The 144,179-nt window shown below is 45.7% G+C and overlaps 1 protein-coding gene across 2 annotated transcripts; it reads left to right on the forward strand.

Annotated features, from left to right (window-relative positions):
- Positions 1 to 2,191: 2,191 nt before the first annotated feature.
- On the forward strand, positions 2,192 to 74,774 carry LOC139678363 (gamma-aminobutyric acid receptor subunit beta-4). 2 transcript variants are annotated; one of them, XM_071569128.1, is made up of 9 exons: positions 2,192 to 2,802; positions 6,461 to 6,549; positions 28,781 to 28,848; positions 51,349 to 51,569; positions 64,405 to 64,487; positions 68,668 to 68,805; positions 70,398 to 70,550; positions 73,269 to 73,525; positions 74,011 to 74,774. In XM_071569128.1, the coding sequence occupies exons 1-9, from the start codon at positions 2,723 to 2,725 to the stop codon at positions 74,386 to 74,388; spliced, it is 1,467 nt and encodes a 488-aa protein (XP_071425229.1). In that variant the 5' UTR covers positions 2,192 to 2,722; the 3' UTR covers positions 74,389 to 74,774. The 2 variants fall into 2 exon arrangements, with proteins under 2 accessions (XP_071425229.1, XP_071425230.1); XM_071569129.1 differs by having other exon boundaries at positions 73,269 to 73,513.
- Positions 74,775 to 144,179: the final 69,405 nt, after the last annotated feature.

Consider the following 144,179-nt stretch of genomic DNA (forward strand, 5'->3'; position numbering starts at 1 on the left):
TTGTGACATCAAGCATGTCGAAGACAAGGAACATCCTGAGGACACAGTGCTCAGCCAGCATGGAGAGCCAGGCAGACAGGCAGCAGTTGCTTTGGGCTACAATGCAGTGAAATATCACCAGCCATAGCTGGATGTTCTGGTGGAGTCTCTGCATCTAACTGCAGCCTGGGAGGCCACAGCGAGTGGTCTGCAGTGAAAACCCCTTGGTAGTGTGCTGCATCCTGGCTCCTGAGTCCACATGGGCAGACACATTCCCTGGCATGTGACAAGTGCCACTTACCTGCTTTGGTTTTTGAGAAAACACTGGAGATCACTCATGGATCTTTAGTCACAGAAGTCTAGAGGAGCAGAGGTGGTCCAAAAAAAACAACAAACAGAGAACATTTTCCACCAGCCTCATCAGTAGGTGAGATGATCTTTTCCCCTCCCGTTTTAGCACAGACTTGCTGTAGATGTAAAAGCTTCCCTGAGCTTTCCTTTTTCCCACAACCCCCATGAGGTCGCTACTCCCAGGACCTCCCTGCAGGGACACCAGGAGAGAACACCACATAGCCCGGCTTTTCCTTGGTTTTGTGTCTCTGCATTGTGACAGTTCAGTCTGGCCTGCAAAGGGGAAGCTCTTCAAAAGGGTCACTCTCTGCCCCTCTTTTCGGGAGAAGGAGATTTGGAGTGTATGATCTGTGATGTGCCTCTGATGAGGAAACCATGTAGAGCCAACCCAAGCATGGGGGGAAGGAGCATTAGGAACCCCAGAGCCAAGAATGCTCCCACCTTGGGCTGGGGTAGATCTCCCCACAACAGCGAAAGGCAGGACAGAGGTCCTGCTCAGCAGCCACTGGGCATTGCCCTGTGCCTCTTCAGAGTCATTTTGGACTTTACCCTGCCCAGCTTCAGGGACACATCTGCTCTGCCCTTTTGGCCCAGAGGGCTTTGGAGACCACCCACACACCAGGGAAGAGGAGACTTACCTGCTCAGAGGGTCTGCTTTGAGCTGTCAGGCAGGTACAGAGGAAGTCATTCAGGACGATCCTGGTGTGAGAGCTCAGATGTTTCCTCCTTGAGCCAAGACTTCTGCTCTGCTTTTGAAGGAGATCTCTTTTTCCTAGGAAAAATCCTTTGTGGTATTACATTACTGCGTGCTTGATGTAGGGTTCCTTAATTACATTACTTTCTTAAGACAAGGATCAGAAGCTGATGCACAGGAAACTGTGACAATTGCAATGGCTGTTACCATTTAAGCAGTCAACGACATGGCACCAGGAGCTGATCCTCAGCAGCATCTCTGGAAGCTCAAGCTGCCTTTTTTCACAAACTCTGTTGTACACATAACAGAACTCTTCAAAGAGAGCTAAGCATTCCTGCTGAACTGCACTTCCCTGGCCTGAGGAAGTCTTCAGCCCCACTAGAGTCTTCAGGTCTTCCTTAGGTGGAGGCCACCAGGCCATTCTACCCCATGGCATGGAGGCAGCAGTCTCAGTAAATCACCTTATTTTTCATCCCTGTGGCTGAAGGAAGAAGCTCAGCCTTTGCTGATCACACTGTTTTTGGCAACCATAGCACCCATCAGCACTTACAGCTGAGCTACTCTTGTCAAGGCTTGCCAAAATGCCATCACCTTTCCCATCATCTTCCCTGCTCCCACCTCCCTGGGAAAAAAAAAACAACACCCAAGACACCAAAGCACAACCAAAAAACCTCTTTCATCCCCTCTGCAAGCCAGCAGGGGTTAATGTTGTCAGCCATGACGTCAGGATCCCAATTTGTCCAGAGAGTCCCCCTCCCCAACCACAAACTCCCTCTCTCCTCCCCTCCTCTTGTGACTTTGCAATGAGCAGCAAAACTCCACAGGAGCTGCGGCAACAGCACTAGGGAGACGTCCAGCCCTCCCTCAGAGAGCAGCACTTTCTGCAGACAGGGATTTATTTATTTTCTACACATGCATATATGTATTTATTTATTTACTGGGTTGCATTTGTTTTTCCTTTTTTCCTTTTTAACCCTTTCACAAAAGCCCCAAATCTCCCAACTGATGAGCCTGAGATTTCCTTAAAATAAAATAACTGCACAGTGGGGCTGGGTTGCTTCCCCTTTCCCCTCGGAAAATAAAGAGGAAGGGGAAGCAAACAGATAAAATCCAGAATAAAATCATATTGCTAGAAAACTCACACGTCCTCTCTCACACACACACACACACACACACGCTCTTTCTCCTCCTCCTCCTCTCTGAAGGTGGGTAGCAGGAGCCATGCAACATCTGCAGAACCGGATGGCAAAAGAGCAGGAGGAAAAATAATCCAAGTGGAGTGCTCAGGGGACACTGAGTTGTTTTTTTTTCTTTTTTTTTTTCTTTTTTCTTTTTTAATTTCTTCTTCTGTGTACCTGTGAGATTCGCTTTCACATTTTGCTGAGCCCATTTTGGGGCATTTTATTTTTCTTTCTCTTGGGATTTTCTCAATTGGCAGAGGATGTCTCTTGTTGAGAGGATGCTGAAAGGAAGAAGAAACGAATTCTTTGACTGGCACTGAAGGGGAGGGGGGATATTTTTCCCCCACATTTTTTATGTTTTTTTCATTATTATTTTTCTCTAAGAAATCATTAACTGGGGGGGGGGTTGGTTTCTTTTTTCCCTCCCCCCCTTTTTTTGGAGGGAGATTTCAGAAGATCCATCTTTCTTTCCCCTCCCCTCCAAAGATTTTTTTTTTCATCCTTCGTCTTTGTGGAAATGTGGACATTTCAGGCAGACAGATTGAGTGGAATTGTCTCTGCTTTAGCAGCTCTTTGTCTCGCCTGCTGTGCGCAAAGGTAAGGATTGCGATCCCAGGCTGCAGGGACGGGTGGCTGGTACAGGATTTGTTTGTGTTGTTTGGGGTTTTCTCCACCGATCTGTATGTGGGAAAAGGGAGGGGGGTCTTTCCCCAAATTGCTTCCCCTGCTGTCGGCTATTGTTATTTCCCAGTCCATGTCGTTTTAGGGGGAGGAGGGATGCTCATACATGAGATGTGGAGCACACTCTGCAGACGGAGCCCACCTCGCAGCCCACTTGCGGCGCGTGTGTGTGTCGTGTCCTCCCCAACCCCCTCCGTACTCAACCTGGGGGAAAATGGCAAAACGAAGTGTTTTTTCTGGGGAAAATGGTGTCTGTGGGAGCCGCGGGAGCGCCGGGCACCGCGCTGTGTGCATACGCACCCGGCACAGGCTGCCTTGGCCGTGCCAGTGCCTGCACACACGCAGCACACACGCAGCCACACTCACAGCCGGGCGTGCAGCGCTGTGTCACAGCCCCGGCTCTGCGGTGCTCCGGAGGCGATGCCCGCGGCCGTCCCTCCACGCAGATTTATGGCATGCAACACCATCATCTGTGGGTGCCATCCATCCCGATCCATCCCTGCATGTGCGCATTCATCCGTGCCCGTTCGGGCGCACACGCATGTGTATCACTACACAGAGCATGGCACGCTTTACCTGCTGTGCATGGCACCCTGAATGTTGGGACTAATACCCTGCATGCTCCAGCTGCAGCTATTCCTGGTATATGCCTTGAGTATTCTGACTGATCCAGGCAGCCGGAGGGCCAGGCACCCACCCAGCTTGGACAAGGTGTACAGAGCACACCTGTTTGCTCCCACGAGGTGGTTACCCACTGCCTTCACACACAGGAGTAGCGCTGCCTCCTCCTCCCCGCCCTCCCTCCTCACACATGCGGGCAGGTGGGTTTGTACCTCCGTGCTGACGCCGTGCGTGCACGAAGTCTGCCGGGGGGGGCTGTGGCATCTCCTTGCCCAGCCGTGCATATGGAGCAGTGTGTTCCTGACGCACACATGCAGGTCCCTGCACAGCCTTGCAGAGCTGGAGATGCCCAGACTTATGTTCCCATAGTTATAAACATGCACATGCGCAGATGAACGCCCACCTTGCCCACACCATTCATGCGTGGTCCAACTGTGTGGGGATGCATAGGCAGGGATGCTTGGAGTCACTGTCCAAGAAAACGTGCCAAGAATAACGCCCACAGCAAATCCCTTTGCTCAGATGTGTCCTTGCATATGTGTTTATACCTGCTAATGTCCAGGGCTGATTTTCACCTCTAGTCTACCTCTATTTCCATGCACAGCTCTGAGACGAAACACTCTCCCATGCGTACATGCCTTCAGCTACTCCTACACACCCCAGCCAGCAGCATGGGAAGCATATATGTAGATGTTTGGCTGCAAGTGTATGTGTATATGCAAAGCACATGCCCACCCACACAGAATCAGGGACACAGCACTCCAGAATTCAGTTCACAGGCTGGATGTACATGCTCCCTAAGCGGATGCAGACCCACATTTGCCAGGAATAGCACTTGCATGCAGCTGCTCGCCCACAGCTGGGCAAATGAACAACTTGCCTGTTCAGCAGGAGGGATGTGGCTTTTTGGATCAAAAGGAGCACCGAGAGGCAAAAGACCTTGTCCTTAACCATGATGCCAGTTTATTCCCTCACTAGGCCAACTTGTAGCTGCTGAGGAGGGAAGACCCCCTATATTCCTCTTTCCACTCTGTCCCTTTCTGCAGGGCCCCTGACACCCTGGTTACTGTCTGCTTCACTTTCCCTGCCTACATTAAGGAGGTAACACTGCTTCCTGACTTTATGTCCTGTAGGAAGTGTCTAAATCCCTTAAGAAATACATAGTGTCCATATTATGAATATAGAAATCTATGAATATGGAAATCTATGTATCTATAGGAATGACTGTCTAGAGCTGAACAAATGCGGGTGCACACTATCAAAAACCCACAGTGACAGTATATAAGCACGTTGCAAATCCTCACATACCTACAGAGAAATCCACAGGTGCAAGTGGACCTTGCAAACCTAGACACTGTGTTGTGAAAGTGCCCTCCTGTGTGCACCCCTCTGGCCTTTTCACAGTGATTAAAACAATGCAATAAAAAGCTGTACCACTCTCTGGTGCGTGCTCAGGAACAGAGCTCAGACACAGCACAAGTGCTTAATGGTTCGTCTATGCACCAGAGCTGGGCCTGGTAAGTGTGTGTGCCATCTCACATTTGCACATCCCTGTCCTGTTGAGAAATCCCTGCACATACACATGCCCAGACTCCCCAGTGATCCTACGTGGCTCCTCTCACACTTCTGTGGAGACCCTGGGCACTGGGAACCCAGCCTCAGGCACCCACAAATGCCTGCTTCTGTTCTGCACATAAATTGTGTCCACAGCCCGGTGTCTCACCATAGCCCAGTGGAGCAAGGTCTGCACCCACTGTCACCTCCAGTCACCTCCAGCCACTGACTGGGATATGGTCACACACATGCACACAGGTTTGTGCACATTTCACGGCTGCACCCTTGAGCTCCAAAGCTTTCATGTGTCTGCATGTCTGTGTGCACAGGCAAGGAGTCTGTACACTCTCCATACAGCCAGGAGAGCACATCTGTCTGTCTGTGTGATCATGTGTGCAGACACACGGACATATCAACTCAAACCCCAGTGTCCAGCGAGGCACAGGGCTGGCTGGCAGAGGCAGTGCTATGGTGCAGCTTTCCTGCTTGACTGGGATGGATGTGGGAGGCGGTGTTGACAGGGAGACATGCTGTTGTGGTGGGTGACTGCAAAGAGCAGCGGTTGTCATCCGCAGGGTCTCTATTCTCATGCAAAGCAGGGAAATGAGGGTGGCACAGAGGCTGGGTATTCAGGCACAAAACCTATTTACTCTGCAGCACCGAATAGGTTCAATATTTTTAGCATCCCCTACTTTCTGGTTTCCCACCTTCGGTTTCAGTTTGGCTCTTGGGCTGATTTTAGGAAGACCTCCCTTCTTGCTCTAATGGCTGGATTGGTGTTAGAGAGGATGGCTGCCCACCCTATGTGCAAGTTAAAGGGGCGGGGAGGAAAGGATTGCTGCTCTGGCATACAGAGGGAAAGATGGACTCTCCTTCCATGTCTCTGCCTCTTGATCTGTGTTGCTAAGAAGTCACGGTGATGCTGAGTGACAGAAATTTGTACATGCCAAAGATCAGCCATATGTTGAGGCTGCAGGAAAAATAGGAGCATTGTTTTCTCCTTTACATCAATAATATGAAGAAACACCTCTGTGCAGCGAGAAGCAGAGGTTGCAGTGGGGTGTTTGATAGAGCAGGGGGCATGCTGGAGGGCACTGGTGTAGTGGGGACCTCAGGGCAAGACAAGTCTGTGCTGTGTAGTGTTAGACCAGGAGCAAGAGCCCAGAATGACCAGGGCTTGTGTGCAGGTTGGGGGCCAAGAGCTGTGCCAAGGACAGAAAACATGAGAGAGAAAGAAAACAGGGAGACTGTGCCCATGGTTGGGGTGTCTGTAGCACACACAGATGTTTTGGTGCCCTGGGGTGTGAAGGATGCTGTGGCGGTGCTGCCTGGTCAGGACCCCCACCCAAGTGACCAGTGACACAAGGGATGACAAGAACTCTCTTCTTTTGTCTTTCAGCCCATCCACTGGAAATATTTCTGTGGTGAAAGAGATTGTGGACAAACTGCTGAAGGGCTATGATGTCCGCCTCAGGCCTGACTTTGGAGGTATGGTGACAGCCGGTTGCAGGGAGTGGAGCACAGGGGCTGTTGTGTGTCTGTGCTGCTGGCCCGGCCTCTCACAGCACATACCAGCCTCGTGGAATGCTCCCGTATAACATCTCCAACCTTCCACTGTTTGCTTGCCTTCATGTCCTTCTTCCCTTCTCCCTCACATTTCTTTCTCACCTCCTGGTTTCCCTTTTCCTCTCACTGGCTCTCCTCCTTCCACCACCACCCATCTGCAGACAGCTGAGTTGTTCATATTGTGATGCTTCTGGGGATATTTTGCTGGGACAGTTACACTCAGCTTTTCCTCTACTCCAGACTTCCTTTCATCACAGACAACAAGTCATCCCTCATCCAATTCTGTTCCCAATGCCAGATATTTTGGCTCTTTTCCCTGCAGGGGCTTGGGGTGATTGCTGGCAGGGCTGTTGCATGCTCTGCAAGGCTGCCTCCTCAGCAACAGTATGGGATAAAATATTCCCTGGGGATCTGGTGGCCTGGCTGATATTCAGTAGGAGGTTCATGGGTCTACAATTCCTCTCTTGTGTCCTGTAAGCAAAAAGAAGAAAGGCAAGTGCCTGGTAGAGATAAAATATGGAAAATTCATGGGTACCATCATACACAGGTCACAGCTGAGGTCCAGTTGAGGTCTATTTCTTGGAGAGGAGCAGGCAGTGGAGAAGCACAGCTGACTGCACAAGGAGGGGGATTTGGAGGATTTCAGCCTGTCAAGTCTCGCTGTTTTATATCTTTTCTGGGCAATGCTATTTCCTCCTCATGAGGAGATGTTTGGAGTTGGGCGATGTTCAGCCCACAGGAGGATGGGTACAGATCGAGATGTCCCTCTCTAGATGACTGATGGGAAATAGATTCATGTTTGTGCTCTGAAGGAGAAGAGAGGTCATGGCCAATTATACGGTGATTCAAGAAAGGAGTTTTCTCCCAGAAGTGGCCTGATCCATAGTTCCTTGAAGCTGTGAGTGAAGGAATATCCTCACTGATTTCATCAGGTTTTGAAGTCACCTCAGTGTATTGCAGTTTCACACAATCCCATGACAGAACTCGTCTCTCCCTAAAACCTCCGTTTACCCTGCACCTCACCCAAATCTGCCCCCACCCACTCACCACCCCTTACCTGTAGTAGAGCCTGCCTTCCATCCCACATACACCATCCCCACTGCCCTTGCCTCCTTGTTCTACCCTGGGGTGGAACAGAGGTTTTCATGTGGCAGCACCAAGTGCTGCTGGACCCTGGCCTCAGGGAGAGTTGTGGAGCGGGGGAGAGAGTCATCCCTCCAGAGTGCTCAGAAGCACCTGAGAGATCACCTCAGTGCAGTAGGGAGTCGCTTTAGAAGGGCTTGCAGCATTCTGCAAGGAAAATGGGGTTCCCCTCTCCCCTTTGAACATGGGATATGGACGGACTTCATTTAAAAGCTGTCCAGGAAACATGAATGTCTCTATTACCTGACTGGCCCTGATCACAGAAATTGGTGCAGTCAAATTTTATGAGAGGGAGAACTGCAGAGATGACATAAAAGTGGAAGGAAACCATCTTTGTAAGCCATGGAGATGATTATGATCCAGTAAAACAGTAGGTGATCTGGCTCCTCAGAGGAACAGAGCGGAGGGGCAGCCATGGGGCTGGAGGTCCACCAGCCCAGGTCCATTTCAGGTCCTGTCTGCTCTGATGCCAGGTCCCCAGGGCATTCAGCTGCCCCACAGGACATGAACCACCCGTTCCTTCAGCCTGGGCAGGGCAGTGGGGGGCTCGGAGATGGCAGGTCTGCTGACCTGCCAGATCTGCACGGTGCACAGCCTGGGCTCAGCAGGCACTGCATCCTTCTGGACTACAAAATGGATAGGTTTGGGCAACTGTTGCATTTTATTTGATTTTACTCTAAATTCCTGAAGTACAAATTGCATTTCCCCTCACTCAAGCAAAGAAATAGAACCATGATACGAAAATAATCCTCTTTCCTGTCATCACCTCACTGTTGCCCTTCACCCTTTCTTGTCCTTCCCTTTGCTCATGAGTGCAAAGTCCTGGTGGGGAGCACCAGTGACTGTGCCTTTGGTGCTCGGTGTGCAGGAATGGCCAAACTGTCAGCATGTCTGGTCCCGCTCCCCCTGAGGACAAGCTTATGTAGACAAAATTGCCCCTGCAGCCTTTACAGTTGGGCTGAGACATGAGTCTAGAAGCTGGAGATCATTGGCAGTATAAACCATGGGGAAAGGAGTGCGTGTTTCCTTCTACCACTGCTGTCCCCAGAGCTCACCAGCTCTCTTTGATTTTGGACCAAACTGTTTCTAGGAGAAACCCAGTGGGATCATGTCAGGATGTGTCTAACTCCGTGTGGCTTCTCTTTCATCCACAGTCCTACTGTGGAGAGGGTGAAATTGCCCCCAATAAGTTGTGTGCAGCTGGAACAGTGGCAGAACCCAAAGAAACAGCATGAAGCTTAGTCAGGGGAGGTTTAGGGTGGATATTAGGAAAAGGTTTTTCACCCGGAGGCTAGTTGGGCACTGAACAGGGTTCCCAGGGCAGTGGTCACAGCACTAAGCCTGACAGAGCTCAAGGAGCATTTGGACATCATGTGTTCTCAAGCACATGGTGGAATTCTTGGGTTGTCCTATGTGGGGCCAGGAGCTGGTCTCAATGATCCTTGTGGGTCCCTTCCAACCCAGGATACTCTATAATTCTATGGAAAAGACACACTTTGGGCAAAGCCCTGGAACCTGTGTGTTTATGCAGCCCTGCTACCTCTCAAGGATGTGTAGAACTGGACTGAACTCCAGTTCCAGTATGAGGACTGGGCTGTTCTCCAGGACACTGCCCTGTATCCCACCTTGTGGTCTACCTGGACTGTCCTGCCACCCCTCCTCTGCCTTCCAGATGGGCAAAATGGGTATAAGCCATCTCTGCTGGGGGAGATGATCCCTCCACCCACCTGTGTTCTTCCGGGAAGATCAGTTAAGGTAAACTATGAATGGCCAAAACAGCATCTCAGAGGGGTGGCAGGTGCTTCTTGGAGCCATATACCCTGGAGGAATGTCATGGAGCTGCCTCAGGGCTGTCCCAGCACTGACAGAGGACTGGGCTTGATTTCCCCATGTTTTCCTCCTACAGCAGCGTTGTTTCCTTCTTGCCATCCTCCCTCCACATCAGTGCCCAGTGGCAGTCACCCCGCACTGTCCCCATCCACGCAGCCCTGCAGGCAGGGTGCCACCTCTGCCTCCTGGGGTGCCTCCTCTACACAACCATGGTAGAGGAAAAGCAGCAGGGAACTGGGAACCTTTGGGTGTGAAGGCACTGGAACAGTCTGTTCCTATGTACCTTTTGTGCTCCTTGCCATGGTGAGGGAGATCTTGCACCTCACAGCCTTTATAGAAGAGCCAGTGCTCCCTTGGCACAGCAGCCCCAAGGCTGTCTGCCTCATCCCAGCACCCCCATCCTTCCAGGATGTGATGCTTCCACGGCTCCAAAAGTAACTCATGGCTCCCCAGTCCTCTTTTTTTTTGAGAGAAAGAGAACTCCGACTGATGCCAAAAGGAGGACAGGCCTGCTGGGGATTGCAGTTCACTTTTTAATTTTGAGATGCCTCGTTAGCTCTGGGCCGAGTTGAGTGGCTGAGAAGCATCAGCCACTCGCTCTCCTCCGTCTCCCCCACCCCCTTGGAAACCCATTAGGCCCATGAGCAGGTTGGCTGTCAGGGGTAGTGCTGGGGCAATGAGTGCTCTGTGCTCACCTGTGAAGCTGGGCTGAACAGGGGTGATACAAAGGGGGAAAGTTGGAGCTGTGTACAGGTGAGGGAAAAATCTGGGAGCAACTCCTCTGGATAGCTGGCTCAGTGGAAGCAGCCCAAGAGTCAGGTGAAGTGGAGGGGCTGGTGTTGAAGTGTCTCCAGGTACATTAGCACCCGGGGAGCAGGTGATAAACTGTCCATCCTGGGGAGCCCTGGACAGTCCCCTGTTATGTCTCAACTACTGTCCCCAAGCCCTGGAATAGCACATCATGTCGGAGAGATGTGGAACAGTGTCAGGATGTGACACGTGGGGACCACAGAGCCCAGTTTTCATGGGCTGAGCAAGGAGATGGGCTGGAACTCAAAGGGCAGGAAGGGATCATTGTAAAGCAGGTCCGAGGGGTTTGGCCAGGATTGTGATAGGGGTCTGAAACAGCCTTGATGAGGGATTTGCTGGATAGGACCAAGATCAAGCCAGGTGTCCAAGAGGGAAATCTCTGTACTGGTACTGCAAGATCAGCAACAACACAGATCAATGATCTTTGGAACAGGACAGTGTATCTCACAGGGCGATCAAATCACAGGTAGGTGCCATCCAGCTGGCCCTGGTCTGAGGAATGGAGACCACAGGGGCAAGTTAAAAAGCACAATAATTACACCACAGTAAGACAACAAGGATGCTCACGATTTAGGACTGGATGAGCAGGGAATGCTGCAGATAATGTCTGGGAAGAATTGCAGGCTGTGGGTAGGGGAGAGAGAGCTTTCAGAGAAGCATGCTGGTTCTTGTAAGTGCTCTTAGGCACTCAGTTTCAGAAGCATTAGTTCCACAGGAGAAAAAAAATACCCAAAAATAAAAACGGAAAAAGAAAGCAAATGAATACCATATTGCCCCAGGGTAGAGAAGGCAATGAAGGAATGGCAGGAAGATCTCACTTGAGCTCAGTGACTCAGCTGCTCTCTGTTGGTGCAACATTTCCAGCCCAAAACTTTGCAAGAGTTCCAAGCAGATGGCCCTTTATGGTTTTTCAGCATATTTTCAGATCTTGGTAGCCAAAAGCAAGGTGAGTGCATTCTGTACTCCTTGCTGCCAGTCGATGTAGGGTGCAGGGTTCCTAGTGGTTCTCCTGAGTGGCACACACAGTGTCTGAATGAAAAAAGAATTATCAGGAAGCCCTTGGGATTGCCCTGTAAATCCTGTGTTTTCATATCTGTGGATCCAGCAGCTTTTCCTGCCCCATTTTTAATTCAAACTTCCCTAAGGAAAGTTAGCACTTAAGGGGTCTTAGACTGAAATGAGCCTGTGTCCTGCTCCTCCTCTGCTCTGCGACATGGACCTGGTTTCCCAGCTCTCATCACCTTCACTCAGTCTCACTCCTCTCCTTGGACATCCAAACACCTCCTTAGCTGCGATATCTTGGGCTTCATCCTTTCTGTCCCCTGTGCCTCCTGCTCTCAACTCCTCTCTGCTCCATCACATCTCCACTCTCTTGGGGACCCAGCCTGCCCCCACATCCTGTTTGTTCTCCAGCATCTCTTCTTCAGAGGCCACTCCAAATTCAGCAGACATGGGGATAAAATTCTCATCCTTTCCCTGTGTAACAGCATCACTGGAAACCCAGAATTGTAAAAATAAATGATTGCTGATGCATAAAGTGTTGCAGTGAAGCATCGTCAATAGTTCAGGGCTCCAGAACTGGCAGGGCTGGCAGGCAGAGTGGCTGTGCCAGCTGGGATGGATGCAGCAGGAGACAGGGGGACCCAAGACCTGGCTCACCAGCCCTGTATGCCTGGGAAATAGCTGGTCTTTATGGTCCTGTACTGGAAGCCATGGGGATTTGGTTTCTTACCCAGTCAAGGTTGATGCTATTACACATTATTAAAGGTTCTTGATAATGTCCCTGCTTTCCACTGCACATAATGTTGTAATTTTGCATGCAGCTAGCTTGCCTTAGGTTTCTGATGGAGGGAGGGAGAAGAATTTTAGTAAAAATTATTCTGATATTTCTGAGAGCAAGCCAAGCCAGGTACATGCTGGGTTTTTTTTCCTATCCTAAAATGTTGGGGGATGAATTGGGTAGCACTTAGAGCAGGGCTGGCCCATGTGCAGTAGCAGGTGGGTACCCAGGGCCACCAACAACCTGGCTGGCAGAAGGGCTATAGTCCCACCACCTCTGGTGACAAAGCAGCATCCCAGAGCAGTGATGCTGCTGCAGGAGGACCAGAGTGTGGGGCTGGAAAAGGGCAGTGGGTGCTGGTCCTGGTCTGCCTCTCCTGGGAAACAGAGGAGCTGCAAACCTGCCTTCTTAGGGTTTAATTCTCAGCTTTCCAGCTCTCTTCCTCTCCTCTTCTGTGGAAAAAATGTTTAAATCTCAGAGCAGCCAGATTCAATTTTCCCTTTGCTTCTGAGATGCCTTGAGCCAACTCTTTTGGGGCAGGGAATTGAGACTTAGCAGGAAAGCTCTCATCCCACCAGGGACAGCTCTTTCCCTGCCTGCAGGAGAAATTGCCCAGAGTTGGACACTCAGTTAACCTGAAATGCTGCACTTCACAGAGCCTGACTCCAGTGGGAAATACCACCCTTCCATCCTTATACCATGGCTGGGCAGAAGAACAGCTCTGGCTTTGAAAGCAGAGGGGCAATTATGGATCAGACTGGGGGAAAGAGTTAATTGAGGAAGGAGAGGCAGGAGCTGTCTGGAAAGTCTGTAAATCCCAGTGTCACTCAAAGCCAAAGAAAAGGTGACTGTGTCACCAGGGGTGCCAACAGTCCCACTTTCCTTCCTGAAGAAAGAGCATTTAAAAAAGGACAGATCTTGGTCAGTAAAGCTGGTTGCAGCTGTGCAGCCCTCACTTCCTCCCCAGTTTATGTGACTCCTGGCTCCAGACCATGGGTCACATCCTCTCTAGGGCTAATCCAGAAGGGAGATGACAACCTCCTGCTGCTGTGTCTTACTTCATTAACTGAAGTGGCAGGAAATGAAAGGATTCAGTCCTTCTTGGGACATATGTGGATGTTAACACATTGCCACATGATGGAATTTCTATTTTTTTAACTTTGCTCTTTTTATAGGAAATACATGCTGTGGAAAGGACTTTGAGGCTGTAAAGTCAGACATGCAGGACTGCATAAAAACCAGAATTAAGGTTTCTCCATGTGAGGGTTCATCAGGAGGCAAGGTCCAAGAGTTGCTTCCACCTGAACACCCCTACAGAGCACACCAGAGATGCCATTTACACATAGAGCTGACCTTTCTCATTCCCTTCATGCAAGAAGGGGACAGGCTGGGACTGTGGTAGTGGGGACCAGCTGAGGTGGTCATAGCACATGACCAGGGCAGGTTGAGCCAGACTGGGGTGAGGTGATTGTCTAAAGCAAAGCCTGGGACTGAGCAGTCAAAGACCATCTTGGACTATCAGTTTCTTGACTGCTCTGTATTTAGACCTGCTCACAACACAGAATCAGTTGTTTTTATGACCATTGTTAAGCACACCATACAGGATGAACAGTCACACCTCCCCTCCAAGAAGTCAAAGGTTTCCCCACCTGAGGGGTGCCCAGTCAAAATGTGATTTTCTAGGATACTTAGAAGCACTGGGGCCAGACACTGCATGCCTGGAGCACAGCTCCTATTGATTTCAGCCACAGCTGTGAGCACTCAGCCCCAGTGCCCCAAGAGAGAGACACACAGAGTTCACAGGAATCTGTGAGGTTTAGGTGACTTGCGTAGGAGGGAGCACGGAGGAACCCCCATACACATCCAGTCCTGGAGAACAGAGCTCAGCCATATGAACACCTTTCCTTTCCTGGAGGCTTCCCCCTCACTCACTGCATGGCTCTCAGGGACCCCACTGTCAGTGCTGCCCTCCTGCATCATCCTCAGAGCACATCCCTCCTCTGTCAAACAACGAAAAGGAATGAACAAAGATATTGTATATTGTGTTGTTAAGAACTGGCTCTGTAACATCCATTCAGCAGTGGGCATCCTTCCACCTAACTTTCATCCATTTTGTTTTCTCATGAATTCTCCTTGAGTGCAATAATATTTTAGAATATTAGACCAGCCCCTTCCTCCACTGTGACAGAGCTTGTGAATCTATTGCTGTTTGTTGAACATATTTGTGCATTCATGTGTGGCCCCACTTATTATCCTCCTTCAGAGACACGAATCTCTGGCACAGAGCAGTGGAGGGAATTTTGGGTGGTGTTTTGAAGACAGCAATGGAGATGACTTCCCCTGAGTCTCAGCCCAGAGTCAAACTGGTCTTGGGTTTCTGAGCAATCCATGTGTCTCCCCAAGAGCTGTGCCTGGCAGCACCAAGCATTGTTTTAGGGATTTGGTATCCAGTGAGAATATGAAGTTTTGCTGTCATCCATTACACAGTACACTTTCACTGGAACTAGAGGAGATGTTGATTCTCATGCCTGTGCCAAAGCCTGTGTTGAATAATTGCTTCTGGTTGCCCTTCTTCCTTTTCACCCTTGGCTGGTGCAGTCTCTCCCTGCAGCTCTGCTCAGGCCCTGACACAGCTGCTTTCCAGCACTGCTGGAGCTGGTCCTTGTCAGTACACTGTGGCTAGCAAAGGGCTCTCAGATATCTCTCTTAAAAGAAGGATGTCATCATCATTTTAACAAAGCATTTATTCCATTAATTTTGCCTCTACTCTTAGTCATACATTTTTTACAACAAAATGCAATGCATTCAAGTTACTGATTAGTAGAATAACTCCAATACCTCTCAATTAATTAACTGACTAAAAGCAGATGGTTGTTTATAGCAAGTCTGGAGGATGTTTGCCACCTCACCTGGACTCATGTTCCTCCTTGACTAATATCTACATAACACTCACCACTTCTGAGATTATTCCTGCTGGTAAAGTTGCCTTTGAGGGACGGTCACTGAAAGGAAAATATAAAAGCAGTGTAAAATCCATTAGTAGAAGTCCTTTTGATTACTCAAAATATATTCCCACAGCCCTAGAGCTGTTCATCAGAGCAGCTTTACACACCTGCATTGTTCATTTGCTAAGACTCCCAGTACCTCAGTTGGGAAAAAAAATATTTTTAACCCATGTAACACAAAATATAAAAGCCAAGGAATATGCTATAGTTTTACTGTGATGTGAAAGAGACTCTATGTGTGCATGTCACTTTTCCTACCTAAATCTGGTCCAAAGAGAAAACTTTGGAGGCTACTACTGTGTCAATCTGAAGGGATGTAAGATGATTCTTTGGTGGTAGAAACAGCAGAAAGCCCTGGGTGGAGGGTTTTAAGTATCTCTTTCTATCTTGATATTTAGTGTGAAATATCACGCACTTGGTAAAGCATTACTAGAAACACAGACAAGACAAATGATGTTCTTAATGATGGCATGAGGTTTGTTAAAGGAATTGACATCACATATGTGAGAAAAAGAAATGTTGGACCGTGGAGTTCTATAGCATGAACAGATTTGTCAGATAAACAGGTATTCTGGAGATCCAATGATGGATGATGTTCCCATTAATGGAAGGAAGCAGAGCTCTTCCCAGCCAGCCCTTCCTCCCAGGATGTGGGAGCGCTGCTGTTTGCTTTGAGCAGAGTATGAATTTCAGGCTGGTTTGGGAAACACTGATCACGCAGTTCCTATAGGCTGTTTTTCTGGGTTTGGCATTTATCCTTGGTTCTGTGTCAGAGCTAAAAACTCTTTTTCTTCTATCATATTCCCCCCTCCCCTTCCTGTTCTTTGCAGTCCTGCAGGAATTGTGCTGTTAAGTAATTGTGCACTTATAGATGTCCCTGCATGTGACAGGGTCAAGCCTCAGCCAAACCTACTGTGTCCAGAATTTCCCTCCCCAGACCTCAGGACCTCTTAGTTCAAGTCTAGGATGGCTGTGAGTATAGTTATAGTTGGAAAAGAGTCTCTGTAAAATTACATCTTGTTGTTCCATATTTATTCTCCCTCAGTGGTTTCCATGTCAAACTTGCTCAGTTTACCAGTCAAAACAAGATATTTCTACCTGCCAGCTCTGCCAGCTCAGCCTGGGCTCTGGAAATCAAGCTGTGCTCTCTCTGCTCTGGACATCATCACTAGCCTAAAAGGATTCTCAAATCAGGGCTGAACTGGATGTGATGTTGATTATGCACAAATACAATTTGTTCTTGAGTGGTATTATGGGCTCTGTGTGACAGATAGTAGCAAGGCTTCTGTGCTCTACAAATATTGACTAACAAATCCTCCCCACCACTTTGGAGATGATGGGCCACCACTGGATCCATTTTACATCTCAGGGACACCAAAAGGGGGCAGCTTGTTGGAAATGACAGCAAAAACCCATGTCAGCACAAGGAATGGCATGGGAAGTTCTTCCTGTTATTCTCCTTATTTGTGAGAACACAGTAAGCACCTTCAATGTCCTGGTTCACTGCTTAGTCAGAAAACCATGACCTTTTCTCTGACTGTGGTGCCCTGTGAAATCCTGACAGAGAAAAGGCATTTCTGTTCTTGCTGAAGAGAAATGTAGGGGTATAGCCATAGGAAAGGCTCTTAATTAATGGGCATTAATTTTCTTCACAAATAGCTCCCCTTCTGGTGGATGGAGCAGGGGGACATTCCTTCATGTCTTTTCCAGAAAATCTCAAAGTTTGGAAATTTGATCATTGGCTGAATATTTTAAAAAAATTATATGTGGCAGATCACTGCGTATGAACATGTCAGAGAGTACAAGAAATGGGAAGGTGTCCTGGTTATCTGAACTAGTTTCAGCTTTTATTCTCATGCTTCTGTAGTGAATCCCACCAGGATCTGTCAGCACAAAGGGACACCCAGAGCCTTCCCTGTCCACATGTAAGACTTAGCTCTCTGAGCCTACACAGTCATTTCAGCCACTAAAAGCCATGGCTTTATCACCCCGTGCTTGCATTTGGGACCAAGGCTCAGCAGTCAGCTGAGATAGGACATCAAAATGCCCCTTCCTCTCCCCCATGTCTGTGCCACAGAGTCAGGAAGAGCTTTCTGACCAGGAGATCTTTCCAAAACACATCTCCTCAGCCTCTAGTCCTGGTGTACTCCTTGATCTTCTCTCACACACTCGCCACGGTGAGACAATCTACCCACAGGCTCCTCTCTTTAGGGAGCTTGGCATTGGTGAGACCACAGCAGGTGACCCCTCCAGGTTGGTGGAAACTTGTCCTATGGGAAAAGCCAGGCCTGGGGACTGCACTGGGCAGTTCAACAGATGATGCATGAAGAAGAGGGCTGCCCATTGCAGGTGGCAAAGCCCTGGGTGTAACATCAGAGGGTGTCACACTAGGAGAGGAGGCTGCCCAGGTTACGGATGGGACAGTGTCGCCTGGAAAAGGAACCCTGCTCCAGGTGGGAAGAAGGTATGCAGGAAGACCTGATCTCCTTCCCTCTGGAGAAGGGTGTCATCTTGGTAGGAAATTTTTGGAAGTGAGGGAGAGGGTAGGCTATGAGCTGAATTCTTCTTATCCTCCTTTCACAGCAAAAATAGGACAATCATGACAAGTTCCCCTACATGTTTTTCTTCCCTTTTCCACACTAGCTCCTTGCTAGTATTTGAAGCTACAGGAAAAAAAATAAAATTGGTGAGTACTTAAGTTAATAATGAGTAATTATTTTGTTGATGAACTGCTGGAGACGAATATATATATATGTGAAAGCCCTTCAAGATTCACTCATCCATGCATCCTGAGTGAAATCAATTATTTTGGTGAACAAATGGCAGTTAGTTTTACATCTTAATAAAGAGGTTCTCAGGTAAAATGCAACCCCAACTTTTGTCTTGCTGAATTTCCAGGACAGTTTCTGCAAATCAGTCCTTACCAAAATAATGGAAGCATCAGCACAGTTGTTCAAAAGCGAACAACTTTGAAACTTGAATTCTTTTTTTCTAGTAAATTCTTGCAATTCTCAGTCATCATTGAATTTTATAAGCCCTTCCTTGTCTTCAGACTGTGGAGAATGGGCAGAACAACCTGAACAAAGCACACCAAGAGCCTCAGAAACTAAGGGATGAAAACTTACACACCCATGTATAACACTTAGAAAAGAAGAGGTTTGTTTGCGTGTGTGCTTTGCTTCTCAGGATTCCTAGTGCAGACTCATGATTTTAATGTGAATGTCATGATATTTTCAGGCCTGACTCACTCCATTTTTTCATTACTTGCACTGTAAATTGTCCTGACTGCCGCTGAGCATAAGCCTTGGGCACTGTGCAGCCCCAAAACTCTGCTTCTGAGCTGAGCCAAAGAGGCACGTGCCCTTTATAGGGTAAGGGAAGGACTGAGCATGTGGTGTGGGGAGGTGATGATGGGAGGCATTACCAAAAGTCCTAATACGAGTGTTTATTGGGAAGGATAAGGTGGACATGGGAACAAAAATACGTATCTCCAGAAAGGACTTGATAGAAGCAGCAAGAACGGAGTGACCTTCTCTCCCTTGGAGACCCAGCCACTGACTTTGCACTGTGCTGGCGATGAAGCACCATGTCCAGCACACTCAAACAATCCTCTCATGGAGGTATGGCCACTGCAGGGCTGTGTCCTGCTCCTGGATCTCCCAGCCCTGATTTCAGTATTTGTGCAAGTTTAGCATGTCCCAACCTGGCCATCTTGTTTCTTTTGTTTTTTCCCCACATGCTGGGCATGTCCAACAGGATTCAGTCCAGGAATTCCATGCTGTGGTATCCTTTAAAGACAAGAGTCTGAAAGCAGTGATGAGGAGGTGTGACTAACTCACCAAAAATTGAAAACGGGGGGAAAGAGGGAAAACACCTTGTTGCTGTCACTTTGATAAAAATAACAAGTCCAGATAATTTTTGTTGTTACAAATACTTCCAAGACAGAGTAATGGATTTGATATGAACAGAGAAGCTTGTGTGAACCCATTTAAATTAATTTGGTTCAGCTCATTTTCAGCTAAGGGGATTAGATGGCTCAGGATTTGGTAATGTGTGGGAATGTTTTTCCAGACAGGTCACATACTATAGTACAGGTCAGATCTGCAGTTGTTTGAAGGATATTTCCAGTGCACATAAAAAAGAGGCTCCTTCATGTAGCAGATCTATTGGTCACGTGCATGAAAAGCCCAGCAACAAAAAGCTGAGTCAGGGCCTTTGGGCCCTGAGTGGGGAGCTGAGAAGTGAGACAGACCAAAGGGCAACAAGGGGGAAATTTCCACAGCTGCCAGCTGGTGTGAAGGAAAAATTAGTAAATTACCACACCTGTGGGCCACTTTGGCAGCCCCACCTGAGGTGGGCGGAGGGTCCTGTTGAGGGAGGGAGTCAGGTGACTGGATGCTGTGGGATGAGGTGGGATGGATGTCCCATGTATAGTAGCCCCACCCTTCCCTTTGGGAGTTGCTTGACTGTGAGGAGGAGGATAGTGCTGTGGTTTTCCAGGTAGTTTGTTGCACTCCTACCTCTTGGCCTGCTGTGAGGAGTGTCATGGTGCTGGATGGGGTGAGTTCCAGCACTAGGAATTCAGCCCTAATCCTGCCTAGAAATCTGTGTGCATTTGTGGGTATTGCACCAGAAATCCCTCTACAATTCCTTGTACAGAAATTGAGCATTTTGGATTGTAAAGAATGTTTTCCAGGCTCTCGTAAGTCCTGGGAACTGGTCTGCTTGGGGGGTGTCTGACTTGGGGAGCTGGAGATGCAGGAGGAGGCAGCAGCCTGTGGTGAGTGTGTTCTGGCAAAAAGCTGTAGGTGTGTGGTTAAATACCGTGTTTTCCTATTTCATGTTTACCATGTAGATTCAAAATACTTAGTATCTGTGTGCAATCATTTCTGAAGACCTACCCTCTCCAAAAACAGGGGATGGGCTGGGAAATGAGAAGCAGCAGGGTGTCAAAGCCTTCTGAGCCTGCCCCAGCTGAAGGAGTGGCAGCTCTGGGAGTGCAGGCAAGTGCCTTGGCTGGCTGTGGGAGATGGACCAAATGTGAGCTCTGAGGGCCTGGGTAAAACCAAAAGGACTGGACTACTCCTGACTCCACCATAGCTCCCCAGGCAGCAGAACTGTGCCCCACAGCTGCACTGGTAGGGCCCACGGGGAGATGCAGTTGCCTGCCAAGATCCTGGCAGAGGTAGGAGGGAAGTCTTCTCAGGTGGAGAAATGTGGGGGTGGCTGATCAGCGTGGGTCTGATGCTTCACGTTGCTGCTGGGGAGAAGATGCCTGGCTTGTGTTGGTTTATGATATGTACTTGCTCAGGAAGCCCTGTTGCTCTCCTGCTACTACTGTTAGTGGAGAGTAAGAGCTGAAGGGATCTGGGTTGCTCAGGGTCTCTGCTTTCCTGGGATTAGCTCAGTGGAAATACAGGGAAATGCAATGTTTTGTAGTGCTGGCTCCTCAGAGAGGGATGTAAAAGCAGAACACCAAATGTGTGCCCTATAGACTGCAAAGCTACAGAGCTGGTCAGTGTGGGTACCCTGGGGGACTGGGGGAGGGGTGTCTCTGTAAGGGAAAAGCAGGTCCCAATCCTGGCTTTGGCAGCACAGTGCACCAGGAGGTTGGAGCACTGCTTTATTCTCCTGAGGGTTAGGTCTGGATCTGTGTGCTGCAATCTCCTTTTCCAGTAGAGAACCCAACGGTCATGGCAGCCCTGCAAAGCAGGCTGGCTGTGGTCTGAGCTGGTTGTTGCCTGCATTGGGGGATGGATAGTAGTTGAGACTTGATACTCTTGGTAAAGTTTCTCTTAAAGTCTTTATTGCTTGACATCTGCTGGTGGTGCTAGGTTGATAATGATATCAGTTCTGGTTAAGATGTTGCAGTTATGTGTGTAAACAAGAGCAAATATGTATCTTGACAGCCCTGGGGGAACTTATTTTCCCCCTCACTTTGCAGCAACCTTACCAAATGTGCATCACCAAGGCAAGAGATACACTAGGCTTTGGAAGACTACCATCATCCCTTCAGGATGAAACAGCTTTAAAAATCCATCTCCTGAATATTGACCAAAGCTTCATCCAAGAAAAGATGATGTTCTGAGTAGTCAGTAATTTTTCTTAATGCTGAAAGTCCTGTGTGTGCATACAGGTGCTTTGCTGTCCAGGATCCACTGGCAGTACAGATGCTGTAAGGGTTGGTGTCTACTCTCTCGTTCCATTTTTAAACCTGTACATTTGAGACCTTGTTTTAATTCAGCTTGGGTAGCTGTCTACCAACATCTTTTAAAATCAACCTTGTTTTAGCTTCCTCTGTAATCCTTCAATGCCTCTGGGACAACCTTTACACTGTTTTTGCAGCCAGTTGATTGTTCTCTCTTGCTTTCAAATTTCCATGGGATATTTGCAATATCCCACTCTAATACCTACTAATCCATTAAAAATACCCATGAGATAGATTAGGTAATCCACTGTGCCTCACAGATTGTGCTCCTTACCTCTCTGCTTTCCCTGGTATAGTCACTGAATGGGTGCTACATCTGCCCTGGGAAAGCATTGTTCCTCCAGAAGGACCTGAGCAGGCACAGCTTGCTTGAGCAAATGTTCTGTGACTGTTCAGATCTACAGACAGCTTCATATGACAACAGGCTGGAATTGTGGCTGCTGTAATACAGGTTAACCTGAGGGTTTGCAAAGAGCATCACAGGATAGCAGTGCTGTCAGGAACAGTGGTCAGTTTTGCCTGCTCTGCAAGTGCTGTGTCTCTTGGCTCCTCGCTGAAGAATTGGTTTCATTGCTTGCTTGTAGGAAAGCCTCTTACTGAATCCCTTGATTTGTTCAGTGTTTGGGTATTCTGAAAGTCCACAGAAGAGCTGTGCTCTGGTTGTACCCCCTGGAGTTGCTCCATTCAGCATATGCTGTCCTTGATATTAACATCTTGTTGAGAGCTTGTTCTGACTTTACATTTTTTCTTAGGAAGACCTCAGTATTCCCGTTTCTTAAATGAATATTGCATGTCATCTGACTGGATGAGGTGACATGCCAAGTCTGCTAGAGCAGAATGGTTGGAAATTTGCTTTAGCCTCCTTGCACAGGGGGACACTGTGCCTGGTCTAGTGTGCATGGGCTGAAAGCATACCAGGGACAGGCACAATCTTCTTCTATGCATAGGCTCAGTGACATAAAAAGCACCAAACAATCCCTAAAGAAGTATGGCAAAATGTAGGAAACCTGTCATGCTAAAAAAACTGCTTTTTGCCAGACTTCCTTGGAGACTTGCTCACGATCTCCATGAGAACTAGTGGTTGTAGATACCCTCTCCTGCCCCTGTAGGACAATGGAGCCATGGGGAAGGAGCAGGCATTGACAGATACAGATATTCCCACCACAGATGGGAAGGCAATGTCATATTTGCTGACTTGCTATGACACTCCTTCTCTTTCTTGTAGTGTAGAACAGTGCCCAAAATTGTAATGCCATGGTGTGCTTTGCTCTTTTAAATCCAAGGGATGCCATGGGGTCACTTGCTGAGAGTAGGGGCAGAGCTTCAACAGCAGCCTCGAAATGTGTTTGATATTTCTGGCTGTTGTGCTGAGCCTTGCAAGAGAAGTGCACAGCACTGGCTGTGCGTGGGGGAAAGATTACGGAAATAAGAGTGAAAAAACAAGTGGGAAAAGGATTGGAAAGTGTTAAATGGGTATTTAAACCTAGTTTTTACTGGAAGAGTTTAAGTAGGTTCTTAAGGGACCCTGCTGAACTCAGTGCTTCTAGATGTCACTGCAAATCAGAGATGCTGGATGAAAGTGGTTCCCAGAACATTTCTGCTTTCATGATACATGGTCAACTTTTCTTGCTCCTCAAGCAATGTTAACACTAAGCTGAGTTTGTGCTTGATGCTGTACATAAGCTAAAATAAAAGGAAAGGAACAGGAAAATCAGTGTTGGGAAACTTCTTTGTGTTTTGGCTTGTGTAGCCTGCTTGGATGGCATCTTTCAGACATTCTCTTACTGCTGTTAGTAGAGCCTCAGTCCTGAGATCTGTGAGCACAGCTATTATGCAGACAGCAATTTGTGAACTCCTCTTAGAACCCTCTTGTACACTGAAACTCCAGGAACACTTCCATTCTCCCTGCACTAGGATGGAGTAAATCTGAGTGTCCTGGCAGTAGACTGACCCCTGAGTTATCTGTTGCGTGGGTTTAAAAAAACTATGGCATGGGACTAATTAGTCTATCAGTTGAAAATAATTCCAGGGTATCTGTTTTGGGATGGTCAGAGGGAGATTCATGAAGGGATTGTGTATTCGCATCCAGGCAGCAGCTCCTCAGCCAGTGACAAGCCTCGTGCTGAATCTCCTGCCTTCTGCACTTCCAGTTACCTGGGAGCTCTTGCCTCCTAACTAACCATGTCTGTCAGGCCGTGTATAACCAACTCCTCACTGCACGTAGCAGTGACGTGGGTTGTGGTTTTAAGCTGTAAACATAAAAGCCAGGGTGCCCTGAGGTTCAGTGCTGTGAACAAAGCGGAGGCATCGGCATGGGCAAACCATTTTCTGCAGGGAAAGCAAGTAGACCCTGAACAATTCTCCCTTGGTCAGGAAAGTGGGGATAAGACTAAAGGGAAAAGTCTGGGACTGGAATTATAGGCTGTGTGCTGGCCATGCCTTTGGCAAGATGAAAAATGTCCTAAGTGCTGATCCTGTTTGGCGAGGGGGTGTCACTGGAAATGCAAGTAAGGCACTGCAGTCCCACAGCTCCTTATATCAGCTAACCTTGCCCTCTTCATGGCTGCCCAGATCATGCTGTGTGTGCAGAAACAGTTCTGCTAGAGTGTGCAGGGCAACCCTGTCTAGGACTTGCTGTTTTGGGGCTCTAGTGCCACCGCTGCCCATCAGCTTCTGCAGGCTTGGGATTGAGGACCAGGAGCTTGCATGGATGGAGTCGTATGCCTATGGATATTTACTGTTGCAGGGTAAAACACAGACCTGTTCTGTATGTAGGTTTAGTAACTGAAGCCTCTATTTTTCCTCTGGTTGGCTTTGTTTACTCAGCAGAAGACCTTAAAACAGCTTTCCTGCTGCTGCAGGGATCTCGGAGACTGGTGATGCCACAGGCAGGGTGCAAGCAGAGAATGCTGAGGCTCATGCACAAAGCTGCCTCGAGTAATTTTTCCTCTTGTCCCAAAGAGACAGGGCTGTACTCCCTCCTCCCTCATTGCACTCTAATGGCAAGAGCTCAGCTGCCCCTTCACCATTCTCAACTTCCTACACAAAGTAAGCAGCTCGCAGGATGGGTGCAGCAGGTTTGGAGAAGCTTCTGTGGTTTTAGGAGAATTCTGTACAGGGGAGATTGCTTCTTCTTTTATCTGTACTGGTGCCATGTGATCTTTGCTTCACTGGCTGGTTTCTGGATACCAGGCTTTAAAACAGAGATGTAGACAAATTGGCAAAAGGCCAGAGGAGAACAGCACTAATTGTCAGAGCTTTAGAAAACAGGACCTCTCAGAAGAGGTTGAAGAAATCAGGTGCATTTAATCTAGACAAGACAGTATTGGTGGGGGAGGGAGAAGGATGTCATGGTTTCTCAGTACATAAAAGCTGTTGTTAAGGAAGGATGATTGATTTATTATTTCACTGTCATGGAGGTGGGGGAAATGATGGAACTAAACGACATTTAAACTGCAGAGATTTGGTTTGGATATTTAGAAAAATACTTCAGTGCTGTTCAGGGGAGCTGTGAAATTTCTGACACCCTGTTAGTGTCTTTGTTGCTGTAGCTTAGACTGAAGGGTAGTTTTAAGGTCCCTTAGTGACTGCAAGCCTTGGCTCTGGCAGCATTACCAAGTTCATGTGGGCACCAATGCAGGAACCAGGCTCCTCCAAGCACTGACTGTAGGTCATAAAAAATGGTGTGGCTTCAGTGGATAATAAAGTAGGTTCTCTCCATCTGCCCTCTGGTTTGGAGTCTTTTTAGCTATGTCTGTATTGTAGTTGGAGACCTGATGACAGAGCTTGCTCTAATGTAAGTTTTTGGATAGGAATGAAGAAAGGGCAGCGTAGACCTTAGTTCAGTGCAGTTGCCTGAGTAACCATCCCCCTATTACACTGAATTTTGTGCTTCAATGCACTCTGCAGGTGAGATACCAGACTGAAATCTAGAAGAGATGTCCTGATCCAGGCTGCCGTCACCTCTGGATGTAGTGCAGGCAGAGAGGGGCTTGGAAACACACCTTTCTCTGCAGTTGTGCCATCAAAATTGTTTCTGTAGCAACATAACTCCAGGTTCTGGGGCTTTCATGCATTATAAAATAAAATGTGAAAGTAATAACTGGTTGCTGGGAAAATATTGCATATTAGAACAACTTGTTCTCTACCTTGACTGTTTTTGTATTTGACAAGTATCAGTTGCAGAAAAAGGACAGGTTTTATTATAACTCTTTTGTCTTCTTCCCTTCCAACTTCTTGAGTGCATTATTCAGAGGCATCAAACTACTTTCAGGACAAAGTGTTGGTGATTTCTCCAGTGGTGGTGAGAAATGGGGACGTGTGAGGGTGCTATTCACTGGTAAAAGTGACAGAGTTTCTCACATTCCTTTACTCGTGATCTTGCTTACAAATCCTGTCTAGGCATGAACTTTAAGGGGAGAAGGTCTAGTTCTTTGCACTCATTGGCAAGTCATAGATAAAAGCATAGGCCTTTATTATGAGGTTTACTTCTTTTACCTTGTCTCAGATCCACAAATACAGAGTTCTGCCTTCTTGAACAAACTCAGATGAGGTTAGCCCATATTTTAAATACCCTACATTTGTATCCCTCTTGCCTGAAGCTATTAACATTGGCAGAATTGATGTCCTTTGTTTATTTTGTGTACTGCTTAAAGCCTGAAAGTTGGACACCAGCTGGTCTGGTTTTCCAATGGGCTGCAGTAGGAGTCAGGATATGCTTTCCTGTTGACTGTGTACCTGCTCTTGAATCCCTGTCCTGAGTAGATGGAAAGCCAGTCCTCACAACAGGGGGTGGGGTAGGTGAAATGGCTTCCCTGTACTCAGGCTAAGGTCTAGTAAAGGCAGGCATTTTCCTGCTTTCATCTTTAGAGTGTTTGTATGACAATCACACTCAAGACTGTGGGTTACTGGGCACACACTCCAGAGGTTGCAGGTGGGCAGTGAAGCCGCTCACTTCTGTGATAGATGGGATGTAGAGGACTTGGCAGTGCCAAGAGGAACATTGCTGGCTCTGCACAGGAGCCCAGTCTGGAGAGGGACAGCAGGGCTGATCTCTCCACTCCAGTGTCTCTCTTGGAGCTGGGAGTTGGGAGGTGTGGAGCTTATCCATGGCTCTGCCACTGAGTCACTGGATGACCTCGGGCACTCAGATACCATGGTGATGAACACAGCACAAATGTCTAGACAGATAGAATAGATTGGATAGACTCTGGATTTGACAAATATTTGTATATTATCCCCACTGCCAGTGTTCCCCTGCTATAACCGCCCAGCCTACTGGTTTCACTGGGACTCTGTCACAGCATGGGGAAAGAACCACTTTTTGCACTAAGGAAGGAGGGAGTGCACTGCCATAGTGATACAAGCACTGGTGGGGACAGACTGGAAGACAAGCGGGCAGTAGGGCAGCTCTTGGAGGGAACAACATGACATGGCAGAAATAGTTGGGAATGTGGATCTGGTTTTTCACCTTCTCTGCTGCAGCCCTTTGCATGGCTCCGTTTCTGCTGTAACTAATTAGTCTGCCGGATCCTCAGGGCAGCCATGACTTCTTCCTCCTGCTAGGCCTTCTATCACAAGGCCCTGATTTCAGGAAAAAAAGGCAAACTATCAAAGTGAGACTTCCTTAAAAGCTTTGCTGTGCCACTGTCAGCCTCTGGCGCAAAGGAGGATGCGGGAGAATCCTCTCTCCCTGGTGTGACTCCTGGTTATTTTCCCACCTGGCTCCCTTGTGAAAGATGAAGGTAGAAGTACAGCAAAGATGTGGCTGGGAGTGTGTGTGTGGGGGGATCTTCAGAGGCTCTGCAAGGTCTCCTGAGCACCCCTGCCTCAGGCACCCCTGCCAGCGAGAGGGAGTGCTGGGGAAGAGCTCTGCCTCTTTAAGGAGATTTGCATAGCAGGGCCTAATTACAGTGGTTGATTCTGATGTTTTCAGTGTTGTTCATATTCCATTAAAGGATAATGCTGCTTAATTTGCAGCAGAGGGTCTCGGTGAACAGCACACCCAATCACAAGGCACCCCTAATGACATTGCTTCCCTACTTCTGGTAACACGTAATTAAAAAATCACTTCATTTCCAGTTGTGTGGTTCTCCCCTCTCCCCCAATCTCCTAATGACTTTCTAAGCTATTTCATGATTATCTGTAAATATTTCAGTGCTTTGATCTAGTAATGATTCCATGGAAGAGTTAATACCTTGAGTGGCACAACTGCTTGATATTCCCTTTCTAGTAATGCATTGCATGTGTGAGGAGATGGGCTTTTCTTGTGGTGGGATTGGGTTCATGCTCTGCCTTTGAGGTTGTGGGTCTGACAGGTGAGGTATAGTACTCAGAAACTCCATCTCCAGGAGTTTTTTTGCTGCTATGGGTAGTGGATGTGCATCTCTGCAAATTGTTTTATGTGACTTAAATCCCACTTAATCTGACTTAGTGTCATCCTGTTGCTTGGCTTAGAGGGGCTCAGTTAGAACTGGGTATGGGTCTGGATCAAGCTGAGATACCCTCAGTCCTGGAGGAATTGGCAGAAATGGCTTGTTTCTGCCCTGACTTCATAGGTTTGTGTGATGTGGTAATACAGCTCTTGCTGAACTTGGGAAAGAGGACAATAGGGCTGTGTGGGACTGTGCTGATGTGGTGTTTCTCCACCAGCTCACCTGACACATGGCAGTCAGGGACATTGTGTGTGGGTAGCTTGGTCACTGGGTAAGGGAATATCTGAATTTCCCAGGAAACTTGTGCAGAGATCTTTGCACAGCTCCATGGCTGCAGGCAAGAGGATATGGGGTGACATGGGCCCTGATGCCCATAGTAAAATGGGAAGTCTGTTCTCTAATCCAAGCTTTGCTCTGAAAAGCCACTATACATATGCTGCTTGTTTCACTTCATAGATCTGTTTCCTGTACTTGCTGGTATCTTGGGTGTTACAATTCTTGTGGGATTTTCAGTCTGAGTACTCAGAGCTGGCAGAGTGATGGAGCAGTGAGCTGGAGTATCTTTCCTGCCCATGGATTCCATGGACTTTGTTGCTATGTTCTTTGTATGGTCAATCAGTAACACCTTATGCAAGCCCACTAGGAGCCTACTGATGGTCTCTGAAGGCATTATTTGGAATAACCAGAGATAGTTTTATTACTAGGGGGTAATTAACTTCCAGGAATTAAAGAAGGAGGCTTAGGCTGTACTCCTAGGAATGAATCTGTAAGTCTGGGAGTTAGAGAAATCTAATCATTTGAGCACATGCAACTTGAAGTCCATGATACTCAGGGACTGTGAGGCTGCTTAAGATCATATCTATGCATTTCTAGGCAGTTCTGTTGTTGCAAATAAGAGAGGAGGGCTTGAATATGGTCCTGAACCAGTCTATTTGTTTTTCAGGTAACCCTGTCACAGTGGGAATGAGCATCCATATCTCCAGCATTGACCAGATCTCTGAAGTCAACATGGTAAGTTTGGAAAGAAAGAAGAAAAAAAAAAAGCCTGATAAACTGTTCTTGCATTTTCTGGTTGAGATTTGCTTCCAAGGCAGTAGGTCCTTGGAGTCATCTGGATCTCTACTGGCACCTCTGGAGCTAGTGGCATCTTATGCAGAGTAATTCTCTTCAGCTTCTGTGCTGGTTGCACAGCCATCTCTTCAGTAATACTTACGCCTTAAAAGAGAAGATGTGAATTGTATTTTTTGATTAACATAAAGGTGGCTTTATGGTTAGTCTGTCCTTGCCAAGTTGAAAAAGAGTGGGTTTTTTGTGTTAGTGGTGGTAATTTGGTATTTCCTTGCAGATCTGTGCTGTAAAGAGAGGCATTTAATGGAGATCTGGGTTTGGGTGGTATTGATAGACTGGATGTTTCCATATCACTGAGAGCAACAAAAAACATTATCTGCTCAGATAGAAATGGTTTGGATTGAATTTGTAGATTACTTTGGACTGGTTTGGGTACACATCCAGGATACATTATCTATGTCTCAGAGGCCCTTAGCATTCAGCAGAGGTCATGAATTGTGTTGTCATTGCTTAAACTTGCCTTTCTCCCTCCTGTCCAGAGGTTTTTCCTCCAAATGCCTCTCCTTTTCCAGAGGCTGAGTGGAATGGAAGGCTGGTGGAAACCTTCTGAAAGCAGCTGTCCTATTCCTGAGTGCCTGACCCATGCAAGAGAATCCTGAGCCAGTTTAGAACTCTTGCTGTTCAAGTCAATTAAAACCTTGGTCTCCCAATGCTTCTGTCCTATTTATCTGTTTCTGGACTCTCCTGCCCTGCTTCCCTGGCCTGCCAGCTATTCTGTTGCGTGGAGGGGAGGAGGGGAGATGAGACAATCTGACTAGTTTTTGTGTCCAAGCCACTTGAAGACCCTGAATGCATGTGTTGGTGTGACCCAGGGTGAGGAGCCAACTGTGAATCTTCAGATTCCTATACAAAACAGTTTCTTTTCCCAATTCTCTATCATCCCATCATTATCCTAATTATCTGCATGACATGCTGCACCTCAGTCCGATGTTGGTGGCACTGGGCAGTGTGTATGGCCCCAGATTCACGTACTGAGCTATGTCTCCATCGCCTCGGGCAGCTGTGCTTGAGGTTAGGCTCAACTTAGAAGAGCCAGATGGCTTAACCTAGTTCCATCTATCTTGCCTGTCAGGCCAGAACTCAACTTTGAGTCATCTCCTCCCCCTGCCTCAGCTTAGACCTGAATGTTATGTGGTGGACCAGCTGTCATGCTCCTTGCTAGAGCCAGCATGAACATTTTGGGGTCTGGACTTGTAGCTTAAGACCCCACCTTGCACAAACATAACTGGGAGGGGAGCAAGGGATTTGGTTCTCATCTTAACTGTAACAGCTGCACCTGTAGACCTGAGAAGGTCCATCCCCAGCACAGGAAGCATATCAACTTGTTGGAACAAGTCCAGTGGAGGTCACCAAGATGATTAAGGTATGGAGCACCTCTGCTATGAGGAAAGGCTGAGAGAATTGGGTTTGTTCAGCCTGGAAAAAAGACCCCTTAGGGGTGACCTTCCAGTACCTGTAGGGAACCCTCAAGAAAGATGGAGAGAAACTCTTTACAGGAGCATGCAGTGACAGGATAAGGGGGAGTGGATTCAAACTAAAACATAGTATGTTTGAATTAGATATTAGGGGAAGATTCTTTACTGTGAGGGTGGTGAGGCCGTGGCACAGTTTGCCCAGAGAAACTGGCAGCCCCATCCCTGGGAGTGCTCTGAGCAACCTGGTCTGGTAAAAGTTATCCCTGTCCATGGCAGGGGGTTGAAATGAGATGATCCCTAAGGTCCCTTCCAACCCAAACCGTTCTGTGAAGGTACCTGGGCAGTGCAAAGGTTGGTGCAGGGTGAACCTTCTGCTAGAAATTCGGCCACGGACTATAAGGGCTGATGAAGTCCTTTGTCCAACAGGTGTTGTGAGCAGTTGTGGCCAGGTATGTTGTGTCCTAGCCCAGTAGCCATTCTCCCAGCAGCACTTTTCAACCCTTGCCATGTGAGTGTGATGGTCTCCCCTTTCCACTGACCACCTGCTTCCCTCTGCCACAGAACAGCTGGGGCGAAGGTTTGTGCTTGTGTCTGGGGAGAAACAGCAGCAATAACACCTCTGTGTGATGCACAGAGAGACTTTCTGGCACAGACCTTTATCCACATGCTGCTCTGCATCTTGCAGAAATTAAACAACACAGTGATGGACATTAAGTGTTTTCATGGTGGTGGCATGGCTATAGCCAGGCACCGTCTATGCCATGCTCCTATGGATGCTGTGAAGAAATGTCACCTCTGGGCTCTTGGTTACCCTTCCTGGCTCTCTGACTTCACAAGAATATTCTCCTGCCCATCCTTCCTACACATATATTGGGGCAGAGGGGAGGGTGTGGAAGGGGATGGGGGTGAGAGACAAGATGGCTTTATGTGAGATACTACTCAGGATCAAGGTCTGAAAGCACTATGGTGAGGCAGCTTCAAAAAGGGGGTTAAAAATCAAAACCATCTTAAAGAACAAACATTCAAGAATCAGAAGAGTTCTCATATGATATGAGTTTCCAGGCTGAAGGGATTTTATGTGCATCAATCTTTTGTGTGACAGATGCCCCGGGGAAAGGGTTGTGTTTTACCCCGGCTCTGGACATGGATACTGGCAAGAAAAACAAGGCAATTTTTTGGCATCATGTGTGCTTGAGAAAAGGACTGTGCAATGAATAAATTAAAGGCACACAAGTGAAGCTGGGTTGTCATGGCAACCAAATAGCTTCTATTGTTCCACAAGGAGTGTTACTACTTACTGCCCCTTGTAGGATAATTAATTAATCCTCAGACATCCTTTTGGAAACAATGGTGCTGGGACTGGGCAGGCTGAGGAGAGCCCCCAGCTCTCCCAGGCCTTTCTCTGGGACTCTTGGCGCCTGTTGGCTGCCTGATGGTGGGGAACAAGTGCTGCCAGTGACCAGCCATTGCATGTTTTCAGAAGTTGTTTTCCATGGGAGTCCAGCTGGATGTGGTGCTGTGGAGGGATACAGCTCCATTGAAGGAATGCTTCTTGCCTTCCCTCCCATGGGAACTTTGTTCCCAAAATGATGTGGTGACATTTCAGTCCTGGAGGTTACAGGGCTCTCTGAAAAGGCAACACAGCTATGTCTTCATGCTTGATGTCCCCAGACACTCTGAAACACAAAATACTTTGCAGCTGCCAGTAAATGCCATGTGTTTTCTGACACCTAGAGCTGATGCACCTCTACCTCTTTGAGGGCCATGCCCAGATACTGTGCCATGGTACATCTCATAAGATGGAGTCATGCAAGGATGCAGGAAGATCATAGGGACCATGTTGGATTTGTAACCATCTCCCAGTGATGAGGAACCAGAACTCCAGTCCTTAATTTAAGAAATGTCACCACCTTGCCCATTGCAGCTGCTGCCTGTGTGTGGTCAGCTGTATTTTCAAGCTTACATTTTAGAGTAAATGCTTTATTACTGTGTACTCCTCTTAGCCCGGCTAAGCAACATTGAGCTGCAGCCTCTGTTCTTGTCAGTGATTAGAAGGATTATTTGCTGAGCCAAGATCAGTGACATCAATTGAAATGTCTGGGAAAGGATGCCAGGGGCCAGGCCAAATAGGTGTTGGGGAGGGCACATTTGACTGGCAGACCCTCTGGGAAGTGCTGATCCATGAAGATGAAATGCCTAGCTGGAGTCTTTTCATATCCTGTATGAATTTGCAAGTTGGAGATTCAAAGGCAGTCTGAAAGGAGGAAGGTCTTCATACTGCTGTTCAGTAGCTCTGATGACCTGTAAAGAACAGGAGGATACATCTCCTGGTTAATTACCCAGCCCATCTCCTTTCAGGTGATCTGGTAGATGTTATTTTGCTACAGGTGGCTGATTTGCAGTGAGTAAGGAACAGTATGAAGGTATTTATAGATGCTCGTTGGTGTGTAGTGGTACTTGGGCAGGGATACATTCAAACCTTGCAATATGGTACCCAAGTTACTGAGGAGTCTGGCAGTGGTTCTGACCCAGGAGAATGAGGAGCACTGACATCTGGGGCAGCGTGGAGGTGTCTGTCCTTGTGATACATGGCCTGAATGCTGCCTAAAGTCACTATCACATTAATGGTCTGGTTCAATGAACTTGCTCTGTTGGTCCAGTTATGGTGTTATCCAGTGCCAATGGCTTCAGAGAAATCTTCCCTCACTCCTGCACATCCTTTCAGCTGAGGATTGGCCTTTTCCAGGTATGCTGTATATTTCTGCATGGTGGGACTAGAGGGTACTTCCAGCTGTAGCCTTTTCTCTCTCTAGGCAATCTTTGAGGATGTATTTTTTTCTAGTACCAGACAGTTCAGACTCCCTTGAAGCATTAATGAACTATTTCAGTAAGGAAAACTACCAGAAGTTTTGTATGCATTTGAAATAAGATATGGTTACCCTTCATAACGCTTCAATTTTCCTGCCCTATGATCTGTGCAATCCTAAACCTGCTCCCTCCTGTGTGTCTGCACACCATAGACAGCTCAGAGCATCCAGCCATTATAGTCGTGATTTCTTTGTGGCTCCTATAATTTATTCATCCCAAGATGCTCTCCTACATCTGCAATAACATCATTTCAGTTTGTTATAGCACTGGCTTTAAAGTTTTATAAACCTGGTGACAAGTTGAAAAGTTACAAGAGGATTGTTGTAGAGGGCTAGTGTAAGAAACAAGGCTTCCAGGTAGAAATGTTTGCAGAAACATATGTGTGAAAGGAATGGTGCCTATGGCATTGCCATCCCTTTTGCTGAGGGACAGTCCATAGTGTGGATGGGTTAGAGGTTGGTGCAGGATGCTTGGCAAAGCTGACCTTGATGCTCTGCTTTATAGGATCAGAATGGTTTAGGTGGGAAAGAACTTTAATCATCATCTCATTTCAACCCCCTTGACATGGGCAAGGGCAACTTTCACTAGCCCAGGTTGCTCCAAGTTCTGTCCAACCTGGCCTTGGGCACCTCCAGCAATGGGACAGCCACAGCTTTTCAGGGCAACTCATGCCAGTGGCTCATGGCCAACCCCTGTGTGACCAGGTGCCACACTGCTATGTTAGTGGATTGCTCTCCCAGTGGCATTCTGCACTGGAGCTCTTGGAGGTTATGGCAGGAAGCATCATATCTGTTATTTCCCAACTTCTTGGAGCTTGCTTGAAAAACAAGCTGTCTGGTTTGGCAGCTTTCCCTGTTCAAGAGAGATGTAAAGCATGTCCCAAGACAGCAATGAGCTGCAAGGATTTTAAATTGACTTTTAACCCAAAAGAAAGTGAATTAGGTTTTGTGTAAGGGTGTTTATGAGCAGGACAGTTCATCCTGCAACCTGTTATGCCATCATCAATGGGGCATCACTCTCACTACATCAAATTTTCCATCTATTAGGCATGCTTGAAATAGACTTCATAGTGGAATCTGCCCTGATCAGGCTTTACAGTTCTGTTTTCACTGGAATATATGCACAGACTAGTTGAATCTCAATTTCAGCATAACCCATGCACTAGATGTGTTTGACTCTGCTGTGTGCTGGGCATAGTTGATGAAAGGAGGCAGTTAAATGGCTGGGCTCCAGAGGAGAGGAGAGGCTTTCTTTGGTACACAGCACAGCAGCCTCTGGGGCTGAACATTCTCCAGGTCAGAGCTCTTGACCTTTGTGCCCTTTCAGGAAAGGGGAAGGGAAATGCAGGAAAATATATATGCATGGGGCATCTCTGATCTGTATGTGTGATGCCCAGTCCATTCTGGAACTGTTCTGACAGTAAAATTGTGTATGTAAAACCCTGGTGTCCTTGGGGCTGATGCTGTTTTGAGAGTGGCCTTTGAGGACCCTCTGCAGATTCTCTGTATGCCTGCAATAATGGACAGAAACAATGTCCTTGAAAAGGATTCTCCATTGGTATAGATGTTTTGAGCTTTAAAAACTAAGATTTTTAAGAATAAATTTCTACTATTATACTGTACTTTTTGCTACTGTCTATCTTCAAATATATCAACATTTTTCTTATTGTTAATGGAAAATGTTCTGCTTCAGTGCTGTCTCTTTTCAATAGAGAAATGACATACAGATATTTCCCAGTCTCTATTTCCCTAGGTATCCAAATGTTTTAAAAAAGCAAAGGTTAAAGCATTTAAATTCTACAGTCAGATGTTTCTGGAGCTATATCTATGAGACAAGTATGGCATGACACTCCAGTGCTGTTAATGTTTCTTTGTAGCTTTGCGTGTCCCCAGCCCTTGGGTGTCTAAACTCTGTGTGTATATATTACACCTTGGTATTCAAGACTGCTGGATATTGAGGACTGCCAAAATATGGGAAAACTAGGAGGCAGCTTTGGTGCCAAGCTAAAGATGGTGCTGCAGGGGCTATACTTCTGCTGGATTACTGTAGGCTCCTGGAATGCTGGTGTTGCAAGTGGCAGAGGATACTGAGGGTCCCTGCTGTTGGAGAAGGGTTCAGGGGAGATTCAGGTTGAATGTCAGGAAAAATGTGTTCACTGCAATGGTGGTTAAGCATTGGCACAGGCTCCCCAGGGAAGTGAAGTCACCATCACTGGTAGTGTTCAAACAATGAGCAGATTTTGCACCTGACAATACGATTTAGTGGGCTTGGTGGTGTTTGGCCAAAGGTTGGACTTGATGACCTGGAGGTCTTTTCCAACCTTAATGATTCCATGATTCTATGATTCTGAGAGTCTTGATCTGATCAGGTCATCTGATCCTGCAGTAAGAACTCTGACTTAGGGTGAAATATCCCTGCTGGCAAAGACAGGTAAGGTTTATGTACTTTCTTCCACACACAGGCAGCTTCTACGTGCTGTGATCTAAACTAAGACATTGCAACATGCAGCTGGAATGGAAGTTTTCTTCAGAGCTGACAAGGATCTGTATCTTCCTCTTGCTTCAGTACAACTGAGGTCATGCAGTTCTTGTCACTGCAGGTCTGGTGTGTGGGGCTGCAGTGCATTGGATGCTTGGGGGACCAGTGGCAGTTTTGTACACATGAAACAGGATTTTCCTGAAGGGAAGAGTTACCAGGGGAGGCAAACTGTGCACACTGTCATCAGTCACATACAGTGACCTTGGGGACCTTCACACAACTCTGCTCCTCCAGCAATAGGAAGCTGCTTGTGCAGAGATGCAAAATCCCTTGGGAAGCTGAAGGGAAGCAACAGCATCCTGATGCTTTTTCCTTCTGCTAGAGGGATGTTTGGAGAAATAAAAGATGGTTATGGCAGGATGGAGAGTAACTTCCAAACCATTCTGGGCATGTCAGCTTTGAGATAGTCTCCTGCAGGCAGGAAGTACAACAAACCGCTCTGAGGCTCCTCTAGATAGATGGCAAGAGTAGAAACCTATTGAGCTTCTAGAAACATCTTTGCCACAAAGCAGATGTCAGGGACCCATCTCACTTGCCATCACTACATTTGTTGTTGGTGTTTCCATCCTTGCAGTAGTGACATCCTGTGACTGCTGAAGTGACTTTCATCAGCACTAATATGGTCTAAAAAGTCAAGAATCAGATGTGGATATCTGCTCAAATCACATTATGCTTTTCTTTAATAGAATTCCCACTGGCTGTGCTGAAAAATCCCTTGGACTAAGGTAATGTGTGAGGATAAGTAAAGGATCTGGCTTCAGGGATGCTCTCCAGTGTGGTATTACCAGGTGTTGGATGCTCAGGTTTAAACAAGCTGTGATCTATATGCCCAAAAACCAGGGATGGATATTCTACAAGAGAGTAGGGTTCTTATATAAAATAGTTAAGAATAAAGCAAGCTCATGAAGGAACCTGAAACCCTCCCCATTCATTGGTTTCTGAAATCAGTTGCAAAGAAATTGTCCTGGTTTAGAAGCTAGGAAATAGGTTGGTGTGACTCATGTGTCAATATTTACTGCATTTGTGGCAACTTGTAAAAGGTTAAAATTTTGCCTGCCTTCCATAACATTTCACAAGTTATCCCATTCCTGTGACAAAATTCTCCCTATGCCCTTGGTCCTGGCACTGCATGACTGCAGTGGCAGTAAAATCACTACTACTTAGAGTCCAGTTGCTAAGTAACAAGCCAAAAGATCACCATAGAGTCTCTTCAAATGCTGTGGCCAGGTGGAAGCTTGGATCTGCACAAGCCCCAGGAATCCCTTCTGAGACAGAGGTCTCAAGGACTCTGTGCATGTGTAGCAGAGAGCAGCCTGGTAAAGCCATTGCCCTGCCACCACACAGCCTGGGGCTGTCCATGTGTGAGAGGGGACATCTTCATCCCTTCCCCAAAAGGGAGTCTCCTGTGCTTGTGCTGAAGGGCTCTGAAGTTCTTAACATTAATGATGTCCTTGAATGAATATTTTTGTTGCCTGAATGGCATGATATTGCCATGAGTAGGTGATGAACTGTATAAACCTTCCTGAAGCAAGTGCTCAGTTGAAGAAAGACTGAACTGCTGGACTAGGGACACACTCTCTTGCCCCTGAAGCTTTCTATTTTACTATGCTTGTTTCTTCCTAGGGATCTTTTAGCATTTGTCTGATTTCTTAATGGGAGAGTTTGCAGAACACCCTTTGTCTGCATAACTTGGAATTCTGGGTTATGGGAAAGCTGTTGGGTAAACTGGCTGATTCCTAGCCTAGACCTTGGGGCTTGCAGCATGAATAAAATGTGGTGGCAATGCTTGTGGCAGATGATCCCCCACTGTGCATCCTTCCCCTGTTATCCCTAAGGAGCAGCTCTGCAAGTCCTCCAGTACATGTTCAAGCCTCAGGAGGCTGAGTCAACCCTGCTCCAGTACTAAGAAACAGAGTTCACATGTTTTGCTCACTCTGCAATTTCCCAAATGAGAATGTTTCAGTGCTCTGACTGAAGAGGCCAAGTTCACTGTGCATTTTGGAGGTGACTCCACCCCATGGCAGGAGAGGAGTCGTACTGGGGAGGATGAGAGCCTGTGGCTCTACAGTTTGCAGCGTGCTTTCAGTTGAACAGTGCTATGTATTGCAGTGCTCCATCTGTTCCTGTATCAGCCAAGTTATCTTTAGATGTGAACATATCGGTGTTGTATGGTGGTGGTAGAAACCACCTCAGCTTGCACCCTGGCATTCCTGTAGTAGTTAGAATTGCTACTGCAGAAAACTTTACCCAAGATAATTCCCCACCCCCACCCCTTCCCAACTTTTTATTCAGGTTTTTATATGGGTAGAACACCCACAGCCTATATATATATATTTATATATGTAATAAAAAGCTGGCTGTATTTGAGAACAATGTTCCAAACTGCCACCTGTTTCAATAGCAATGTTGCAGCAGTGGAGAGGACTAGTGCATGCTAAAGTATTTTCCCTCAAGTGAAAGTTTCATCGGATTTGATTGAAAACCAAATTAGATTCTGAGAATCTGACCTTCTGACATCCTGTTATATATAAATTTAAAGCATCTAGCAACAGAGACTGTATCTATGCAAGAGTGCCAGTTCCTCAATATGGAACCTAAATCCAAATATGAGTGTGTGCGTGCCATGTTGCTATTTGAATATGTAAATAAATGTGGCTATATATAGCTCTGTATGTTATGTACATGTTAAGTGAAGGTGGCAGATATGACAGCTGAATGGCTTTGCTGTTTCTGAATGCTGGTAGAGGCTCTTTGCATGCTCCCTACATCTCTAATGTTTGCTCCTACCCCTCTCAGCCTTTCTGCTATCACATTTTTCAGGCCTCTGGAGAAGATCATGTGTGGGGACAGGAGCTGTTAATATTCTGAGTCTGTGCTGAGTTGCTAGGCTACAGAGAAAAAGGAACATTCAAGGAAAAGGGATGGTAAAAGGAAGAGGATCTGCTGAGCTGTTTGGAGATCCAGAAGGGTTCTCTAGTGAGACAGAAGGGATCATTTGGGGGAAGGAGGGCATGCATGCATGTGGGATGAGTTGTGGGTAGTCCCTGCTGCTCTGACACAAACAGAATCTCAGGCCAGCAACAGCAAGAGAAAGTGGCAGGGGAGGGAGTAAAAGGCAAGATCCACTGGCCCCTGCCATGCCATTGCTGCAAGGTGTGCACAGCTGGTACCCTACTCCCTGTGCCAGGATGCCATGGGTCACCAGGCTGGAGGATGCCCTCTCATACACCCTTTACCCACTCTTCACAGGGTGTGCTGAGCTCCCATCTGAGGCTCTAGTGGAGAGGGAAGCAAACTCAAAACACACACAAAGGCTGGATCTCATCTCCTTTTTCCTCTACAGCAACCTGCTACCACGGTGCCTCCTGTAACTTGTGTGAATGCAGGGGAAGGCAGTCTGTGGCTTTCGCCTCCTTGTCCATACCCTTTGACACATTCCTAGGTTATGGGTGCACACCATATTGACCCTTTTATCCATCAAAAATTTGTAGTTAAGATTGCAGGGGACTTGGGGTTTTACAATACAGAAGCTCCTGCCTGAGCCTAGTTATCCTGATTCCCAGCTATTACCCCCAAAAATGGGTGTCAGGGATTGAGCTGTACCAGCTTGAGAGCCCTCAGACCTATCAAGTGCCCTGTGTTCCACTCTTCTGGAAGGATGGGTTTCCTTTATCCTTCTGCTCCCTCTCAATATTACTGTCTGTATCAGAACCCTCAGAAAAAATTAAGCAGTGCTTTTGGGTATTTTTATTATCTGGATACTTTATTTACCGAGCTCACATGGGCTCCCTGCCAGCTCTGCAAATAGAGCTCCCCGGCTCCAGGACTGTTGGTCCTGGTACTGCAGTGAGCACTCACTCAGCATGGACAGAGACTGCAGCTTGTTCTCTGCCATCCAGTTGGCTGTGAAGTCAAAGACTGCTTGCTTGTGGACCTCCACACCCTGCTGAAACCTCTTTTTATTTCATGCATCCTGTAATAAGCTTGACTTGTTCAGCAGAATCAGGAGTGCTTCATACAGCTGCATTTCGAGTGCTGCTGTCAGTTAACTGCACTGCACCCATCCATCAGGTCTGTGATCCTGCTGTCAGGACAGGGATGGATAAAGTGTGAGCATGGCTGTATGGGCCATATGGTCTGCCTTGCTGCTGGCCTCAGCCCGGACTGGTTCCTTGGGCTCTGCCCTGGCATAACCAAGGGCAGAGTAACCCATGGATGGAACAGAGGTAGACTAAATCCATGATGATGCACTGTCTGGTCAGTAACTTAACAGTAGAAGCTATTTCCTAGCACAGATCTGTTGATACCCCAGTACCTTTGGTGATCCCAGAATAACTGTACAGAGCCCTGTTCACAGCACAATTAAGAAAGTTGATTTCTAACCTTTTTTTCTAACAATATTATTGAGCTTTCCAACTTAGAGGCTTCAGATGCAGCTGTGCAAAATGTTCACATGTAGAAACAGTCACCCCAGATACAGAACTGGGTCTCTGGGTGCAGGAGTCTGAGAGTTTTCAAGTGCAATAGTTTGCATCTGGTTTGATTGAGCTAATTGAAAACTAGGCCTTGCTTTTCAAACCCCTTGATACTAAGGAGACTACACTTGACCCCATTGCCAGAACTGTGTGCTGCTCTTCTGCATTTCACCCTCTAATCTGCTTACTCCCAGTTACCTTTCTTACATGTTCAAACTTTGCTTTCTGTAGGAAATAAACACCATTCTAACCTTTTGGTGAAGCCAATCTGCGCCAGCCCAATTGAGGTGATTGTCTCACCCAGGACATGTTGGCTGTCTTAAATCATTTAAAGGATTTGTTTGCCTCTGGCTACCTCCTGGGAAATGACATCTTTCTGGCAATTTTCAGAACCTGAAACAGCAAACATTTCTTCTCTAAGTTAAAGCAGTGTCTTTAAGGCACTGTGTGCCTTGATACTGTTGCAGAGAATCTCATGGTTTCAGTGTTCAGAGCTGTATAAGTCATTTTATTTTTCTGTGCAAAGTAGTAATACTGCTTAATTTATAACGTGATTTTCTACCTAAGCAGCCACAAACTGCATTGGTGGTCTTGGCTGCACAGGCAATTACAAGCTCTGTTTTTAATTTTTTCTTCAAGGAGTAAAAGCTCATTCCTATGTTAACACTTGCCTATAAATGCTGAGATCCCAGACTGCAGTATGGAGTTTGCAGTTAGTGTTAGTAATTTAAAAATCAGTGTCTGATTTTTATAGATAAGGAAAAATGAAGCATAGGTGAAAGTGTCCAAAGTCATCTACAGAATTAGCATTGAGCAAGCTGAAATTGATACCCAAATCATGTTTAATTAAATGTTGCATGTTTAATTAAATACAAAGTGATTATTAAAACCATTTTTGAGTCTTCATGGCTGTATATTAGATATGCCCATATGCATATGCAGGACACTGGCAACATGTGCTGTAAGGCAGCAAGGGTAGTGCCAGGAAGGGGAGAAAAAATGAACTGGGAGAAGGGAGGAGAGAGGTGGGATGCAGGCACCAGCACTTCTGTGTCCTGTAGGTGCATAGAAAGCAGCAGTGTAGTGGACTTGGTCAGTGCAGGCAAACAGTGGAAGGTAAAAATGGCTTTTGGAAGCACCATGGTTTTCTGCCATGGGTCAGCAGAAGCCCATGGCAGCAAAATCTCTTTTAAATTACCAAGCACATCAAACCAGAACACTTGTTGCAATATAAGCAAGTTCTCAGGCTCCCTTTCCCAGCTCTGCAATGCCTGGTCATAACTCTGAGCCTCCACAGAGATAATGTGTTAATGCTTGTATGTCTCCCACTATGGGAAAGAGTGACCTTGTGCACACCTAGAGAGAGGTTAAGAGAATTAATAAAAGAGGCTAAGTTAAGATTTTGCCTTCAGTAAATATGGTAAGGGAGAGAAGGGATTTGGGAAGGCTTGAAACAGCCATTTGGAGACATGTGATGCACTAGCAAAACAAGAAGGAATAAGCATTTAATGATTTCTAAGTGGGGGAAGCACCCATGTTACCTGCAGTGTCTGGGACCTGTGTCGTGTCTGGGACAGACCTCATTTGGGAGAACCCCTCTCATGGTGGGGTGGGTCAGTTTCCAGCCCTCCCTGCAGTATCTCAAGCCAGTCATCCCTCTAACTTGCCATATACCTAGAAGAAATTACTCTGCTGAGGACTTGCTGCCTGAGCTCCCTCCTTATTTAAGTGAGCATCTGACCTGTTTCCATTTCTATTGGAACTACAACACATACTTACCAGTTCCCAGCCCGTATAGGATGAAAAGATAGTGTAAGCACCATCACTTTGACTTTCTGCCTGAAAACTGGTCTTATTCATGTACTGCCTCTTCCTGAACTTACTGTATGGCCTTCCTTCTCTGCCCTTAGCTGAGTGTCTGGCCAAAGTGTATCCTTCTGTGCTGATTTGGCATGGAAAGCTATAGGAAACAAAAAGGCATTTGGCCATTTCTCATTAAGTGGCTACTCTCTGGAAAGGACAATTTCTCAAGTTATGATGAGGTTTGAGTGCAAACTGGTGATGCAGAAATGGAAAGATGAAATAATCCTATTTTTGGAGATAGAATGGGCTCTGGATTTTGCTCAGCTACCAGCACATGAGGAATCAAGTGTGGAGAACAGCCCAGCAGGAATGTTGTGCATTAGCTCACAGATAGGATAGAAACTGCCTGGCATTGTTTTCCAAGAGCCTGCCTGAGGAAGATGTCATGCTGCAGGTGGTGATTTTGGAATTGCTGCCTGTAACACTGAACAAGGTTGCTGTTTTGCCTGTGTTCACAGAGCAGGTGATGCTCATCCCTGTGCTAGTCACTTCTGCCTTTTTTCTCTTGACCTCTGCTTCCAGCAGGACTGGGGCTGTTAAGCAGATGACATGTGGTGCTGCCTCCTGCTCAGATAGGGCTCAGAAGTCTGAAGGCCTTGTCACAGGCAGATCAATGTCCTTCTGGCTTAGAATCCAGCTAGATGTGTCCTCTATCTTACACCTGCAGGACCAGCAACCCTTCAGGTGCTGCAGGGATAGGGCAAGGCAGGAGAGAAATAGGGCAATAAAACAGCACTTTCCTTGCACACCCCTAATTGTTGAGGATATCACTGATACCTGTCCCAGTTTCTGTACATGCATTCAGCAATTAAATACATGCAAATTACTACAAAAGTAGATCAGATTAGTGACGGGAACATATCCATGCAAAGTACTTCTCAGGTCCTAAAGAAAATGAGTTCAAGTGCGCAAAGACCTGCAGCACAGAAGGGCACAGACTATACCCTAGAAGTCAGTCCTTCCTTGCATTATTTACAGAGAGAGTGCAGGTGGAAGGTGCTCTTCCGAATTCCCAAGTCAGTGCTGATGCCTTGTTATTCAAAAAAGAGGGAAACTGGAAAGAGATTGTGTCTTTCTCACTTGCTAAGCTGAAAGGTGGGGAGAAGGGCAGTATCTGAAATAGTTGTCACTTTATGTATAACAGCTGTCACGCAGAATTTCAGACTTGTAAACCGAGCACTGGCACTTGTACCAAAACAGAAATTAAAAGCAGCATTTTGGCAGAATGCTCTCCCCATGAAAAGTACAGTAAATACAAAAGCTGCTGCCTCCTTCCCTAAGCAAAGGTGAGAGTCTGAATAGACTTTGTGTTGTCTTAGGGCTGGAAAGATGTTATCAGGTATTTCCTTATGTCAGGTTAACGGGTGCATGTTAGTGTCTGGGATGCATCAGTTTATCTGTTTGGAAATGGATCATCCCTTATGAGGACAAAGTAGTTTTCGTTAACAAACTTGCTAAGGAAGAACTGTGGCCAATGTGCTCTGTCCTCCCTGTATTCTTCTGTACATTTTACACTGCTCCAATTCTTTGCAACTGACTGCAGGCAGATACTGTCTTCTCCCCTTCAAAATAATTTCTCTTATTCCCCTACCCCCTCCGTCAAATGAAACATACTTGAGGACTACTTTGTCCTTTAATTTCTTTCCCAAAAATGACGGGAACAGGAGATGGTGTTTAATCATCAAAGAAGTTGAAGCCAGCAAACTGTTCATTAGTCTCTGGCAGTGGCAGCTTGGTTTTTACTAAGTCAGATGTTCCATTTTTCTCCCTCTTTCTGGAGCATCTTGGCTTTCCTAATGTTCTTTTGTGATCTTGGACAAGGAGACCATATGTCATTTGCTTATATAGGGAAAGACTTTTATTTGGTTGCTTCTCCAGAAGGAGGTGCTTTATCAAAGTCAGGGTTGGGGGGGGATTGAGGAGAAAAAAAGTCAAGCTGCACAGCCAGTGCTACAGGTGAGTTGCAAAACCTCCTTTATCCCTCATGCCCAGAGTCCTGCAGCAGCAGAGTAGCAGTGTTCTCTTCCCTGCAGAAAACTTATTGCTTCCAGTACAAGTGCTTGGTGAAACACAATCTCCACTAATGTGGAATAGTCACTTTCACTTTTGAAGCTCCACCAGTTCATCCCAACTCATTTGTCATCCACAAAAATAGACTAAGCATGGGAAATATCCATGTTGCCAGAAGTGCTGTATTCTGAGCACATATTTGACTCTTACATACGTTATTCCTTCAATTTCTGATCCTGGCTGCTGAGTCTTGTGTAGCCCTTGACGAGCATGCACATTTCTGTCTCTGGGCTAGTTTAGTACAGAGGAGTATCCAGGTCACATCACAAAGGAATATAGTTTGACCCAACCTGGTCATGATCTGTGTCTCCTAGGAGCTGTGCTAAGGGTTTAGGAAGCAGCCTGCCTGGGAGTTCTGTTGGAAGATGGAACCTGGGCCTTGCAGCAGCAAGATTAGTGCCCTTGGGCTATTTTTTCCTATTAGTCCCTTCCTGTGATGACTTGGACTGTATTTTCCACATTAATGCTTAGACCTTCCAAAACACTGTTATGCTCCTGACTTCATCCTTTTGTGACATCAAATTCCACAGGCTCCATGGAAAGTTATTTCCATTACCTTGCTGTCAATCTGTTCTTGTGCAACAACCCATTGCTGAATGTCAGATCCTGTCATCAGATCTTCTCTCTGTGTTTAATCCATGCAACAGTTTTGCCTCCTTGTTGTCTCCTGCCTCTATCAGAGCCTTCCAACTACTTTTGTGAGTGTATGTAGTCCTGTTGAGTTACCCTGAAGGGACCCTGGAAGCCGGAGTAATGCAAGGTTATAATTGTTTACTGACTTATGATACAAGGCTACAGGGAAAATGAAAAGAGCAAGATTGATTTGTACCTGTTTTAAAATGATGTAAATATCGTGAAGATCTAAACTCTGGAACTCACCACAACAAAATTGCAGATGCCAAAGGCTGAAAAATAAGACAAACTCATTAGAGAAGCTGAGTATTTTCAATTAAGAAGGTACCAGCTCTGGCTGGGGGGAGATCCTTAAGTCTCAAGTAGCTGGAGAATTGAATATCACAACTAAGACCCTCTTCTGCTTATCTTACTGCCTGCTATTCTCTTTGTTGTCACTGGAGACAGGATACTAATGTATCAGAGCTGTACAACTGTCTCCAAAATCAGCACAAACACATTTTTAAGAGCACCATTTGGGGCACATACCATGTTTGTGTTCTGCATGCTGGCACGAGACTGCAGGAGAAGGGTATCTCTTTCTGAGGAAGAGAGACTCCTTATTTTGTACCCGTTCTCTCTGCAGTGAGCAGAAAGGGACACATGATGCTCCAAAAGGGCAGTCCTGAACCTGAGGACTCTGACAGGGTGTCACTGTGTGCAAGGGAGGAGTCCCTCGGGTGGCTTTCTTGTTACAGACTGAAGCTGCTGTCTGCAGAAAGCTGCCCTGTTACTGTGGTGCTTCAACTGGTCCTGCTCTACCTCTTGCTGTTCTTTGATCTGTAGACAAGGAAGTTCAGGCTCCCACCCTGAACTGACTCCCTCAAGTGTTGTTGTGCCCCTTGGTGGTCTGGGGCACACCATTCAATGCACACAACAAACTGGTCACATGCCCCTATCCTCAGCTGGGTTGTGGTGACTTCAGGTAGTATTTGCTATCTCCTGCCCTCTGATCTGTTACTGCTTCAGAGGCAGCCAACCTGTGCTCACCACACCACGAGTGACTCCTCTCCTCCGTTAGCTCTCTTCCTTGGATTCACATGTCTTCTCACTGCCTTGACCTCCTTAAACTTTGTCTTCCTCTGCACAAGTGGGTTTGTTCCCATTAGGCTCAGATCTGGCATCTTCATCTGGGACACCTCTTCTCTAAGAGGCAGCTTTGATCTCCTGTGACAATGGGTTCCTTTCTACCTAGAAACTGCACAGAACCAACACAAGTGGGGAAGGGTGCAGGACAAGTCTATGTTTGTTTTCTAAGCATAGGTGAGCACTGCACTCCCAAAGGGGCTCTGGGAGATGGAGGATTAGGAGCTTGTATGGTAGATGTTAAAGGTGTCTGGAATATGAGTCAGTGGAAATTCATTCTTGAGTTCACACTAATACCGCCAGCTTATTCTTGCTGTGCCTGTGCTGTTGTTCTTTTGGACTTATCTACCATGTCCTCTGGGAACGTAGGGAATCCTGTGCATGCCTGACTGAATTTGTTGCTTCTGAGGTTCTGCAGTAAACAGCTCCATCCATTCATGACCCTGTCGTGTCAACTTTTCAGCGTTTCACAGTGTACATGAATTTTGGTCTGGGGTATCTGCTGAGTTTCGCGGAGGGCTGTAATTATCAATATCCTCTTTCTTTTCCAGTGCTTCTATGGTCCTCTAAGTGAGCTGTCCTCCCTCCTCCCAGGAAGGCACCTCTACAACATAAGTGTCTGCCACCTCCACATGTTGCTCTCACCTCTGCCTTATGTGCCTCTCAGTGAGAGAAGGAGGAGAAAGAGAGCAAAGCCTTTGCAAAACCTGGGGACGGAAAGGGGGGGCTGGGCCTGACAGCTTGCAGGGAGCTGCTCAGCAGAGGAGTCTGAACAGAGGCATGTGGAGGGGGTCCCACAGGGATGGCCATGCTGAGCAGCTTTCCAGCAGGCTCAGGTGCCATCTGAGCTCGGTGAGGGACTGAAGGGGAGCTGTGATGCTGAGTGCCATCCTGCACACAGCTGGGCTGTGGGCTCTGCCTTGCCAGGCAGGGAGGGCAGCATAGGGATGCTGTGATGAATAAAATGGCTGGAAGCAGTGTTGGAGCTATGCAGCTTGTGAGCTACTGGGTACCAGGTTTCTGGGACAAACCAAGGGATCTGGCCATCACTGGGCTAGCAGAGATGGAGGAGAGAGAAAATACTTGTTTTGAAACACACACACTCTTCTGGCATAGGGGTACAACATTTGTAGCTAGAGAGAGCTAGTAGGTGTTTTTGGAAAGCTTGCTTTTCCTGTGGATGGAAAACTGGGGGTCCTTGTGAAGGCACGTAACTTCTGGTCACACCCACCCTTCAGATGCCCTCTGTCCCTTGTCCCAGCCATTGTTTTTTAAAAACTGGATTCCAAGTTCATGCTGAATAGTTTCCAAAGGTCTTTGCACTGAAACCTGCACAGTTTCTGATGAGGACTGGTATCTCCCTTTTTCCTCACTTGCTTCTCCCCTCTCCCGGTAGCCACTAAATGAAGCAGGAGGTTGCACAGGGTGGCCTGGCACATGCATTCTCCCTCCAGCTGGGTCCTGCCTTTTCTGCCGGTGCAGAAGGTGCACCCAGCATGGTGAGCTGGGAGTTCCCTACAAAACTCTCCCATTCTTTCCGCAGCAATGACTGGCCTAGGCCAGACTCTGGCCCTGCCTGAGCATTTTATGGTACTCCAGAAAGACCCAGTGGAATCCATAACAGGAAATTTGGAAGCCTTTTTGTTGTTAGTGGAGCTGCACTGGTGCAGTGTGGAGAGGGTCTAGGCAGCTAGTTTAGAGGCAAGTGGAAAGTCATGTTTGCCTGTAGCTCTCATTTGCTCCTCCAGCAGCACTAGTGGAGAATGCTGCTTACTGGATATGTGGGCACAGGGCAAGCCCCCTCACTTATCTCTCACACAGGCAGCAAGGAAATTACAGAATCTTAGAATAGTTTGGATTGGAAGGAACCTTAAAGCTCATCAAGTTCCAACCCTTATGCCATAGGCAGGGTCACCTTCCATTAGACCAGGTTGTTAAGAACTCCATCCAGCCTGGTCTTGAACACTGCCAGGGATGGAACATCCAACAGCTTCTCTGGAAAACTGTGCCAGTGCCTCACCACCATAGCAAAGAACTTCCTCCTGATGTCTCAATCCTCATGTGTTGTCCCACTAAAGTGCTTTAGTGGTGAGCTGGAAGGAAGAGCTAGAGGGATCCCTGGGTTCCAGATGTGTTTGCATTTGAAGTTCTTCATTGAACCTGGTAGATAGGCCAACTTGCTAACTGCTGATGATGCTGAGAAAACAAGTTTGTGTTATATCTGTGGCATCAGCAGGCTTGTGAGTGTCACAGGTTATTGGGAAAAGGTTTGGGAAAGCTTCATATTAGCCCAATAACAGACAAAACTCTACAAAATAGGGATAGTCATCCAAGACTTGGAGGAAAATCAGGCTCGTTACTTCTGATTCCTGAACTTATGAACCACTGCAGGTATTGGCTCCATCTGGCCATTCTGCTTCTGCAGAATGATGCCACCCTTGGTCATTATTTTATGTGCTTCTGGAAGAAGGACAGCTGTGATTAAGATCTCAGCAGCTCTGGAGCCCGGCCAGGTGGTGATGGTAGGGTATCATGGGGGTACTTCAACTGCCTGACCAGGCTATGGAGTACAAAGGGAAAGGCAGGCTCACTGCCTTCTCTCCTGGGTACTGTAGTGGCCCATATCAGTGCTTCTGCCAGCCCTTGGTCTGTGCCCTGCCCAGGGGCCTAGAAGAGAGCATCCCTCTTCCCTACAGCTTGGTTCTGTGCCCATCATATATTAGGGCTGACTGTGGAGTAGATGCTTATCCTGCTTTTTTCTCTTTCTGCTCAGAAGTCCTGTCCACTGTTCAATAACATGATGAGGTAGGGAGAGCAGGATAACAAGTGGAATGCAGGAATCAGCAGAGAGGAAGGCTGAGGGAAACCGCAGGCATTACATGAACCATGGTTATGAAGATGCTGCCCAAAAAAATCTTTTGTGCTGAAAAACCCAGGAAGTTTTGAGAACAGAACTCAGGCCTGGGCTGGGCTGCCTTTTCTTCCCCAGAAAGGTCTCTGCACATGAAGAACCTCATCAGCCTGATGGCTAGGGTGTAGGCTTTTATTTCTGCACCCCTCTGAGTCTGTTCCCATCAATCCTGGGAATACAGAAGATGTGTTTAGCGGGTGTATTGTTCACTTTGTAAGCTGCTTGCCCTTTTTGTCTTCTAGAGATCAGTGACACCTCTTGTCTGCTGCTGCTTGAGGGCTGGCAGGAGCCTGTGATGACAGCAGGGTGGCCTGGTTAGGGGTGAGGTGTTGCAGGGCTCTGTCAAGGATTAGGAAAATGCAGGTCAGTGAAGCAGGTTGCCAAGATGTGCGGGTGGAGTTCTCAAAGGGGGAGAATGGAAATGATGCCTCTGTAGGCAAGTTTCCCACAGGCAGGGGGATGAGTCTGTTACCAAGGAGGGTAAGAGGCCCCAGGAACTCGGGTGCTCTGCTCCTCTGTGCTCTCACTGCAACGCAGGTCCAAACACCCTGGAAGGGATTCTGGGGACAACATTTTCCTTTGCAAGGTCTTGATCAAAATGAAAATGTTTGTGCCCCTGAGAGATGGACTGTGAGGCTTCTGAGGCAGGAGTTTACAGTCCTTTAAAAAGCAAAGCAAAACAGTTCCTTAGCCAGAAAGCTGTCACTGTGTTTTTGTTCTTTTCAAGATAACACAGAAAGTGACAGATAGAGCTTCTGTATCTAGTGTACTCCACAGATTTACTCTGTGACCTTTCGGATATGCATGTGGGTCTATATTTCTGAATCACAGTTAGATACCCAAAAGCTGGCATTACCCATAATGTGGGATTCTTTGAGCTTGTTTTCAGAGGTGTTAATCAAACCTGGCTTTGAGTGAAGTCAGTGGGAGGAGGCAGGCTCAGCCCAGATGTTGGTGCATGAGCAAGTTCCTCACCAGCCTCTTGCACAGAGCTGGAATTTGCAGAACAGAAATGCTTGTCATGCATGTAGGCCAGAGGATTCCTGTAGCACTGTAGGTATCTGCTTGGGAAGAGACAATGTGTCTCTGGTCCCACCTATTCTAGATCATTTGCGTGCATTTGGAAAAGTGCTTTTTATTTAAAGACTTGGGAAAAAAATCATAGGCTTCTGTAAGGTCACTGTCAACAGGACCTGTGCCCGCTTCGTAATAGATACCCTGTTATTTTAATACTATTTGCTTTCCCCCAAAAATCTTGTCTCCTAGCCTGTTTAAGATCTGTTGTGAGAATGTTTCCTGGCATTAGTGTGTACAAGAATCCTTCCTGTACTACTTGTTTACCTGAGAATAAGTAACTGCTGATCTGAGGCCTCTGGATTTCCTCTGGATGTGGTGTTACTGTGCAAGTGTGGTTTCTGCAGAGCTCCAGCTGTGGGCCACCAAGCAGCAAACCCCCACACTCTATAAACTCATCTTAGCAACAGCTTTAAGTTCAACTTATCGCTATTGAACAGGAGAGGAGCAGGAGATGTGTATGACATTGTGCTGCCTGGGGGCTGGCTTTGGAGTCACAGAATCATTTAGGCTGGAAAAGACCTCCAAGATCGTGGAGTCCAACCTTTCACCAATTACCACCTTGTCAACTACAATGTGACACTAAGTACCATGTCCAGTCGTTTCTTGAAAACCTCCAGGGGTGGCGACTCCACCACCTCCCTGGGCAGCCCATTCCAATGTTTAATAAACCTCTCCATGAAGGAACTCCTTCTGATGCCCAGATTTATGGGAAATTTCTCAGGGAACTGCCCTCTTACCAGTGGATCATGCTCCACTGACAACAGATTTCCTACACATATGTCCCTTCCTGAAAATCACAATGAGCTCCCAGCTTAGCTCATGTAACAAGGCAAGTGCTAATAGCTTGTCCCTGCTGGCCTGGGTTGACTTTGAAACCTTGGCCTCAAGGTGAGATTCTGCAAGTGCCCTTTGGAATCTTCTGAGTTTCTGCTGGAAACAGAATTGGCTTTTACCAATCTGTGGTAACAAGCAGTGGCTGGGCGTGACTTCATGGTGTCCAAACACAACTTTATGTGACTTAACTGGAAGATCGACTCTTGTAGTCTTTGGTGCCATGTAACCCACTATTGGTTGACATCCTTTAGTGCTACCACATCCAAACTACTACTGGTTATGCAGCAAAGCTTTTAACAGGCTGGGACAACATGAGTGGGATGCAGTTTTGCTTGACTGGAGTCATGTAATGTCATTTTGTCACCTATAAAACTCAGGATTGCTCCAGTTTTACCCGAACCAAACACAATACGCACACACAGAAAAAAAAAACCAAAACAAACCCAGAACCCTGGTGGAGGTGCAAGTGCAGACTTTTGGGTGCCAAGGAATTTGGAGAGGTCTTGGCAGTGGCAGCAGTGAAGGGATGGGGTTGCAGTGGCACCAAGCTGATGTTTGCATGTTTCTCTCCCAGGACTACACCATCACCATGTACTTCCAGCAGAGCTGGCGGGACAAACGCCTGGCATACAATGACCTTCCTCTCAACCTGACCCTGGACAACCGAGTGGCTGATCAGTTGTGGCTGCCTGACACCTATTTCCTGAATGACAAGAAGTCTTTTCTGCATGGGGTGACAGTGAAGAACCGCATGATTCGTCTCCATCCTGACGGGACTGTTCTGTATGGCCTGAGGTAAGTCCAAGCGGAATCTCTGTTGGTTGCCATTGAAAAGGACACCTCATCCAAGCTTCCCCAATTTCCAAAGATACTCCAGTAAGGCAAGGACCCAAAAGATACTGAAGTGTTGCAAAGGTTTGTGTATTTGTGCTTTCTCCAAGCTGGAAATAGTTGTTTCCTTTCAGCCCCCAACATTTCCTGTGGTGCTATAGATGAATGTGGGAGATGGGAATAGGATGCTCTGGGCGTTTCAGGTCACTGTCATTCATGTTTCATAACACATCCATTTGAAACACTTGCTTTCAGTTGCTTCTAATTTTCTGCAGGTTTGGCCTATGGACATGACCCTTTGCCACTTTTGTATCTAAGGCAGAGTTTCTGTAGGATTTGAGTCAAATCACTTCAGTCATTTTTGAGTTTGTCATAGAAGATGAGGGTTTTGTATGGTTAAAAAAAATTGTATTTACTAGAACAATTCTGAAGACTGAGGCTTGAAAGTTGTTGTCTAGTATCTGGAATAAATTGACATAAGTCCAAAGCCTTTGAAATTGCTATGATTGTATTTGGTGGAGGGAGCAAAGGCTGGGCTTACTGTGTTATCTGGGTATGTGAAGGAGCCAGAGCAGGTAAGAAAGTTAAATGGAGTGGGCAGAGGGCTAAAAGGGGAATTTGCAACTGTAGGATGCTGTAGTGAAACCCAGGCAATGATTTTCCCGGCCCTGTATTTGCCTGTTTTTCTTCTAATATTGTTTTGATTTGGGATCTGGAGATTTTTGTCATTGGTTTGGTTTTGGTGGGTATTTAATTCTTTTTTTTTTTCCTTTTCATTTTCAAAATTCACAGCTGACTCTTTTGACCTGCCTCCACAATTACAAATGTTTATGATAGCAGCTCCGGGCTTACATCCCACTGCAGCAAAGGGGGAGGAAAGATCTTTCTCCTTCAAAGAGGGTACACCCACCTCTTCCCATTTACAGTATCAGCTCCTGCTTCATATTTTGTGGCAAAGTTTGATTTGTATGATTATTTTCATCCTCTTTAAGGAGCAGGAGTGTTTTGGGGACGGTAGGGCTGGTCAAAGCAGGAGGCTGCCCAGGCCATCAACCTGCCAGGGCAAGGTGATTGTGCACTTTGTTCTCCTCATGGCAGAGTCCTGGGAAGCCAAAATAGCAGCAGTCACTGCTGCTGCTGAGGGACAGGCTGTGTTACATGGGATCATGTTTGCACTGTTTTTGCCAATTAGTGGATGCTGCTTGCTCCAGGCCCAGAGACAGCAAAAAGTGCAACAAGTCCAGGTTTGTGACTCTCTCCTTGTTGTGCCTCTCCCTTCCCGGGACAGGTACATGTATCCTCTAGCGTGGGCAGGTGATGTTGTTTGGCTGATACTGCCAGAGAGCCCTGACCCAGCTTTACTGACCCACGAGAAGTACAGCCTTCCCACAGCTCACTACCCCAAATTTCCACATTATATTAAAACAGGAATGAAGGCTGGGCCAGATATTTTGGCTTGGGGTAGGTAGGAGCATAAATTCAGCCTTGTGGGAAGGAGGGAACAAAAAGTACTGCTAAGCTAAGGCTGCTCTTTGCTGCTGAGCCAGCCCACCTGTGCGTAGAGCTGCCTCCCCCAGGCTGGTGGGAAATCTTTACACACACCTGCACAGCAAAAGAAGAAGAAGTGTTAGCATATTTTTATCAGCTGCCATTTAGTCAGCTCAAGTAACGAGCAATGTGAACCCAGCAGCACAGGTGACAGGCAGTGGAAGTCCTTGGAGGGTTTGCACTTGAGCTGGCTGAGGCTGGGACACTGTGCAAGCACCTCGAGCACTGTCCCTTCCCTTCTCCTCCCACAGGGCCAGGTGTGCAGGGAAGGGAGCTCAGCTCCCTGAAATGACCTGTGTAAATGGGTGAGATGGGGAAAATTGCATTCAGGCCAAAAGAAAGTAAATGACAGCTGTTTGCCTGTTATTTTCAGGGCCATAGAAAAAGCTGCCTATGTTGTTTTAACTTTTGGCTGGTTTTCCTGGAAGCTGCTCTCTTGCCCCTGGAGAAAATGGCAATTGCGAAAATGAGGCATTAAGCAACAGCAGCTCCTGTTCCTGAACTGTACCTCAGGTCAGAGTGGCTGGCTGAAAGCACTCGGGGACAAACCAGGTGCCCTGAATGCTTGAAGTCCCTCTAGCTTTGTTCATAGTGGTATGGGCAATGATTTCTTCAGGGCTACTTTCTGTACTGACCTGTGCACCTGCAATTTTGCTGAAAATAGAAGTACTAGGTCCAGTTTTCTGGGTGCAAATAACTGTTCCTATTCAAAAACACAGAGCCATGTGCACAACAGACATAAGCAAGCAAGAAAATAGTCACTGAACATTCACCTGTGTTAACTTCATTTTTGTAAATATGCACCCAGGCTTGTCCTCTGAACAGGAAGGGAACTGCAGGTCCACCCTGTATTTTGAAGCCCACTCTTGTCTTGTCTTGAATTTTGCAGAAGAGTTTACAAAATGGAGTTTCCCTGATGGAGGAAGGCCAAAGGAGGCAATTCCCATTTCTTTTTCTTTGTTTGCTTTTTCATTTTGCCCTGAGCAAGATTCCACAAATCCGCTCCTTCTCCGGCTACCTTCTCGCCAGTCACTTCCTCCTCCTTTGAGCTGAACCTGTAGCAAAGTGACTCAATCATGCTATTTGTGGCACAACAGTCATTTTTCCTTTCCAGCAGTCTCTGATGTCAGAGAGCAGGGAGGATGACACCCTGGCAGGCTCCTGCCTCCAGCAACAGGAGGAATCAGGCTCAAGACCTGGATCAGACTCTAAGGTCCAAGGTAGCTCACACCCAAGTCAATGGATGTTTTGTGTCTGACTTTAGTGAGAACACGATCAGACTCCGGATAACTTGTTTGCCTGAGTAAATGAAGACCTTTAATCCATTGTGAAAGCTGGGTGTCAGAATAGCATATTCTTGGTTTGGACAGAATTAGCAAATTAACAGATGAAAGGAGTGCAGCAGATGTGATACAGCTACATCTTAGGAAAGCACTCGATACAAAAGCTTACTCCAAAATTAATTCCCACTAGGCTCAGATTAAAAGCTGGTTGCCAGGTCTCCAACAAAAGAATGCATAAACAGCAGCGGTGATGCTGGGCTGCGGCAGGGCTGGAGGCAGGACTGGTGTTCCCTACCCCCTTCCCCAAACAGTTGGCAGATGGCATAAATCCCACCAGGCCAAGGAGAGGCCTGGAGTGCAGATTCAGCCCAGAAGGTGCTCTTACCTCTGCAAACACACAGTGGGATGGGAGGATGCAGGAGGTGTAACCTGGCATGATGGTGCCTGAACTCACCTGGCCCATGAATATCTTGCAGGATTGAAAAGTGAGGCACAGGATTGCTGTTGACCCATGGCATGAAACAGGGAAATGCTGCAATTATGTGGAAATTCTGCAGTATAAAGCAAGGCTTGAAGGTGTTACCCACAAAGACAAAGCAATCAATTACTGGGTATTGGAGGGAGATCAACAAAATAGTGAGAAAAAGCTGGATAGAACTGGCTGAATTTAATACAATTTTCCTCCTAATCGCTTTTTTTTGGTCAAAAATTGCCTTGACATCACCAAATTTTAAACAAAAAATATGGACAAATTTTTCATTTAAGACAAAGCATTTCAGAGGATGTAGATGTTTCAGTCCTGGTTTTATGTAGAGAATGTTTCACTTATGTTAATATTTCCCTCACTATTTCAGCTGCTTTAGAACCACTGCTAATGTCTGAGGAAGATGGAGAATTGTCAAGGCTTTCTCTGGTCCTCCAGAGACTGTCTAGTCCACCCCTGCCACAATATTCAAGAAGTTTTACATTATCACACATACAAGCTATACATTACGGTCTGAGATTTTTATTTTCTTTTCTAGACCATGTAGCATCCATTTGGTAGTGAAACAAGTTGATGCTTGTCAAGTGCTGATGTCATCAGTATTTTGCTGTCTGTTTTCAGAGACCTAAAAATAGAAACAACTGCAACAATGCTGAAATTCTCGGATGGTAATTGGAAATCGTATTTGAAACCAGCTTTAAAAATCCTTCAGGGAAATCTTCAAGCTATTTGATTTCATTCTAATTAGGGACAAAACTGGATTTCAGCAAAACAGGTGATCTGAGGAGCCCAGGATGTGTCCCTGGGCTCGAGGGGGAGCTGGGATAGTGGGAAGCAGGCGCGAAGCTGGATGGACAGCAAGCAAGATGTGATGCCTGGCTGGCAAGGAGCCCAGGCAGTGTAAACTGAGCAACTGGAAAACCGCAGAGGAATTTAACGGTGGAGACAATCCTGTGCAGGGAGAATGAGGGATCTCCTCCTGTGAAGGTGGGAGTGGTGGTGGGGAACGTGTGCATGTGTGTTGCCAGTTTTTGTATTCCTGTCCACGATGATGCAAGGAGGTGTTTTGAAGATGAGTCAGAGTAGAAGCACGAACAGGTGCCAAGGCATGGTGGGGCTCTGAGCCTGGGGGAGGCAGAGCCCTGTTATTTCCACTAGTGGAAATACCTGTTCTGTGCTTAAAGCAAGGGAGAGAGAATTGTCATACTTCAAACAACTCAAAATTTGCAGTTTTAAACTGAGAGAAGCTGGGTGTATCTGCTTGGGCAGTACTGCATTTCTGCTTTTCTGGGTAAGTTCTCATCAGTCAGCTGCTCCTGGGGGATATAAACTCTCTCACTGGAGCAAGTTACTGCTTACCCACTTGGGGACCAGACCTTGTTCCTGGGCAAGGCAGCAGCCAGAGCTCATCTTCTACAGGGAAGCAGTGCAGGTTGACAGACCTGTGTCAAGCACCCCACCCACACTGTCAGAGCCCCCCATGCCATCCCAGTGGGCAGTGCCTTCATGGCTGCCCTGCCCATTCCCCATGGCTGGGTCTCTGCTGGAGCTCATCTTGGGGGCTCCTTCATAGCTCACATCTCCCATCTGCTGCTTAACCAAGACCCAGCCCTGTCAGTATTACATTCCCTGGGTCCCAGCTTAGGGTTACTTAGCTCTCCAGCCAATAGAAGGCTTTCTCCTCCTCCTGTCTCACTTGAAACCTGCTGTTTTGAGCCCTGTCCTTGTTTTCTTCATGGGTGTTAGGTGATTTTCTGCAGAGAAGGTGGTCTGATGGGTTAAGATGGAGGAGTTTTTAAGGCCGAGTAGTTTTTATTCTATACCGAGACCACTGAACAAATTTCCTCTCCCATCTCACAGGCCAGAAGGGAATAAATCCACTATTTTTGCTTCCCTTTCCCTCCCTGGGAGAAGTTTCTGTGTAAATATGAGAGATGATTCAGGCTCTACCCTGTCTCCAGGAGCTCTGCCTGCTCCCTCCACAGGTTCGCCAAAGGCGACAGCAATCTCTCCCTTGGCAGCTTGGCTGCAAAGAGTTGGACTTAAATCCATTCATCCACCCCCTTGGAGCTAGTCCTGCAACTTTGTCCTGTCTCACCACAGAGCTCTGCCTTGGCCCAGCTCCTTAGCACAAAGATGTGGAGGTTGGGGAAGAGTTTGTTAGGTGAGTGAGCGGAAATGAGAATTTAATTTGGAGCTCAGCTCCCCAGCTGAGATTAAGGACAGACCCTCCTCTTATTTTTGCCTCCTATTGCTGGGATAAGGGATTTAATGGGAAACACTGGAAGAAAGTTTAATAATATGGAATTTCTGAATAGTCTTGGAAACTCTGGAAGAAATTGAAGCCTGCTAAAACAGGACAAAGCAGCAAGCCAGAGCTGCTGCTCCATCCTTAATATTGCAAGAACAAAGGCAAGCACCATCAGAGTCTGGCTGGATTGCTGCTTGTGCTACATCTCCTATAAGTCTGACTTGTTTATTAGCAAAAATGGAGGTCGGGGATGTGGTGAAATGAGTGTTTTAAGGTTGCACCTCCTCAAAGGAGTATCCACTGTCTCCTGACAGATCACTGAAACAACTGGCATGCCCTGAACCTCCACCTTGCACTAACAGCACCTCTTAGTCTCCCTGCTTATCCTATCCCAGACACTACTGTAAGCCCATCCCTGGACTTTGCCTATTCTTTGCCACATCCCACAGATTTAATTTTTGGGTTACTGTTTTGTTGATGCAACTTGGCCTAGCCTGATGTTGTTGAAGAGAGATAGCTCTGCTAAGTACAGGCTGCTGGTATCTGAAGCACCCATAACAAATAAATCTTTTTAAAGGTGTTCCACTTGGGATTCTCTTGTCCCCCGGTCTAGTTGGTGACTGGTCAGACACATGGTGCATATGGAATAGAAAAGAAAAACCTTGCAGTCAAGGCAATTCTGCTTTGTACTCTCCCAGGGTGGAAAAATGGTTGATTTGGTGACTGGTACCCTGAGTACTAGTTTAGAGAAGCTTTTTTTCTCTCCCATCTGAGTGCAGTGCACACAGTTATTTATCAAAGGATGCCTATGCAAGCACAGATGCTTTTGGAAACAGAGTGACCTTAGCAGGATTTTGCCAAGGCTTATGGAGTCAATTTAGGCAAATAGACACAAAGGGAAAATATTCCATATCCTTGCCTTGCTCTTGGTTCAGTCATGACCTCCAGAAGTTTGCAAAGATCAGACCATGTTAAAAGAATAGAAAAATTCACCATGAACTTATAAATCCCTCCAGGCCCTTCGAAGTTTGTGCTTACTGCCAGGCAGAAGGTGACATTTGCCAGCACGTTTTTATGACTGACTTTGAGAATGTACAGAATAAGAACTCAGTTTTGGTTTTATTCCCTTGTTTAGCAAAACAGTAATTTTGTCTCTCTTTCTACTGTTAAGTCACCAACATTCCCCTAGGAGTCTAATTTGCCTCATGGGGCAAGTCTGCATAAGTCCTGTGAAACCTGAGCTGCTTCCATCCCTTCTCCTTATTGCTGCAAACTGTTGTGAGCTTTGGGAGTCTGTATCCTGAGAGGACAGGAGCATCTTTAGCTTCTCAGGAGATCTGAAATCCAAAAAGTTGCAAATAGCAACTTAAATGTTTATCTTTTGCTGTGACAGTGTTTGTGTTAGTCCCCACATAATGGCACTTAATCCATAACTGTAAAACAAGGTAAAGTGACTCCTGGCTGTGTCTCCCCTTGAATCAGAAACAATGTCAGGGGGATTTGCACTGTAGTCCTCCTGTTCTCATCCATACTGAATTTTAGTCAGCATCCTTTTGAAGCCAAAGGTATCAGGAAATATTCCTGGACATCAGTTTCCAGCATAGTCAGTTTGTTTCCTGGATTTGCTCTGTGTCTATAAACATTCTTTTGGGTATTTCCCACTTAGAGCACAGCAGATCCTGGTGACCATTTTCAGTAGGCTTTCTGCATGTAGCCAGATCCTTATGTGTGGGGTAAGAATTTAAATGTAGACAGAGGTTGTTTCATACCAGTCAACATTGACCTCAGAAAACAGTGCCAGGCATGTTTAGTTTGCTGATATAGATGTAGTTATGATACAGACAGTGCAGTAGTTTATTTTATGGAGTTGAGCTCAAGGGGACCCCTTTTGCTGTAGGAATGTCTCAAAAGTCTTGCTCTCTTTCCCTACCCAGTCCTCCTTAGAGAGATTGGACTTTCTCCTAATGAAATCAGATCCTATTTCGGGGAAGTAATTTTTTACCCCTTACGCTTGTGACTGGTGAGCTTGGTTCACCCGTCATACTGGAGATGATCTAGGGAATGAATGGATGGCTAAGGGCTGAAATTTGGTAGAGGGAGATCTGACTGGGGCAGGAGATGAATCAGCAGCTACCTTGAATGCGACCATCAACAACATAAGGAGGAGATGGAAAGGATACATTTGACCACATCATATTTTAATGGCAGGTTGGAGCTCAAAGCTGCTCCATGTCTGTGAACTTATATAATCATTCTAAATAAGACAGAAGAAACCATTAATAAATAAACAGTGATGAGGAGGATCAGAGAGGGAATGAACTGCCTGGTGGTGTTCATATCAGAGAACTGAAATATTTGTGGAGGACTGATGGTTTGCAGGAACTTGAGTGTTCCCTTTTGAGCTGCAGCTGTGGTGGGACCGTGCTCTGCTGCTGCTGGGCTCAGAGTGCAGAGCAGGCAGTGGTGGAGGGGCAGCAGTCGAGGCTGCATCACCCTCCCTGTGCCAGCATCTGCTTTATCCATACAAGCTTTAAGAGGGCAGAGCTTTCCTCATTGTAACAGAGACTCAGCACTAACCTTGTGTGACTTAGAGCTTCGTGATGGTTTTTCCAGAGGTGGTCTGTACCTCGCCTGGGGATGAAGGGCATTCTCCAGAGTTAGGTATCCATGTTGCTTTGGCTTCTGCTTCATCCACTCAGTGGTGGAAGAGAAGGGGATATCCATCAGCCCACAGCCTGCCAGAGCTGCTCAACATCTCATACGTGTCCCTTTATCTTTTTTTTTTCTCTGAGATGTGTGGTGATTTCTCCACAGCACATTCTCCCCTTAAATGAACTGTGTTTGCCTGCCAGCTGTGCAGTGGAGTAGCAGGGCAGTGAGGACTTGGCTACTTGATAGTAGAACTGCCTGCAGACCTCAGGAGAAACAATTAGGGCAAGGGCATGAATGTCTTTTTTCTGGGGAAGGAGCTGTAAAGGTTGTGACATGTGAGGGAGCTGACCTGGAGGCAGAGACCACCCGGGGTGGGCAGAGATTGAGGGAGGAAGGGGGAGCTGGAGATGGAGGGTGGTGGCCAAGCTCAGCAGCTGGAGGGAGCCGGACGCTTCACTGAGCGCACTGTGCCCAGCGTAGGCTCTTCCCTCCGATGGGCAGTGTCTCTGTGAATCGCCGTCAAAGCAGATGAAATTTCACACCACACAAATTTCTGAATTTAAAAAGGGAGGGAGGTGGGTAGAGAAGCCAGAGAGGAGGAGGGGGAGGGAGAAGATGCAGCCTGGCTGGGTGCCAGTGCCTCATGCTAACGCCATGGGTAAGGTGGCATCCTTCCCTGGCATTCCCTCTGGTCCCTGTGCTCACTGCTCCCTTTCATTGTGGTTGCATCTTCTGGAGGCAGTGTGCTCTGTCTAGAGCTGTTTAGAGGATGATGGTTTGTTCTCTTTCTCCTCATCTCCCTTCTCAGAGTATCTGCTCCTCTGCTTTCTGTCTTTTAACTTCTCATTCTTCTCTGGCTTTTCCTCCCCAGGCTACTTTACTCCTTACATTCCCTGATCCCTTGGCTCTGCTCCCTTACCCTGGTGGCCTGTCCTGCACTATCTGCTCTTCTATCTCTTAGTTCCCCTGTTACCTCCCCCATCAATGCTCATGCTGTTATCAGTATTTGAACCTCTTCTCATTTTTCCACCTCTTACTTTCCTTCCACTTTGATTGCCTGTTAACCCTGTTGAGACAGAAGCTCCTTAGTGTCAATCCCCCCATCCATCTCTCTGCCCACTACTCCCCATTCAGTCTTCTATATGCCAAGCAAACACATTTCTTCACCCAACAGCTCAGAGCATATCAAGGTAATATGTTTATACTCATCAAAGCATGAGGCAAGGGTTAGTGCTATGCCCTTCTGGACCAGTGATGGCACGTGCTGTGACCCCAAATGGTGACTGGGGTGTCTGAGTTTTGCTTACAACCCCCTTTGACTGCCAGAGGTGCATGAAGCCTCTCATCCCTTCATAAGTCCAACTTGCCATAGTACACAGCCCCTAAAGGAGCTTGAGAAAGCAGTTGTTGGCCTCCTTAGGAGCAAGTGAATGTTGAGTTAGTCACAGAGGTCACAGGTGGGCATTTCACTAATATTGGCAGGTGCTGTGTAAAGCTATGACAGGGTTGTGATGCTGTGGGTCACCCATCAACTTCAAGAAGGGCATATCAAAGGCAAGCTGGTGTCCAGGATGCTTTTTAAGATTGGAAGTCTAAAGAACTAAACACTCCCATCCTCTCTGGAATATCACTTTCTTTATCCCAAGTTGGACTGATTTGTCGAGGTTGAGAAACCCAGAGGCAGGACTTGAGCTGGACCTGGTGCCCCAGACCAGCTTCCTCTTCCATCTTGTTATGCTTCAGGAGACCCCTTACACATCCAGATGCTCCTGTGGTGCTCTATGCCTGGGCTTGCGAGGCACTGCAGCTGAAATGCTCTGGGTGAGCAGGTGGCTCCAGCCTGGCACAGCCGCAGACAACTGTGCTACCTCGGCTCTAAAAGCACAACAAAACCTGACATGGTTCCAATTTTCACCTGCCCAAGCTGCATTACATGGGCAGATCACCAGGAGTTTGCAACCTGCATCAAACTGAGGGGTCTCTGGAGGATGCTGAGCTGTATGGTGTGGATACACCCGCCCTTTAATCAGAAGGAAAGAGAAATTATCCAGCTTTTGAGGACAGATGTCCTCTTAATCTTGTTTTTCTCCTTTCTGTCCTACCTGTCCTGTGGCTCTCTTCTTTTTGAAGCAACGGGGCTAAATTCTGCCCTGATGTAAATATCTGCTGATATAAATTGGTGTGATCTTGCAAAAATCATTGGAGTGGCTCTGGATTTATGCTGGCTGTTACTGTGAGCGCAGTTTGGTGCATGGAGTGTGGTAGCCATATCTCACTGTGTTACACTCTGCATCTCCAACCAGCACTGCAGGTGATAAGCAAATCTTGGCAAGAGGGTCTCTCTCAGACCAGAAAAGGTGGAAGCCAGGATGTCCTTTGTGTGGCCAAGTTAGCCAGCCAGGCTGCAATTTTGGGATGGACACTGTGGAAAAAGGTTTTAGCCCACAGGGTCCACAAATGGGGTGGAAAATTTTCATTTAATACATTTTTGCATCTCACACTTTAAGGAAAACAGGAAAACGCATTTGTAACTGCCATTTCCCACGGGTGCAGTATAATATATATAGTGAGTGCAGTGTGCGGCATTGGGGGATGAGTCATACCCGTGCATGACTCTTTGGTCTCAGTGCCTGGCCAGGATGGACTCTGCACCTCCAACCTTGGGCTTTCCTGGCAAGGTTGCAGCTCCCCCCAGGGGCTCTTTGGATCTGCCCCCCCCACTGTCATCTCCTGTGCCCAGTTACCCCAGACAGGAAAGGTTAGGGTGGGAGAGGCATTGTGTTTCCAGCTGCCCTCCTGGAGATGCCAAACTGGGAGGCTGTAAAAGCAATACATGAAATCCAAAAGCCATGGTGGTAATTTTTAAGTGGCTTTTGTCCTGTTATCCTTCTCCCCCTCTGAGCTGTCTCCTCCACCCCAACTGCATTACAGATAAAAGGGTTAAGAACTCGCCTGGGCCCCCTGCTCAGAGAGAGGGCAGTTGCAGTGTTGTATCTAGACCCAGTGAGGATATATATAAATTCCCCTCGTCTCTTTGGATCTATTTATAGCACGGCAGGCAGTGGCAAAGGCTCTCCTCAAGGCTTCATCTCCTACAAACAGACTTCACAGACAGCAGAGAAGATAAATTTAGCACACGAGATTTCTTAAAGAGCCAGCAGCTCTGCAGGGCTGCCAGCCTGCCCTGCCACAGCCCCTGTCCCAATACCCTCACTGGGGCAGTCCTCTCCCATGGGTGCTTGTCCCCCCACCTTCTTTCTCCCCCCTTCCTAGTTTCAATTTTCTGTCCCGCTTCACACATTCCCTCCCCCTTTCTGGTCTCTTTTTCTGCCATTGATGTTTTTTTCTTTTTTTTTTTTTACCTCCTTCTTTCTCACTGGTTCGCCGTCTCATTCTCTCTGCTGTCTTGTTTTTCTTTTTTCCTGTCTTTTCTCTCTCCCAGGCCACAGGGCTCAGAAGATAAAGCTTTCTCGTTAACAGTTCACTGGTTATGCCTACATAGTAAAAAATGTGTAGCTTGATAAATCCCTTCCAGATGGTTAATTGAAAAAAATAGGGGGAGAATGCACCAATCTCTCCCCCTTCTTCAGCCCTCCGCACACATTTATTGCACGGGAAGAAAACTGCATTAAGGGGAAAGGGGAGCAATATATTTGAGGCACAGGGGTTGCCTGTCAACTCCAGGGTGGTGTTGCCAGGCTGGTGAGTTTGCTCTGTCCCTGCTTCATGCCCTCTTCCCTTATCTATCCCACCCCAAAGTTCCCCATCCCAGAGAGCAGTGCTCCTTCAAATACAACATGTAACACACAAACCCTCCTCACATCCTCATCTGAACCTCACCACCGTGCTGCTCTGCCCCCACCCCATGCTACTACACCCCCAAAACAACACCCAGCCTCGTTCTCCCCCACACTTATTTTTCAGGGGGGATGCACACACACCCCCACGTGTCTTTCACGAATCTCGATCACGCAATCATTTGCGCATGAGTGACTCTGTTACCAGAGTTGTGAGCCCACAGGAGCAGGAGGACTGTGCCAGTAGGGTCTGGGCTTTGGATTCTGTAGTGCCAAAGTGGGTAAGGTGAGGGGGCTGCAATTGGGGTCATTGGGGCAACCTGGCAGGAAATGGGGGTGATGATGTGATTAGCTATTCTTCTCCATAGGTCATTGATGGGCAATTTAATCAGTACATCATCTGGTTCACAGACACGTTAGCTGTCTCCCTCAAATATGGACATGCCGCTTGTCTTCCCCCCCCAGCCATAGTTCTGCCTGTTCCTGGATTCTTTGTCTCTCTCAAGGGAGAGGCAGAGGAACACAAGTCCCTCCCCACCTGGTTAATAGAGACACTGCCTTGCTGACGTGAGTCACAGAGGGTTTATGCCATGCCTTTGGGGGTGAGCTGCATCCAGCCCTCCACCCTGCACACCTCCCACCACGGATCTCCCTGGTTTCCAGGGAAACAGCGGCCCCAAATGCTGCCTGACTTTCACTTCTGCCTTTCATTTATCTTTTTTTTTCTGTAAGAAAAAAAGCCAAACACAACTGAATTTTTTTTCTCTCTCTCTTCTCCTTTCAGGATCACCACCACAGCCGCCTGCATGATGGACCTGCGGAGGTACCCCCTGGACCAGCAGAACTGCACGCTGGAGATCGAGAGCTGTGCGTATTCCTTGTGCCCACACGGTGCCACCTGATGCCACCCACCCCAGCCACAGCTTCCTGCTTGTGGGATGCGTCCTCAGGGTGTTACAGGCCACCCATCCTAGACATCCCCTGGGGCAGGACCAGGCTCCCTCATCTAAACACTATCCTGAGGCAACCTCATGGGGGAAATTCCCAGGAAAACGGAGCTCCAGCACCAGGCTGGGCATTAAAATCACTGTCAGGAGGGTGGTGGAAGCCTCCCCTAGCCCAAAGAGAACCCTGGAAACCTGTTCTCACTTGTGGCTGACTCCACATTGTGTGGAGGTGGGACCCCTGCCCTCCTGTGGTCCCTCCCTGCCTGGATCTTCCCTTGACTCCTATGGAAATCCTCTTCCAGCTATACTGGCTCTCCCTTACAAAAATGCACTGCAGTATCCCTCCAGAAGTGGTCCAGAGCAGCAGATCTCAGAATTAATGGTGATGCAGCTTCAGTGGTGATTATCAGAGAATTGCTTTTCCCATCCAAGGGGTCCCACAACACCCATAGTCAGAAGGTGCTGTGCTGCCATACCCGTCCTGCCTGTGCCTCGGGATGTGCTGCCACCACAGTGCTTGGCGTGGTGGGTAATGGGATGGAAATTAGGTCCTGCTGGAGGCACTAATGCCATGTCGTGTCATTCTTGGCACTCCTTAGCATTTTGAGAATGGTTTACAGTACAACCAAGAAAACAGAAGGCAGAGAATTACCCACAGTTCCCTGGGTTGCGATTTTGTTCTTAATGGGTCATGTCAAGCCAATTTGTTAGTCGAAGCTGCAATTCCTTACAATATTTCTAAGATTCAAGAAGAGATTTAGTTCTTTCCTTCCTCACAGCTTTTGTCTTTTACTTGCACATTTGACATCTGCAGGGCTCCATTTTCTTTGCTTCCAAGTCCATCCAGCTCCAGAATAACAGTCATCTTATGGCTGGATTAAACCCCAAATTGTATTAAAAAGAAAACCAACCCAAACCTCGGAGAAATAACCCTTTTGTGGTGCAGGGGCGCTGGGTTTGGGAAGAAGCAGTAGACAGATGGGGTCTCCTGCCCCACAGCAACTCTGGGCACTTCCCTGCAGGAGATAAGCCAGTGCTGGCACTGCCTGTTGATCCCACCCCTCCACTCCAAAAATAGCCCCTCCACCCCATAAACCCCTGCCCATGTGTACGCCAGGATTCAACAAAAACTGATGAGGCAGCCTGTTAAATACTTTTTATATTTCAGATTGGAATGATTTATCATTGTGAAAAGTTCATTTACCTTTTAAAAGTAAAATTGAGAAATTTGGTTTTCTTTTTAAAGCTAGAAATCAAAGCAAAGCCTTTATTTTTTGACTGAACAACCTTTCCCTTTAGAAACATTCTTGAAAAATGGCTTCCCGAAAAACATGTTTGATTTCATATTGCATAATGCCATAATAAAAAATAAAACTACAAAAATTGTTGCCCAATACCAGCAGGTCATAGAAGAAATGGAATAAAGCCAGTTAACTGTGAGTTTGTCCTAAAATTAGTTACTGTAATTTGACATTTTTGTTGCTGATCAGGAAGTAAATTGAAGTCACTGCTGTTAAATTTGTGGATGATGAAGATAGAAGTGTGCGGGGCTTGCTTACTGCACATTTGAATCCTTCCCAGTTTGAATCCATCCAGAATGTGTTTGAATACGGCTCAACACAGAGGTCTGTGCAGGGGTGTGGGAGGGCAGGGCCAGGCTGCCAGCCCCAGGGGTTTGGACCCTCATGGACATCAAGTGGGGGAGATGCTGAAGGGATGGGAGTCCTGAGCACCACAGCTGGAGGTTTCGTGGCAGGGCCCTGGCACAAAGGGCTGGAGTGAGCCTTGGTTATATAAACCAGGGGAGCCGTGAGTCAGAGCAGAGAATCCACTGGCTTCTGAGTATGATTTTTGTGAGATGGGGGAAAGGGGCTCTGTCTATATTTGGGTTCCAAAATTTAGAAATGAAGTTAACAAATCAGAAGAGATTGAGAAAAGATGGTGAAAAGTGGTTCAAGGGCTAGGGCAGATGTTTTGCAGTGAGAAACCTCAATAGCTCAATCTGATTTGTTTACTGCAAAGGAGGTAGAGAGGTGAATTGTTTACAGACTGGGTGCACCTCTGCTGAGGGGTAGTGCTGGGTAGAAATGGCTTGGGAACCTCCAGGAGAAATTCAGAACAACCGTCAGAGCCTGAAAGTCTGAGCCAGATGAATTCAAATGTAAAATCGTGCACAATGTTTTTAGCTGTGAGAGAGTTGGAGCTGCTGGAATCAGCCACAGGGAGGAGGGGGGGACTTGGCTGTTTCTTGTTGCTTCCCAGCCTGGGTCTGAGTGCTCTGGTAGAGATGCTGCATTCAGATGCAAACACCAGTTCCTGTGCACAGACCTGGGTTACTGAGGCAGTGTGACATCCTGCGACATGCCGGGGTTTGCAGTAGATGAGAGAATAACCTAAGGGTGTGCTCACAGGTGTGGGTGCTTTACTGCTTCCTGCTGTGGGAGCAGGAACATGCTAGTTGGGGGAAGAGGTAGAGCCCTGGCTTAGCTGATTTACATCAGGAACAGATGTGGCATGGCATTTGGAAGATTGGTTTTACTTTTTAGCACCCATGAATAAGCACGGTAATGACTGAGAGCACAGGATGTGGGTTTGGAGACTGCACAGTCATCAAATAATTCAGTTTGGGAAGAAACCTGAGGGTGTCTATAGTCGATCCTGCAGCTCAAAGCAGGGTCAGTGCTGAGATCAGACCAGATTGCTGAACCCTTTGTCCACCCAGGAGCTGCAGAATGACACCATCCTAGAAGGTTCAGCTATGATCTGGGGTAACTTTTGGCCCCCAAGGCTATGGAGAAGAATTTCTCCTTCATGGTGCATTCAACAGCTCTTCATTTCCTTGATCCCACTAATCCACTGGTGCTGGTTTTGGTGGCAGCTCTCCTTACTGGGTGTTACCCTTGTTGGGCATTGCCAGGCAGCTGCCTGTCTGTGAGTAAGTCAGGCTGCTGTGCTGCACTGCAGATGGTGAATAAAAGCTGTCTGTGGGCACAGGTGAGGCTCAGGCTCTAAAGGCAGTCTTGCACCCTGCTGTACCAAAGCCTATGCATATCTCACTGCGCACTGAATGCAGAGTTGCTCCCGTGCATCTCTACACTTTGCTTAGGATAAGAGGCCATGCCTTGTGCAGCAACAGCCACAGGTCTTCTAAGCTTGCCACAAGAGATGTTAATTTGCAAGTGGACATGAATGCTTGCCCACAAGGGCAACAGGCAGGATAGTGAACATTGCACTGATGGGAGGGGAGCTGTATGATTTCATGCCGTGGGCCTCATTTGCTGCAAATCCAGAGCATCTGGGGGGGTCTTTCTCCTGAGACCGTGGCTTTGGGTTCCTCAGTGCTTCCAGCCTATGCAGCCCAGTTTGGCATGTATAGTTTGGGGTTAAATTGAGAGGCTGTACCCTCGACTGAGTCAGCAAACCCATTATCTTGAAATGCAAGGGATGGATATTTGTTACAAGTCCAACTCCCCTTCCTCTCTTCTCCCATTACTGCCCTTCTCAGGAGCACTTGGTAAAAGCAGCCCCCAATCTCAGAGACTCTGTGCCTTTCTCAGATCCAAATTTTGACTAAGATTACTTAGAAGAGGAAGGTGCTCTGCCCTTCAAACTTCTTTGCAACTGCAGTTGTCGATCATTCTCTCTTTGGGAATTTTTAATAGTGCAATGCCCTGTTTACTCAGTCCCCACCAGTCTGTATTGTGTGGTCTCCCCCTCCTGGTAAAACCAGGCAGTTTTTAAAAAGCAAAATGCTATGTTTGATGCATTTGACAGGGATTTCTGGTGCACAAGTCCCTGTCATGTCAGCTACAGGGATTATGTAGCTCAAGTTGAGGCTTGATGGGCCATGTTACACCTTTTTCTCCTGAATTCTAGCCAGAAGTGAGAGCTCTAAGCAATATTTTCCTCTTCTCCTGGGGACTGTACTGCCAACCTCAGCTGAGGAAGAAAAAGACAGGAGCAGAGAGGGTCTAGGCTTGCTATCTGATGGTGTGAGCTTTCTTTTGGATCCTTCTCCGCATCACCTTAGTGAAAATGGGGGTGTCATCTGATCCAGCTTGTCAGCTTAGTTCTCCCTCTGTGCTTCTTCATCTCCACAGATGGTTACACGGTTGATGACATTGTCTTCTTCTGGCAAGGAAATGATTCGGCTGTCACGGGGATGGAGGTGCTGGAGCTGCCCCAGTTCACCATTATCGAGCAGAGGCTGGTCAGCAGGGAAGTGGTCTTCACCACTGGTGAGTCTCCAGTGAAGGGATGTGATGAGCAGTGTCAATGTGGTTATTACTCTGATTCAGATGCTGAGACACTAATTTAGGCTCTAGACTTCAACTTAGGGTATTGTTCCTTTAGAAAAGAGGCATATTCTGTGGCAACCAACTTTGCTTTTTTCTTATTTTTCTTTTTTCTCTTTTTTTTTTCTACTTCTCTTGAAAGAGAGGATCATTTTCTTGCTGCAGTTGTTCTCCTTTCCAAGTCAAAACATTGATTGGGCTCAAAACAGAACTCCTTTAGAAGGTTCTTAGCCTTTATCTAACTTTTTTGTGGTTTACACCTGTATCTAATCTAGGTGCAATAGTAAGGTGAAGAATATATCCATTGAAAAGCAAGTGGTTTATGAAATGATGCAAACCTGTCTGTACAGGGCAATAAAAAGATTTGGTGAGAATACCTGGGACGACTTAGATACTGCCAGTAGGAAAATTGGAGGGGTTTGGATTTTGGTTGCTGTCTTCACTTTGATGTGAGGTAGGATTCACTGCCATAACAGCATACCCCACATCTGTTAAACAGGACAATTTTTGAAATGCCAAGAAAACACAGTCTACCAGCAGTGGTGTCAGATGGTGATGTTACAACAGTGCCCTGGGGGCATGCTGAGAGCAGGGTCCTGTTGCAATGGTAATCCAGAGACCCACAATAAGAAGCACTCCAAAAGAAGTTTGCAGTCTAAATAGGTAAAACCTTAAAAAAAAGACTGATGAAATATTGTATTCAACCTAAGAAAGTGGCGCATAGTAATGAGAGAATAATACCTCCTTATCCCCCGTCTACCTCCTTGATTGTTAAAACCTCTTGTTCTCTTGTTACTTGAGCTGCTAAACCAGGATTACACCTGTGTTTCAGGCTGCTGTGTTGCCTAAGGGACAGAGGTGGGAAGGAGGAATGACTTGGACTTTGTCTCATAGCAATGAAAGAGTCTCTGCTTTCTCTCTGTCAAAATTAGCTTGCTCCAGTGGAAGGACTGTAAAAGTACTTAGTGTCCTCACTATCCTCATTAGGTTTTCTAAAAGATTAGGAGGAAGTTGCAACAACTTGAAAATAATAAAAAAGAGACCTACAGATTAACTAACACCACTCTATTTGCATTTGAATTTGCCCAGTCTGACCATAACCCATTTTTAGAACAGCATGGGAAAAATATGATTAAGATCTTTATTGCTGTTTGGAGGCAAAGGTAGCACATGAAACATTGGAAAACCATCTCATGGCACCCAAATATAGGGTTAAAGTCTCCCGTGTAAGCCTCTGTCAAATTGGCTGGTACCATAATAAAAGCCATTCTCCCATGATGTCTGATATAATAATGTAACTTATGTAGTTTCTTTCTTCTTAATATTCTGAGACAACTGAGCAGATCCTGAAGAGACCGCTTTCAAAAACTGATGAGTCTGCCTAACCAAATGAAGGAAAAAAGAGATTTCTCATTATTCCTGCCTCTTGGGAGCATTTTCCAAATAAAATTTCAATTCCTAACCTAAACTCTTACCATAAATACAGCCTTGCCCTCCTCTCAAAGAAGCATCTCCCTGTAATATCTCATTGGCAGGTTCGTATTTGCGCTTATCGTTGAGTTTCCGGATTAAGAGGAACATTGGTTACTTCATCCTACAGACTTACATGCCATCTATCCTCATCACCATCCTGTCCTGGGTCTCCTTCTGGATTAATTATGATGCTTCTGCTGCACGAGTGGCACTGGGTATGTACCTTTTCATTACATGTTGGAGAAGGTGTTTTCAGGTGGGAGATCAGCTGTAAGACAGAAAATACCTTTTCTTTATGCGGTAGCAATTAAGCACATAGATCTGTCAAAGTTGTCATCTGAAATGGACTGGGTTTTTTTTGAGAGCAAACTTTAAATTTTCAGTCAGAAGAGCTATGGTTTTTTGTTTAGAAGTATTACTACTTCCCAAGCTGGAATCTGTTTTATTTTAGTCAGTAAAAGTTCTACCATAATGGTTTAAACTCTCTAAACAAAAAAAATGAATGGTCACAGATTCTCAGATATGTGAAACTCTGACATGCCATGAGCACACCAGTGCCTTCACTCTGGTTTGTACTGGTTTTCTTAAGAAGAGAAATCTGGGCACCTCTTTGTCAACAGGTGTGCCAGGACTGGTTAGTTAGATGATAAATGCTGAGGATGAGTGGCCAAAGAGCAGTATGTGAATGGTTAAAAGATGAAAGAAAGAAAGGAAGGGGCATTACACATTTTCATGATGATTCAGGCCCCTTACAGACACTTTTTGTAGCTGAAGACCTTCATAGCCAAGGGAAATGTGTCCCAGTAGTTGAAGTCCAAGTTCTTCTTAAGCACATGGTCCCCTAAATGAGAATGTTTTCCTATAAGAAGAAAAAAATGAAGTCTTTTAAGCAACAGGAGGAAAGTGGGGGTGGAGTGCAGATGAGGATTTTGAAGGAACAAGAGAAAGAGGGGATGAGTGTCATATGAGAATGGGGTGTGCAACATAGTAAAGTTCAGAGGCAACAGAAGAGATAGGGAAGGAGCAGGATTGGATCTGTGAGTGGAAAAAGGCTCAGAGAGGCAATGAAGCACAGGTAGAGGCTGAGTCTTACAGGAAAGGTTGGGATTTAAATTAGCTTTAGAAGAAGACAGAGTCTGAGAAGACCCAGAGGGGGAGAATGGTTTGTGCAAAGGTATAAAATAGGTGTTTTGGCTGTGCTTTCTTGGAGAGGCTGGGGCAGAGAGACAGGGAGGGAAGAAGAAGAACACAGTAAATTAAAAAGGTAAGTTGCATTGACAAGAATATAATCAGTGAGAGAAGAAAAAGAGACCACGGTAGGCATTGTTGGCACAGTGAAAGCTCAAGCAGAAGGGTTGGATGTGAGATGCACAGCTGTTAAATTTCTTCTGACATCTAGATTCAAAGGAAAAGACAGAAGAAAACATTATAGATCACAACTGGAACAGCTCTCCCAAAAATATTTCTGACAGTTCTCTACCTAACTTATCATTAAAAAGCTCCAAAAAAGGAGATTCCACAGCCTCTTCTGGTCATTTTATCTCCAGATTTACCTCATACAGTCAAAAGGGTCTTCTTTGCCTCTGCCCTAAGTCTCCATTGTAATTTGTCCAGTTCTTAATGGAGCCACATAGAATACTCTATTCCCCCTTGCTTTGCCTAAGATTTTTGGATAGTTAGGTTGCTGCCTAAATATAGATAATACAATATATTTTATGTTATAAATATAACTCCCTTCTGCTTACTCAGCAGAAGACTACCAGTTCTTTAAGTCTTTAGTCAGGAATTACACTAAGACACAACAAGGGTGTAGGAGAATTAGGACAAGCAGAGGTCCAGGATGCAGAGAACTTTGAGAGCCATCACTGTAGAGGTAGGGCTGAAACCAGAGGAGCAAATTAAATCATTGAGACTAATAACACTGTTAACAGATAGATAAAAAGGAAGAACACTAGAATAAAAGGAGAACAACAAGGTAGTGTAGTAAATAAGGACACCTGAGGTACAGAAGTGGGATAAGAAGACTATGTTGAAGAGGAAGAGTTACCACCCCCAAAAGAAATATGAAGGCTCCTTGCCAGCTTTTTGGAGGTGGCAGACTATCAGAGAGACAGTTCTGAGGCTGCTCTGACAGTCCAGAGAAGGGAAGAGTCTGAGAAGAAACTGAAGGAGAGGACTGGAGCTGTGAGAGTAATCATGGTACATCAGGATTTTGGAGGCTGAGTAGATGGGGACAGGAGTGTTCATAAAATGCTTATTTAAGATGCAAGAAATATGAGTAGGCCTAAAAAGGAGTGTGAGAACCATGGAAGAAGTGTGTACAGGTGATAATTAAAGTAATGAGTGGTAAAGCCGGTTAGAGGAAAGTGGGAATTGATGGGTCAAGGATGTAAACAGAAGCCTCTGAGGCAGGCAAAAAAAAAAAAAAGAAAAAAAAAGAGCACCATGGAGGGGTGAATCTCTTCACTCATTCTTCTGTTCATGGCATTGGAAAGACATAGCAGATTATAAATTCATGTGAAGGACACTGAGCCATTCAATAGCACACAGTGAAGCCTGGTGAGTTCGTGAGGTAGAAAAAAAGAGAGGAAGAGAGGTTAAAAGACAGAGCAAAACTGAGTATTTCGTACCACACTGAGGGAAAGGAGGAGAATTAGGAAGGACTTAAAGCAACAAGGTCCAGAAGATGTTGATCCCCATCTTCCTGATGATACTCACCTTTGGTATTTTCTCCAGCTGTTTGCAGCTGGTTTATTTTCTGCAGTGATTTGTACTGGTCAACTGGGCTTAGAATAATGATGATTTTCTTCCGAGTTGCACTGCTCCCATCCCTCCTGAGGTTGTCCAGCTAGGAGGAGGAATGGGGAAGCTGAGAATGGCATTTCAGGAAACCATCTCATGTTAGTAACAGAGCACCTACCCTCTCCTTACAGGGGTCACCACGGTACTTACAATGACTACCATCAACACCCACCTGCGGGAGACTCTCCCCAAGATCCCTTATGTGAAGGCTATCGATGTTTATCTCATGGGCTGCTTTGTCTTTGTGTTCCTGGCACTCCTGGAATATGCTTTTGTCAACTACATATTCTTCGGGCGAGGGCCCCGGCAGCAAAAGAAGCAGAGTGAGCGGATCAGCAAGGCCAACAATGAGCGTCACCGTTACGAGGAGAAGAGGGTGAGAGAGCAGGTTTGTTCTCTACTTCCATTGTGGCCGGAGAATTCAGGCTCTTCACTGTTTGTTCAGTCCTGGATGAGCTGTGGGGCAGCCTTTGTCCTCATCACCAGAGATGAACTCAGGTTTCCATGTCTGGTGATTACTAGGAATTTTTTCTTCTTGATCATTTTGTGAATCATCCTCAAACCAGTCTCATCAGGACCATCCTCTTGCATGGGAGCAGGTGTACCCAAAAGCACCTCTGTGGCTTTCAGTCCTTCCTATTGTGTTGGCAGAAGCACACCATCCCACTCAAAAGTTCACTGTAAGCACATGTGGATGGTCCTTCAACTCCAGCAGCAGTGGATGCCACTTTCAAATGCAGCATGTTCAGAGCTCACAAATGACCCCCTCAGTGGTATTGTTAACACAGAAAACAGTTCATAATCACCCCTGATGGCATGTGCTTTCTGCACAGGGCATCCCCACTACCTTTCTCTCTGTCTCCCCTGTTCCAGGTTGACCCTTATGGTAACATCCTCCTCAGCACTCTGGAGATGAACAACGAGCTGCTGGCCACGGACATGATGAGCAGCGTCGGCGACTCTCGAAACTCTGTCATGTCCTTTGAAGGCTCAGGAATCCAGTTCCGCAAGCAGCTGGCCTCTCGGGATGGCTTTGGGCACCACCCGACCCTGGACCGCCACGTCCCGCTGACCCACCACGCTGCGGCACGCAACCGCGCCAACTGCCGCCTGCGCCGGCGGTCATCAAAGCTGAAGCTCAAAATCCCAGACCTGACAGACGTCAGCACCATTGACAAGTGGTCACGAATCATTTTTCCAATCACTTTTGGATTCTTCAACCTTGTTTACTGGTTGTACTATGTAAATTGATGCCTGCGGCCTCCAAGAGAGATAGGGACAGACACTCAGACAATGACAACACAGGAGTGTTGTGGTCTTTTGGGTTTGGGTTTTACTCTTTACTATCATTGTCATTTATTCCTATGATTCATTAGATTTATTCTAAGCTTACTCTTCTCTTTTCAGCACATGTAGAACCACGGAGTGTGGGGTGGGGTGAGGGAGAGAAGGGTATGGGAGGGGGTTTGGTTTCAGGGAGGGATGTGTTTGTCTTAATTTTGGTTTCCTGCTGAAGGACTTAAACCATTGTAAAAAAACAACAAAAACACAAAAAAAAAAAAGAAAAAAGGAAAGAAAAAAAAAGATAAAAATATGGAAAAAAAAGAAAAAAAACACACACACACTCCCCCCCCCCCCAACCAAGAAAAGTTGTTTTTTTTTTTAAAGTGGGGGGAGATTTAAAGAAATTGAGTCAAAACCTGATGGGGGTGATAGGTTATCTTTGGCTGTGCTCACTAATGTGCTATCCTCACTTCCATTTCACTACTGAACTTCATCTTTCACTTTTCAGTTTTATTATATTTTTTAATATTTCTATCACTGTTCTTAATCCCTTCATGTTTATTCTTTCATGGATTCATGAGGTGATGGGGTTTCATTCTCATGCTACAGGATTTTTCTTTTCTTTTTCTCTCTCCCTCTCTCTTGCTTACAAGCCTAAAAGAATCTTTTAAACCAACAAATAAAAGAATATTTATTTTGGAAGAGCTGGGAAGGGGGGAGGACAAGGCAATTATTTGGGAGGGAAGGGGCAATGTGGGGTTATGGGAGGGGGGGAGGAGGGAACTTATGAAAAACAAGGCACATTTGCAAGATGCCTTTTTCCACCTTCAGGAGTTTGCAAGCTGTTTTTCCTGTATGAATGTGTGTGTATGTGTGTGGCGCATCCGTGTGAGTGTATGTGGGCACGTGTGTTGATATGGATGTGTGTGTGCAAGCATGTTCTCTAGGGAGGGGAGCTGGGGAGGGGGGTTTTGTAATACCTTTTGTAGAAAGAGAACACAGATGACATTTAACTGGCAGTGTTCTGGGGGGAATAGCAAGGGTTTGTTTGCTCATTGCAACTTGGTGAGGTTGGAGCCCCAGCTTTGAATCACAGAGACAGAGCTGGAGAGGTAGAGTGTGCAAAAATACACTGGCTGAGGAAAGAGAGTGTCTTGGGCATCAGCAATGGGATAATGCTACTGTTCACTTCTTGTATCTGATCTCTAGGAGACTAAGCTGATTCAGTCCTGAAAGGAGGGGTTGTTCCTAGTCATTCCCACCCTGCATCTTTCTTATAGAGTTTGGAGAGAAGAGCAGTTTCAGGACTCCAACAATCCTTCCCCCTCTCTTCCTGTTCCTTATGCCAGACAATAGACTCCACACTCCAGCCCACTGAGTGACCACAGCCTACATCAAGTTGCAGGAAAGGCTGGATGTCAGTTAACTTTGTTATGCTTCAGGATGAAAAAATTATGGAAATTATTATTATCCCCTTTCCTAGGAAGGTCAGAAGCAAAAGGTGGGCTGGCAACCTCTGAACTGTATTGCTTCTATCAGGTCTTGCATTATGTTTGTTGACACATGCAGAATGTAGAGAAAAGCACCCTATGCCCTTTCTTGCAGAAGATGTAGCTAAGGATGCAGCAGAGTTCCATGGATCATCATTCTGCTGGAAGGTGATGGTCTTCAAAGACTGGGCAGGGTGAAGGTTCTAATGAAAATGCTGAGCCTGTTGGTGCTTGTGGAAGCCCCTAAGTCTGTAGCAGCTTCCATCCACAGGCTATCATTATGAAGGTACAGAAGGGTAACTTGGCCTTGGAGAGCAAGGTCTGCTTTTTCCAAAGGAGCCAGTGATTTTCAGGCAAATCAATGAATTATTGGCCACTTTGGCAATCACTGATTGATAATCTCCCTTTTAATATTAATAAAAGCCATGAAAATAATAAATTCACAAGTGCAAAACTTTAACCCTAGGGTCATTCTGCCATTCCTGGAGTATCAATGAGAACCATGTTCTTACCTGATGGAATTTTTTCCTGCCCAACCCATAGACACTCACATTGCCCTTTATCCAACCATCCCTTTATTTTCCTGCTAGCATTCTCTTCCTTTTTCCTTGGTTCTCATTGTTTGGGAGAGCAGAGTGATCCTTTGAGGCCAGGGAAACTCCTGTTTTTCAGATGACAGATGAATCTAATGCACATCTTTGATTTACTAATTTATGTCTGTACAATGCTATGAAAATGTGAATCACTGTAGGCCTGATCTAGTAACACTGAAGTCATGGATAGTTTTGCCATGACTTGGATGAAGCAGGATCAGGCCTCACCAGAGTAATAAGTATTATTATTTTTATATCAGTAATGTGTATTATACAGAGTCTGAAGCATAAGAGTAGAGCATCCACCCTTCCAAATTACCCTGTCTCCATCTCCCTCTCTCATGTTCATGCATTGCATGAATTTGGTCCAGGCCTCCCTGGACTCACCAAGGTTTTAGCACAATTGTTAAATCAGACTTAGATTCTCCACTGCCCTGCAGAACAGTCTCTTGGTATATCCACATTCAGGAGCAATGCTGTTGAAAATAGTTTTTCCAGTATTACTACAGTTTATATAGGAGTCTGTGTAAGAATAAGAGTCTGGATAGTGACTGGAGCTGGATAATAGAGCTAAGACTGGATCGGGTAGTACTGTCTACCTGAAATGCAGGAATTTAAAGCTTGGCCAATGGAGAAAGTTGTGCTTTCTAGTGGGATTCTGCTCAGAAATATCTTTGAAATGTTTTAGTGGAAGTCATTAAGTCGTGTTTTATGACAGCAGCAGTACAATATTGGTGGATATATGCATGTCATGACTGCAGATCCCAGATGGGCACTGCCTATTAGCAGGTTCAGTTTTTAAGGGGACCCTAACCAGATGATTATGATTAAATAAAATATCTAAACACTTACCCTTTATAAGTATGATTGCAATGTAAAGGGTGGTCAGAATGATAAAGTAGGAAAAAAAGAGGCAGTTATAAGAAGCCTTTTAAGATTGGAGGGAAAACAAATGTCTGTGTAGTAAGAAATTATGAAGCTGAGGGAGATGACTCAAGAATTCCAGTAATTTGGTAGTTGTAGAAGTCTGATAAATGTATGGCAGCAGTTAGGCACCTGAGCTCTCAGCTGGTGTCAAGAGCTGACAGGGACAGCAGCACACAGATGTTGCAAAACCCACTGCTGCTCTTTGCTCCATGCGTGCTGAAGCCCACGTGGAGTGGGGTCCTGACCACCCCATCCAGTGCCCTGCAGGTACAGCCCAGGGCCTCCAGAAACTGGAGATCAGGCACAGAGGGGCTGTGTTTAATATTTGAGGCTTCAATTGGAGATTGAGCCCAGAATTTCATAGTGACAATCCAAAAGCTTTCCAGGGAAAAAGCACTGCTTAGCCAATTCCTTCACCTGCTGGGACTGGGAGCCAGGCTCCTATGCTATTGCCTCAGTTCTCTGTTGGCTGAGTTCTCTTTCTTATCAGGAGTCATCCTAGTTTCTCTCTTTGAATGTTTCTAACTTGCTATTACCAGGTCAGTTTTCCTTCATAGAGTCAGTATTTCCAGACATCTGGACTATTTGGTCCAACACAATAATCTTTGCCAAAGAGTGTGCGGTCAGGACTTTTCACAGTTCAGGAACTGCCTTATAAATTCTGATGATGGGGCAGAATGCTGGAGAACAACAGAATGTCCTGTGAGTCAGATGAGTAATAGATGTGTTCTCATATGGGTGAGAGAAGAATGCTGAAGGCCTTTAGAAATGCTCTCCTCCAAAACTGAGATGGCACCTCTATGTTCCCCCTCCACAGCTGTCTGCGTCCACCCCTAAGAAAGGCAACAAACCCATGCCTTGTTGTGAGGTCCAGTATTTAGAAAGGAGACAGTTAAAAAAAAGGCATTTGAATCATACTCAAGGCTCAGAGGTTTCAAGCCATCACAAGCATGAGTGTTATTAGAAAGGTGGAGAGTATTTCCATATCCTCCTTTTCTTCACCAAGGGGGAGCAGTGGGGAAAAGGGGAGGAAAGAGTGTGAATGTTGTTCCAGAGTGGAACTGCTTTTGACTTTTGCTGCAGTGGTGCAAAAGCCATTGGTCAGGGCTTGGTTTGTAGGCATCTTGGGGCAGGATTGCTGCTTGCTGGGTCATGGGTTTTTTGGAGAGATTATAATTCAAACATGAGGATTGCTCCAGGCTGCTTGAGGGAGCTGGGCTGGGGAAGAATGTTTTGCACCATGTGAAAGAGGAGAAGGAAGAGCAGAAATAGAAATGAAATCTCTCAGGATATACATGGCCAACGCAACTCTATTGCTTCATTTTCTGACACTGTATAGTGCTGTCACTCAGGGACCTTTAGTAACTAGGACCTTGGGACTGTAATTCTATCTGTCCCCCTCCTATCCCCCCTTCACCTTGAGTATTAAGAAATGAAAAGACAATGAGAGAATGTGCAAAAGAGGGAAATAAGAGCCCTGCTAGCAAATCCCTGCTATTCCATGGGTGAAAGAAAAGCTTTGGTTACTAAGGTAAAAGGAAAATGTATACCTTTATAGTCATGTCTTTAAGCATAAACCAGCCAGTAGTGTATATAGGATAAGTTCACAGTGCATGAAACAGGACTGTAGGTTTTAACTGGCATCCAACTTTCTTGCATGCACATCTGACACCATGCCAGCAGCTTATGTCTTGCAAATAAGTAGGGAACCTGCCAAGGCTTGGCACTTCCTCTGTCCAATGGACAGCAGATCCACTTCCCAGAAACAGAGCCAGGAAGGGAACTGGTCTGGCCAGTCTTTTTGACCAGATCTGCTCCAGAGGCTCTTGCAAGAGGAGATAAGGGGTGGGGAAGTGAGGTGGGTTTTTTTCTTTGTTGTGGGGACGAGGATGGGGGTTTAAATCTCTGAGCTGTTTTCAGACAGAAGAGAAACCTCTGGAGCTGCAGTCCAAAGGATAGTGGCTTTAGGGAAGGTAGTTACTGAAATCCTGGTGGAGAGGATGGGATGAGGAAAAAGTGGTTGGTGGGAGAGAGCTGTAACTTCAGAGCAAATAGGAGATAGGTTGTGAAAATAAATGTGAAATACAATAGATTTGAAGGGCCTAGAGCACTGAAAACCGGGGACATCACTGAGTCAGACAGGTTGGGTGCAGCTGCAGGCAGCACTCAAGGAAGCCCAGCCATGGCAGCAGTCCCCGGTGGACAGACTGTGGTCTCTGGAGATGGTGAGGTCAGGAATGGGGTAAATAGAGGGAGACTCATGGTGCACAGCCATCGGCATGAGCTCAGCCCCTGGAGGCAGGGACGATCAGTTGCATCTGGACAAAGTTGCAGGAGCTGGGCTGGGATGTGCAGGGGAGTGACCACTGTGCCAGGCTGGGGCACTGGCCAAGCTCTACCCTGGTGTCAGAGATCAGAGACAACAAGGCAAGGAATGTCCTGCTGGTTACCAAATGCTTTCTTGGAGATGAGACTGGGCTTACCAAGCAGGGTGGGATGTCTTTACAGTAAACATGGAAATTGGGTTGGGGGCATGAGTTGGGTGAGAGATGTGAAACCAATGTGTTGGAAGCAGGACCTAATGCAGATGCTGGGAGGGAGGGAGGAAGGGTGGGAGGGTGGGAGGGAGGGGAGCAGAGACTGGGAGATGATGTATATAGTGTTGGGTTTTATTTTCCATTTTGTTTTGGTTTGGTTTTTTTAAGGAAAAAGAAAGATGTTTGATTTCTAATGTCTTGATGTAAACCAAATAAAAAAGGTTCTGTACATTCAGAAGTAAAGAACAGCTGAAAAGTGACAAGTGTAATAAAGAAGCACTGTCCTTCAGGCTACTGTAACCATTTTCCCAGAATTTTCCCACTGGGATTGGAGGGCAAACCTGTGCCTGCACGGAGGCACAGCCCACTGGGATGGTGACCTTAGGGCTGGCTCCCTGATCCACCTCCAAGTGTAGTAAAGAAAAGGTGGGCAGTACAGAGGGAAGTGATGGTATGTAACTTTTCAGTGTTTGATCCCACCATCCCTGAGGCCAACAGGAGGAGGCTGTGTATTAGATTCAAATCTCTTGCACACGTGGTCTCTTCCAGGAGAGCCAGCCTGCATTATGCCTTACTCGAGATGCAGTGAAGGAAGGGAAGGTGATATCAGGTATCACTTGGACAAATGAGGTAATGCAGATGGAGTAAAGGCAGTACGAGCTTGAACTGCCTGAGAAGCTTTTGTTACTGCTGCTGCTTTCCTGTGTCTTAGTCTAGGGTGACAAGTGTTAGAAAATGTCCAACTGCTCAGAAGAGGTACAAATTCTTTGGCAGAAGTGCAGAAGGTCAGAAGACAAATGAGTGGTCTCAAGTGTAGGGCACTGATTGAATTTGAACTGAGGATCCCCTGGTTTCCATGCAGCTTCCAGTTAGCAGAAATGAGTGGTGGCTAAGGACTGGTGGTAACCAAGGACAGGCATTTTTCTGGGACAAAACAAAGAAGAGATGTGTAAGCATGAGCTTCAGCACTCCATTGTGCTCTAGACAAAACCCTGGAACAAAATGGGGTCCCTTCTTCTAAGAATCTGATACTGTCATCATAACCCCCTAGAGACAGTGGATCCAAACCTCCTGTTCTTAGCTTCATGATGTGGGCTGCCTGCTCCCATCTAAGACAGAACTTGCCAGTGTCATAGGCAGAAAGCACTTACTGAGTTATATTGACTATGTGTATGACAAAAAGAGGAGAGGTGATAGACCCATTTATGATCCAGGGATGCACATTTAATCATTTGCACAGGCTGAGCTTGGCATTTTTGCTGGTAGACTTTTCCCCCAGAAAGGATGAGATAGCATAGTGGTGAGTAATATTTTTTGAAGGGGGTGATAATTTCTCTTCCAGTATGTGTTTTAAACAGTAGATCAGTATTGGTTTGCCTTCTGTAAAGCCTAATGCCTCCCAGCTCTCAGTGCTATGCCAGCACCAGGGTTAATTGTTATACTCAGTTAGATGGTGGGTCCAGGTCTTATCTGGGGACCTTGCTGGGCAAACAGTGGACAGTATCCTGTCAGAAGGGCCAAAGATCTTCCCCCTGACTTTCCCAGCCCTCTGGACATGTCTTGACCACAGTGTGATTTGCTGGATGAGTCATCATGTGGCTTATGGTGCCCAGCTACACAGATAGTCCTGTTGCTGATGAACCTGGTGGGGTCTAAGAGGCCAGGCCAACGAGGAAGGAAACTGTGATTACATTTGTTGTGAAGCTGATACCTTTTAGGGACTCAGTAAAATGGCAATGGCAGTTTCAGCATCAGGAACACCCTGTCTCAGGTTAGCAGAGGCTTTTCTCTCTGTGGCTGATCTCAGTTTTCATCTGCAGAGAAAGGAACCAGCACTGCCTTTTCACTGACAGATGCTCTGCTCCACACTGGGACAAACTTGCTTGATCCACTTGGTCCTTAAGGGAACCCTCTCTAATTTCCGCTGTAGGAGATGGTGCATTTGGTTGGTCTCTTCTTTCTCATCACCATCTCCTGGCTGTGCCCAGGGCCCTGGAGCACCAAGCCTAGCTGAGCCAATGGTCACTCCCAACAGGACCAGAGGGTCTCAGTAATGAGTGCAGAGGCAAGTAGGGAACTCCTCACTGCAAGGGTGGCTGTTGCACAACATGATGACATGTCACGTGGGAGGCCAAAGAGGAGGCACACCTTGTGAGAGAGCTGGTGCTCACATAACTGGTGATGCTTAACCTCTTTCCTCCAGAGACAGTGTCCCACAGAAGCCGAAGTTCTGGGAAGCCCTGTGTTACCTTCCTCAGGGATGTTTGGGGTTCATGACGGGTGTTTTGAACAGGTCTTTTGCTGGTGCAGCTTCCAGGCTTTTGTTAGAGATCTTGTTACCCTCATGCCCCTTGAGTTTTGAGGCAAAGGGAGGCATGTTCCAGAGCCTCTCACAGGCAGACTGGACAGAAATCCCGGGTTTCAGCCCCTGCCAAGGCTAGCCAGGTTAGCAAGGGAGTTGGTAGCCTTTCCTCTCCCATTTCAATTGCACTGAAGCACGAAGGGGATGGGCAAAGCAGAGATTAAGCCCACACAGTGTCCCAGTCCAGCAAAGCCTCATGCCTTGCTCAAGCCTGAGCACAGGAGCAGCCCTGATGACTGCATATCTCCTTAAAATCTTGCCTGGATCTGACATCTTCACTGGGTTGGGGCCAATGTGCTTGGCAGGCCAAAAGGGAAGATTCTGAGTGAACAAACCCCTAGAAAGACTCAGCAGTTGTCACAGAGAAGGGTTTCTAGTATCTGGAAAGATGAGTAGCTAGGTGCTAGAGAAGAAAATGGAGAAACTGAGAATAAAGGAAAGCCTCAGGAGTAACCCAGAAATATCCCATCTGCTGTCAAATACACACAATCCTGGTGGCAGGACTCTTGTCCAGTCTGTGGCGTGGGTTGTTTCATAATTTTTTTCATGGCCTGCCATCTCATATTATTCTGTCTTTGTGTGAAATCACATCCCCTTTCAAAACAGAAACCAGTTTCTGAAGGGCAAATGCCTTTTCATGGTGTGCTCACAACAGGGATGTTATGTGAAGACATATGAAGGCAAGGCTGAGGCATCCTTCCCAGGAAAGTCTATTCCATATATACCAATGTATCATCCTCTCAAGCTGCACCCATCCATCTTCCTCTCAAAGATGAAGAAGCTGCAGCATCTTCTCTAACTGGGGACAATTTATGTGGCCTGAAATTCAAACAACTGAACCACAGTGACAACAGGACAAGGAAGATCAATGTCAGTGTCAATGTATACTGTCAAAGGGACTGCTGTGAACCATCTTTACATACTCTGAGTGGCTGCATTGCATCCTGTACAGCATTATTAAAAAAAAAAAGAAAAAAGAAAAAAAAGAAAAAACCCAAACCAGAACCACCCATTTTTATGATCTTTAATTTGCATTTTCTGCATGAAATAAGACCTTGATCCTTGTCTTTTTTCACAAAAGCAGATTCTGCTTTAACTAATGTAAAAAAAAGGAAAGAAAAATAATGTTTCTAGCAAAGTGATTTAGATGTAGAAATTTTTGTAAAAAAAAAAAGATAAAATGAAAAAAAGGGGGAAAACCAACAAAGAAATAAAATAAAATGACCTAAAGAGCCATCTTTGTCTACTCTAGAGGTGGGAAGATGTGATTGGTGGGTGGCACTTGCTGCTTCCAGAGCTGTGCTGTGTCTGTCGTAGCCCACGGAGCCCACACCACACTGCAGAAGGCTCCCAAAAAGGACCTCCTCACCAGTTACTGCCAGGTGCTTTCAAAAACTGTCCCCATCAGTTAGGGAGAGTGGGCAGGAAGGATGGGAAGGGGAAAGGGAAGTTACCTTGGTTTTCTTTTGGGGTTTTGTTGTGGTATTTTTGTTCCTGCAATGACAGTTTTTGAAAGGTGATGGTTGAACAAAAGTAAAAACCAACAAACTTGAAAACAGTTTACAATTTTGTACAAACATTATAAATACTAACAGCAAATGTTTTTAAAAATGGTCCATGCCAGTGCCAAAACAATGTAATGTGTACATTAAATTATTCTTTTTTTTAAAAAAAAAAAAGGTGTTAAAACACAAAAAATATTTCTTTTTTTTAACAAATGCTGTATGTGGACATAAATGTACTTGAACACTGTTGATTATTAATTCATTAGGAATCTTTCTTGGGCTTTTGGGTTTGCACTTTTTTTTCCTACCCAGAACAAAAGTAACAATCATAAAATACAGCCTTTAAAGGTGAAACAATCAACTTCTTCTCCACTGGTTTGAATGTTCTACGTGTTTCCATTTTCAAGGCACTGTCTTTAGGCCAAATCTGTACCTTGCCATCCAGAGGACTCAAACTTGTCCTTAACTTTAAGCACAACTGCAATAATGCCACTTGAAATGTGTGTCCAAAGGACTTTGCTAAAACTTAAGCAAAGTTTTCTGTGTGTCCAAGCATTCTGCTGGGTTGAACCAAGATCTGGAATATGCCCAAGGTCTATGACACTGCCTAGAGCAGAGGGGAAAACTAGAATAAATTCTGAGCCTTATTTTAATACCTTAGTGAGAGTGACATACCCTAAATTTGGGGAACAAAAATCAGAGGTTACTTTTTCAAAGGCTCTTCAGTCCTAGTCCCATAAGCAAGTAAGGCATTCAAGCTGTTCTAGAGTTTGTCATGCTAACCAAAAGTGAATTAGGATCATAAAATCTTAGAATGTTGAGGATCGGAATGGACCTTAAAGATCATCTAGTTCCAACACCCCCTGCCATGGGCAGGGACACCTCCCACCAGATCAGGTTGCTTAATTACACAGGATCATATTCTGAAATGACTGATACACTTGGAGCAAGGTGGATCACAGGTTGGACCTTAAGGTCCCAACTTTAAAAGGCCATTTAGATGTCTTTGGATGTGCAAGTCAGGCTGTCTGTCCAGCCAGGAGAGTGGGAGAGTGTGTTGAGCGACCAGGGAGCTGAAGTGTCATGGGGGGATGCTGACAGGGAGGTGGGATGCATGATCAGATATGACAGCAGGTAAAAGAAGGGAGCTGGCTTTGAATCCCCCTCCCCTATGTTGCAAAGCAATGTTACCACTTGAAAGTCCCTCGCTGCAGCTGCATTGGGTGTCCATGCTCCATCCAGGCCCTGTTCCTCTGCTCCACACCTCTGGATTTACAGTGTAAACATAAATCTAAGGATTAAAAATACAGGAAAAGTAAGTAGTAATAAAAGGATGTCAGTGGGATGCTGGAAGTCTGCTTGTCACTGATAGGACAATCCTTGTATCCCTGAAGCACAGAGATGCTGTTCCTCCACAGTCAGGCAGGAAAACAGGACAATTTACACTGCCTGATAAGCTCCAGCTGGGCATTCAGGTATCTGTAGCTCTTCTTAGCTGGGACCTGCTGCTGGTGGGATCAGTGTGGGTGTTAGACTGAAAAGTCAGGGGTAAAAATCATACTAGTAACTGCGTTCAGCACTTTATATGTGAAATCCAGTCCTTGTTCACCTCTCCAACACCAACTGAAGTCACCACCAGCTCAGCAAACTGACTATATGATATTTGGCAGGTAATGGGGAGGAAGATGTCTTCTTTTTTTGCCTTTGGATTTTTTTTTGCCCCTGAAGTTTATGTTAATATAAAACCATTATACAGTTTTCTTCAAATAGGACAATTCAACTTTTACCTCTCCTCACCAGCCCTTAGGACAGTTCTGGTCTTTAAAAGCCCCAAAGCCCTGCTGAGCCCAGAGGCTGCAGTTACAGCCACAGCATGAGGAAGCCCTGGGAGCATCACTGCCCTCCCCTCCTGTCCCCTCATTCCCTGTAAAACTCAACTTTAAGCAAATATGGGGTCAGTGGGAAGGAAGCACTGGCTTCCTATTTGCTTAAAGCTGATGTGTTTTTAAAGCTAACCTGAGAGGTGGGCATGTGGCTCTCAGTCTGCAATGTCCAAACTCTTCAGTGTCTCATCCTCATCAAAACCATGGGTGAAATACATAGAGCCTCTGCTCCCCAACAGAAACAGTCAAAGGCATTAATGGTGCTAGTAAACTTAATGAATATTCAAATAATGATACAGATCTACATTTTCACAAGTCCTTAAGTGATTAAAGAGTCCAGGTGCCTCTGACTTTTCAATGGTTTAGGCATTCCTTGTAATAGTATGTCCACAGTGATATGCAAAGGTTGTAAAAATCTTAAGGCATGTTCGGATTGGTTTATTCTGGAAATTCTCTTGCTGTTGGAAAGAAGAAACCTCCAAGATCAGTTTGTATAACAACATGGAGGAGTATCAATACACTCCCTCCTAACTCTGCAGGAAATGCCACTGCAGATCAGCCTCCAAAAGTATGGAAGTTATCAACAAGTCAGAGTTTAGTGCATTGCTCTGCCAACTCTCCTGCATTAAACCAAATATGTAGCCTCTTCAATACAAGAATGGGAAAAGATTCTGAAAAAAAACCCCACAGGGTTGCTTTGGAAATTTCAAAGTAATATCTTTAATGCTTGTGAAATCTTCCATGTCAAAAGTTTTCTCTTTTTTTTGTTGCTATGTCTTCAGAGCATTTTGTGTTCAAGAATAAATTATGTTTTTATCTGTATCAACACAATTTTCATTGACTAATTTCATGCAGGCAGAGGCAGAAGGAGGGAACCTGAGAAAAATTGAGAACAATATTGATACTAAAAGTTAAATGAAATAAAGTATTTTATTTCAATGCAACTGAAGAACATTTCATTTGAATCCCCATGACTTCCCTTTTATTTTTAAGGTTTTTGACAAAATGCAGATTTTTGAAGGAAAAGAACAAATATTATCCAGCCAGTTGTTTTGTGAAGTCTCATCTAATACTCCATGCTGCAAAGCCCTTGTAAGTCACTCTCTGTCTGGAGAGTAGAAGTAGCCAACCCAACCCAGCTGCAACACCAGCGCCTGGTTTGGGGGAGCCTTGCTGACTTGTGCTGGCTGTTTGGATCATGCAGCTTTCCCCCAGACAATCCACGTCTCCAGATGAGGGTGATGCTGAAGCAGCTGCCTAAATCGGGCACTGTGTCAACAGTTTAAATATTCACTGTTCCATGTGCTCTCGCCAGCCCGTGGGAAATGCAGTATCAGCCAGAGGACTGAACCTTGAATCCCACACATGGACTTTTCCCCCCAAACAGAGCTGTGCAGTCACGAACAGTCTGGAGAGAGCCCACATTCCCTTCCAACAGCCAGCTCTGTCACTGTTTCTCACAGCAAAAGGCTAAGTGGGAAGACAGGGCTTTTCCATGACTGGAGGGTCTGTTTTGCTAGGCTGCTGCAAACACAGTGCAAAAGTAACTCAGCATCCCAGGATGTGTTTGCTGAAGGGATGAAGGCTCCTTCTCCATCAAACTGAGGAAATATTACCTCCACAAAAATAAACCCTGCAAAACCTGCTTCAGACAAACCACCGTGAAGTTAAAGTTCTTGAGGTCAAACAACCCAGCAACAGATATTGCTGACAAGGATTGTGTCAGGATCTGTTCCAGCTTTGATTAAGTTTTGCTTAAGTTTTGACATTCTACTAAAAAGAGTGCAGGAGTCTGGCCTTGCAATAATGAAGGCATAAATTATGATAGCATGTTCTGTTGCCGGGAAAATAATCTCCAGAGGAGTTCCTGGTTAAAAATGTGACTTACATAACCCAGTATAGATAGTGAGTTTGTATGATCAGCTCAGTTTTAGGACCAAAAATTCACTTCTGTAGCCTGTTTTGAATATTGCTCTCATTTGTGCTGTGTATTTACAGGGCAAGTTCTAGATCAAGATTTAGAGGAGCTCCCTAAAGCTTATTATACTGTGTCAAGGAAGGGTCTGACTTCAGCCTCTATCCTATACTATATAGAGAAAAAATCCACCCATCCCTTTCCCCTGTACTTTCCGCCATGTGACAATAGAAGTGTTCATCTTCAGCACTCACACCACTCTCTGAGGAGTTGCTGTCAGGTAAACTTGCAAAACCAATTAGAAAGCGTAAGCCACTGAAATAAGAAGCTGTACCAGCAGATAAGGCAGACATGACACTGTGTTCTTCATTCCCCATGTCTAAAATTTCTGCTGCACAAGTCCTGAGTGAAGAACTCTCTCCATGCACCACATTTTGGTGGCATGATACAGAGATCACAGCAGCACCGTTTGGAAATGGCCCATCCATCCACCAATCCCACAGGGCAGATCCGTCCTCATCCACCTACATCTTCACGCTGTATATTCCTTCCCTCTGTGGGTTTGTTGGGGAATGATGAGTACATTTTCAGCTGGATTCATCTCTCTGTTGCTGTGGGGAGACACACCCTCCCCAGGGCACTGTGCAGATCACAGCAGGAGCTGCTGCTGGGTTTGTTAAAATACTGAGCTTAAAGACAAGTGCTGCAGGTAGAGGTGGAGCTTCTTTTTAGGAGAGGGCAGAAAGTCAGCACTGCACTGAGCACCACCATGCATGCTCCTGCTGGAGCAGGAACTGCTGCAGCATCTCAGTTCTGCACCTGGACATCACCATTGGCTGACAAAGACATCCCTCACCTGCTGTGCACCTGCTGGCAAGGTGGTTCTTCTGCTTAATATTGGATGACCAAGAGGATACACAAAGACTATTTCACAGTTTTATTCCTAGTTCCTCTTCCTTTTCCCAAGGCAAGTTCTTCTTTTTTCTTTTTTTAATTGTAAATTTTGAGCAAAATCCATTCTGCCATTTTGAAGTCCGATGAGTGAAAATGAGCCAACTTTAAATCAGACTTGCCAACTGGTGTAATTTAATTTGGTGAATTAATCATGAGCCTAGTTCTAAGTCCTTCTTAAAAAAAACAACAACATGTTCTTAGATTCATGGGAATATATCCAGGCCTGTGTTTGCATTTAAAAACAAAATGTAAGTTTCTGTCATGGAGACAAGCTCTCATAAATGTGACTGCTGGAGCCTGTTAGCAGAAGATAAATTGAAGAAATCTGCCACTGAATGTTTATTAATCAGGTAATAGATTTCAAGTCAACATCAAAATTCTGGAGAAGTGGAAATGTAAATAACTTATGATTACTGAATATTTGTGTCTAACAGTATTTCTGTATCCTGTCCAGAATCTCCTGAGGTCTCTTTCCCTGTAACATACATATACTGAGGAATTGTTACCTCCAAAAAGTCCCCAGGTCCCCACAGGAGAATATAACTTTCTCTTGAACTCTTTCAAGACAGTTTTTCTGATAAACGTTGCTGGCAAAGAAAAAAGTATAATTAATGCAGTACAAGCAAGGGTGGCACAGAAGTATGTGACTGCTCATTTTCATGTTTTTGTTGGAGAAAGTTTCCACCTGGCTTCGTGTTATGAAACAGTGATGATGATTCACACTACTGGAGCATGTGAATGCCCCGGAGGTACGTAAGCAGAGCAGGAGTGACCACCCAAGAATGGTATAAACAAGAAAAACAGAAATGTAGAGTTCAAGTCTCCAGATCACCTGGTGCAGATCCCATTCCACTGGAGCATGGCAGAATCAGAGCATTTGTGGTCTTGATAGGGAATGTATAAGGATTCCTGCTGCAGAGAAGAACTTGTTCCTGCTCTGGTGATGGTTTGGAAAGAGCAGACAGGATTGTCATCCCAATGAGATGACATTATTTGCTGCTAGAGCTGTCCAACTGGAGTAGTGGGATGCACTGGAATCCTTGGAGGCAGGATAAGGTATCTGCTGTGCAACTTAGGGAGAAACTCCCGCAACCTATTAAGACAAAGTGAAGTGCTGCATTGGCAGCAGCTGTCATGCACCCTGGGTCACCCTAATTGTATGAAAAGGGTGTACACAGACGGGTGTCAGGAAACATAAGGGCTTTAAACTGACAGAGGTTAGGTTTAGATTAGATATTAGGAAGAAATTCTTTACTGTGAGGTTAGTGAGGCCCCGGCACAAGTTGCCCAGAGAAGCTGTGACTGTCCCTTCTCTGGAAGTGTTCAAGGCCAGTTTGGATAGGGCTTGGAGCAACCTGGGCTGGTGGAAGATGTCCCTGCCCACAGCAGGGGGGTTCGATCTTTAAGGTTCTTTCCAACCCAAACCATTCTGCGATTCTATGATAAAACAGAAGAGGATGTTTCATCATCATCTCACCACCCTACATATTGGTACACATATTGTCCTACTTGCTGCTATGTGAAGTTCATAGACAAAGTCATCTTGAGGTGCTGGGATAGTGAAAAGCATCTTTTTCACAGTATTTAGAGATGAGTGGACAGTATTTTACAGAAGTTCCTTCCCCTGAAAGTGTCTTCAGATCAGCACTTCATCATCATTCTTTATGGCTGGGAGGCAATTAATGTGTAGACAAGTAAAAGGAAGATGAAACTGCTCACCACTGAGGGAGTCTTTTGCAATTCCTCCTCAAATATGTGCCTAGTAACTTTTGTTAAAGAAGGTCATTCACAGGAAATTCCCTTCCATATGCAGCTCTCCAGAGCCAGCTAGATGTTCCTGTATGGCTTATAAATCACAGAGGCAGCTGTTACCATCAGCATTTTTCCTACTCCCTTGAAGTACTAACAGCCACAGCAGCTGCTGAGTCTGAAGTTAATTTCACAAATTAACCTGAGAATATCCCACAGTCCCAGGACAGCAACCCCACCTGCTCCATGCATCTTCCTGAGCTTGCAGCCTCAGCACTTCTGTAAGCTTTCCAGGAGGGCAGGAAAGTCTTAGGAGGGGGAAACCTCAGCTGGTTAAGTGTTTCAGCTAGAAGGCAGATAGAGAAGAGATGATGCATTGTACAAAGGCAGAGCAGAAATAAAATACAGGGCAGAAATAAAAATAAGAGAGGGGAAAGGCTCCTAAGAGTATGAATGAAACACAGAAGGACATTCACAGTTGTCAGTTATGTTTAGAAAAGAAAGAAATAAGAACTAAGACTGGAGCTGGAAGAACGTGGTACTAGTGACAGCTAACCGGGTCACAGGGCCCAGAGTCCTTGGCAGGTGGAATACCTTTGTTTTGTTTAATGTGCTAGTAATTTTTTCAATACCCCAGTGGACTCACACAGACACACACACAGACACACACACAGACACACACACAAACACACACACACAACACAAGTCTGCCCATGGAGATTTGTCTTTGCTCTGCTTTGTATGTTTGGGATGTGGAAGATTCTTGTGAATCCAGCCCTACTTCTCCCCATTTCAGCAGTAGGGGCTAAGCCATGAGCTCATTACCGTGCTCTGCCTCACCTGGGACCTAGTCCTGGTATGAGCTGTGCTACTCTTGGGTCTGTGCTCAGCTCTGTCCTGACTTTCTGGTGGGGGAAATGGCATTGGATTTGTCTCTTCATCTCACATTTTTCTCACAGTTCCTGGCCTGTCAGTTAATCTCATTGCCAGCCCTCTCTGCTTGGGTACTGTGGGACCGTGATTGCCCTTGTCACAACTCATGGAGCAGCTCTGTTCCTCCTGCTACCCCTCATCACAGAAGATCTAGTGGTATTTGGTAACAGGACTTCTGAGGCAACTCCTCACTTTAAAAAGGTGAAATCTGAGACAAACAAAACAGATTTGCTGAAAGCCCTGCCCTCAGAGGCTGGGATGCAAGAGCCCCTGAGCTCTTGGAGAAGGGTTGGTATGGCAAGATTTTTAAGGAAGTCTTGAAGAGTGAAGGGACTCCAGGGGTGCTAAATGTGCTCCATGGTATCCAGTGCTTCAGAGTTCAGGTTTGCACAGGGTGTTTCCTAATACTGAAATTGTTGAGCTCTGTTTTCTGCTTGCTCAGGAAGTGGTAGAAAATGGGACTTAGTGAAATGCCATGCACAACTCCTGCAGGCACTGCCCCTGGGGGGGGCAGCACCCAGAATGGCAGGGAAATGCATTTGCTAATGTAGATAAATGAATGGTGAGCTCCAGTAATTGATCTCGGTTTCTGTCCCTAGAAATCCATTACCTACATGGGGTTTGTATTTCCCCTTAAGGCCAATTAATTAAATGATTTATTGCTGTAAATACATAGCAAAAGGGAAGGAAGGTGGCTGAGGGAGACTGGAGCAAGCAGAGAGGGGTCTCTTCGATCACCAAAGGATGCCTGATTTCCTTGCTCCAGCCATGCTCGATGGAGAGTTCTGTCCTCCTGCCTAATCAGAGGCTGAGGGATCAATATTACCAAGTGTCCGGGTTGCTCCTTAATGCTTTGTAGACCAAACTGCTCTTTTCAGGGACCTTGGCAGAGGAGTGGTCCCCTGGATGTGGTTACTTTGTAGTGTGCATGCTGGGAGTCTGCATGTCTAGTGCTGGTCTGCCTCCAGCTGGGTCTGTGGAGTGAGGAGTCTGAGCAGTAAATGTGGCCTTTTCCTGAGACTTGGTGCTCTCCACACTTAGCAGGGAGTGGGGCAGAGATGTGCATATGCTTTCCTTTTCCCGTTGGTCAGCAAGCTCCTTTGATTGGGACCTTTCCTTCATGGTGCACGGGGCTACCTCATGATATTCCCACAGGTGAGGAACTTCCCCGAACATGGCCAAAAAGGCCTTAAAGACAGGCAGTGGAATAACAGAGAGAGTATTGAGTGTCTGCCTCACACCATTTTTGGATCCTTTCCTAGCCACAAGGTCAAACCCACTCCAGACCAGCTGCTGGAGAACTTCCTCTGGGAATGCAGACCATGGCCCCAAACTCTTTCAACAGTGAACATTTGTTACTCCTGTGAGCTGGAAAGCCAATGAAATCGGAGGGGTGGAGCAGCGTGACCTGTCCACCCCAGAGATGTGGGACCTGCTACTCTGCCCTTTGGGCAGAGGAGGGAGGTCAGTCTGCCCACATCCTGACTGTAATTGCTGAGCCTACATTGGGATTTTTCCTCCTGCCCCAGTTCTGTGAGAGTACTTAGTTTCTTCATTTCTTTTCTTCCTATGAGGCTAAAAAAAGAATTAAGCCTTCTGTATGAAATATCTGATTCAGTGTAAAGCCATACATTCTTCATCTCCCACCCTTCTGTGAGAATTGCTTCTTCACTTTGACTGACAAAAACCAGTGTGTTTGCGTGAGCACAGCCCTACTTACAGGAGGAAATGAAAGTTCGGCATCACTCACAGTTTTGCGCTTTGATATTCTTGAACACATTTGTATTAAACAAGAAGAGTTCAAGCTACCCCTTCTACAGAAAGGAGATATGGTTGAAGTGCGTGTTTGACTATGCAAGACCAATTCCTGACTGCAGCTGAGCACGTGCAGGATTTAAAGTGTCAGAGCTGAGGTGACACTGTGTGTCCCTTGTCCTCTTGGTGGGTAATGACCAGGAACCGGCTTGTCCCTTGATTGAGCTGTGCTGCACCAGACTTCGCTGCTAGAGGAAGGGTAGAGCCCTCACATCTACTTGTACTTTCGCTTCCAAGAATTGTTTTTAGGTAAAGAACACTTTGATTAAAAGAACTAATTCACAAAACAACAGTAAACAAAGAAAATCCCTGTGTAAGCTCCACACAACAACAGTCACAGCATCTCATTTCTTCTAAGCTCTAACGACCAACTTGACAGAAGCAACAGGAGCAATGGGGACCAGAAAGGTCATGCAAACCTTCAGTCCTCTGGGCCCTTCAACAACCAGCTCTTCCTGAGTGGGGTCATGACTACCCCAGAGCAATGTTTTGTCAAGAAGCAGTGGGATCCCAGGGATTCTGCCCCTCAGATTCCACTTCAGGAGGGGCTTCCTAGGTAATGTCACTTTAGATTTACACCTACTGTCTGCTTCTATGTTGTCTTATTTAATAAATGTGTTACAGAGTTCTGTACTCTTCTTACACAGGTTTCTTAGCTTTTTCTTCACAATGTCTGTCCCAGCTTTCTCTGTCAGGACCTTCAAAAAGTCACAAAAAGGCAGTCTCACGATTGAATATCCACACCTTGATCCCACTCTTACACATAATGTCCCCTGACATCTTGTTGCCCAGGGCAGTTTTGGCTGCCCCATCCCTGGAAATGTTCCAGGCTGGATTGGCTGAGGCTCTGAGCAATGTGGTCTAGTGGAAGGTGTCCCCGCCCATGGCAAGAGGGTTGGAACTAGATGGGCTTTAAGGTCCCTTCCAGCACAAACCATTCTATGATCCTATGATTCTACCTTTAGGAACTGATGCAGGGACAATAATAGAAAGAGCCTGACCCAGTGTGAGCAGCTCTAGTCCTGGGTTCCTTTGCACACAGCCCCTTCTGCACTGTTGTGGTATATATGTAACTCCCTGCTGCATGTCCTTCCACACAGTGTTGCTGTGGTGATGTTAATTCAGCTGGTGACAAACATCATCATTTTTTGTCTCCATCCTGATTATGCCTTAGATCAGGCTCAAATAGAGAGTCACTTTGTTTAAAGGAGTAAAAGGTGGCACTAAGTTATGTAGGGGGTAGGGAGAGTGGACTGACCATCTCAGAAGGTCCAACACTGTGTCCATAGTGAATACTGGAAGGAGAAATCCCTTTTGGGAAAGGCTGTGGGGAAGCTGATTCTTGATGTACATAGCTACACATATCTTGATGCGGAGCTTAATCCCCAGGAAATCTGGATCTGTGGCTTGGTTTTGGTCTGTTGTGCTTGAAGCTTAGGCTGTACCACAGTCTTACTGTTCACAGAGGTTTGAGAGCTCTTCTTGGGTCCATGTCCTTCCTTTCTGATTTAATTTGGTCCTAATTAATTTTCACAGTAAGAGGATGAGAGGCAGAATTGCAACAGAAGAAATTCAATTAGATAAAAGGAAAAAAATTCCATAGTGAAAGCAGGTAGCCATCAAATCACAGGCTCAGGTAGGCTGTGGGAGCTCTCTGCTTGCTGCACTTCTTACTTGACTGAATAGACCTGAAGACCTAAGCTAACTTTGGTCAAAGGTTAGCCAGAGACCTGCAGAGCTTCCTCTCACATGAGTTATTCTGGGATGTTGTGAACTCTGTGTTGGCTTGTTTTCCCCTGCTCCTCACCCCACATCACCAGCCTTCAGCACTGGGCACCACAGTACCAAAGGACATGGTCCAGACAAGGGGAAAGAGCTCAGGTGTGCAGACATGACTCTGGAATAGGACTCAGTGAAGCAAACTGATTTGAGTGCAGGAGAGTAAAAATAAAACACTGCTTTTATCACTGGGCTGTGTCCAGAGGCCAAGGAATTAAAGCAGAAACGCGCACAAGCATTGGGATGGGGAGTTATTTAATCAACTGGAATTAGCTGTGGGGTTTGTCACTTCGGCTTTTTGTGTTTGGAGTGATTACAATTAAAATGCAAAGTTCTGACTGCTTAAGTGCTCTGTGCTAATTGGGGGATCAGTGGGCTGTGTTTTCACTTTCTCCTCTAATTTCTTTTATGTCTTTGTTTCCAGGGCAGGTGTGGCAAGCCCAGGGATTTGAAATGAAGGAGAGAGGTGGGGAACTCCAAATCAAAACTGTGTGGGCAATTCCTCCAAAGCTGGGATGAGTGGGAAGCAGGGGTCTTTCCTGCACAGGGAACAAACCTTTGTGAAGGGGTATGATAATCCTGCTTTCCTCTCCCCTGGTTACATTTTAAGCTCTGGTGCAATATCTCTGGGATTCCACTGAATGAGGGAGTTGATCAAGAGTTCCCATATTTTTGCAGCTACTGTGGGGAAAGAACTGTTTCTCAGAGAAGCCTTAGCCCTTTTCTTCATCAGTGGGTGCTTTTCCAGGCTGAGGTCTGATTTTTGGAGAGGGCAGCTGAAGAGCTGTCACACCAGTCTTTTCATATACCCCCATACAAGGAACTATGCAATCCTGAGGTAGATGTGGGCACCAATTAGTACACCCATGTAGCTGTCCCAAATCAGCAAGATGCTTCTTGTGCCTGTAAGGGGGGGAAATCCCACTTGGATTACTTGAGTGAACAGTGAAAGGGAACACTCCAAGGTCTCTGACATGCACACAGTGGAGACTTCTTCATGCACAAGTGGTGTCTGGGGAAGTGTCTTGCACACGGTGACTGCAGTTAGGGGTGGGGCCAGCCAGTGTACTCCTTCTGGTGCCAGCTCTACTTTGAGCCCCGCTTAAGCACCCAGCAGGGACCAACTTTATGGTGGGGTCAAAATTCAGGGGCATTTGAGGTACTGGCATCGCAAAAATGTTGCTATTCCCACCCAAAATTTCCTTTGTCAGCAGTGCTTCACAGAGAGCTGTGGTCAGCAGTGATGGGAAGCTGAGCAAAATCACGTCTATCTGCTGAATTCATCTTTTAAGCAGCTGACTTCTCCTTATGCTTGTTCCTATCCCAGCCCATTGGCAAGGTGACAGGTTACCCCTTCCTTTTTGATGGAGAGCTGAGGCCCGGGGAGAACCTGCAATCCAACAAAGTAATGCCAGCACAGCAGGGAGCAGAGCCAGCAAAAGCCTTGATAATCATGTCAGGGGGGTTTGCAGAGTGGAGTGAGGACCAGCAGAGAGAGAGCCAGAGATGCAGCAAGTCCATGAGGACAAATGGTCCTGGAGAGTCCCTCCTCAGAGAAGTGTTACAGCAATCCTCTACTAACTCCATGACAGGCTCTGGAGGAGGACAAGCATTCCACATCTCATTACCAGGAAGCTGGTGCAGCACTTAGCAAATTAAATTAAAACCCAGGCTCCCCACCTTGAATCCCCCTTTCCTGAACTGACTGCTGGTGTGCTGCAGGGCTGGAAGGCATGGCAGGAAAGGGTCTGTCTCCAGCTGAAGACCAGGGAAGGCTCTGAAAGGGTTGAGAGGAGGTGGATCCCTCCTCAGACACACACAGAGGAGAGCGAGCAAGGGGCCGGGGCCAGTGCCAGTGGGAGGCTTCTGTCCCTAACGAACCCTTCTCATGCCCAGCCAAGCACATCAGCAGAGCAGTCCCTTCCCCAGGGAAGGGGAGGAGGGGTCCCAGGGGCTCTGCCACAGAGTGCCCCATGATGCAGCTCCTGCTCTCGCTCCAATGGTCTCCAGAGATGGGCAGCTATGTGTGAAACGTGTTCATCTCTTCGGTTTTTTTACATGAATTCAGCAAGATTTACCACAAGAAAGGGGAGAAGGAGAAAGGAAAATACCTTCTGATTGTAGTGGAAGGTTTGGGGAAACAGAGTTGAGGAGGGAAGGGAGAGGAAGAGTGTTGAGGAGGGAAAGCAGAGGAAGAGTGAGAGAGAGAGAGAGAGAGAGAGAGAGAGAGGAGAGAGAGGAGAGTAAAGAAGAGAGGGAGAGAGGAGAGGAAGAGGAAGAACTAGAGCAAGAAACCAGAGGAGAGATTACTACACACACAGCTCTCTTTCCTATAGTCTCCAAAGCAGGAGTGAGATATTTAATGGAAATGTGCTGGGCTGGAATGGAAAGAATATTTTTTAGCATCTCAAAAATGAAGTGTTGCTGAGGAAAACTCTAAACTAAAGGGTATGAGGGTTTTCGACCTGTGTTCCTGAAGGAAAACTCAGGGGCAGAGAAAAGTAAACTACCCTTGCCTAGAAGCCTGGGATTTTTCATTTTCCCCCCTTCAAACACCTAAATGGAAACACAGAAGGACATGTCAGTGACATTACCAAGTCACCTTGAGAGCAGCGTTGGGTGGAAAAGGGACTTTCTAGAAACCACAGGGAGAGTAGATAACCAACCCAGTGCAAGGATCACCCTGGGTTCCGTGGGAACTCAGTGTGTGTAGTGTGGGAAGACAGGAAGGCAGAGCTGGGATGAGGAGACACTGGGATCACTCTCATAGTCTAGGCCAATGTACAACTGGAATGTTCTCCTGGATGGGGCCAAACTCTGGAGTGCCAAGTGCCTAAAGGAAACATGTGTCAGCTCCTGAAGACCAATTTGATAAGATCCCACCCTGCAGAAATGAAGAGAGAATTGCATTCAGAGATGCAGCTCTGGAAAAAATGTGGAAAGTACCATTTACGGATGTTTTCCTAAGTGAACAGAGAAGAAGAGAGAATCACCCAAAAAGAAGGTGAAACTGGAACTCCAGTTCCTGACTCAGAGACTGTCTTCTGACCACAGCAGGCCAATGAGACTTCTCCTTGTGTGAGCTGGCTCCTCACCTCCAAAGTAATTGGGACAGTAGGATGGGGTTGGCCTCTTTATCTCTCTGCTGTCCAGTGAAACATGCAACTCGAGCCACCAGCACTTGATTTTGGAAGCAGTTTGGGAGCATCCTTGGAAGCCAAGTGGTGCCTGTGCCATGAGGCCTTGGACTCGGCTATTCTTGGCACCGAGATGCTTCGGGAGCCAGGAGGGAGAATAGCTGCTCAAAGAAAAAGTCAGTTTTCTTGTTCTCCTGACAAATGAATTTAAACTGAACCAGAATTTTGAGCAAAGCTGATAATAGCTGTGCTATTTTAATCCATCTGTGTCTCCCTTGCCTCAGCATCAGCGCCGACGTCAAAAGCTGCTCAGCCAGGAAAGACCCTGGGTAGATCTTGGGGAGCTGGAGCTTGGCAGTGGCACGGGAGGATTGGAATGCACAGCCCTGTCTCTGCTAATTGGCTCTGCTCCTTTGGATGGAGAAATGAGTCCTCCCCAGCCAAGCATAAACAATGTTGAGGAAGTTTCCTCCTGCAAGAACAAATATAAAACCCATGTAGCCTTAATAAATAAATAAGGTTCCATGCTCTGCTCCCAGATGCTGCTGCAGAAATCCAGAATAAGTTTTGTGGATGAATTCCAAATAGACCAATGTCAGGGACAGCTGAATTTAGCCTGAATGGCAGAGGAGGGAAATGAGATGCTTTTGCTTACTGCATTGAAGCATAAACATAATTTCCCTTGTGAAGTTTTCTAGTGATTCTCTGAAATATAACAAAAGGGAGCTGTGGCTCCTCAGCATTGTTTCTTTCTTTAGCTGCCCTTTGCTGTCTGAGATACAGTGTCACAGAGGAGCTTATCCTTGGGGCTGTTAAAGTCAGGCGTGTCCCAGGTGGGCTCTCTGACATCAGGGATTCCTGTCATGGCACAGGGAACCACCAGCTGAAAGACCTACTGTGATCCTGGTTGCAGTCCCTTCTGCCTAAATTTGAACCCCACCTCTGGAGACAGTCAAGAAAAATCTCTTCTTTGCTATGAATTAGGGCAAAGTGCTTCTTGATCTCTGCATGAAGCAGATCAGCTGAGCACATGAAAATTTTAAGAAAGACAGAGGTGATTTGGTTTTATTCCTTTAGCTTTTTTGCCTTGCAACTTGTCTCGTCCCAGTTCCAAGTGGGGTTTTTTTGAGCTCAGTTATCTTTTCCCTTGTCAATCCCAAAATTTAGCAAATGTTGTGTAAAAAAAACAAAAAACCAAAAAAAAAACCCAAAACCAAATAAAACTAAATGACAGCCAGTAAAAACAAAACAAACAAACAAACAAAAACCTAATGCAAAAGAGTTTCTTTGTAACCAAATTGATGTCAGCATCTGTGGAAATGAAATATTTAGCCCAGGATTCAGTGCTTATCCTTCTGGTGTCAGCTCTAATCTGAGCTGCCACTTAAGAAAACGAACAAACAAATAAAAAATAGTCAAACCTTTTCCCTTACGGTGCTGGTTTCAGAGATGTAAATTCAGTACTCAGAATTCATCATAATGAGTTTCTCTGCACATATCAGATTGTTCGGGGGAATTCGTGATGTCCCACCATGGCTTCTGCAGCTCATCTGCACTGTTGCTTCTCTTTCCCTCCCTACTCCCAGCTCCCTCTCTCTGTGCTCATCTTGTTCCCAAATGCCAGTGCTGGCACACCCCAGGGAAGCACCAGCAGCTTCAGGCCCTCGGGGGTACTGAGATTTTTGGCTTAGTTGAGTTATTTGCTCGCACTGCTGCTCTAGCCTGGTGATGGATGGCTCTGTTCTGGTGGGCACGAGGGCAAGGAAGCAGACTGGCAGAGAGGAGGGGAACTGGTACCTCTCCAAACCCATGCCAAGCTCCAGGCCACACTGCCCTAACACAAACTTGATAATCCATCCTGTATAAATGCTTTAAACTGACCTTTAAAAAATCCCTCATGAAACTCTCTTTGGGGGTTTGGTTTTGATTTATTTTTGGAAGCAGTAACAACAAAACAAGAAAAACTCAAATAGCATTTTTAGCTTTGGACACCCCAGGAGCCCCAGCAAATCCAAAAATATACTTGAAAAGCAAGAGAACAGTGGTCTGTTTTACCCATAAAAGCCACAAAAATACTAACCCCAGGAGAAGCCTTTTTTTTTTAGTGCTAAATGTGAATAAATTTTTTCAGCCAAAATAGAAGCTGATGTAATAGATTTGACCTTTCTTGCCTGATCTTACCCAGAGCAGGTGCTTTTTTAACATATTAATAATCTGGGACCTTCCCACATCAGAATTCAACCTTGGTGTATCTCAGATATAACATATCCTCTGCCACAAGGTTGTTAGCCAAGCTGGGGCTGCAGAAGAGCCCACCAGCTTCAGAGTTTGTCCAGTTTGGGCAAACCCTCTGTCCCTCTGGTATTCTCCATGCTGAGGGTGCCTGGCCAGTCTTGCCAGGGTCTGGTGAGGAATCTCCTTCAAGCAGCCCCCTGGTTTCTATGCCTTACATACTGGTGGTGGGGACTGTCTCATCTGATCTCAACACAGAACTGCCAACACCTGGTCAGTGTCACTTTGTCTTGTGACAAACTAATGAAACAGCAATGGTGATGAGAAGCCAAGGGAATAGAATCATAAAAACATAGAATTGTTAAGGCTGGAAAATACCTAGGATCACCAAGCCCAGCTGTCAACCCAGAACCACCATGTTCACCACTAAACCATGTCTCCAAGTGCCACATCCACACATTTTTGTACACTTCCAAGGATGGTGACTCTATCACTGCCATGGGCAGTGATGCAACTCTTCCAGTTGCAAATTTTCCCTAATATTCAGACTAAACCTGCCCTGGCACAACTTGAGGCCTTGTCATTTGTTACCTGAGAGAAGAGACTGACACCCACCTCACTACAACCTCCTTTCAGGGAGTTCTAAAGACCAATAACATGCTTTTCTTTCAGCTGAGGGTCTTGCACTGATTATTTATGTTTCAGGAATAGATAGTTTGATCTTTCTCTTGTTCTCCAGAGTATGGCTGGACTCTTTATCTGAAGGCTGGTCTGGACAGTGTCTTCACCTCACCCAAACAGACCAGTTGTCCCCACTTATGAGAAGTCATGGACTCCCTGGAGGGCTGCCAGCTCTCCCCTTGTCCCTCTGCTTCGATGCTGATGCTGGGAGTCAGCATGCTGTGTTTGCTTTTAATGACCACAGCAATGTTCTCACTGCAGATGAGTCTACATGTGTTTAAAAAAGCAAAATAAATTCCCCCTGACCCTTCTTCCCAGCCAAAAATGAAAAGTACAACCAGGTTGGAGGAGATATGCACAGTTTGGTGTCCTGCCTGCTCAGCTTCAGCAGAGGTAAGAGTCCTTCTCTTGAGGAGTTTCCTCCCCAACCAGCCAAGTCCATACCCCAGGGATGAGGAGGGAAGGGAAGGGGGGCAGGGAAGCACTGGCAGCAGGGCAGTGGCAAGGACACAGAGGAAGGTGTACAAGAAGAGGTCTGAGAGGCTGCAGGACAGTGATAGCAGGGGAAGGCACCAGAGCAATGGCCATGTAGCATCTCCATAAATTGACAGGAAAAATTTTTCAGTCCCCCCAAAGCTGGGCACTGCTCTGTAAAGAAGGAAAGGCCTTTTGTGCCAAACACCACTATGGCAGAGCTCATGGTGCCTGCCCTGCTTCTGCTGTCCCCACCATGAGTGGGAGATCATAGAATCACAGAATGTTTTGGAGTGAAAGGGACCTTAAAGATCATCTCTTCCAATGCCCTGCCATGGGCAGGACAGCTTCTACTAGACCAGATGACTGTTGTCACCACGTCGGGGCTGGACCAGGGACACTCACTATCCCTGAGAGGACAGCCCAACACAGCACATCTGCGGGTGCAAGCCTTTGGAGCAAGGCAGGTTCTCTCCTTTACATTTGTACATTTGGATTTGTTTCACGGATTACTGGTACTGCTCTAATGCTTCATGGAGCTTCAGTGGGCAATAAGGCAAAACTAGACCAGTTCCCTGTAGCAAGTGTGCTCTCTGCTCTTCCACCAGCTTTTTCTTCTGTTATAGCAAGTCAAATTCAGGCTTCCCTGAATCTGAGTGCTTTGCTTTTAACCCACTCATGGCTTTCTTTTTACCTTTGATCCCTGTGACTGGTAAAACCTATGGAGCAAATGATGGCTGCCCTCCTTCACCTTTCATTACAAGGCTGAAATGTAGCCTTAGTTCACCAAATGTTTTTGAACTAACTAAGGATGAACATCAGGCCACAGGTCTCCAACTTTTTAATTTCCTCTGGCAGTCTAGATATAGAATCCATTGGGTATATGGACTATGCCTTACATGCATTGCCTTACACAGTCCTTGCAGAAAGCCACAGAGAGGTTGTGTCTTGATAAATTCCTTTATACCAATCAGAGAATCCTTCTGTAAAACCAAAAGTAGATGTTGGACAGGGAAAGTTCCAATAAGTTAAATATTTCCAAAAAATAATCAAAAGAACAAACATGCTCCAAACAAAAACATCAATCTTTTTCCCATAAATTAATGTCCACTCATAGTTCAAAACACATGGCATTTAAACAATCAACAGTGAAATGAAACACAAAAATTAGAAAGACAATGTTTTGCAACTCAAATGTTCTTATTTGGTCAATTTTAGATCTTATTTTTTCATTTGAATTTCCGTTTCCATTTTGAAATTTTCATCCTCATTTATGCTGAAAAAATGTATATGAAACATTAAAACCACACCTGAACTGGAAAAAAACCCTTTCCCTCTGCTTTTAAATGGCTCATTTCCCAGGCTGTCAGCCACCCACCCAGCTCTTTGCAAAGTCCCTTTGGGCACAAGTAGTCTGCCAGGAGCTCATTTCTGCAGTCCCAGCCCTGCAAAATGCTGCTGCTGTTCCCACAAAGGTTTGATCTCTCAGTGGGATGCCCCAAGAAGCATCTGTCTGGTAAGCCATTGTTGGCTGCTGGAGGGCAGGAAGGCTCTGCAGAGGACCTGGACAGGCTGGATCCATGGGCTGAGGCCAGTTGTATGAGGTTCAAAAATTCCAAGTGCCAGGTGCTGCCCTTGGGTCACAGCAACCCCCTGCAGCTCCAGGCTGGGGCAGAATGGCTGGAAAGGACATGGGGATGCTCTTTGACAGCACCTGAATATGAGCCAGAGTGTGCCCAGGTGGGCAAGAAGGCCTTGTCTGAGCAACTGTGCCAGCAGGACCAGGGCAGTGACCGTCCCCTGTGCTGGGCACTGGTGAGGCTCCATCTCAAATTCAGGATTCAGTTCTGTGCCCCTCATGACAAGAAAGATGCTGAGGGGCTGGAGTGTGCCCAGAGAAGGACAGCAGAGCCTTGAGGAAAGCAAACCATTTTCTCACCACCCCCCTGCTTTACTTACAGAGCAGAAGGTGAAGTTCTTGTTAGACTGAGCACTGCTCAAACTGGACACCAGGAAAACAGTCCAGTATAAAGCCTGTGCCTGTATTTCTGCTTCCTGTAAACAACTGACAAACTGGACTGTGGAGGATCATGAGCCAGATGAAATAACTGAATGGGTCACTGCTTTCTGTGTGGACAGCAAACCATCTCCACATAGCTGCACCAGTTACCTGAACTGGGAGCTGACTCAAGTGAACAATGCCAATATGGGTTCTCTCAGTTTGGGTTAAGAGATGCTTATTTTGGAGACATGGGAGTTAATGATGATGTCTTCCTCATTAGCTCAGACTAATTCAAAAAAGGAAATCAGGGCCGACTTGTGGCATTTGCCTGTGTCTAATGAAATTCACTTAAAAGCCTGGGTTTAAAGCAATTGTTGATTTTCTTTTTGGAGTTGATTTAATTATAATGGTTTATAAAGGTCTTTACATGTTGGATGCTCCTGTGAAAAAGTTACTCTTTGTCTAGTTATCTCACTAGAATTATGCTGTTAAAAACACCTCACTGAGAATATAGTAAAAAAGGACCAGGAGAAGTAATCTAGACCCAACAGGCAATTGCCTACCCAAACCCCTCCAGAATTTATGGATGTATTTTTATTTATATTGTTTATATGAATACACTTGTCCTGTTGGGTGAAAGTGGTGAGGCCCTGGCACAGGTTGCCCAGAGAAGCTGTGGCTGCCCCATCCCTGAAAGTGTCCAGGGCCAGGCTGGACAGAGCTTGGAGCAAACTGCTCTAGTGGAAGGTGTCCCTGCCCACAGCAGCGGCTGGAATGAGATGGGCTTTAAAAGGTCCCTTCCAATCCAAACCATTCTGTGATTCTGTGAAATCAGCCCAAAACAGAACAGAGAAAAGGTATGCAAGCTGCATTGCCATATTTCAGTGTGATACTCATCTGAACTTGCCAGAGGGTCCTTAGCTTGGGTGCAATCCCCAGAGAACACCAGGGGCAAGTACCATGGGCCCTTGTCTCTCCTGAGATTTTTGGACTCTGGGGTCAGCACCAGCCAAAGCTCAGAAGCAGACATGCATGAACATGGTAAATAGTGGGCATGTGAAGACAACAAATTAATTCAATTGTATTACAGCTGAGATAGATTTAGATCTCTACAAAGTCTGGCACTGGTTCCTATTTTTCACCTAAAGTGTTCTCTTCAATCTTAAAAATGGCTTTGATATGTGCTGAGTTCCAGAGAGGCTGTGATCAATTTGTTAGAATGAGTTTATTAAAGGCGAGAATCCTCAGAAGAAGAAATTGGGAACATGGCACCTGTAATTATCTCCATCAATTGAGATAGATTCTGAAAACCTGAGCTTCCTCTCTCCAGCTTTGCAGCAGCTCTGGTATTTCACACACACACACAGTATCTCTGAGCTGTGCTGGTTGATCTGCTTTTCTCTCCTGAGCAGTGGGAATTCCTTCCTCTCTCTTCCCCACAATGCCATGAATAATCAAAACAAATATGCCAAATTGCTGAAAATTTTTCTTTCCAAAGTAGATCCAACCTATATGCAAGTTTAGGTCAAATTCCACAGTTTCAGCCAAAAGCATTCAGGACATGTTGAAACATTTCTGTTTTGACATCAAGCAGAAATGTTTTGAAATGGCCTTTTTTAAAAATTTCAAAACTGATGCAAATTTTGTTTAGCCTAACATTAAAAACCAGACTAGAAAATAAATGACATTTTCCTCTTCCTGTTGAAGGAACCGCTTAGGCCTGACTTTATTTTGCCAAAATAGTTGACCCAAATTCCCTCTGCTTTCTTTAGGTTCAGCTACTCACATGAAAAATAGTCTGTTCAACCAGCTGTAATTCACAAACTCTTCCAGTTTTTTTGTCTTCTGCCCTGGCTTTCCTCATGCATGGTCTGTTTGCCTCCTTTCCCCATGCAGTTTGGTGCCAGCCCTCTCTAAATCTCCCTCCGTTCGTGGTGCACCCCCTTCTCTCAAGGCAGTTTCTCGGTGGAGGGCCATTTAATTGTTTGGCATAATTCCCTTATTATTCAGCACCACAAATGTATGTACACATAATATGAATGCATAATGGCTGCTAATAATGCATAATTAATTCATGATAAGTGTGTGTTACAAAGTCAGCATCAGGAGTGGGATCACCATAGGGAAATTCCCCATCCCCCTCTCGGGCTCCCAGTGGGAGGTTTGAAAAGACCTGAGCTCAGTGTGTGCCACAGGGCCACCCACATTATGGATGGGGGCTATGGGGGAGGAGGAGAGACTGTCCTTGTGCACTCAGAGCAGAGAGAAGGACTGGAAACTGCAGAGCCAGGAGCTGAGTTACTCCCACATAACACTGTGTGAAACTGGGATGGGGATCAGTTCCTCCTCTACCTACTCCTCATCCTTCCCAGCCTAAGACAGGACCTCAGATCAACATCATCTGTTCTCCAAACTCCTGCTGCTGTTAGGGAAGACCTGGGCAGAGCCTTCTCTCTCCTGCTTAAACATATTTGTTCCCCATGTCACTATCACTGAGGTTGGCACTAACACAACAGCTTTGATCTTCCCAGCTGTGCTGTGGGAAGCCTGGCAGGGCCTGGCAGGGCCGTGGTTGCCTGCTGAGGACCATTAAAGGCCACTTGTTAATGTACCTGATGTCTGAGTCTCTTTGCCCAGAATCCAAGAGCCAGGATTAGCCTTGGACAGGAGCAAGAGTGAGTTTTTACAGCTCCCAATGCCTGTTCTGCCATCCCACACCTCATCCACATCTTGTGTTTTCCACTGAGCATTAGCAAAGCCACAGATGGACTCTGGCTGGGACCAGCCTGAAGGATGTGTATGTGATAGAAAAGGAGTATCCAAAACAACACTATTTCATTTTCCTGAGTGCCACTGCCTGTCCCCAGTAAACAATTCCTGCCCATGTGAACAGGGTATCCCTGTGTAGTTTACAGAGTTTGCTTGTATGCTGAGTATGGACCCCACATGTGTTCAGAAGGATCCTTATTTGATCCCTGACAAGCAGGCAGAGCACTATTCTGTTCAAGTGGACTATGGGCAAGGCTGACACTGTAATTTCATGCTCAGCCTTTCCATCTTTGTCATATCTGTGAGGAAGAGAGATGCAATGCAGCATAGAATGTCTTAGCTGTGGCCTGTAAAGGAGCTTGGTCAAGCTCTGACCTCAGTCACAGGCATGGGGGACCCCAGCACCACACACCACCAAGTTCTGAAGGCAGCAGTCAGAGGCTCTGACGTAAGTGTTGGAGAAACTCTGCTCCCACCCCATTTCCACTGCTGTAGCCAGACAGGCAAGGATCAGGAGCTAATAACAGCTTGAAATATCCTCACAACAGCGCCAGTGGTGCTAGTGCTGAGCAACCATGCAAAGGCTTGTTCAGTAACTTCTGTGCTGTTCCCCTTCCCTTGACCTTGCTTCCCACATGTCCCTGTTTCCAATTTGGCTGAAACAAGCCACTGCTCTCCATTACTGTTCCTTCTTCTCCTCCTTCATGTTTGGCTCTACAGTACTCTCCACTTGTCATCACTGACAGTGGAGCAGCTGCTGCCAGCCAAAGCCTTACTTAAGGGAAAAAAGTTTAAACTGCTCTAATGGGAACTTTTCTGAAGTTTGGCTCAAAGAAAGTCTTCAAAGACAGCAGTAACCAGGGAGCCCTTGTATAATGCAAAGGGAGAGGCAGAAAGTGCAAAAAATTCCCTGCAACAGGGATCTGACCCTGAGTTATGCTGAAGACCTTCTCTATGTGGGCCACCCTTGCCAGCAGTGATGGAAATGGTGAGGGATAGAGCTGGGCTGTGAAGATGCTGGATCCATCATTCTTCCTTTCCTCATCAACAAGACAATTAACACTATCTGACTCTTCCTTCCCCATATATTCTGGGACACTTACCCCTCTCCAGTCCCTGGAGCCACACCACCTGGCAGAGCAAGACACATTTATCCTTTATCCCTGTGTCTCATTGCCATGGTCTACCCGCCCGCTACCCAGGAGTCCTCTTGTCTCTGCTGCCCTTTGTACGGCCCTATGCTATCTTCCAAAGGATGGGAATGCTTTTCCTGTGCCATCCTGCAAAGCAAACATGAAAGAGCATTGCTGGCCCCAGGGACAAGCTCCCATCCTCCCAAAGTCAGCAATACAACCAGTACAGCTTGTCCCACACTTTCCCAAGTCAAGACTCATAGAACAGACCCACCATGGCAAACTTTCTCTTCCCAACCTCAGCCTGTGTCGCCTCCAAAATATCTGCCTCAATGTGATGCAGAACAGCACCAGCACACAAAAGGTCAGCTTCTCATTCTAAGCAATTCTAGGCATTTAAGCTGTATCAAAAGCAGAAAAAGCTCATGATTTTGCACCATATAAAAACATGGTAAAATTGCAAAAATGTGTTTGACAAATCCATCAAGTTATATCAACAGTGAGCCTGGTGTTTCTGGATTTCTCCATGCATGCTGTTGAAAGCAGTAGGAGTTTGCCAGAGGCTTTCGCCAGAGCTGAGCTGCACCTTGGAAATGCAGTTTTCCACAAGCTAATCTTATGCTCACAGCCAAGCACATGAGCTGTGGGGTCTTATCCCCTCCATCTTTTCAAGGTCAGTACAAGGGCTGTGCAAGGGATAGTAGAAAGGGTGGTTTGTATTCCCCACATACCAAGTGACTTCTTTCTTTAATTTCTAGATTTGCCTGCTGCAAACTACCAACACATCCTGGTTCTCAGTCTTTGCTGTTTATCCAGTAACAGTCTGAGCATGGGGGCATGTTTTTCTCTTTTCACCCTCCCTTTCCCATCTTGTCTTTCCCCACAATCTATCAGGAAAGAAAAGGCAGGGAAAGGACAAGTAGTCTGGGTGCCAGTAGTATGCTGACCAGCCAGGGTGCAACCTCACCACATTGAACAAGGTGTACTGGTGACAGCTCTGGTGAGCCTGTGGTCACCATTAGGCAAGGGAAGATATTGCCCATGCACCAGTTCAGTCAGGAATATTTGAAGACAGAGCTAGAAATTCTGTCAGAGCTTAAGTAGAGCTCTTAGACTGAAGGGTAACATGAGAGGGGGATAACAGATGATGCTGATTCAAGCAACTAAAGACTATTAATGAACATAGAAGCCTGGAAAAAACCCTTTCATTTCCCTTTCTGGCACAATATATGTAATTTTTTCTTTATCAGACTTTCTGATCATGACATACACTAGTCATTCTCCCAAGAGAGATGAATGCTACAAAAAAAAGACACAGTACCAAGGGAAAAGCAAGGATGCTGACAGTGCTCCAGGTGGGGAAAGCACAGAGGCATTTGGGTGAAGCAAGTCCCACTGCTACCCACAAAGCACTCCAAGAACCACTCAGTAAGGGGGAGGCCCAGTGAAAAGTCTGGGAATGAGGAAAATTGAGGTGTCCGTGTCAGCCCTTGAGTCAAACATGACCCTTTATACCGAAAAGAAACAGACTAAAGTCATCAGTGGTCACCTGGTTGCCACTGTGTCATCATTCACCTTTGCACAAAGGTTACACCAACCTCAGCCCTGCAGTTTTTACAGCACTTTCTTGCTCTGCCAGGGAAATGAAACAGTGTACAAAGGGTGACAGGCTGGCATCCAAGAGCAGACCACTCTTCAAAAGTCTGCCTCAGGAGAGAGGCTGCCTTCAGACAGAGCTGGACTGGTGTAGCACAGGCAGCTTTGTCTGATAGAGAAACCTCAGAGTTTATCTTTCCAGCTCCCGGGATAAAGCCAGGAACTGTTTTCAACCAAATATTTAGGAAAAGGGTAGCTGAGTGAGAAGGAGGTGTGAAGGCCTGGCTGGGCATAAAAATAAGCCTCAATGTTTGGTGCTTCTCCTCCTTGCCAGGTGTCCAAATCTCCTGCTGGACAACATTGGTTGTGCAGTCAGTCTTGAACTGGCCAGACTGGAAATCCTCCACTAGAGATTCCCAGGGTGTGTGGGAACATCTGGCCATGGATGTTAGCAGGGCATATTTGTATGGGAAGTGTGTGCAGGAGGAGGGTTAGTATCAGAACATCTTGGTGCTCTTGACAAGAAAACACTTTATTTTCCTTTAGGCGGTGCATTGCTTGTGGTTCCCTTGCTTGAATCAATTCAGTATCATATTGGATCATACTGTACCCAAAACCAATCTACTACATCTACCAATCCATCTGTTTATGTTGAAGAACTCCCAGAATGTGAACATGTCTTCAAGTGTTTATTTAAAGTATTTTGCCTTGCTAAAGACTTCACGTAATCATTTTGGAAATTCAGAGTGTTGCCCTTGGTGCAGCTGTGCTGCAGGTTGCAGAGGGATGCTGCTGTTCTGAATCACGAAATGGGCAGATTGGCTGGAGGGAGCTGGAGGGTGGATTGCTCCTTAAGGATAGGAGATGGCAAACATAGCTTTGACATCTCACATGTTAGGAACTGTAAGGAGACGATCTTTGTAGCCAGGAAAACTCTGTCCCACACCACAAAGGATTTTAATCCTGGGAACAAGCAGCAGTTTGGTTTGGTTTATGCTACCTGCAGATCATAGAATCATTAAGGCTGGAAAAGATCTTTAAGATCATCAAGTCCAACCAACAGCCCAGCACCACCATGTTCACCACTAAACCAACTGGTTTAGCCCTAAAGTGCCACCTCCACATATCTTTTGAACATTTCCAGGGCTAGTGACTCCACCACTCTCCTGGGCAGCCTGTTCCAATGCTTGACAACTCTTTCTGTGAAGAAATTTTTCTTACTATCCAATCTAATCCTTCCTTGGTGTAACTCAGGGCTATTTCCTCTTGCCCTGAGTACTTTGCAGAGGAGCACCAAGCCCTGTTGTGCTGCTATGTGAACAATGCTTTCTAACCAGGACATATACTTCTCCCTGACTTCCTGAAATCTTAAATTTGGAGGGGGAAAAGAGGTGATATTTGATTGCCCACCCTTCATGCTCATGGAGGGCCTCATCTCAGAAGAGCTGGTGTTCACATGCAACAGAGCTGGCTATCACCAGCCCTGTTCAGCCAGCCCCACCTGCCACAGGTGTATTGAGTGAGAGCTAAAAGGGGCAAAGCCCAGCAGGAGAGAGAGGCTGTTTCAGGGGAAGGATTGGGCTGGTGATGCAGTTTGGAGGGTAGATTTTTAGTGTGTGTTTTTAGGTAAACTTTGAGGTGAGCTATGTTGTATTACTGACATTGGGCTGGATGAAGCAGAAGAATTCAGTGTGGTCTGGAGATGGGGATCTGCTGCTAAAGATTTGCCTGAGGCATTGGGTAAGTGATGAGGAAGAGCAGGAGCAAGAAAAATCAGATTAAAATGCCAAAGTAAGAAGGGACTTGTGAAACAGAGAGGTTGGCTTTGGCTGTACCCTAGGTCTGGAACTCAGAGTGGTTTAATTTACCCCTCCAGTGCTGATTTGTGTTGCTGAGGGGGCACAGAGTGGTACAAACAGTACACGTGGGTCAGTTGCCAGATGGCTTGCTGCATGCCTGGGAACAGGTTTTGATCCAGCAGGTTTTGAGCTCTGCAGGGGAAGGTCAGGTTCAGAGCTATGTCTTGTGTGTGCTTGCACCCTCCTAGAGGTGCAATGTCATGCTGCAGTCTTATGGGCCCACAGTGCCTCTTTTTTTCAGAGGAAAACTGGATTTCCTTGGTTGTATGAGGCCAGAGGTAGGAGGGCTGTCTGGCTTTTGTTGTGTTCATCAAGTACCAGCTCTGCCCAAGCCTGACCTGAGAGTGCTATGGATCTTGTGGTCTTTTCCCTCCTACAGAGTGATCTCTGCCGGTGGCAGTTTGATTGTCTGATGATCTGTTGACAGTTAATGATTGTTACTGTTGTTGGTTTTTTTTTAAAGGAGAAATTATTTATCAATTTTCTTTCCCGTGGAGCTGAAAATAATAGCAAAATCAATCTAAATTACCTAACACCAAGAAAACAAACAGATTATCCAGATGACCAAATTAAGCTGCTCACAGAACTCATGGTGGTTCTGTTCAGTTGCAGCTGTGGGACTCCAAAATAATTATTGCTAGCAGCCAAATGTGTGATGGGCTGGGACGTCGTGGGGGAACTGTTGGTTCTTCAGTGGGGGCTATAATAAGGGAAGTACAGACAAGCCATAGAGGGGAAAACATGAAGGTAACTGCTGCTACCACTTGGTGCTGGCTTTTTTACTACTCAAAAGAAGTACATAGATAATAGCAGTGATGTGAAAGCTTCTTTCCAGTGTGAAGTGCAGAAAGAAAATTCAGTGTGTGAATAAGGTTGTCTGGTAACAATGTGAAGAGTCTTTTCTCTGGCTGTGTGGGGCAGCAGGGTAACTACAGTAATACTAGAACAGAAACGTCATCTTTTAGGAAGGAAAGCAAAGGAAAGATGAGAAAAGGAAACAGCGTTGTTGGGGGTGGGTGGGGAAGTTTGTTGTTTGCTTGGGGTGTTTTTGCTGTCTGTGTCACTTGTGAGGCCGTTTTTTAGCCATGATACAGTCAGGGTGCTGATAGCATACTCTTGAACTTTTCTCCCTTTTATTCTTGTTTTGTGGTGTTAAAGACCAAGCTGAGATGCAACAGGAGGTGCAACCTGCAGCAGGGTGGGCAGGGGATTAGTAGGAGAGAGGATTCTAATCAGGAAAGCATTCCTCTTTCTTGGAGAGTGACGTATCTGGAATAACTGCAGTATTGGACTGCCATCTCTGAAGGAAGGCTCCTAGGAAGGAAGAAGCAAAGGTAGAGAGGAGAGAGGCAGTGAAAATGCTCTTCTAGCAGAGAGCTGCAGACAGAGTAAGAAACAAGGGTGCAGTCCCAAGGGGAGCCATTTGTGCCTGTGCTGAGCGTGGGGAGATAGATGTGTTTTGTAGATGTCAACAGACAAAAGGTTTGGAGCACAGACTGTACTTTCCTACCCAAAATGCAGCAGCAATCAGCATTTTGACTTCAGTTTGCTCAGGTATATTTTTTTGCTTTATCCTCACAAATACTGGAATGACTTCTTGGTGAGGTTAGACCTCCCCTGACCTGTGTAGGCTCAGAGCTGGATCCCCACTCTTATGAAATGCTGGTTGCCCATCTCTGCTGTTCAGCAGCAGCCAAACTGGGAGCAGCTTGCCAGATGTGCAAGCCCAGCTGGATGGCCTGTCCAGCTGTTGGTTGCCTTTGCATTGCTTGTCATGCAGCTGGCTGAAACTCCACCCAGTGCTGGGGGATGCTGGTTTTTGTGAACAGCTGGAGACCCCCTGTCAGCTTTAAACCAGCCCTTATGGTCCCTCAAACTGGCAAAGCAGCTGGGATTGAAGGTGGGAATAGTGCTAGTCCCATTCCATACCTGGAATCACTGCAGGGCACTGCTACCACGACTGCTTGTGGTAAGAGTAGGAGGTTGAAGTTTGCCTTTAATGAAAAAATTACAGAGAAAGCTGCAAAAGCTGAAATATGGAGCCTTTATTTGCTTTCCAACAATTACTCCTGAACTTGCACCTTTTCTACTCCAGTGAAAATTAAGACACTTCTCTCCTCTCACTGTGTCTCTGTCTAAATCTAATGTGCTCCCACCTATGTTTAATTTAGCTATTAGACATGTCCTTTTCTAAAAAAGAAAGAAAAAATATTTAGATTAAGTAACATCCATGATTTCTTTTTCTAAAGATGCAGCTTGAGGAATTGCTTCAAATTTGCTGATTAACTTCAGCTGAGAAAAGAACAGAAAAGGTTTAAAGCCTCCCCTTGGAAAACAGCAGATTTGAACACCTGGACACTTCAGTGTGAAGTGCCTTTTTTATTTTTAAATTGGCTTTTTTTTTTTAAGTGGTTAAGAAATGCAAAGAAAAATTGAACTATCAGATAGGAATGTTGTCTTGAGTGAGTGTTGCTGCTTTGAACTACTTGTCCTGATAATGGGAAGCTGCCCAGCTTTCCTCTTTGTGATGAATGCAGCTGGCTCCTGCTTTAAATTTTATGGCCTTCACAGTGGAGAAGAAACTGCTTTTGGAAGTCATCTACCCTGTGAGAACTAGGCTCCTGTAGTTTGAGACTGGTTTTAATGGTATTCCATGTAATTAACTGGAGCAAGAAGGGCTTCTGCAACTGGTGGAGTACACTTGAAACAGGATTAGCCAACAAGCTGATTTAGGGGATGGGGTTAGACAATGAAATCCTCCCAAATCTGGCTTTGCATATGGGAAATTACTTGAGGAAGCAGAGGTTGAAGGCAGACCTGCTGCCTGGCTGGCAACATCATCTCTCTCCTGCTATCCCAGGCTGACCTGGAGGACAAGTGTGGAGGATGACTGGGGAGGCACAAGCCTAGTCACCTGAGAACTGGCTTTTGCAACAAGCAGAGACAAGTGTTCAGCGAGGCCTGTGGGATGAGTGAGCAGATGCAGGTGGGATTGGGAGTGCAGAGGGGAGTATTCATGGAGGGGGACTTTGAACAGACATTGTAATGCAGCACACCAATATCTGATCACCCAGCTGCTGGGACTGGGACTCACTTGCTGTCTTGCCAAGGGAAATCTGTATGTGCAGCATTTTAATTAGGTATAGCCCATCTCTCTGGATGTGCTGTGGCATTCCCCAGTCAGAGACAATCGTGTTCCCTGGTTCCTGACAGCTTGTCACCTCCCCAGTGAGACACAGAGATGAAACAAGGCCTTTTCTGCAAAGGGGACTTCCAAACAGGTGGGGTGAGAAAAGTTGGGGCAGTTCAGCGTGGAGAAGAGAAGGTTGTGAAGAGACCTCATAGCAGCCTTACAGTATCTGAAGGACCTACAAGGAAGAAAGAGAAGGGTCCTTCATGGAGAACTGTAGGGACAGGACAAGAGGGAATGACTTCAGACTGAAAGAAAGTAATTCAGGTTACATATTGGGAAGAAATTCTTCCCTGTGAGGATGGGAAGGCCCTGGCACAGGTTACCCAGAGAAGCTGTGGCTGCTCCATCCCTGGGAGTGTCCAAGGACATGTTGGACAGGGCTTGGAGCAACCTGGGCTGGTGGAAGGTGTTCCTGCCCATGGCAGGAGGGTGGAAAAAGATAATACTTAAGGTGCCTTCCAACCCAAACTATTCTATGAGTCTATGATAAAAGGGAAAAGTGTATTTATCCACAAGTGAAGATTATTATGCCAGGAGGCTAGAAGGGAGACAGTTCTTGAAATTTGAAATGAGATTTAAAGGAATAATTAAGGGTTCTGCCTCTGAACAATGCCACTGAACTGGCTAGGAATAAATCAGATTTCACTTGAAGGAAGTGACCTGGAAATATATTATTGCCTGTCCCTTAGCCAAACTTCATCACCATGGGGTGTCATTGAATGGAGAGTGAGGTCAGCCTGGTTGGAGCTGAAGAGGGCTCAGCTGGGGAATGAAACCTTCCAGGCAGAGGCTTGGGAGCCTCTAAGGTGGCTTTTGTTCCAGACTATGGAAATCTCAGCTCTGAGTAGACCAGCCCTCATTGGTACAATTTTGTCTCTTGAAAATGCACACAAAATCTTTTATTAAAAACCCTGCAGATGAGTTAACAGCTGGGAGAAGCTGGAATATGATTAATGTCTCGTGAATTAGCCCTGGAGGTACTTTATGGAAATAAGATTTACAACACTATTACACGCAGTCCTGAATGTGCTTTACATTTTTAAATGAGGGGAATGAATGTTTCTCTCTGCTCTGCTCCCTTCCCCCTTGGGCCCTTGCAGAGGTACAGAAAGACAGTCCCAGCTGATTTGGGATGGAAGGGTTTGGGGCTCGGGGAGGTGTTGGACTGTGCAGTTAATTGAATGATCTTACTGGCCCCAGCGCTTTATCAAGCAAGGAATCAAAATATGTCCTGACATGTAGGACACAATTACAAGTCATTAACAGAGAAATTAGAGATGCCAGGATGGAAAAAAGGGATCTATCAGGCTGTTTTGTCCATCCTCTTTGCCAGTGCAGGATTGCTCCTGACAGCATATGGTTCGGTGCTTCTGGAATAATTTAGCTCCTGACACCTTCCGAGCACTGTGGTGCTTTGAGCAGTCCCATTTATTCCAGTGTTTTAAATGTTCTATTTAAGATCCTTCCAGACTATTCCAGCCTTGATAGAGAGAGCTGTTAATCCCTATGGAAGTGGCAGGAGGTGGAGCCCCTGCCTGGGTATGTGAGGAGGATGCTCTTTGGAGACCTTCTTCAAGAGGTAAGGGTCTCCTTCTGGGAACCCTCTGTGGCTGGGACCATGGAACCCTGGCTTTGCCTCACTACAAGAAACTTAATAAGTGACCCTATTTGGCAACAGCAAAACTCTCCCATTATGCATGCCACAGAGGTCTTTTCCAGCCTTGATGATTCTAAGTTCACTGAGTCCAATCATCAACCCAGCGCCACCACTATGGTCACCTCTAAACCACATGTTGAAGTGTCATGCCCACTCATTTTTGGACACTTCCAGGGATGGTGACTCCATCACTTCCCTGGGCAGCCTGTTCCAAAGCTTGATAACCCTTTCTATGAAAAATGTTTTCCAAATATGTAATCTAAATATCAACTTGCATCTGAAGAGAAGCTGAGCTCCTGAAGCTGTGTGACCACCTTGTTTAACACAGGCCAAGCATATTGTCTCCTAGAGTATGCAGGAAAGATTAGAAATGGGCAGCTGAAGCTCTCGGTCTGGTGGCTATGCTAAAATGAGACCAAAAGGTGTATGAAGGAAGGAAAAAATCCCAGGGCATAGCTGAAGTGCAGGGAACTCCACACTCCCACCACCAGAACTGACCACAAGAGATGAGACCCAACTAATTCAAGTAACACAGAGTATTAAATGTAATGGAAAGATTAGATATGATGCCTGAGGGGAGCTGACAAGGCAGGTGCATCCACCTGGTTGTCTCTACTAAAGCACTGGTTGTATTGGTGACAAGATGATGAGAGAAGAGCTCTGAACGGGCTTTGAGCTCCAACTGGTTTTGAAGGTGGGGTTTTTTTATTACTATTATCCTACATCCAGTAGTTTTCCATGACTGCCTAGTGTTTTTTAAAGCTCTGTTTAGGTGGGAACTACTTTGCTAGAACACTCTCGTCATCCACAGGCATGCTTAAGCTTAGCAGTGAGCCTTTCTGCTGAAACCCTGGCTCCATCCAAAGCTATCTCAGGTGATCTTAGACCCCAAAATGATGCAAATCAGACCTGCTTCTCATGTTCTGCTCCAAGCAAGCTGAAGGCTACAGTTATTCACTGATTCACTGAACATTTCTCAGAAGATTGAGCATGCTGAGAGAAATTGGGATTAGAAAGTACATGTGGCATATCTCTCCTTTAATGTAAATTCAGTGGAGGAGTGGGATATCTGAGCTGCAAAAAAGCTTAGAAGGTACTAACATGACCGGTAGTCCCACCCAAACAGGCATTTTTGTGACATGTCCAGGAAAAAGCTTGTTTTTCTCTCTGAACTGCGTGTTGGGAAGACTATGTCTGTTTGGACTAGCGTGTAAAGCACGGATTGCTTCTGGGAAGGTGGATGCCTGCATGAATGTGGAGCAAAGACTTACCTAAAGCTCCTGTGTGGCTTGTAGCCAGGGCCCTAGAGGGGACTATAACATGGATTGGCTCTGTCCTGTGCCCACACCAGCTGGCCCTGCTGGCAGGTACCACTGTGCAATGGGAGAGAAAAAGCACAACCTCTGCAAGGTGTGGTGGGTTTGTAGGTAAGGTGAGTCTACTGGGCTTTCAAGGGGCACGTGGCTTTGTTCTGGGCATACAGCATAGATGGAGGGGCTGTGGTAGTGCTGGGAAACTCCTGCAGCTACAGTTGGCACAGATGCTAGACACAAGTCAGTATTTATTTTAGTTTTTATTACCATCTAGTGGCAGGCCCTGGGAACTGAAGGCTTAAATCAACATTAGCACTACCCTAGAAGACTGCATGATGTAATCTCATAGCCCCTTGCTCTCCCTTTAGTCTTCTGCCCTCACCAGTTTTGTCTTTCAGTTGGAATTACATTTCAAATAATTGGTGGCTTCCCACAAATTCAGCCCTGAATTTCCATGTGAAAAATAGACTTGTTTTACAGTCCATGTCTCCCTCAGTGTATGACTCCCCTGCAAAGTGTAGCTTTGGGGCAGAAAAAAACCCACCTAGAAGATGATAAATTAATTGGAAAGTAATTTTGGATAGATTGACTAGAGAGAGCTAATCAGGAGCTCTGAATATGCTGAGCCATCGTGGTCTTGACAAGAAATTTTAAGGTTGATTTGCTCAGCACTGAAGGGCTGCTGAGGAAAACCAGGAAGGCCTGTAATGGTGTTGCCATGTCTGGACTAGCAGGTGTTTTGGGCCCCACTCCTGGAGGGATTCCCTGCTAGGGAGATGAAACCCTGACAGGGATGAGCAGGAATTGTAGAGGACACAGGAACGATCCTTCTTTGTCCTTACTGAGGGCTCTGTACTGGTTTGATGAAAAGCACTGAATCTGCAATTAGGAAAACTAATATTAAAGTGTAACAGATAAGTACCTGTACTGAATGCCGTTTTTCAACTTGATTGCCAATCTAGTTATGTATCTAAGAATTTTTAAGGTGCAAGTCTTCTCTGTCTATTTTTTAAAAACAAAATAAACCCCAAAAGAAACCCTTCTGGATTAAAATAGTTCTGTCCTCAAATACCATATGCATTTGGACAGATCACCTGCAGGCTTGCTGTACTGTCACTAACATGAAGTTCATAAATTTTTAATCTGAAATTGAAATCTTCCAAGAATCCCTATCTGAAACAACATGAAAGTCACCAGGCAGAGACCTGCACTTCTACCACTGAGATAAATAATCCTAGAGTTGCATTTTTATAAACGCTGCATGATCATCTGTAGCTCACTGCAGTTCTCTTAAAGAAATTATTCTAGGCAGAAGGGCTGTGTTCTTGCTGTTTGTGCTACAGTAATGGAAAAGAGTAGTCATGACTGTATTTGCAAAATAATTATAAACCCATTCTTCAATTATTTGGGATCAAAGACTGGAGCATTTTCTCATGACTATGTAGTTGCCATTTGGGGATTTCCTGGTTTACATGCAAGAAGGCCTTTTGGGGCTGGGTACCCTTCCTATGCAGCTGACAGTGTCATACCTCACTCAGTTGCCCACCAAAGTGCTGATTGGTGTAATGTACTTTATCTGTTAGATTAATTTGTTGGTGGCTGACTGCTTTGTAGCAACTGGAAGCAAGTAATGTGCAATAGATGGCTGGTCTGTGACTTTGTGCTCTTACAAAAGTCTCTCAGGAAAACCAGCCTGGGAAAGGTGTCAGAAAAACCTTGGCAACATCAATCACTTTGAAAAAATGGGAATATTAAAAAAAAAAAAAAAGAAAGAGGAGGAAGTATGATGAGATAGGGAAAGACATGGTCTTGTTGCTAAAGATACAGCGGTAGAACAGTAAATCTGTCCTTAACCAGAGATATGAAAGGATGAAGACTCCAACTCAAAGGATAAAATAGACTGGAAATTACTGATCCCAGCTACTGGTTTCAAAAGAAAAAATATCCCATCTTAGATACCAGCTGCATCTGACTGTGACCTTTGTTATTTCTTGTGATGCAGCAGAGCTCTGTGACTGTGCTGAAGAGATGTGTGTGCTGTGTGCAGGAGTTTTCCCATGAGGTACAACAAGGTTTTTTCCTTAGCTCCATTTTTTCATGTTTCTGTCATGCTCTGCTTGGCTTGGGGTTACCAGATGTAATGGATGATCTGAAATTGCATAACCTGAATTTTGGAAAAAGTCAGGGTGGCTGAGACTGGAATGGAGTGTGGAGAGTTGACAGAGTCCTTGCACATCTGTTTAAGGAGAGGCATTTAGTGAAGGAGTTGGAGGAAGACTTCTGTCCTGCATAATTTGGGATTTATAAGTCTTCATGTGCCATCACAAGGGAAGGAGTCTTCCTGACTTATTAGCTAGACTCATGTTGCTGTTTGGACTCTGATGTTTCTGATTCATTGGCTGTGGCAGAGTTGTTCAGGGCTTTGACTGTAGAGATGTTTAGAGGTAAGGTGTGTTTTGATCTCCCTGGGAAAACCAATGGTCAGTGGCCTGCCATTTGGCATGACTTCAGTAGGTCACAGAGAGTTTTAGGAGTGAGGGGGATGAAGTTTGGATTCACTCTGCAGCTTTCAGCTTGTGCTGAGGATCCCAGCTGCTAGGGAGCTTCACGGGTGGAGCTGTAGGCACCCATAGGTGGGCAGATTTTAATTCCTTGTGTGATTTCTGATGTATAGTTCAGATGTGCCCACATGAAACTTTCACCCAAAGCTGCATTTATGGATCATTTCTAGCAGACAACCCCTTCAGTCACCGCAGGGAGAGATGAATTGTGCTATGGAAGTTGAGTAAAAGTCCCTCTGTCTGTCCCCTCTTCTCAACCTTCAACTTTTTTAGGTCAAACAAAACCTTTTATCTACTCGGTGTCTTAAGCTTTCATGATGATAGATATAAAATATGCTTAAAGAGCTTTCCTGCATTACAATAAGATATTGTGTATTTTCCTCACATTTTCATGCCTCTCATCCAGTCATAAGGTTAAGGCAATAAACACCCTGCAGGAGATTCTAGCTCTCTCCTAATGATCTTTAACTTCATGAAATGATTTTATGAACCTTAGCCTACATTAACTCTATTTATGGTTCAGCAACCATGAGCAAGTTATAGCTGATAGATGAGGCAAAAGCTAAAAAAGGAAGTTTTCTGACATCACAACGAATTTAAAAAAAGGCTTGTGCATCTATTCTGGGAACTCAGCTGCCAGGTTGGCACTACATGGGGTGTCGCTGTGGCTCGAAAAACACTCGTAACAGCATGTGGAGGGTTCAGACAAGCAGGGCTCAGTTCCATCTTTAATGTCACATTTCCTGCAATAAAACACATAACAAATTGGAAAGAAGAAGAGTCCAGTCAAAGGTCTGTGTTGAGAGGTTATTCCCAGCAGGCTTTGCAGTTTTGCACTGGCTTATCCACCACAGCTTAAGGCAACTTCTCCATCATAGAATTATTAAAGCCAGAAGAGACCTCTAAGATCACTAAGTCCAACAGTCAGCCCAGAACCACCACCATGTTCATCACTAAACCACATTCTCAAGTGCTATATCCACATGTTTTTTGGACATTTCCAGGGATGGTGACTTCATCACTCTCCTGGGCATCCTGTTCCAACGTTTGACAAGCCTTTCCATGAAGAAATTTTTCCTAATCTCCACCTCTGATCTACATTCTGACCTCGCAGTGCTGAATAGCAGCACTGGTTGATGGTGGAGATCAACAAAGAAGTGTAAGAAAATTGCAGAAACCTCTTTTTTCAGTTTCTCTGGCAGCAGGACTGCACAGGTGGGTCACTTGGAGTCTTCCCAGTCTCTCTGGGCTGGTTCTGAAGGTGTGGGTTTAGCACAGAGGGCCTCATCCATGCATACCCAAGAGGAGGATGCCATTCTGGCCCCATCAGGGACCAGTGGTGCTACCAGCCAGCACTGACAAATCGTAAGGTGGGGAGCAAAGGAAAACGGGCAAAATTGTCTTCTAAAAATGAGACATGAAAAATATTATCTAAAAGGTTCTTTCTGCTCCTCTTTCAATAACTTACATGCTACAGATGTGATGATGAGAAAAACGTTTCCCTGCTGCCCAGTGCTGCGCAGAAATGAGGCACACAGGCATTTCAGGGCTTGCAGAAGCTTCAGATGCTTACAGTTTGCTGGTTATACTAATGTTTTGCCTTGCCTGACCTATCTCCTCAGGGCAGCAATAAAAATAACCAGCTTTAGTCCACTACTTGGCTGCTAATTGTCCACTTGCAGATCTTAGTCCCAGCTGGGCCTGCTTCTGCCCAAAGGCAGTTGTGTTCAGTAAAGTGGCTGCTCCCATTTGCAGGCAGCCTCACAATGGGAGCAGGTGGCTGCCAATTTCCATGCAAGAAAGCTCTTTGGAGAAAAGGGGCAAATGAGGAGAGGGGAAAAAAATATACAAACAAAACCAAACAATATGAAGCATCTAAAAAAGCCTCAGTGCTGCTTTGCTTAAAACAGATAGAGACCAAAAGTGTGCAGAAATTAAAAGAGAAGCAATACTTCAGGACTGAGAAAGCAGAAGAGAAATGCTGCTTCTATCATTTCTCTGCTAACCACTGCATCCAGGCTGCCTTCCCTGTTTTCCATTTCGATCAGTATGCACCATCTAAGTATTTTCCAGTGAAGATGCAGCCTGCTCTACAGCTAATTTTAGCCTTCTGATTATGGCTTCCTTCAGTGACTTACCTTGTCTTGACAGCTTACAAGTAGTATGTATTTTCCCTGGGGTGCTGCAGACCAGAGGTGGAAACCTGCAGCGAAGCACAAAGAGAGAAAATGGCAAGAAATCACTTCTTGACTGCAAGTGTCACAGCTCTCTTTTCCTGAGCAGGTGAAAAAGGAAACTTCTGAAGTGCCTGTCATACACTCTCACTGGTAACAGACGTCACCTGGAACAGGGACAGCACAGAGCTTGTCTCTGGAAAGAAACAATAGAGGAAAAGTGCCACACAATCTGCTTGTTCAACAGCATTGCTTAGCAGAAGCCAGATTTTTTTGTATCAAAGAAAATTCTGCTATTTTTAAATTGTTTATTCATGCAGAAAGGTTGACAATGAAGCCTTTGAAATTTCTTGCCTTGTGACAACTTGGGAGGGAACCTATCAGTCTATCAAAAGACTTTATACTATTGTACTGAATTCCAGCATCTATTCTGTTACACTATCCACTATCTACTCCAATATCTCATCTCTATGCCCACAGCATGTATACATATAAGCAGAAGAGAGAGGCTTCTCGGGCACTGACTCTTGACCTGTTTTCCACTACAAGCATTTGGAGCCACCAAATAAAACTGATGGGAGCAGTTTGGAGGAAAGCAAATGGCTGTGGTTCTTCACTCAGCCGGTGACCGAACTGCAGATCTTCCTCCAGCAGGAAAGGTGATGGCAAAGGTTTGTATGGGGTCAAAGGGAAAATGGTTACCTAATGTAAAACATCCCTGCCAGGGCTCCCAAAGACAGAGGACTCACAGCTGCCTCAGAGTTCCAGGAGCTGAAATGGTTTTACGGTATTAGAGAGAATTAATATCTCAGTCTTGCCTTTACTTTCCTTCCATTTGCTTTCAGCTTCTATTAGAAGTGACATAAGAACAGGTGGACAGCCATGTGACTCATTATGGCCTCTCAAACTTACAATTTTATGCATTTTTTTTATTCTAGGCAAACTTTTTTAACTCTATAAGGTGTTTCTATTTGGAAAGCAGAAGGCAAATTCTTACAAAATGCTTAAAATGTATGTTAGAGTATTCCTAACTTTTTCATTCATCTTCTGGAATAAAACGTCAGGTTTGCATGTTGATATTGTTCCATATTTTCACAAGATGTTTTGCCCTCAGGTATGCATCATTTTTGAAGCACAATCAGTATTAGCTTAGTAATTTCTCAGAACAATGTGTAACAAGGTGAAAAATGTGCAAAAACTCTTGGATGTAGATAAGGTATGAATGAATTGTGAGAGCAAGTTGTTCTGATGTGCAAGTCATCTCATTCCAAAATAACTCCCAAAAGTGCAATTTCAGCAGTTTCTGGGCTGGGAGGCTCAGTGCTCAGGCTGCCATAGTACAGACATTTCTTCTTAGTTATGAATATCTTGTGATTCTGATAGCCCTGAGGCTACAGAGGCTTCCCTCATTTTCAAAGGGCTGAAACTATGTCTGATGCTTGGATGTTCTTGCTGTGAATTTCATAGATGGATTTGAGCTTGTTCATGACCTCTGGACAGATGCGTTCAACGCCACTGTCTGTGGTGCTGTCACCATAGAGAGCTGCAGCCTGCTCCTTGTTTCTGAGCAAGAATTGGCTGGGTTTGAACACTGAGAGCTACAATTTACGAACTTTTATGTGTACCGAGCAAACAAAAATCTCTGTGCAAACTTTGCAGTGATTCTACCTCCATAGAGAGTTTTGCATTACAAGGACTCCAAAAAGTCATGGAGAAGTCAGGATCTGGCTGGAAAACTGTGCTGGTTTAAAGGTAAACCGGCAGGAAAAATGAACCCAACACAAAAGAGATTATAAATCAGAGTTACAATTTAATAACAATGTTACAATTAAAACAATAGCACAAAGAGAAATTGGGTTTAACCCACAAAACCCAGAAGTATAACCCAGCCCCCTGGGGCACAAACACAATGGAGTTTGTTGGCCCCTGTGCTGAGCCCCACTTGGTTCCCTCGAGTTCAAAGCAAAAAGAAGAACCTGTTACTACAGATGATGGTTGCAGTCTGGTGAGAGTGGTGGTTTCCTCCTGTAGAGGTTCTGGTCCTCTGGATCCAACAAGTGGTCCCCTGAGGTCTTCAAACCTCAAGGTTATGTCCCCTCAGGCCCAGGTGGGAGCACCCAGTCCCTCCCACAGGGCAGAAAGTTACACAATGGATGATCTGACTCTGTGAATGGGTTATTTTAGAATCCTTGATGGCCCATTAGCAGACATGCCCCCTCAGGCTGGGGGTGAAGGTGCCAACGACTCCCTGGAGGGGAGTTATCACAGCTCTTATCTCACAGGCTTCCTTCACACCCAGCTCATAGCCTGAGGAGTCAGGTGTGCCCTGGGCAGCTCCTGCAAATTTAATAGTTTGCATTGTTAATAGTTCTTGGGAAATTAAGAGGGTGTAGGATACATACCTGCTGACCTAGGACAAGAACACATGAAGGAGTGGGAAAAGTGGTTGAAAACCTCTGGGATCTGATTGCTCTCTAAATCATGGTAGATTATGTCATAATTATTTATGCAGATTCATCTGTAAGTATCCAAGCAGTAAGTTTCTTCTTCACTCTTTTAATTGGGATGAGGAAAGGGTGAATTTTCTTTGCTTGAATTCAGTGGCAGTAGCAGAGGTGAGCCAGTGCCAGACCTCTTGCTCTAGGTCATACCTTGATAAACAGCCTCCTCGCTTCTAGGGAGCCATCAGCAACCTCCTGCCAGCACTGGGCTGAGCTATGCAATTCTTCAGGAGCACAGTTTCACTGTGCTGGCACCCAGAGCATGAGCACAGGGCATGACAGACCCTTCTGACCACCCCTTCTTGGGAAATCTAGACCAGCTTGATGTATAACAGATTGAGGCAGAACAGCAAGAAGTCATTTGCCACACCATTATTTGAAAGCCAGAGTGATTCTGGAACAGCCTGATGAAAGCAACACTAAATATCATCTCTGCCATTCTGGCCATACCCAGTTGCTAGTTGCTTACACAGAAAGAAAAGAAACATTTCCTTGATTCATTAGGTTTTCCTCAATTTTTTTCTTTTTCTTTTTCCCCCCAGCTCAAATCTGCTGAAGGGAGTGACAAGTTTCCATCCTTCAAAAAATTCAGTATGACTTGAAAACAATGAGATTCAGGGATCAGTAATTGTATTAATATTTGCCTGGCAGATTAGCTCTGAAGAGCTGATAATTCACAGTCTCTTTGTTCACCGTGGTTTAGTGCCCATGGATTCTCTCTCTGAAGGTGTCTTGCTGCATTTCTGTCTTTTGAGGTCAGTGTGATGAGCTGCGTGGGTGTCTTTAGACATGAATCACATGCAAAAGGCTGATTCTCTTTTTCTTTTCTTCTTCTGTTCTGTTTTTTTTTTTTCACTGACATACTAAGCAGGTCTAAAAAAATAGAAAAAGGCACAAAAGAAGAGTCTTCCAAATTCCCTGACGTCTTTTTCAACAGAAAAAAAACCCATGAAGTTTTATATTCATTAATTGCTTTTTCTCATCCACTGTGGGTTTGTGCAGACATACCCCATACAGCAACATTAAGGACAAATTACTGTAGCATATACCTACCAGGACATGCACCTACCACGACATGTACCTACCACCTTTAGGCAGGTGCACTGTGAAATCCATCCTGCAGCAACTTCTTGAAATCAGATGAATTTAGGAACAGTCAAACAACTCCTGACAGGTTACAGCAGTAACCTGTATGTGAACTGCTCCTTGAAGATCAGTTTTTGTGGCACTGGAGGTGTTGTCCTGTTTGCCCAGGTTTGTGATTTAGCAGAGTTCCTAATGCCTGCAATGTGCCTGCCCCAGATTTGGGCAGGAACAGCATGCCATCATCCTGGCACTAATGGTATCATTGCTCTGGCTGCCTCTGGTATCAACATCTCTTAAATCAAAATCTCTGTCAATTTTATTTCACTACGAGGTGAGGGTTTGTGTTGAGTGTTTTTAGAAAAGAAGTGTCCAATTCTTCCAGGAAAGGAAGCCTTTTTGTGGTTTGGATTATCTCCCACCTCACAGCAGTGGTGACTGCACTACAAAGTGAGGGAGCCCCAGGACCCTTGCTGGTAGTGTAGATTGTTGTGTTAGTACTTACTGTAATGACTTTATTTTGGGTCCAAACAAGATTTTTTGGTTTCAGTTTTTCTTTAGATTGTGCTTTGATTATTAAAATTGGTGTTCTGTGACTTTAAATTGAGGTCTGTTTGCTGAAGTATAGTGACTCTGGGTCTATGAAATCTGTTTCTGAAAGCTACCTGTATTTGTGGGTAAAGGAATTTAATAATTGCTAAAGTGAAGATAGTGCTAGATGAACATAAACTCCAGCCTAAATTTTATTGCTGTCCTATCAGGGGCACAAGTTTCTGCAGAGTTACACTGTTGGTCTAGCAAGACTTTTCTTGTGCCAGTGAATGTGTGTTAGGAGTTGGGAGGAAAGCCAGTAACTCCTGTTCCTGAGGAACATGTCTCAGACAGAGAAGGTGTGAGTTTAGGTGCCACATGAATGCCATTTCTGCTATTTGTGCCTCACCTTTTAAAATACATAAAAAGTGCACAATCCAATTCAGAGTAGTGAAGTATCCCATGCATGCCATGTGGTCATGCTTTATTAGAAGTGGAAAAAAATAATCCTAAGTGGGAACAATCTGATCTGAACCAGCGTGAACTTCACTTGAACCTGCTTGAGCCATTAACTGAGATCAGCTCAGTTCTCACACACACACAGACACACACACACACACAATCCAAAAATCCATGTAGAACTGCAAAGTCCTCAGATATCTGCACTTCTCTGTTCCAGCTTTCTGTGCTACTGAGCAGCTCTAGGTAGGAAAGGAGACAAGAGAAATCTTTGGAAGAAGAAAAGATCAGCAGCAAAGAACACATGGAAATGGTTTGTTGAAGTTTTCAGACATACTTGACTTGGGCTTTTGGCTCTGAGTTTTGGTTCTCCATTCCACTTCCATCTACATCCTCAGGCAGGAAGGGAATTGCTAGCAATGCCCTGAGAAACATCTCTCCTGCTTTTTGGTGCTCTCAACCCCCATGCCTGGGTGACTTACCAATGTTGCCCAGGCTTAGCAGCTTAGTAGCCTAGTCTGCACTAGGCTCCCAGAAGGAGCTTGGGAGTCTCTGGAAGGGTTTTTTGGTTTGTTTTGTTGGTTTTTTTTGTTCCAGGATACTTTCCTTTTTGAAAGCCTCAAAACACTGAGTAACTGTTAACAAAACAGGGAAGAGGCACACACCCCTCTTTTATATTTGGCTTTGCAGATCTGTTATTTGGCTTTGGGGGCCAGCCTTGTTCAGTAGCACTAAGGCAGCTGTGCATTTGGGGAAGAGCAGGTCTGCTTTTCTATTTTTATCATCCTCTTTAAGGATGTGTTGTTTCATCTGAAGTCTAGTGCCTCTTCCCTATTGATGAGCTGTCAGTCTCAAGGCTTGAAGCAATGCTTGTATAAACCTTCACTGTCATATTAGCTGTTTTTATAGCTGATAACCTTGGGGTGCTTTCAAAATTCATGTCATAAAATATAATGCATCAACACAGGGCACCAAATGTCCTGTTGCAGCGCAAGAGTTTCTTTTGGCCATAACAGAGGCAGGTATTCAAAGCAGTCACTGGTGCAGCAGAGCTTGGGTGGGAGGTGAGGAACTTTCATCTGCCTGTGTCTACCTGGTTTCCCATTAGAGACAGTGGGTGTTTGGAGACAGGGCTATGCAACAGAGAGGAAAGGTGGAACTGGAGACTCTCAGAATACAGATGTCATCCTGAATGATGGTCCTGATGGTTGTACCTTCTGCCCTCCCAAATGAAAGTGGACTCAGCCCACCAGAAGCAGAGAATGCAGTCATTGAAGGCAGTTTGCTCACTTGCCTTTAGCCAAGCTTGTGAGCCTGACCTGTCTTACTCTGAGCAGCTGAATTACAATGTGCTTTATTGTGTGTATGTTGGGTTGGCTGCTGGGAAACTCAGAGTGAACCCTTAGCTCTGTTCCTGTGTCCTTCAGCAAGTCACAGGAGTGGATTATTATGTCTTATTTTGAGTGGCTGTATTGCTGTGCACTGTTAACTCCACCAGGATGCTGATGGTGGGCAACAACACTGGCTTTTCTGTCTCAGGGACCTGAAGTTCACCATGGATATTCAAAGGTTCATTTCAAGTCAGTTTATTTCAAGTCAATACAGCATTTGGGATTTTATAGTGGGTACAATGACAATTGTAGGAATGGAAAACAAGATGCTTGAAAAAGAGTTCAGGTATCAAATTCTCATTTGAAATTTGTGAATCTTCAGGCAAATAACTTCTTTATTAAATGAACAGTGTCAAGCATCATTCTGATACTATATTTAGCTTTTAAATTAAGTGTGCTCTGAGATCTTAATTTGCTGAGTGATCTGAGCTTTTTGTCTGCAGCACAGTGGCAGTAAGAGCTCTGCCAAGTCCAGGATGTGTGGACTGAAGTCTGTGTAATGCTGGGGAGGGCCTTTGGAGCTGCAGCTTCCTGCAACTGAAATGTTTAGCTGCTTTCAAGCTAAGTCATGATCTGCAACCTCTCTCTTCACAATCTGAAGTGGAAAAGTTATGAAACAGTATTTGTACTTCTATATGTAAATGCTCAAATGTTTGGGCTTAGAAACATATGGTTCTTTGTGTGGCTTGGGGCACTGTATCTTTCTTTCTGTTTCAGGAAAGCAAGGCTGTCAGGAAAATGGACCTACTCAGTCTACTGGGCAAGAAATGTCCTAGAGGTGAGATGAAGGGAATAGATGTGTGGAGGACACACATCTTGTTTATATGTTGCAGTTGTAGCTGTCAGGGAGGGGAATGAGCTTTTTCAAACACTTTCACAGTGGCTGTTGTGTATTTGGAGCAGGTCTGTATCTATACAGACATAAGTGATAGGAATAAGGTGAAAGCCTCTTGGCATGAGGGGACACATAGGCAGATGTGGATCACAGAACAGATGTTGAGGCGTGCTGCTCCCTGCCCTGCATGGCACTGTCAGCAGGACAGCTTCTTCAGAGAAAAAAATAGAGGCACCCATTAAACAGGTGTATTTCTGAAACTGTAGGAGATAATGCCATGAATTCTCAGTGTGTTGTAGATCTAGGGATCACAGATGCAATCCCCTGAGTGTGAGGTGTACTGTCATGTTGGGCAGGCTGAAGGAAAGGAGATGGGTCTGAGGTTTTTCAGCTGGGGCACAGTCACTGTTTCCCTTTTCTAACACATGAAGACCTTCTTAAGCTGCCATTGAGCCACAAAATGTAAGTGGTTGTATTTCTTAGGCTACATCTCAGGTCTGCCCATGGCAAAGGAAGGTGTCTGTGCATTGTGCCACAAGCCCTGGTGATTGAATCCAGCTCAGCTGTTGCAGGCTGCAGTGCTGGAGGCTGAGCACTGCCACAGGGAGACTGAAGCTTTCTGGAGGGTTGTCCTGTACCCTGAGTGTAACTATATTGTGTGATCCAGAAAGGACCAAAACATGGCACCAAGTCAGGCTCTGTCCTTGGGACAGTCTTGGCACATTACTGAAACAATGCTGTCCTGGATGAAACTGAGTCTTTTGTTGTAAGCAATAAGTGCCTGTGTTTAGGTAAGGGAGCTGTCACTGGGAAATCTTCTCAAGATTGTTCTTCTGACTGCAGTTTTGCTCTTTTTTTCCTCACAGGAGAATTGTACCAACACAGAAGTTGCTATGTCAATGCATTCAAGAGAGAAAGAACTTTGAACCTCAGTGAGAAGCAGAAGCCCACTCCAGACAAGGAAAGCCAGAAGGAAGTGCCCTGAACCAGTGAGTGAACAAATCTAAACTCTAATCTACCTTTGGGATCCCAATAACTGACTTCCCAGAGGCTGAACTGAGGGGTCCTATCAGACCCTGAGGTGATGTTCCTAAGGCCCACTGACTAGTGCTGTATGGGGTTGGTTGTAACATGCAGTGGAATAAGTTAGAGCAGCTTGGCAAACACAAAATTCTTCCTGGGAAGGTCTGTAACTAATGTTTAAGGAGCAGTTGCTCTTATTACTGAGTGCTTTCAGAAGAGTCCCATGGTCAGGAGACAAACTGACATGGACTTGCCAGCAGCTGACCCACTCTTGACTCAATCAGTGTTGGTGTTGTGCTTGGCAAAGCAAAGGAAGGTTATCTCACCCCTTACTCCTAGAGCTGCTCCTTGTTATCCTGCACTTCTCAGCCTCCACTTAATAACTTGATAAAAATAATTTGTCTACTGTGGCTTCTGCATCCAGAAGCACAGTTCTTCCTCTTGTAAATTTTACTTTCCTGGCCTGCTACAGTGCTTATGTTAGGACAAGGCAATGGAAAACTGCCTTGAGTCAGCCTGATTTAAATTTTTCCTCTCTCTTCCCCTGCTTTCTAGATTTGTTTATGCAGAGCATGGAGAAATCTGTGATGAAAGTGTATTGGGAATTAAAACTGTTTACATTTTGGTCTGTGTTTTTGCCACTGTCACCTGTGAAAAGATTTATCTTTTTCCTGCCAAGTTCTGGGGAGCAGGGGCTGATAAAGCTGAAAGTTTCATCCTTGAAGACAGACCTTGCATAAACTAAAGTTACTTGAGTCTCTCCTATTGTTTGGAGGTCTGATTGGGAGGGGGGGGGGCGCGGAGCAAGGAGGAAGAGAAAATGATAAAAAATAAAGAGGGAGTGAGAGGGAGCAGCAGGGTCTGATTCCCTTTATTCCAAGATGTCCAAGTGCATTTTTGGACTCACAGATACTTGCTGATGAAGAACTCTTCTTGCCTGCGTTCTTACCTGCTGTTTGGGGCCACCCGGGATTGCTGCAGCTGGGGCATCACAGAATAAGTAGGTTTGCTTTCCAGGTAACCCTTCAGAAGAAGAACTCACTGGAGTTTGCATTCTTTATCCACCAGAAAAAGTCTTCAGAAGGAAGGAATCATCCCTTCTGCTCTGCCTCCAGCAGCCTCTGCTTTCTTCATTGTGGAGCTGTTCATCAGCTGTTGCTAATGAATTCCACACTAGCAACATGCTGCATCATTTCTGCTCTTGGGATTGAGATTTGGAGACGGCCACAGCCCAGACACTGCAGGACTTGGTTAATTTAAGACAAAAGAATCCCAGCTTTCAGCATAGAAGACAACAACACACATGGCTCCTCATCCCCTGCCTTTCACACAAGTCCTTGTTGGGAAGATCACATTGCTGTGCTGCCACTGCTGAGAGGCAGCAGCTGACAGTCACATTCATCTCCCAGCTGCTTCACTCCTCACCTTTCAGTGCATCACAGCTGGGGAAGGAAACATCCTCCTGCCTTTTCACAGAATATTCTGAGTTAGAACCACAAGGTTCATCCAGTCCAACTCTTAAGTGAATGGGCTGTACAGGGATTGAACCTGTGACCTTGGTGTTATTAGCACTATGCTCTAACTGAGCTGCCTCCCTTACAAATAACATTCTTGTACCACCTTGCTCTCTCCTTCTTTCCACAAAAGTGATGAAAGTATAACTTCAGCTACTTACAGGAACATGTTTTATTTGCAAGACCATGTCAGTCAAAAGTTAATATAATAGCACTGTTTTAATGTAAATAAATATTGAAAATTGAAGGCTTTGTTTGCTTCTTGTTCCCTTGTAGGACTGAGGGGGCTTGCAAAACTTGTAAGACTGCTATTTATTTACAGTATCTCCAAATACCATTATTTAACCTACTCATGTGCATTCTTACACAGATCTCATCCATTTACACACTGTCCTAGGTCAGCAGGTAGGACCAGTTTATCCCTGTGTGAGGGTGACCAAAGCTATGTATCCTACACCCTCTATTCATTTCCCAAGAACTATTAACAATGGACCATTTGCAGCAGCTGCCCAGGGCACACCTGACTCCTCAGGCTGTGAGGTGGGAGTGAAAGAAGCCTGTGAGATAAGAGCTGTGGTAACTCCCCTCCAGGCAGTCATTGGCACCTTCACCCCCAGCCTGAGGGGGCATGTCTGCTAATGGGCCATCAAGGATTCTAAAATACCCCAGTGTGTAACTCTCTGCCCTGTGGGAGGGACTGGGTGCTCCTACCTGAGCCTGAGGGGACATAATCTTGAGGTTTGAAGACCTCAGGGGACCACTCATTGGATCCAGAGGAGGACCAGAACCTCGATAGGAGGAAACCACCGCTCTTGACCAGACTGCAACCATCATCTCCACTAACAGGTTTATCACTTCTTTTTGCTTTGAACTCGGAGGAACCAAGTGGGGCTCAGCACAGGGGCCAACAAGCCCCATTGTGTTTGTGCCCCAGGGGGCTGGGTTATATGTCGGGGTTTTGTGGGTTTAACCCAATTTCTCTTTGTGCTATTGCTTTTATTGTAATGTTGTTATTAAATTGTAACTCTGCCTTATAATCTCTTTTGTGTTGGGTTCATTTCTCCTGCCGGTTCACCTTTAAACCAGCACACATATACACCCCAACCCTTGTGGTTTAACCAGGATTGCTTGTGTATGACACAGTGGGATCACACCCCACAAGGTCTTGTTCCCAGTGCTTTCACACATACTCCTGTTCACACTGCAGTCATTGCCACTCTAATATTGCTGAAAAAAAACTCAAATTTGAGAACAGCTTTTGCCTTTTCTCTGCTCTGCCTCTCCCAGGCACTTAACTGAGCTTGCTAAGGGGATGGTCAGTGGCAATCCCAGCGGGGTCTCAGCTCCCCACTGCAGGAGCCGTGCAGGGCACAGCTGAATCATGGAATGGTTTGGAGTGGAAAGAACCTTAAAGCTTATCTACTCTGAACCCCCGGCCATGGTCAGGGACACCTTCAGCTAGCCCAGGTTGCTCCAAACCCCATCCAGCCAGGCCTTGGACACTTCCAGGGATGGGGCCAGTTTCTCTAGGCAACCTCTACCAGGACCTCACCACCCTCACAGGAAAGAAAATTTTCATAATAGCTAATATAAACCTGCCTCTTTCAGTTTAAAGCCATTCCTCCTTCTTCTATCACTACACACAATTGTCAAAAATCCCTTTCCAGCTCTCTTTGTAGCCCCTTCAAGTACTGAAAGTTCTCCCTGGAACCTTCTCTTGTCCAGGCTGAATGACCCAACACTCAGCCTTTCCTTGTAGGAGAGGTGTTCTGTCTTCATGGCCTCCTCTGGACTCACCCCAACACCCCAGAGCTGAACACAGGTTGTGGTGGCTGAAAACAGCCCCCACAGGAGCCCCCTGCCCTGCCCAGCAGCTGGAGGCTGTCTGTGCCCTGCACCCTGGAATCTGTAGGGACAGGGATTCCAGACTGCTCCAGCCCAGGCTGAGAAGTCCTTCCCAGCACTCCCCTGAACTACTAAGGAGTCTGAAGCTGAGTCTTGTAAATCCCTTTTCCTGACAAGAGTTGAGCCAACGGAGGAAGCTCACAGCCAGTCATCATTAGCAGGTCTTTAGTTCATTAAGCTGTCACTGCCAAGGGAACCAGCTCCCGCCCCGCACAGTGAACACCGGCCCAGCATCCCTCCGTCAGCCACACGATGGCAGGAGAACCAAAGATCACAGCGAAGGGCTTTGAAACTCTAGGCTGCAACAGAGAAGGCACCTGCCTGTGGATCTGCTGGTCTCGCCTCCTACATGGGCTAACCCAGACCCACCGGGAATGCAGCCTGGCCAAGAGACAGCTGCAGGGGAGCCTGACAGCTCTGCTGTGGCTTCTCCACAGTGAGGTCACAGCTTCAGATCTGGCTGTCTCCCATCGTGGCATCACACAGGACCCCTATTATATCCACACAGTTCAGTGCCCACAAGGGCCTGAAAAAAAAGAGCTCCAGCCTTTCAAAACATGAGGCAGCTGTAAATTCAGCAGCACAAGGCCCTGAGCCACCTGCCAGAACTAGATCTGCCTTGTGCAGGCAGTGGAAGAGGTGATTCCAGATGTTCCTTACAACCTGAATTACTCCATGCACCAACCCATTCCAGGTCAGCCTCTGCAGATAGCTTTCCTCCACCATCTCTGCACACTCTTCCTTTTAGCTACAGAGCCTCAAACAAGCTGCTTTCGAACCAGAACCATCATAAATGTCTGGAGTAATCTCACACACACACAAGAATTGCTTAAAAACCCCAGAGCTGTGCTTACACTCTGCGATGAAAGTGGTTTTCCCCTCAGCCAGCTGACCTTCCATTAAAGAGATTCCAGAAGTACTAAAGCAGCTTCAGATGATGTCTTCACAAGAAACAGGTTCCACATCAGAGCCCTAAGTGCCCAGAGTAACAAGCCATACTTACAACTGTCATGACATGGAAAAAAAAAATCCATACTGCCTGATATCAGGTGGGAGAAAACCAAAACAGTGCAAGCGAACACAACTCCAAGTGGGGTACCTGACCAGGGGAAGTTATTTTTAGAAGAAGGTACTTCAAGACAGAACATTTCTCCCCAAATGATACATTATATAATTCAACTACGAGCAAATCTAAACTCAAAACCTACAAGCTCTTTCACAATCCAGGAAATTCCAGAATAATTTACTTTCTTTACTCTTTTGCAGCTGGGTCATGGCTGAGACAGGGGTCTTGCTGCCTTGCCAGGGCATCATGTCAGCTCTAGAAATAATGGAGGGTAACAACTACCTCTATTTCTTAGGTGAAAATAATGGGGACAATAAAGCAGATGCATCAATATAACCACTCCCTCACATGGTGATATATTTGGACTGTGACAAAAGGTATGGAGCCAAACACTCTTCTTATCCTGTGCATCCTCTCTGGTTTTCTTAAATCCCTTCTCCTTCGCAATCGTCTGAGTCCTGGAAAAGAATGAAAAGGTATCCACATTTATGCTAAAACTGCAACATGTCAACCTGGTCCTCTGCTTAGATTTTGTAGCACATAGCAGCTATTTTAGCACATCTGTTAGATCATTTTCAGGCTGCAACAAAGCCCAGCTTTGGGATAGGGAGCCAGGACCTGAGGGGATAATCCAGCCATCCCATAGCCCCAATGAGGGCAGTCACGTTCTACCAAGGTCCTGGATCATCAAACAAGTCCATGATAACAAAGCACGTCCAAGTTTGTTTAGGAAGTCAATCCACAGGTCAGGATCAGGTCCAGCAAAAATATCCAGTATCAAGCACAACCCTGGGATGGCCAGGTAGGGTCATGGTGATGAGGCAGATCCAACATCAGTCCAGGACATGAGTCCACAGATCAAGGCACAAGCAAGCAAGGTATGAGTGTGGCTGAGCCAGAGACCAGCAGTCCTGCAGACCAGCTTAAACAGATAAGGAACATCCAGGGATCCAACCAAAATGGGCTACAGAGCCCATGGGCAGGTGTGGAGGGGGTGCCACAGGTGAGGTTGCTCAGGGCCATAAAGGCCTATTAATGCCCATAGGGCTCTGAGAGTCATTTATTAAACTGGTCTGCAAGATCACCTGCTGCAAGGAGGGTTCTGACTCAGATCATTTTTAACACATCATTTTTTGTCATTCATTTAAAGAAGAACATTAATACCCTCAATTGGTATAAACTCAGATTTTCTACTGATTAATAGTGGTGATTAGCTGCTCTTTACCTACTGGATTGATCCAATAAAGGCCCAGGATACAAAATATCAGAACTGCATTCTGGTATTCATTTTAGATCATGTAGTTTTGAATGATGACAGACATCTGAAAGTGTGCTTCTTCTCAGAAATTAAAATATAAAACTTCCTTTAAGTTTGAAAAATCAAAACAAAAAGTACTAGTGCAAATAATGTCTTTTTCTAGACAAACTGTAGTAATCCCATTAGTGTTTACCCTCCTGTAGCACCATGGACACCAATGACAGCTGAGGAGGTCGTTGTCTGAGCTCCAGGCTTGAGGTGAGCAGCTGAAAAAATCTGGGCAAGGGGGTTAATTGAAATATTACAGGTAGCTCCTGCCTGCTGCCAAAGCACCTCACACAGGGCAGTATCTGCTGCCAGAGCACCCTGCTCAGTTCGGTACCTGCTCTTAAACCACTCATCTCAGTGCAGTACCTGCTCCCAAAACACTCGAGTGCAGTCTCTGGTCCTAAAACACTCAACTCAGTGCAGTACCCGTTCCCAAAGCATCCCGCTCAGTTGGACACCTGCTCCCAAAGCAGCTAGTTCAGTATGGTACCTGCTCAGGGCAGTCTCTGCTCCCAAAACACGCCCATAGCAGGCGGCGCTCCCTGCCTGCAGGGACGAGGGAGCTGCTCCCTGGATGTCCCTCGAACAGGCTCTGGGCAAAAGTGCCTTCCCCACTGCCGGGAAGAGCCCCGCGCTGTTCAGCTATTCCTGCGGGAGCCACAAAGCCCATCCAGCTCGCAGCTGGGAGAAATAAAGGCAGGATTAGCCGTGGGCATTGGACACCTAGAGCCTCTTGCCGAGCCAAGTGAGAAGGGTAACTTCAGGCGTTTTGTGTTCTGAAAAGCCTGGAGATTTGGCAAATGCAGCCACTCACTCAGCTGTGCAGCCTCCTGTAAACTGAAATGCCCTCTTAATGCTGCTGAAAAGAGAAAATAATGATAGCACTGGAGAATAAATGAAAACTAAGGCTAAACATGAGATCATTGTGCTGACATTAGCAATTATCACCCTAAACACTGCTGCAGACACCCAGCATCAGGAAAAGGTGATCTCTGAAAACAGAAACCTTTAGCTGCCTTTCTTAGGTGTAAATAATTGCTTTAGATGGACCATATCACAGATAGCAAACAACAACAACAGAAAAAAGTAGGAGAAATTTGATTTCATTTTGTGAGGGACAGGCAATTCATATCTAAAACTTGTCAAGAGAAATCACCTGTATGCAATTCCATACAAATACACCCAGCTGATTTTCTAGCACCTTTCCAACTTCCATAGACAGTTGGGTTCTGAGGGTTCGGATGATACCTCTGGTGCTGAGTCATTTGTGGGGTCTCCCTAGTATGAATTAAGAACAAGAAGTAACAATTTGTGTTCTCAGACAGTCACGTCTGGAGAAATCCCAGCATATATTCATTTACAACTAACAAGTGACCTGCCTGGACTAAGAAATGGAACTGAAGCTGCAAAGTCTCTACATTTTAAAATACTTAAGTTGGAAACACTAGGCCAAATTTACCACTGGGACAAGAATCATGATTCTCCTAATGAAGACATCCTTCCACCAAACCCAAGGTTGGCCTTATTCACTCTTTAGGATTTAAATTGTTGAGATGACCAATAGGGCGGTACTGAATATGTATCCTTTTCAAGCATGCACTTTTCATTAAGTAACTTTTTTTAGACAAAGAACTTTTCACAGGAGGATGAGAGGATCTGCCTGATGAAATATTGACTCTCCTAATTCATATTAGACTCTCAAGCATCATTCAACAACTCTGAATTGACTAATGGCCATCAGAGGAAATAGATTTCCACCTTAATCTTTAGTTCTTGTCTGAATGATATTAATACACATTGTTTATCACTAATGAGCTCTAGAATATGATGTTAACAGAAGCAATTAAGGCCCAGAACAACTATCTGCAATACTGTGCTGGGGCTGAATGAATGGGTAATGAATCACTTTCATAACTCAGTTCCACTTTCCTCACTACAAATCACACGTCAGGTCTTAGTGAACTCCTCTTAGTGTCCAGGCTGTGGCCTCTATTTCCAACTTGTGTGTGTGTAAGAGGTTGCTTATATAAGAGAGAAACACACAGATCTTTTGAAGACCTTGTTTTGTGGTTTTTAATTATTTTTGAGTGATAGCAGCCACCTTCAAAGAGAGGTGTCATATTTAGACTACCCTTTCCTGTACCAGGCATAGATTTAAGCTTCTCCTAAAGTGTTTAAGTTCAGGAGAATAAGTTTGACTCAGAGCACTGTTTAGCCAGGCTTGCCAGATGTTGACTTCTTGTGCAGATAATCATGGCAGAGGGGTCATGCACTTCAGGGGGGTTTTTGCCTGTTCAAGGCAAGATTGTCTCTCTCAAAAATCTTTGTGAACTACTGGCTTCAGGGAAACATTTCCATGTCATTTGTGGTCACAAGAACTTAAAAGCTCACACTGAGGTTAAGAAAAAAAGCAAAGTATGTTGCTACCTGGATAATTTTTGTTTTGTGCTGTTGCCCCATCCCAGAAAAGGCTGGATGTACCTGACTTTAATGAACTATATTGCACACTAAGTCTTTGAGGTACTTTGAAGCTAACTCAGTCCTTAAAAGGAAACAAAAGCTACTACTAGACAGCAACATTCCCAGAAGTGAAGGTGATAATTGATATGTCTCCAATTTAAGACTTCATCTTACATTTGAAGCTAGAGAATTTTCACTATTGACATCAGTAGGCACTTGTTGTAAATAATGCTCAACTTGAATCAACAAGGCTTTTCTGTGTTCTGATACACTGAATAATGCACTCATCTAGTCTTTACAGAGCCTTGAAGGAGAATTAAGTAAACCAGAAGTATCAGACAACAGGATCATTTGCTCTCATACTGTAAGAAATTGCTGAGACAAGTAAACATCAGTGTGAATTTACTTTTGTCAAGCATTTCAGCAGAAGGCTCCAAATCTGCCTGAAGATGCTCTGTCAGTTTAAACTGAGAAAATGTGAGCGGGTATGGAACCATTTCTGTTCCTATAATCAGTATCACTGCAGCAGAGCTGGCATCCTACCTCTGTTATATTTTCCTTAAATAAAATCAAAACAAGCAGTTTTGACACTTTTTAGGCTCACCTGGCTGGCTTGGACTGTGCTGCACTGCTGTTTCTCTCAGCCCCAACCTCTGGCTGGTGTTTTTAAATAACCCATATGAAATGAAAGTTGAAACATGGCTCTTCAGCAGCAAAGTGGAACACATTTATTGGCTCCAGGTGACCCAGATGATTTTTACCTGTCTTCACCTACAGACATTATCTTCACACCTACAACCAGGCTCTGCACATGGACATTTTTGATCTCTGACTGATGCTTAGTACCAAATTAGTCAGCAGTTCCTTTTTTTTTATTTATTTTTAAGGGGTTAGCTATCTAAGGACCAAGATCAAAGCAGTAAGAGCATCATTTCATTGTGCTGACTTGAATTGCAGTGTCACTTTAATTTGCAACCACTGAAGCAGAACCTCACCGAATGCAAAGGAAATACTTTAGCAATTAGCCTGCACTCAACTCAGTGCTGCAGGAGTCATGCTGCTGTAGCAGCTGTGCCACTGAGCTCTGGGATGGCCCCATCACCCAGCACAACCTGCAGGTGAGGGTGCACCTCTGGAATAACAGAGCTGTGTCACTGCTGATGAGAAAGGGACACTTCCTGGAACATCTTAGAGCAAAATTAGCTGGAAAGGAACTTTAAGAATTCAGGCCTGTGCAGTTATTTTTTGTTTCCTTGTTTGTTTTTTATATATATATAAATAATAAAAGGGAATAGACTTCAATAAAAGCAAGATTATTAAAGAACTTCTGGAGTTACAAGGCTTCTTGGTTTACTCAGGAGAAAACTGTGTACTTCCACTGAAGGAGATTAGAAAACCTGTGCTCTAAGTGTTAGGAAAAAACCAACAGTGACAGCCAGTTACGCACAACTTGTAACAGCACGTACACGGATGAGCTTTCTCTTCTCCATGTCCAGTCTCCTTGTGAAGCTCCCTATCACATTAAGCTCCATGGCTATCATCTGGATTCTTCAAACCTGACTCAATACTGCAGGGGGAAACAGGACGCATTCACAGTTGAGATATGGAAAGCAGCAGAAGATGTGAACATGTGTCACTCTTATCACTGTGCATTAACAGGTCTGCTTTATCTACATTACCATTGCCACCTCCTGTACAATCATACAGACATATCCCCATCTGCAATTTAGTTTCTATCAATAGAGAAAGAAAAGAAAAACCTTCCCTTCATACACAAAGCAGTTAATCAAAGTCTACAGAAAACCTGGAATGCTGTTACAGGCCAGACCTTCACTGGGCAATGCCCTGGATCAAATGGGCAGTCAGTTCCTTTCAGGGCCATCAGCAGCACAGCCCTCCAGGACTGTCCTTCGGTGCCTGGACAGCTGGGTGCCTACCCTGCTCTTGTGCCAAACAGACACAGGTAATTCAGAACAGAGACATCCCCAGGGCTTGTTTACCCATTAAGATGTTGGAAAGAGAGTTTAGGCTGCTTTCCAGAACCCTGGGCAGGAGCAGCTGCTGCCTCTGTATTTACTGATACCTTATAAATGCTGCCATCCATCTGCAACACCCACTTTTTCAAGATGCCAGAAACTGAGCACCAAACACCCCTAGCCAGCCCTTGCCATTGCTAGCCAGCCCTTGCCAAAGGGGATGGAAGATGCCAGTTTGGAGTAGAGACACCCCCAAAAAGAGTCAAAGCCCAAGTGGCCGTGGGCACCCCCTTCATCCCCCATGACACCCACCCATCTGGTCAGGCCCTTTGTCCAGGCTGTCCTCAGGGGGCCAGGGGTGGCCATGGGTGCTATATGAGGCACCTGCGGCTCACACAATGGGCTGTGGGTGCTCGGGGGAGAGACAGATTGATGTATTGTGTGTGGGGGAGGAGGGCTGTCACTGGAATCCATGTGAACCCAGGCTTTTGGGGCAGGGGAGATTGACAGCTTTTGTGGGTCGCAGCTCTCTTTCAAAGCTCTGCTTTATAGACAGTAGGTTAGGGGGCCCGGGCTTTCACTCCCATAATTCGAACAGGGCAATCATCAGCATTGAGAATTTCTTCTCTCTCTCTCCCCCTTTTTTTTTTCCACCCCCTTGTTATGCATTAAATGATTTCAGTGGAGGAATGTGCAGCATTAATTAGAATTGGTTAGTAGATACTGAGGGGAAAAGTTTCTTCACAACAACTAAAAGAGGTGTCAGTGCTACAAAGAGGGTTTTGTTTTCACTCTCCCCCACATTATCAGTGCAATATGTAAGGTAGCGATTCTTTTCATTTAAATTAAGTGGAAAGCTACTAAATCTTGTTTTATCCTCAAAAAAAAAAAAAAAGGAAAAGGTCCTTAACACTTATCTTTTAACTTCTTTTATTTTGCAAGGTTAGTGTTTACTTTTGCTTTCAGTCCTCCCCATTAATCAGCCTGCAAAGATGTGTATCCAGTTTTGTGTATCATTTAGCTCTTACAATTATAAGCCAGGACAATTAATATATAAGGATTGTCTCCTGATTAAAGCAACAACTTTACCATTTAAAATACAAGACGCTCGTCTAGAAGGACACATTGAAATTCAGAAGTGTGGCTGGCTGTTCTCTGCAGGGATTTCCTCATTTCTTTCAACTTTTTAAATAGAAGTTAAGCTAAAAGATGGGCTTGAGCATATAAAGTAAGAGCTTAGAAGAAACGTTCATTAATATATTTATATATACTTTTTATTTCATTCCTTAAAAACTTTTTCCATTGACAACATGCAAACAATTAGCCCTAATAGTGTTTAAATATTTTCTTCCATCAAATATACTCAACTACTTCATAAAAAATTAAGAGAAAAATAAAAGTTTTTAAAAAATCTGAAATGACTGTCAACATTTAACAAGAGACACAATCCTAAGTGCTATACTGAGGGTAATATCACATTCCTTGTTTTCTGTTAAGTTTAAAAATTAACAAATTATTACCACCATAAAGCATAATCTCTTGAGACATGTAAAGCCAACTGCTGTCTCTAGAAATAAATTACTAAGGCTCCATGCCATGCAGATTTCTTTGCCACATATTCCCCTGAAATGTGAAGATATTTACACTTTGACCACAATACCAGTCAGCAAATGCCACTTGTGTTCTTTTAACCAGGAAAAGTATAATTCCTGCTCGTTCCCCCTGAGGGAGAGCTGGAAAGTGCATCTACAGGCAGAGTTGCCTGAGCAGAAGAGAGCAGGTATTTCTGGACAGGGAGTGGTCCTTCTCCCGTAGGGCAGGTACCAGTGCCTAATATTTTATCACACATACACAGTCTGGCCTGTGGTTTATGAAGTCAAAGCCACAGCTTAAAAAGTAAACTTTGCTATTCAATATCCAGATCTTAACAAACTTGGCTATATCTTCATCTTACTGATGAATCAGGAATTGCTAGTGGAAGTATTTTTCTAACATAGCTTGGCATTGCCACAGCAACTTTAAGAGCTGCGTAAAGATGAGCTAAACAGAGCCTGTGCAGAGGAAGAGAGGAGGTTCCTACTATGCACAGGATGCAGTTTTCTAAATTGAAATTCAGCAATATAGAAAACAAGTTAAAGTGTATCACCTGCCGGCTGGAGACTTTTCCCCACTATGAATGGAAGGAAGAAACTTCCTAAACTTCTGGCATTGTCTTGCAAGGAAAAATCCATTGCACATGAAAAGTTGTTTTCCATAGTGCAAAAGAAGGGAGAAGCAGTGTCTCTTTCCTTCCACCTACCTAAAGCTGCAAATTCAGCTTCAGTAGCTAGGATTTAAGCTTGGAGGTTACACCATAGCAGGGAAGGCTCTATCAGCAGTATATAGTTAATTAATCAGGTGTCACTGTGCAGAGGATCCCTGGCAGACAAGCTGTTTGCTGCCTCAGACACAGAGCAGCACTTCTCTGGGGAGCTGGGGTCACTGCAAAGCTGGGGTTTGAAGTAAAGCCCAGCCTCAGGGTCAGTCGAGGCAGCCCAAAGCTTTCCCAGCTCTGTCCGTTCCCTGCACAGCCCTGGCACTGCTCAGCAGGACCAGCTCACTCCCTCCAGAGAGGCAACACCACTACACGGGTTGCTCTCACCAAGTTTTCCCGTGTCTCCTTCACCCCGGCCCCAGGGCCGGCTCCTCTTTTTCCCTTTTTTTTTTTTCCTGACCACAGAACCTCTCTCAGAGTTATGCATCCCTCATGCATGTAAATGAGAGGGGTCCAATTACACGCAGGGGAGAAAGGGTTTAATGAATCGTGAAAAAGCAAGGGTTGCATAGAAAAAGCTCAATCCCAGTGCCCCCTCATCCCCCCACTTGGAAACGTGCGCTTCTCATTTTTGAGAGTGATGAGGGAATGTGGAGGAGTGAATGGGAGAAACCACAGCTGAATGAATGCGATGTTTGTTTGTGTTTACTGCAGCCTACACTTGAAACCTGTGATATGCACTTTCACAGAAAAATGGATGAGCACAGACATTGTGTTTTCCACACAGCACGAGCAAATGCAACATATGATTGTAGATAACTCTCCACATGGAGACATTCCTCTTCTTGCTCTCCTTTCCTCTGTGTGTATGTGTAAGGTCTTATATGAGTTTAAAGGACAAAGAACAGGCAGAGGCTGGTTGTTATTTGCAAGGTCCTGTAAAACACAGGCTACACAGTCAAAACTGAGGGAGTAACTTCCACACCTGGCTGATCCTGAAATTGGTTGGTTATCACTGGCTATCCCAGGTGAATGAGAGCTAGACAGCACAGGATATGATGAGCATTTTAAGGCAAACCACTCTAAACTAATATTATTAACATCAAGTACCATTTCATAGGATGACATTTAAAACAGACATTAAAGCCATTGATGTATAAACATTCCATGACTCTTCAGAGGACTTTTCCTTCTGCTGTTTTTTTAATTTGTTTTTTTTTCTGTTTTTGTTTAGCAGGATTAATTATTAATCAGTAACTGTTGCTAAAACGACTTTAATATCTAAAATTCTAGCAAGAAAAACTCCCAGTGCCCTTACTGGGAATTACACAGCACTGTGGTGCTGAGTTGTGAAAAGAAACAGAAATAAACACTTGAGTTTGAAGATGGTCCCCCTTTTCCATATCAATGAGGGAATCACAAGTACATCTCCAATCAAAATGTAGCAGAGTTATTGTCTGCTCAGCATCTTTAAAGTTTGGCCTCAACGTTTCTTTCTTTATTTGGACATGGACATATCTGTGAAATTGCAAATGGAAATGGTTTCTTATTAAGTAGGATGCAGTCAGAAGAATGGTTTTCACAAAAGCAGCGATAGGACAACCCCATGTAAGTTTACACGGGAATATGAGTAACCTGTGGAATTATACCAAGCCTGACCCATTTTTTTACTAACTAGTTCTAGAACTCTGCAAGTAAAATGCGTAACTTACAGCAGTTATGAATGAATATTTCTTATTAGAAGTATATGAAATGAAAAGAAAGATTACTGCTTTGGTGTTACATATTTTAGTCCTGAGTTACTGGCCAGTTATACAGATGAGTGGTAGAATTCCCCGATCTGATTCAAAGTGAGTGAAGATTTATAGGAAGTCATGTGGAAAAACCAAATTGCTACTTCTGGACATAACAAAGCATGTTTTTTCAGTCTATTCAATTAATTTCATCCAAAAATGATACAGAACATATTTTAAAGAGCACACATGATGTAGGCAAAAATTTTGTATAAGTCACTCGCCCCTTACCTTTCCCTGGGCCACAGAATGACTCACCCAGATAAATTAAACCTTGCTCAGAAACTAATATTTAGAGAAGCACAGATGGAAAAAATACCATCTGAGTTAGAAAACAATATCATATACAACTGTGTTAAGAGAAAGACACACTCTGGAGCTCATAGTTATGATGCATTTCACCATTGAGGCTGGATAAACAAAATATTTTCAGCTACA

Source organism: Pithys albifrons, chromosome 14 (assembly GCF_047495875.1).
Source record: "Pithys albifrons albifrons isolate INPA30051 chromosome 14, PitAlb_v1, whole genome shotgun sequence".
Classification (NCBI taxonomy): domain Eukaryota; kingdom Metazoa; phylum Chordata; class Aves; order Passeriformes; family Thamnophilidae; genus Pithys; species Pithys albifrons.

Coding starts and splice junctions, on each gene's coding strand:
- LOC139678363 (XM_071569128.1), top strand. CDS start 2,723: ATGTGGACATTTCAGGCAGACAGATTGAGTGGAATTGTCTCTGCTTTA. Junction 2,803..6,460: donor CTCGCCTGCTGTGCGCAAAG/GTAAGGATTGCG, acceptor TTTGTCTTTCAG/CCCATCCACTGGAAATATTT. Junction 6,550..28,780: donor CCTCAGGCCTGACTTTGGAG/GTATGGTGACAG, acceptor TTTGTTTTTCAG/GTAACCCTGTCACAGTGGGA.